Raw genomic sequence first — 108573 nt, 5'->3', positions numbered from 1 at the left:
ATAGCAGACCCTTTTAGAGAGTCTTGTCTACATACGGCACCCCTTTATATTGACTTCTTTATAAAGACTCCTTTAGAGGGTAGTTTAAAAATATAAAACTTTAGTTTACAATGGTTCTTCCAAATCGAAGACGCCTATAGAGGCAGTTCTCTACGGCGAAACACATATAAAGGGGTTATTCTACACAGAAGACTCCATTAAGAATGTTTCTTTTTATGGAAGATACCTTTGGAGTTGCTTCTCTATAGAAGATACCCTTTAATAGGAGGGTTTCCCCATGCATGGTAGAATAAGAAAAGGTAGCAGCAATACACAGCTGACTGAACTGGGTTGTAACGTTAGTGTCAAATTTCATATGACATTTTATACATTTATTTCTATTTCGATGTACATTAGGGACATATATTTTTTGAGAAAAAAATACATATATCATTCGGAAAAAACGACTTCCCAGAAAGACTTCTTCATATCAATGATATGTAACCTCCTCCAAGTTCGAACGATAAGCCGCGCAGTAAATCACCGCTTGTAGAGGCAATACAACGTTTGTTAATATGTGAGGTATTTTGTTAAAATTTAAAAAAATAAAGCCCTAATAAACATGTGCTTCTTTGATTTCTAAAACAAAACATTGAAACAGCTTCTCCTTTTTCTATGAATTTCCAGCGACCCCAAACTTTTCTGCAAGAATTCTACTTTCTGCGAGAATTTATGCATTTAGTGGAATGATGTGGAAACATAAAAATTGAAAATGTAACGAATTTTCATTCATGTTTTCCAAAATATTTAACCAAATGTGAAAAATTATTAGTTTTTTAAATTCCAATAATTTATAGACATTTCCTTGTTTTGTTTACAAATACAACTGGCAGTAACGTTACAAACAAAAACAAATTCCTTTCTGGTTGTTGTTCGAGTTGTATTTGTTGTAGTATTAACTTTACCTTGTATTTGTTCTACCATGCCATTGCACAATTACCAAGGTAGTAAGGTAGTGGTATCACACCAGCTGTTCGAATATGAAAAGTCAAATCTCTTTATAAACAAAAATATTTTTGTTGTAATTTCCCCAACAACATAAAGAAATTTTTGAAATAACATATTTGTCGATGCCACTACCTGGTCGATATGCCTTGGAATAACCTCTAATGCTAATGTTATGAACTTTCACATATTTTTTTTAAATATACAAAGTATTACTTAAAACAACAATAACGACTATTATAACAAAAATATGTGCTTAATTCTAATATATACTTTAGATGTTGTATATTTTTATGTTTATTTTACAAAAATATGTATATGTGTATGATATATAAATACCAAATATATGAAATAAAAATAAAGTAAACATTTTGCCGGTTTGTTTTGTTTTTGTAACGATAAACATCGGCATGCAATGTGGCAACACCATGGTGGGAAAGCTGTTGTGTAGAGTTGTTAAATCTAGTGAACTAGCTCAGTACCATAGTTCGTTTGCGTATGCTTTATTTTATTAAAACAAAGAGATAATATAACTCATTCGCAGTTCGTTCATGGAAACAACCGGTGTCCACTGAACTATATTTTGAACTAGGTCGTTCAAACGAACTAGATTTTAACAACTCTACTGTTGTGGTGTGATTAGTGTATTGTGATTAGTTAATAACGTAACTTATACATCGTACAGGCGCCGCGTATGTTGAGCAGAGTACGTAAAAATAATTTAAATAACATTTCCAATCGTTTCGTTTCGTATTTTCCATAGGAACCATGATACAATGAATAGGTAGCAGCAACTGCCGTTTTTGGTAACATAAGATGTCAAAATTTGACATAAATTCAATGCAATTGACACATTATGTTACCATCAGCTGGGCTTCAGCTGGGCTGATAATGCTACCTATTCATTGTATCATGATAGGAACAATACAAAACGAAACATAACCCTCGTTGGCCGAGCTCGCTGTTTAGTTTTGTTTTGTTTATATTCGTGAGTGCGAACAAAACGAAAAGCGAAAAGTACTCAACTCCACAAGAGCAGATAGAAAACGGAATAGTACTAAACACATGTGAATAAATCAAAAAAGTTTGGTGGTTGATAAAATTCACTGTTGTATGCTGATTGGTGGTTGATAAAATTCACTGAGGTATGCTGATGGTATCTTATAGGGTTGTGTGTGTGTCTGAGTGTGTCATTGACAATACGCACGGCAAACGTTTCCCAAAAATACTTCTAGTTTCGGTGGTGAATGAAACAACTCGGCAAAGCATAACAGAAGTTACATTTCCGCAATCGTACGGTTTCCATCTTTATACCCTCAGCCTTTAGGCTATGAAGGGTATATACACTTTCATACGGGCAAAATGTGCCTCATCGAAATAATGGTTTTAGACCCCAAGTATGTTTGGACGAAATGTGTTTCAGACAATTTGGAGTCGATTGAGCAATGTCCGTCCGTCGGTCTGTCTGTCTGGCTGGCTGGAGCGCACGATAACTCTCGAAGGGATGAACCGATTCGGTTCAAATTTTGGCTTTCGTAATATTTTGTCCAAACTTAGTTTAAGTTCGAAGATGAGCTATATCGGTCCACTCCTTCCCGTACCTCCCCCACAAAATTTCGAAAATGTTCGGAAAATGTGTACGCACGATAACTCTTGAAGGGTGTTACCGATTTGGTCCATACTTTGCCCATCGTGGAGCGTGTACCAGACTTAGATCAGGTTTTAATATGGACTCAATCGGTCCACTCCGTCGGGTACCTCCCACACAAAATTTTGGAAAAGTTCAGTTTAGGAACATCTCTCGAATCGCTTTGATTTTTGCTTTAGCAACTTGTATTCACTGCCCTCCATACGACGGTATAAGTTTCATCAGGGACAAGTCCATACTTCCTGAGAAAATAGCCTGAAAGTTGCAAAAAACCCCTATGACACCGTGTGAGGAGGTTGGAGGGCAAAATAACTCTCGAACAGGTCTGCCGATTCGGTCCAAAGTTTGGCCTTAGTAATATTTTGTCCAAACATAGTTTAAGTTCGAAGATAAGCCATATCGGTCCACTCCTTCAGGTACCTCCCCCACAAAAGTTCAAAAATGTTCGGAAAAATTGTGCGTACGATAACTCTTGAAGAGAGTGGCCGAATTGGTCCATACTTTACACATCCTAATATATCTACCAGATATAGATCAGGTTAAAATATAGACTATATTTGTCCACTCCATCCGGTACCTCCCACTCAAAATTTCGGATACATGTTCCCTTTAAGACCTGCTTTCGAATCACTTTGATTTTTGTTGAAGCAACTTGCATTGCTGCCTCAATTGCGATGGTAAAAGTTGTTTCAGGGGCAAGTTCATACTTCTTGAGCAAACATCCCTGAAGTTCTAAAAAACCCCTATGGTACCATATGTAGTGGCTGGAGATCCATTCTTTTTAGTATCTCCTCCGCAAAACTTTTGATATTAAATCCTAATCAACATTTTTGTCAGTTCAAACGCCCAAAATTTTTAAAACTCTCTAAATACATGCGTTTTTTGGAAAAAAAATTGTTTCAATATACACAGGCTGAGGGTATATCTCTGTCGGCAAAGCCGACTGATACTTTTTTACTTGTTTTACATTGAAAAGTTTGTGTTTTTGTTTTGGTTGTGAGAATGAAACGATTCAGAGAAGCTGAAAAGTTTGTGGCTTTGTGTGATTGGTACGGGAATCGTTTTGTTTATTTCCGTTCATTGATGTTGAGAACCGTCCGTCATAGAAATTAAACCGCATTTACCTAGAACTAAAGGCCTGGGTACATAAGCTGCTTTGCCTGATTGCCTTGCTTTCCTGCTTCATTTTTGACATAATAAAAATAAAAGAATAAAGGAGGTCGAGCAAACTTTGAACTGGGTTGCCCTCTTCTTTTTTATTATTTTATCAGAAGCAAGCAAGGCAACCAGGCGATGCAGCTTATGTACGTAGGCCTTAATAGTTTATTGTACGGTTACATTTTACCGGATTTATGGGTACTTTACACGATATGTTTTTTACATATGAGTTGTCACTTTTCCTATACAAAATGTATATGCAAAGTGACAACTCATATGTAAAAAACATATCGTGTAAAGTACCCATTAGTAAACCTAATAAAGAAGGCATGGTACAATAATTCAGGTAGCATTATCATGCCAGCCGATGGTAACATAATGTGTCAATTGCATTGAATTGATGTCAAATTTTGACATCTTATGTTGCCAACAATTGCCGATGCGGCTACCTGTGTATTTGTACCATGAAAGAAGGTTACTAGGCGTTTACACCAGACAATTTGTCTTCAAATACAACTCTGATTTACTAACACATAAACACATTTGTCGTTTGTCTCGCAGCTGTCCATTATTTTTTCACAGACAGCCGAGTTAACAAATTTTTGACATTTTTTGCAAAAATAAGTGAGATAATAATTCAAATGTGCTGAAAACAAAAGAATATGTACAAAAACAGAATATGTGAACGAAAAACGAAAAGGAATCGATGATTTTCATTCATAATTTTACAACTGTTTTTGCAGTTGTCTGGACGCCTACGTCACACAGGCAAGTTTTGGGTTTTTGACAATCAATACATGAACTCAACTGTCCTGTCATTTGTAAACGCAGGGTTAACACAGCAAAAAGCTATAATATAAACAGGCTATTAAGACCTGGGGCTCAATTCTTGTTCTATGAAGATTTGAAATGAAAACTTTTATAACTTGGCGTTTATACAGGACAGACTGTCAGCAAATACAACTCTGATTTACTAATACATACAAACATTTGGCTAGTTGCCTGGCGCAGTCTGGTAATTTTCATAGACAGTAAACATGGACTTTTTAAATAAATGTAAACAAACCTATTTCAAATAACAAAAAGGACGACAGGATTTGATTAAACATTGAACAATTGAAGTGTGATATAAATTCAAATTTGTAAAAAGACCATTTTTATTCATAATATTAAAATTTGTTTTGCCATTGTCCAGACGCCTACGTCACATGAACAATTTCAAGGCATATTTATATAAGGTAAGTGCATGAATTACAACAACTAACAAATTTACAAAAACAACATTGTTATTATAGAAAATTTAATGTCAAAAAATATTGAATAATGGGGTCGTTCCAAAATTTTTTCTCAGGAAAAACATAAGTACATGTCATGTCACATAGTGGTGGGTGTGTGGGTTCGAGTCGTCGTCGGCTTTCCTTTTTCACTTGCATTATTCATTGATCATCAAGCTCGATTCTAACGAAAAATTAATTAAAAATTAATACTAAAAATGATCTTCGCCTAAAAAACGCAAAATTTTCAAATAAAAAATAAAATCAGCTGAGCCAGGCTGGGGTTTGAACCCACGTCCTTGAAAAGCACAAGAAAAAAAGTGTTGTCACGGCGTGTAAGCGTTCAGAACCAAACTCATTACTTTCTAAGGCAGCGCTAAGCGTGTGTCATGAAAGCACAACTAAATGGGAAAATCCCCATTGTTGTTGTAAAAAACAAAAACAAAATGCATTTGAAAGAAGAAAAGTTCGAGGACATCGAAGCCGCTCCACATCCGATATGTCTGAGGAGACTTTACCAAAGTCGAAACATATGTCACATAGTGGTGGGTGTGTGTATGGGTTCGAATCGTCATCGGCTTTCCTTTTTCACTTGCATTATTCATTGATCATCAAGCTCGATTCCAACGAGAAATTAATTAAAAAACATAAATACCTTTTAAAAATCCTATAAAATAGAACAAATTTTGAAATAAAATGTAAATATAAAGCTTTCAGAACTGTCGTAGGTCACTGTTATTATAGGTTTACGATAAAAAGAAGTATTTTATGTTAGCAAATTTCGAAGTTTCTGATTTCATGGGTACACCCTATTATATTTTGAAAAAAAGTAAAAATACATCTGATTGTCACTTCTACCTTATATTAGCTTTGTTCCCGTACTTTTTAATAGTAAACATCGTAAAAGAGAGAAATAGAGAAAAATTTTTCTCACACAAAAGTTTTTTCAAAAAGTTCAGGAACGCAAAAATGGAAAAAACATCAAAAAAAACTTGAACAAATGTCAAAGTCGGCGTATAAGCCAATCAGACGCTGGCATCCATGTTACTATTTTTTATACGCTCAAATTTGTCGAGTAAAAAGTTTTTAAAGAGAGTGTCATTCAGCGCCATTTTGTTTAAAGAGAAGTGAACATTTTACAACTTTTTTGTGTACGGAAACGGTTTTTCGGGTAAAATGTGTAAAAGTCGTAAAAATTGTAAAAACTTTTTAGTTCTGGAACAAAGCTATAAATATGCCTTAAACAATTTTTTATTTTTTTACAAGTAATACATGAACTCAACTGTCTTCTCGTGTGCTGTCGTGTGTAATATCAGGGTTATAAACCAAGAACAAACAACAATTTTTACATTTTAAACAAAAAGATAATAAAAACTCTTTCATTTTGTTTGTTTACGATAGGCAATTTAGATACGCGAAATTACTCGCAAATTTAAGATGGGTACACATTGTCAGTTCTGAATGACAGCTTTGTTGTTACTTGCTAGTGTGGCCGTTCATTTTTATCATTCATCATGCAACCACAAAATGTTTTGTGGTTGCTGGATGGTTGGACAATTATCGATACTTGAGAAGTATCGACATTCAAAACTGACAATGTGTACTAGAGCTGGCAAAAAATCGATGGCACTATCGATAATATCGATTATTATTTAAAAATTTAATATCGATAGATAGTTTTGCCTATCGATATTATCGAAATATAAACCCCTAACCTGTAGTGGAGGATACGTTGATTTTGACATTTCTGTTGGAGCTTTAGCAATTTCCGTCATTTTTCCGTTCCCGTATTTTTTTAGGAAATTTGTATGGGAAACATGGCGGAATAATAAGGTGTAGCGCCAAAAACAGCTGATCTTCATACCAGTTGTCAAGTTATGTAATTGTACCATGAGACCATGGTACAAAAACAGCTGATCTTCATACCAGTTGTCAAGTTATGTAATTGTACCATGAGACCATGGTACAATTAGAAAGGTAGATGCCTCAGCCCAGCTGATCGAATCTAAAACGTCAAAAAACTAGGAATTCGCCATGAAAAATCAAAACAAAAAACCATATGATTCGGTAAGAAAGAGATAGCATGTCTACACTTTATAAACAAACACAAGCGATAAAAAGAGACAGCAAGAGACCATTTGGCGAAAGTTTTGACAGTTTACATTACAAAAAAAGTTGCTTTGTTGTAGCAATTCGCCGATGCATCTACCTTTCTAATTGTACCATGGATTCGATCAGCTGGGCTGAGGCATCTACCTTTCTAATTGTACCATGGGTAGAAACATCGGCGAATTGCTACAACAAAGCAACTTTTTTTGTAATGTAAACTGTCAAAATTTTCGCCAAATAATTTCTTTTTCTCTTTTTATCGCTTGTGTTTATGCAGTGAGGTCAACACATGCTATCTCTTACTTACCGAATCATATGGTTTTTTGTTTTGATTTTTCATAGCGAATTCCTAGTTTTTTGACGTTTTAGATTCGATCATGGTACAATTACTTAGGAAGAAACATCGGCGAATTGCTACAACAAAGCAACTTTTTTTGTAATGTAAACTGTCTCTTTTTATCGTTTTTGATTTCATGGTACAATTAGAAAGGTAGATGCCTCAGCCCAGCTGATCGTATCTAAAACGTCAAAAAAGTAGGAATTCGCCATGAAAAATCAAAACAAAAAACCATATGATTCGGTAAGTAAGAGATAGCATGTCTACACTTTATAAACAAACACAAGCGATAAAAAGAGACAGCAAGAGACCATTTGGCGAAAGTTTTGACAGTTTACATTACAAAAAAAGTTGCTTTGTTGTAGCAATTCGCCGTTGTTTCTACCTTTTTAATTGTACCATGTTTGATTTGATTTTCCATAGGTCCCGGTCCACACTTGCGTGAATTTCATTAAAAAATTTCATGAAATTAGGTGTTCTTAAATCGAATTCCCCACTACAGCAATTTTATGATTTTACTTTACTATGGAGGTCGATCTAGAGACGCATAATTTCATGCAATTTTTTCAATGAAATCACTCTAGTGTGGACCGGGACTAGCGAAATCCTAGTTTTTTGACGTTTTAGATTCGATCAGCTGGGCTGAGGCATCTACCTAAGTAATTGTACCATGGATTCGATCAGCTGGGCTGAGGCATCTACCTAAGTAATTGTACCATGGTTCCGATCGTTCCAGTGTCTGAATATTCCAATGAACTAGTTAGTTCCGGCACTACACAACTCTACATTTAATGACGGTACGGAAAAAATAATTCATTTGTCGGTATTTCGTGTGTTCGGATCGGATGTGCTAGTGCTAGAATAGCTAAAAAAATTAAAAAAATTCGTTATCGTGAGAATTTCTTGCCGCAAACCCCAAGAAAAGAATTGCAAATGTTTAGAACAAGAAAAAGCCAACAACAATAATAAATAATTTTTACATAAAATAGAGTTGTGTGGTGAATGCTGCTAGCGAAAACGGAAAAAAGAAGTGGTGTGGAAACAAAGAGCACTAAAATACCAAATAAAATATAAAGCAAGTGAAAATAGAAAACAATAATACAAAGTGAATTGAGGAAATAAATAAAACAAATTGGAAAATGTTTTTTCATGGGAAAAGAATAAAGAGCTATAAAGTTCTAGGGCAGTATTAACAAACCAGTGAAGCTAACAATCTTGGATACACATTGCCAGAAGAATAGAAAACGACGAAAACAAAAAGAAATCATTCCAAACAAAAACTAAAGTGGTCGTTTTCCTATTTACTTGGATTTGGAAACAATTTTCCAGAAGAAAAAAGTATTTGTTTAGGCGGAAGACAAACAAAGCCAGTTTAATTTTGCTGTGTTTAAAGTGTTAGAAAAACACAATAGTCATCCTCAAGAGGAAACAAAATAACAAAACGTAAAAAAACCTAGTACCTATACCAAGATATAGTGTCCAAAAAGTGTGTTAAACAATAAATATTTCCATCATTTGCTAAAGGAATATTACAAAATGGTAAGTAATTTGTTGGTGATTTTTTGCAAATAATGTTATTTTTTCTTTACGTAAAAACCAAAGAAAAATGCTTCTTTTTTTCGTTTCTGATGGTAGAGGCTCTCTCTCGTATTACGAAAATTTTGACAGTTGTTTTTAGTCTCTTCTCATGGTTGGCACTGCGCCGTAATTCATTTGCATTAAAACGTGTTTAACTTGTTAAATGCTATTTGTTTATAAACTAAATACAGGAAGAAAATTGCATAAATTTATGAATATTTTTGTTATTCTTCATTTTGTTGTCAATAACTCTGTTATAAACCATTGACAACACACACTGCATTATGACATTTATGTCTATGCCATGAAGAGAGTGTAAATTTTATTTTACTTCAATTTAATCGTGGTTAATTGTTGCAATTCCTATTGCGTATTGGTTTAAGCGCCCTGCAATGGGAAATTTGCATAAAATTATTAATAATACTATGCGGTTTCACGGTTTCCCCCTTCTTATTGTTTAATAATTAAATTTTGTTATAACCCCCTCAACCAGCATGGTTGATTGGCTGCTGTCAAAAAGCCAATGTTCTCTCTCGTTCATGTAGTGTGTTGTCAAAATTGTTGCTTTGTTGTTGTTTTGATTGTGAGAGTCACATATAGCCATCTCTTTTTAACTAATGGTGTTTCCTATTTGATGGCTCCGTTGTGTTGATTTCTTCCTTTCCTCTAAAAATTCACATGGTTTCACGGGTTTCACATGTGCTAAAATATTTAACATGCTTTTCGTTTTACTTAACGAAATTTGAATTGTTTTTGCGCTTAATATTTACTAAATAAAAGTAAAAGTTATTACAACGGATGTCCAAATGCAAGATAATATTTATTTACACTACTTTTTACTAAAAAATTAAGAAAACAACAAAGAGAAACACTGGGGATGGCTGATTTAGTAGTATTGTGAAACTCTGGGGATGTGGACAATGTGTCCAAGCCTGACTGAATTGGTAAAGACTATTCCAGTGAAAGCCTGATATATAGTAGAACTGTGTAACAAACTTTTTTATCCTTAGAATGGTTGGAGCAATTGAAGTTGGCACAGTTTCCAAGCATGAATTTGAAGTAGGTGCTATTTTCAAAATGAAATTTTACTTCAGTTATAGGGTAAGTGCACCAGTAGTCGGCACTTTAAGGATTCTCGTATCTTCAGCCGTATGTCATTCCGAGTCTAAATATCCAATCAAATTAAATTTAAGTTGTTATGATTCGTTATTTTGTGTAGTTTTTGATTATATAAACAATTTTTTGATTATTTCTGTTCAGCATGCAAAAAATACAATTTTAGTGAAATACTGCTTTTTGACCAGTAGTCGGCACCATTCCCCAATAGTCGGCATGATATGATCCAGTAGTCGGCATGTTATATTTAAATAAAGAAAAAATGCATACTTTACATTTTTTCTTAAATATTTGAAAGAACTATAGCTTAAGCATTAGTTATTTATACATTTCTAGTTTATTACATACGTTTCTATTGACTATACTTCAAAAAAATAAGAAAATTTAAACATATTGTTTAAATAAATTAGTTCGTACCAGTAGTCGGCATCTATTACCCAGTTGTCGGCACCCCACAACGTACGTACTTCAAATCATGGCTAATATTGCTTAAAATCGCTAAAGTTCCTTTCAAATTGAAACTATTTTTTTATTAATTAGCCTTTAAAGTATTTCTTTAGTATTTTTTATAATTTTTAGCTAAAAGTAATCGATAAAAATCAATGTTTATAACCCCATGCCGACTTCAGGCAAATTTTATATTTGTTTGTCCCTAAAGTCGGCATCAGCAAAAATTGCACAATTATAAATATTTTTTAAAAATTTCTCTTTCTGAAGTGTTCTTTTAACTGTTCTCTACCTATATAACAAAAATGTTGCGGAAAATTTCTTCATTCTAAAATAATTACAGAGCTTATAAGGTTAACATCTCCACAATTTTTTTCTTAAGAAACATGCACTTTTGGTTGTGGTGAAAAACCCTCACTGACAAAAACTTAAATTTCGATATAATAATTGGTCCTAGCTCAATGAAATTTTGTATAAAGTTAGCTGACAATATTGTTGAAGAATTTTAAGGATTATTTTCCTAGTTTGTTTTTTTAATTTTTAGTTATTTAATTTCAAATTCAAAAGGTGCCGACTACTGGTACATGCCGACATTAGGTGCATTTGCCCTACAAGCGAAAATGGAGTATAAAGTGTAGCTGCCTTTTTAAAGTAGAAATTAGCCATTAATAATTCAGAAAGTGTCTGTAGAAGCAACCTTTCTTTCTTTCCAGAAAGTGTCTGTAGATGCACCCTTTCTTTTAGAAAGGGTCTGTAGAAGCACCCTTTCTTCCAGAAAGTGTCTGTAGAAGCACCATTTCTTCCAGAAAGGGTCTGTAGAAGCACCCTTTCTTCCAGAAAGTGTCTGTAGAAGCACCCTTTCTTTCAGAAAGGGTCTGTGGAAGCACCCTTTCTTTCAGAAAGGGTCTGTGGAAGCACGTTTCTTCCAGAAATGGTCTGTAGAAGCACACTTTCTTCCAAAAAGTGTCTGTAGAAGCACCCTTCATTCCAGAAAGTGTCTGTGGAAGCACCCTTTCTTTCAGAAAGTGTCTATAGAAGCACTATTCCCTTCAGAAAGAGTCTATAGAAGCACTCTTTCCTTCAGAAAGGGTCTATAGAAGCACCCTTTCTTCCAGAAAGTGTCTGTAGAAGCAACCTTTCTTCCAGAAAGTGTCTGTAGAAGCAACCTTTCTATCAGAAAGTGTCTGTAGAAGCACCATTTCTTCCAGAAAGTGTCTGTGGAAGCACCTTTTCTTTCAGAAAGTGTCTATAGAAGCACTATTCCCTTCAGAAAGAGTCTATAGAAGCACTCTTTCCTACAGAAAGGGTCTATAGAAGCACCCTTTCTTCCAGAAAGTGTCTGTAGAAGCAACCATTCTATCAGAAAGTGTCTGTAGAAGCACCCTTTCTTCCAGAAAGTGTCTGTGGAAGCACCCTTTCTTTCAGAAAGTGTCTATAGAAACACTATTTCCTTCAGAAAGGGTCTACAGAAGCACCCTTTCTTCCAGAAAGTGTCTACAGAAGCACCCTTTCTTCCAGAAAGTGTCTACAGAAGCACCCTTTCTTCCAGAAAGTGTCTGTAGAAGCACCCTTTCTCTCAGAAAGGTTCTTTAGAAGCCCTTTCTCTTAGAAAGGGTCTACAGAAGCACTCTTCCTTCCAGAAAGTGTCTATAGATGCACTCTTTCTCTGAAAAAGGGTCTATAGAAGCACCATTTCTTTCAGAAAGGGTCTATAGATGCACCCTTTCTCTCAGAAAGGTTCTATAGAAGCAACCTTTCTCAGAAATGCTCTATGGAAAGGGTCTAAAGAAGCACCCTTTCTTTCGGAAAGGGTCTAAAGAAGCACCCTTTCTTTCGGAAAGGGTCTAAAGAAGCACCCATTCTTTCGGAAAGGGTCTAAAGATGCACCCTTTCTTTCGGAAAGGGTCTAAAGAAGCACCCTTTCTTTCGGAAAGGGTCTAAAGAAGCACCCTTTCTTTCGGAAAGGGTCTAAAGAAGCACCCTTTCTTTCGGAAAGGGTCTAAAGAAGCACCCTTTCTTTCGGAAAGGGTCTAAAGAAGCACCCTTTCTTTCGGAAAGGGTCTAAAGAAGCACCCTTTCTTTCGGAAAGGGTCTAAAGAAGCACCCTTTCTTTCGGAAAGGGTCTAAAGAAGCACCCTTTCTTTCGGAAAGGGTCTAAAGAAGCACCCTTTCTTTCGGAAAGGGTCTAAAGAAGCACCCTTTCTTTCGGAAAGGGTCTAAAGAAGCACCCTTTCTTTCGGAAAGGGTCTAAAGAAGCACCCTTTCTTTCGGAAAGGGTCTAAAGAAGCACTCTTTCTTTCGGAAAGGGTCTAAAGAAGCACCCTTTCTTTAAGAAAGGGTCTATAGAAGCACCCTTTCTTTAAGAAAGGGTCTATAGAAGCACCCTTTCTTTAAGAAAGGGTCTATAGAAGCACCCTTTCTTTAAGAAAGGGTCTATAGAAGCACCCTTTCTTTAAGAAAGGGTCTATAGAAGCACCCTTTCTTTCGGAAAGGGTCTATAGAAACACCCTTTCTTTAAGAAAGCGTCTATAGAAGCACCCTTTCGCTCAGAAAGGGTCTATAGAAACACCCTTTCTTTAAGAAAGCGTCTATAGAAGCATCCTTTCTCAGAAAGGGTCTATAGAAGTACCTTTCATTCAGAAAGGGTCTATAGAAGTACCTTTCATTCAGAAAGGGTCTATCGAAGCACCCTTTCTCTCAAAAGGACTCTATAGAAGCACCCTTACTCCCAAAAGGACTCTATAGAAGCACCCTTTCTTTAAGAAAGCGTCTATAGAAGCATCCTTTCTCCCAAAAGGACTCTATAAAAGCCCCTTTCATTCAGAAAGGGTCTATAGAAGTACCTTTCATTCAGAAAGGGTCTATCGAAGCACCCTTTCTCTCAAAAGGACTCTATAGAAGCACCCTTTCTCCCAAAAGGACTCTATAGAAGCACCCTTTCTTTAAGAAAGGGTCCATAGAAGCACCCTTTCTTTAAGAAAGGGTCTATAGAAGTACCTTTCATTCAGAAAGGGTCTATATAAGTACCCTTTCTGAAAGAAAGTGTCTATAGAAGCTCCCTTTCATTCAGAAAGGGTCTATAGAAACATCCTTTCTTTAAGAAAGGGTCTATAGAAGCATCCTTTCTCCCAAAAGGACTCTATAGAAGCATCCTTTCTCCCAAAAGGACTCTATAGAAGCACCCTTTCTCTCAGAAAGGGTTTATAGAAGCACCCTTTCTCTCAGAAAGGGTCTATAGAAACATCCTTTCTTTAAGAAAGGGTCTATAGAAGCACCCTTTCTTTAAGAAAGGGTCTATAGAAGCACCCTTTCTTTAAGAAAGGGTCTATAGAAGCATCCTTTCTCCCAAAAGGACTCTATAGAAGCACCCTTTCTCTCAGAAAGGGTTTATAGAAGCACCCTTTCTCTCAGAAAGGGTCTATAGAAACATCCTTTCTTTAAGAAAGGGTCTATAGAAGCATCCTTTCTCCCAAAAGGACTCTATAGAAGCACCCTTTCTCTCAGAAAGGGTTTATAGAAGCACCCTTTCTCTCAGAAAGGGTCTATAGAAACATCCTTTCTTTAAGAAAGGGTCTATAGAAGCACCCTTTCTTTAAGAAAGGGTCTATAGAAGCACCCTTTCTTTAAGAAAGGGTCTATAGAAGCACCATTTCTTTAAGAAAGGGTCTATAGAAGCACCCTTTCTTTAAGAAAGGGTCTATAGAAGCACCCTTTCTTTAAGAAAGGGTCTATAGAAGCACCCTTTCTTTAAGAAAGGGTCTATAGAAGCACCCTTTCTTTAAGAAAGGGTCTATAGAAGCACCCAAGCTGAGGAGAAGGACTTGCCTTCCTAATACATCAGTCTGTCCAGTACAGACATATTTCGCTTTACCTTGACTCCAGTGGCCCATACATATAATTTATGGGGGTAGCAGTAAAGTGTGGTACTGCCGAGGTAGAGCTGCTTAATATGTGGATACCGTCGATGCAGAGCTGTGCCCTCGTTATATTCCCGATATTATTTCGCTTTTAGAGGGCAATAACCGTCTGGTGCTAGGCAACTTCAATGCCCATCATGAGCTTTGGCTTTCCGTTCTAGGTAATAACCAGAGTGGTACAACAAATTGATAGCTCCAAGTCTTGCACGTTGAATGAAGATGCTCCTACGAGGATAAGAGGAGATTGCCACAACTCACCAGATATCACCATTGTGACACCAGGTCTGATAAATGAGGTATCCTGGCAACCCATCATTTTCATTGTTTCGGACCACTTTCCGGAAGTAGACCACCCGACTTCATAACTTCTGAATGCCGTACTTTTCGGACCCATGGGAAATCTGATAGGCAAGAGCTGCCCACTCCCTCAGATCCTTGGGTAGCTGACATAAATTTCCGGAACATCATCACTGTAGCAGCTCACTACATACCACATGTTAGTCGAACACCCAAAATCAGATAAGAATTTTCCACCAACAAAGTCGAAAAAGCATTTGTTGGGTTTTCCAATGGTGTTCTGCGCTCAATGACGACCTCAGATTTGATGTTAAAGGATTTAACAGTTTTCTAAGCCATTTGGCTATACACAAAGATAGTTACCGGTTCAATGATCTCAATCTTACGGATCGCGAATATCTCAACTTGGAATACCCCACATCCAACTAGTATGAGTTTTCAAGATCTAGCCTTTTCACAGTAGACGCCAGCACCAGTGCCTTCTTTTATCTTGAAGCCGTGTGTATAGAAGGCCAAAGCATTCAGAGAGGGATTACATATCTTCCTCTCATCTCTACTTAGGATAATGACTTTATTTTACCCATTTGCGTAACATCAACACGGTTTACCCCAGCTGTCATTTCCATAAATTTCATTGTAGGTCTCAAACAAAAAAGGCCATGCAGCAGAATATTTATTTTTCCCTTTTGTTAAAAAGTTTAGAACAATTGTAATAAATATAATGTTTCGAAACTTTTAATAATTGTAATAGTTTAGGCGTTGATATTCCATGCTGAAAATGTTTTGGCCATCTTAAGAACATCTGTGGCAAATTTCTATGCTAACCATTCTTTACTACAATCTACATTGTTTTAAAACATACAGTCAAATCTCCAACAAAGTGAACCTTAACAGTTGGCCACACACATAGCAAATGATATCCAATTGAGACCAGGTTACAGTGTACACAAATCGGTAAGGTTTCACTGTTTTCCAACTTTAATTATAATTAATTAATATTTTATGAATTTTTATTGTTTTTGTTGCTCTTTAAACAGATAATGACCATTCCACCAAACATTTATTATTGCAAAGAGGAGGAAAACATTATTGTGAACGCGAAGATTTTTTTGCTGGGTGTGTTTTTGACCTGCTTGTGTGTGGCTTTGTGATCCAAAACATTGAAATTCAAACAAAAATTAAAGTAATGAGAACAATGGCCATGTAAAGCAAAATCAATAGAGGATGCCAGACTGTATGCGACTCGAGACTTGCCATTTTATTATAGAAGGCATATGGAAAGTCTTTTGTAGTGCAGAATATAATTTGGCGAAATCATTTCTATACCAAATTGAAATTGAACGGGAAGTACCGTTATATGGGGGCTATACCAAAACGTGGACCTATCTTGGCTATTCTTATTAAAGAAGCTTTTTGGTCATTGGGAACCTCAAATGTCAAATTTCAGCTAATTCGGAAAAAATGGGGAACAAGTGTCGTTTAGGGGCACCTCTCGGATCGGTCCGAAATTTTTACCATAGGTAGCCCTTGGGACCCTGAACACAACGATATATAATTTTCCAGGAGGGAAGTCCATACTTCCCGAGATATGGGTCTTCACATTTCGGAAATTTCGTACTTGTAACACCTTTATGTTGTTTATGGGCACCTCTGGGATCGGTTTAAAATTTTTACAGTAGAAAGCCCTTGGCACACTGAACACAACGATATATAGCTTTCCGTGGGGAAGTTCGTACTGTAATTTCAGCCCGATCCGAGAGTTGCGCCTAAACGACATTTAAGCCAAAAATGGAGCTTAAAGCCTGAAAATACCTTAAATCGGAAGGTAACGTTATATGGGACATATACCAAAACGTGGACCTATCTTCAACATTTTTGGTGCAGAAGTTTTTTTTTTGACATCTTGAAACTCCAAGTGCCAAATTGGATCCAATTTGGGAGCAAAATGTAACTAAAGTCCTCAAAATACCTTAAATCGGGAGGTACCGTTATATGGGGGGGCTATGCCAAAACGTGGACCTATCTTGACAATTTTTAGTGGAGGTGTTTCTAACCCATTAAGAACCTCAAATGTCTAATTTCAGGTAGTTTGGTCAAACAATGTAGATAAAATCCTCAAAAATTCTTAAATCGGGTGGTACCGTTATACCAAAACGTGGACCTAGGTTAGGTTAGGGGATGTGCAGCCACTAACTTCTGACTGCGCCACTCGGAGACCTTCCGGTCCATTGTGATCATCCAGTAGAAAAAAGAGGAAAATGCTGTAAATAAAAGAGGAGATGGAAAAGAGAGGATAGGGGGAAGAATTAAAAAGAGGAAGTTGTTAAAAAAGTAAAGAACGAATAAATTACAAGAAAGTTTTAGAGGGGAGGAATAGTTTTTGATGGTAGGCAGAATATTTGAAACATAATTTACGCGTTCAGGTTGCGCTATCCCAGCCACTTCAGATTTTTGATGATGTTGTAGATCACCGCAGGTTCCACAGTTGAGTAGAAAGTTAGACACTGTGGAAAGTGAACACCTACTAACCTATGCCGTCTACGAGCCAGGGCTAGACAACGACACAGGATGTGCTCGATCGTCTCTAACTCCTCCTCATCCTCACAGAGTCTACAGTAGTCAGTAACATCCTCTTCCCATTTGATGGTATGGGCCCTGATATAGCAGTGTCCAGTAATGACTCCCTTCGTTACTCTAACTTCAGCTTTACTCAGGTTCAACAGAGAGTTCGTTCTTTTGACTGACAGAGACGGTCATATGGATCTTGCCGCAATGCACCTAGGTTCATTATGCCACAATTCACAGGCTCTTTCGACAGAGAACGTTTCAATTTTTTGGAAGAAATGACAAATGACAACAATTTGTAGACTGCGATCCTCGTCTAGCTAATTCATCTGCTCTTTCATTATCCAGATAGTCGCGGTGTCCTGGTACCCAGCATAGCCGGAAGCCGTTAGTTAGCGTTCCCAAGGCTGATCTACACTTAAGGACGACATCGGATTTGATGTTGTAGGATTTGATGGCTTTAAGAGCCGCTTGACTATCCACAAAGATATTCATCGGTTCAAAGATTTCTGCATCCAAACTTTTTATCAATTCCGCTGCCTTCCAAATCGCGAAGATTTCAGCCTGGATGACACTACAGTTGCTGTCTAGCCTGTAGGTGTACTCAAGAGATAGCCTATCACAGTAGACGCCAGCCCCGGTACCTTCCGCCATCTTGGAACCGTCTGTATAAATAGCCAGACCGTCCAGAGGGGGGTTACTGCGGCGGTTCCAGTCATCTCTACTAGGTATAACGACGTCTATATCGTCAAATCTCAGGACTGGTGATATATAGTCGCTCAGTTTTCTGCGTTGGTTCACATTTATACCTGATTCGTTCAGGATACATCCATGCCCATAGGCACAACCGCGCCAAAGATACTGTTCATGCAGCCGTAAGCCACTGCGAGTTGCCTGACACTTAATGCTGAGACTCAGTGGTTTTAAGTTCAGCATTGCCTTCAGAGCAGCCTGTGGTGTGCTCCTGGTGGCTCCAGTTATGAGAATCGCGGCAGCTTTTTGTACCTTGTCAAGCCTACTGGATGTCGATTTTTGGCGCAGTGAGTGCCACCAAACAAGAGAACCATAGAATAAGATGGGTTTAACCACGGTGTTATACAACCAGTGTATAATCGATGGGTTTAGACCCCAACTTTTCCCAATAGAATTCTTACATGAATAAAGTGCAATCAATCCTCTCTTCGCCCTTTCCTCAGCATTCCTGTTCCATCGCAATTGACAGTCCAGGATTGTGCCAAGGTACTTTGCCTCGGGCGAGAGCTGAAGCTGCACTCCATCCAGTGCAAATACGCCGAGCTTACGCTATCTCGTGAACATTACCAGTTCTGTCTTGGTTGGGTTTACTCCAAGGCCATTGGTCTCAGCCCAGCGCGACAGCATAAGTTCCGAAATGGTTGAGGGAAACTTACTGGAAATCAGTAGTACAACGTCGTCCGCATAGGCATACCTTGATTGTCCAGATCAGTCAAAATATTTTTTATAACAAGTAGCCACAGTAACGGTAAGAGCACCCCTCCTTGGGGGGTGCCTCTAATTACTGTTTTCCTAATTTTTGTCTCCCCAATGCTGGAGTTTATAATTCTGCTTTCTAGCATAGTATTTATCCAGCAAGTTAGAGGTTCAGGTGTGTTAACTTAAGTGAGAGTTTTATGGACTCAAGTTCTACGTTGTTAAAGGGTCCTTCTATGTCCAGAAAGGCAGCCAAGGTAAAGTTTGAGTTTTCCATATTCCTCTCAATGAAGCCAATCACCTCATGCAAGGCAGACTTGACAGATTTGCCTTTGATATAGGCGTGTTGTGAGTTGCTTATAGAGACGGTGTCTACCTGACTCCTTATCTCCAGGTCGATCAGTCTTTCGAGAGGCTTAAGGAGAAAGGCAATTGATGAAACGTCGAAAGAAACTTCCAAAAATCTTTCATTCCCAATACCATTATTATACGCTCCACCATAACATGGTGGGTATAATTAAATTTGTCTTTCCGTTTGTAACACATCGCAATATTCATCGGAGACCCTATAAAGTATATATAACCTTGATCAGGGTAAAATTCTAAGACGATATATCCATGTCCGTCTGTCCGTACGTCCGTCCGTCTGTTGAAATCAAGATATTGCTCGCAATTTTTAAGATAGAGCTTTGTAATTCGTTATGGAAATTTCTGTTACTCCTGGGATGAGTGGTATTGCAAATGGGCTATATCCCCATATAACGGCACCACCCGATTTTCGGTATTTTTAAGGTTTTAGCTTCATTATCACACCAAAATGAAAAAAATTTGGTACTTATTCTTTGTTGGGGTTATAGAACTTTCCCCCAGAGTTTTGTCGCTATAGATAAACGCCTTCATATAGCCCCCATTGAACGGTACCTCCCGATTTTCGGTATTTTGAAGGTTGTGGCCTCAATATTCCTCCGAAATGGCTAAAATTTGGTATTTAGTCTTCGCTGGGGGTATTAAATGTTCCCTTAGAATTTTGTCGGTATAGGGCCACCCCTTCATATAGCCCCCATAGAACGGTACCTCCCGACTTTCGGTATTTTGAAGGTTGTGGCATGTATATACCTCCGAAATGGCTAAAATTTGGTATTTAGTCTTCGCTGGGAGAATAAAACATTCCCCCAGAATTTTGTCGGTATTGGCCCAAGCCTTTATATAGCCCCCCATAGAACGGTACTTCCAGATTTTCGGGATTTTGAAGGTTGTGGCCTCAATATTTCTCCGAAATGGCTAAAATTTGGTACTTAGTCTTCGCTGGGGGTATAAAACATTCCTCCGGATTTTTTAGGTATAGGTGCACGCCTTCATATAGCCCCCCATAGAACGATACCTCCCGATTTTCGGCATTTTGAAAATTGTTGCCTCCAAGTTGGCTAAAATTTGGTGTTTAGACTTCATTTGGGGTATAAAACTTTCCGTATGAAATTTGTCGGATAGGTCCATGCCTTTATATAGCCCCCATAGAACGGTAGCTACCGATTTTCGTAATTCTAAAAGTTGTGACGTCAATATACCACCGAAATGAGTGGATTTTGTTATTTAGTCTTTCAGGGGGTTATAAAGTATTCCTCAAAAGAATTATTAGTGTATGTTCACGTCTTCCTTTATCCCCCATAACTCTTAATTTTGGCATTTTTTAGGTTTTAGCCACATTATCTTATCGAAATATCGAAAATTTGTAAATAGTCTTCTTTGAGTCTAAAAACTTTCCGCATGTATTTGTCGGTATAGATCGATGAAATTTGCTGAAATTTGGTAATTAGTCTTCTTCATAAACGAAAGGAAACTAATTGTTTCATTTTACTTCAATATAACTCGTGATGGAGGGTATAACAAGTTCGGCCCGGCCGAACTTAACGCCGTTTTTACTTCTTATCGATTTTTCTTTATTTATATACTATTTCCAAAACACAAATCCAATCAACAATTGTTCATTATACCCTAGACAGACGGGGCAGCGTTAATTTGCGTTAACTGCTTTAATTCAAATTAATTCGTTCATTATCCACATTCTTAATGCACAAAATCGAAGTGAATTTAATATTTCAATATGGCAATACTGGAGAAGAGAGTCCATATTTATATAATGGAGAGAGCATATTCCTGCTCTGAGACACAATTTACATAGCAAACAACAAAAAAACAGTTGTTTACTAACAATCAGCTGTTTCGTAAATGCAGAAACTGTCATCTGTCACGGTAAAATTAAATGCAGTTCTTAATGCAAATTAACGCTGCCGTCTGTCTAGAGTATTAAATAAATTATTAACAAAGAAAAGCAAAAAATCCTATGCATCCATATGTTGTTAAATTAACAAAAATTAACAGTATCTTTAGAGATGGACAGTGGGTAAATACCCAATGGGTAAATACCCGGTAAATTGGGTAAATTGGGTAAATACCGGGTAAATACCCATTTGTGGGTATTTATTTGGGTATTTACTATATTGAATCGCTAATACAACATCTTAGACCCTATTTCTGGGTTTAGGCTATGAAATCGATTCAAAATGGATAGTTTTACAATACTTTAAACAAGTGGGTAAATACTTGGGTAAATACCCGAGTATTTACCCAAGTGTTGGGTAAAAACTCATTAACTGCCGATCCACTTGACGTAGGCTGACAAAATTTGGCTCAAATCTTACTTATGTCAAGAGAATATCTAGCATTGAAAATGGGGTCTCTGGGTCCATGTTTTGATATAGCCCCCATATAACCGTACCTCCCGATTTAAGGTATTTTTTGTCTATTTGCCTCATTGCACAATCATAGTGGCTGAAATTTGGCATAGTGAGTTCTCAATATGTAGCAAATACCCTTGCAAAAACTTGTCAACATAGGTCCACGTTTTCTAATAGCCCCATATAAGGGTACCCCGATTTCGAGTATTTACCCAAATTTTGGGTAAAAACTCTTTAGCTGCCGAACCACTTGACGTAGGCTGACAAAACTTGGCATAAATCTTTCTTATGTTAAAAGAACTTCTGGTACTGAACATGGGGTCTCTAGGTCCATGTCTTAATATAGCCCCCATATAGCCGTACCTCCCGATTTAAGGTATTTTTCATCTGTTAGCCACATTTTACAACCAAATTGGCTGTAATTTGGCACATTGAGTCCTCAAAGAGTATAATATATCCTTGCACATATTTGTCAACGTAGGTCCACGTTTTCCTGTAGCCCCCATATAAGTGTACCCCGATTTCGAGTATTTACCCAAATTTTGGGTAAAAACTCTTTAAATGGCGAACCACTTGACGTAGGCTGACAAAACTTGGCATAAATCTTTCTTATGTCAAAAGAACTTCTGGTACTGAACATGGGGTCTCTAGGTCCATGTCTTAATATAGCCCCCATATAGCCGTACCTCCCGATTTAAGGTATTTTTCATCTATTAGCCACATTTTACAACCAAATTGGCTGTAAATTAGCACAGTGAGTCCTCAAGGAGTAGAAAATATCCTTGCAAAAATTTGTCAATATAGGTCCACGTTTTCTAATAGCCCCCATATAAGGGTACCCCGATTTCGAGTATTTACCCAAATTTTGGGTAAAAATTCATTAACTGCCGAACCACTTGACGTAGGCTGATAAAATTTGAATCAAATCTTACGTATGTCAAAAGAACTTCTGGTACTGAACATGGGGTCTCTGGGTCCATGTTTTGATATAGCCCCCATATAGCTGTACCTCCCGATTTAAGGTATTTTTCATCTATTAGCCACATTTTACAACCAAATTGGCTGTAATGTGGCACAGTGAGTCCTCAATGAGCATTAAATATCCTTGCTAATATTTGTCAACGTAGGTCCACGCTTTCTTATAGCCCCCATATATGGGTACCCTGATTTCAAGTATTTACCCAAATATTGGGTAAAAACTCATTATCTGCCGAACCATTGGCGTAGGCTCATAAAATTTGGCTAGAAACTTTCTTATATCAATAGTATTAAAAGTATTGAAAATGGAGTCCCTGGGTCCACTTTTTGATATAGCCGTACCTCCCGATTTCAGAAACCCATATTGGGGCCACAAGAAAACGTGGACCTACGTCGACAATTTTTTGCAAGGATATTTTATACATATTGGGAACCCACTGTACCAAATTACAGTCAGTATGATTGTAAAATGTTGCTAATAGTTAAAAATACCTTAAATCGGGAGGTACGGCTATATGGGGGCTATATCAAAACATTGACCCAGGGACTCCATTTTCAATACCCTTATTACTATTGATATAAGAAAGTTTTGAGCCAAATTTTGTCAGCCAACGTCAACTGGTTCGACAGTTAATGAGTTTTTACCCAATTTTGGGTAAATACTCGAAATCGGGGTACCCTTATATGGGGGCTACAGGAAAACGTGGACCTACGTTGACAAATATGTGCAAGGATATATTATACTCTTTGAGGACTCAATGTGCCAAATTACAGCCAATTTGGTTGTAAAATGTGGCTAACAGATGAAAAATACCTTAAATCGGGAGGTACGGCTATATGGGGGCTATATTAAGACATGGACCTAGAGACCCCATGTTCAGTACCAGAAGTTCTTTTAACATAAGCAAGATTTATGCCAAGTTTTGTCAGCCTACGTCAAGTGGTTCGGCAGCTAAAGAGTTTTTACCCAAAATTTGGGTAAATACTCGAAATCGGGGTACCCTTATATGGGGCTATTAGAAAACGTGGACCTATGTTGACAAGTTTTTGCAAGGGTATTTTCTACATATTGAGAACTCGCTATGCCAAATTTCAGCCACTATGATTGTACAATGAGGCAAATAGACAAAAATACCTTAAATCGGGAGGTACGGTTATATGGGGGCTATATCAAAACATGGATCCAGAGACCCCATTTTCAATGCTAGATATTCTCTTGACATAAGTAAGATTTAAGCTAAATTTCGTCAGCCTACGTCAAGTGGTTCGGCAGTTAAGGAGTTTTTACCCAAAATTTGGGTAAATACTCGAAATCGGGGTACCCTTATATGGGGGCTATTAGAAAATCGTGGACCTATATTGCCAAGTTTTTGCAAGGATATTTGCTGCTCCTTTGGGGCTCACTGTGTCAAATTACAGCCAATTTGGTTGTTAAATGTGGCTAATAGATGAAAAATACCTTAAATCGGGAGGTACGGCTATATGGGGGCTATATCAAAACATGGACCCAGAGACCCCATGTTCAGTACGAGAAGTTCTGTTGACACAAAAAAGACGTAAGCCAAATTTTGTCAGCCTACGTCAAGTGGTTCGGCAGTTCATGAGTTTTTACCCAACACTTGGGTAAATACTCGGGTATTTACCCAAGTATTTACCCACTAGTCTAAAGTATTGTAAAACTATCCATTTGAAACGAATTTACAACCTAAACCCAGGAATAGGGTGTAAAATGTTGTATTTGCCATTCAATATAGTAAATACCCAAATAAATACCCACAAATGGGTATTTACCCGGTATTTACCCACCGTGTGGGTATTTACCGGGTAAATACCCGGTAAAAACCATCTCTAAGTATCTTGTAGCGACACCAGTTTATGCTCGCTCGTGTACACATCTGATCTAAATGTATCAATATTTCGCTCTCTGTATAATATACTTTTTTCGTTTGCTTTAAAATTGATGGTAATCGCTACAGCCGCTACCTTACACAACCAAAATCTCAATTGTAGCGATTTAATATTAAAATTTGTACGCCACATTCACCGCAAGTAGCGGTAAAAACACCAACTTGGCATCCCTGTTTGTGAGAATAAGTTTCTTCTGTTATATTCCTTATTTCTTTAACCTGGCAACATTGTTCATAAATTTTTCCTTTGTCATGTAAACTTATGTCCATTTATATTTTTTGTATTTTCGTTGTATTGGTTGTATTCTTTAATATGGCAACACTATTTTCTCATTTTCCCTTTTTGTTGTCAATCACAACTGTTATAATTTGCTGCCACTTATTTTCTCTTGATAACAACACAATTGTACCATTTGCCGCTCTTGCCATTAGTCTCCTTTAATCTGTCCATTTATCAAAACAAAACCACCCACAAAAACAATAACAACATACATATTTCGGCATATAACCTGTCCCATATTTCCTGTTCCTCCGTAACATCCTCGTTTATTTCTTTAATGTGGCAACACTATTATTAAATTTCCCCTTTTTACCCAACAGTTATAATTTGCCGCCTATATTGCTTTCCCAATTGTGATGATAATGCTTGGTTTACATTTATGAAATCCACTCGATTTCAACTGTCAAAGGAAAACTCATCTGAAATCCATTGGATTTCATTTGACGTTTAAGTAATGGAATTGACAGTTGAAAACGAGTGGATTTAGTAAGTGTAAACCAAGTATAACACTAAATTTATAACTGTTTAGCACTCTTGACATTCTCTCTCTCTCTCTCTTTATCTCTGGCCTAACCATGTCAGACAATCCACCCACTTTTAACAAAACAAAAACAACAACATTTGAAGTATATAAACATTGCGCAATTCCAAATGATGGGGGTAACCCCATTCTTTACCGTTTCACATTCCTCTTGTTTCCTACTTCCCCTTTCGTTTGCATTGCAAAAGTTATGGGCCAAATGTTGCTGCTGCTGCCGTAGTCTTTGCGCGCCGGCTGCTGCATTTTGTTAAATGAGTATGACAAGGATAATACATAGAGAGAAGGTTGCAAGTTTTTTTATTGATGTTGCATGCATTTTCAATGAAATGCCTGAGAAAAAACTTCGACATTTCTCTCTCTTACACTTGTTGGGCGAAAAAGATGTTGGATGAAATGAATTGGCAATTTTGTGGGTTTATTGATGAGGAGATAAAAAGAGGGGACAAAGGTAATCATAATTTATATGAAGTTTCCGTATTCCTACTGAGATGGAAGCGTTGAAGTAGTCGTTTGACTTACTGCAGGGACGGGAATTGTGAATTTATATTATTATATAATGGAAAACGTTATGCAGCCAGGCTGAATTGCCTTTCCTATAGGAAAACTTTAATTCAGCCAGGCTGAATTGCCTTTCCTATAGGAAAACTTTAATTCAGCCAGGCTGAATTGGGTTTTCTATAGGAAAACTTTAATTCAGCCTGGCTGAATTGGGTTTTCTACAGGAAAACTTTAATTCAGCCTGGCTGAATTGGGTTTTCTACAGGAAAACTTTAATTCAGCCTGGCTGAATTGGGTTTTCTACAAGAAAACTTTAATTCAGCCTGGCTGAATTGCGTTTTCTATAAAAAACTTCAATTCAGCCTGGCTGAATTGCGTTTTCTATAGGAAAACTTCAATTCAGGAAAACTTCAATTCAGCCTGGCTGAATTGCTTCTTAAATTCAGCGTTCCTGAATTGCGTTTTCTATAGGAAAACTTCAACTCAGCCTGGCTGAATTGCGTTTTCTATAGGAAAACTTCAATTCAGTCTGGCTGAACTACGTTTTCTATAGGAAACCTTCATTACAGCCTGGCTGAATTGCGTGTTTTACAGGAAAACTTTAATTCAGCCTGGCTGAATTGCGTTTTCCATAGGAAAACTTTAATTCAGCGTGGCTGAATTGCGTTTTCCATAGGAAAACTTTAATTCAGCGTGGCTGAATTGCGTTTTCTATAGGAAAACTTCAACTCAGCCTGGCTGAATTGCGTTTTCTATAGGAAAACTTCAATTCAGCCTGGCTGAATTGCGTTTTCTATAGGAAAACTTCAATTCAGCCTGGCTGAATTGCGTTTTCTATAGGAAAACTTCAATTCAGCCTGGCTGAATTGCGTTTTCTATAGGAAAACTTCAATTCAGCCTGGCTGAATTGCGTTTTCTATAGGAAAACTTCAATTCAGCCTGGCTGAATTGCGTTTTCTATAGGAAAACTTCAATTCAGCCTGGCTGAATTGCGTTTTCTATAGGAAAACTTCAATTCAGGAAAACTTCAATTCAGCCTGGCTGAATTGCTTCTTAAATTCAGCGTTCCTGAATTGCGTTTTCTATAGGAAAACTTCAACTCAGCCTGGCTGAATTGCGTTTTCTATAGGAAAACTTCAATTCAGCCTGGCTGAATTGCGTTTTCTATAGGAAAACTTCAATTCAGTCTGGCTGAACTACGTTTTCTATAGGAAACCTTCATTACAGCCTGGCTGAATTGCGTGTTTTACAGGAAAACTTTAATTCAGCCTGGCTGAATTGCGTTTTCCATAGGAAAACTTTAATTCAGCGTGGCTGAATTGCGTTTTCCATAGGAAAACTTTAATTCAGCGTGGCTGAATTGTGTTTTCTATAGGAAAACTTCAATTCAGCCTGGCTGAATTGCGTTTTCTGTAGGAAAACTTCAATTCAGCCTGGCTGAATTGGCGTTTTCTATAGGAAAACTTCTATACAGCCTGGTGAATTGCGTTTTCTATAGGAAAACTTCTATACAGCCTGGCTGTATTACATTTTCTATGGGAAAACTTCTATACAGCCTGGCTAAATTGCGTTTTCTGTAGGAAAACTTCAATTCAGCCTGGCTGAATTGCGTTTTCTATAGGAAAACTTCAATTCAGCCTGGCTGAATAAAGTTTTCTATAGGAAAACTTCAATTCAGCCTGGCTGAATTGCTTTTTCTATAGGAAACCGTCAATTCAGCCTGGCTGAATTGCTTTTTCTATAGGAAACCGTCAATTCAGCCTGGCTGAATTGCTTTTTCTATAGGAAACCGTCAATTCAGCCTGGCTGAATTGCTTTTTCTATAGGAAACCGTCAATTCAGCCTGGCTGAATTGCTTTTTCTATAGGAAACCGTCAATTCAGCCTGGCTGAATTGCTTTTTCTATAGGAAACCGTCAATTCAGCCTGGCTGAATTGCTTTTTCTATAGGAAAACTTTTATTCAGCCTGGCTGAATTGCGTTTTCCATAGGAAAACTTTCGTTTTCTATAGGAAAACTTCAATTCAGCCTGGCTGAATTGGGTTTTCTATAGGAAAACTTCAATTCAGTCTGGCTGAATTGGGTTTTCTATAGGAAAACTTCAATTCAGCTTGGCTGAATTGGGTTTTCTATAGGAAACCGTCAATTCAGCCTGGCTGAATTGCGTTTTCTGTAGGAAACCGTCAATTCAGCCTGGCTGAATTGCTTTTTCTATAGGAAACCGTCAATTCAGCCTGGCTGAATTGCTTTTTCTATAGGAAACCGTCAATTCAGCCTGGCTGAATTGCATTTTCTATAGGAAACCGTCAATTCAGCCTGGCTGAATTGCTTTTTCTATAGGAAACCGTCAATTCAGCCTGGCTGAATTGCTTTTTCTATAGGAAACCGTCAATTCAGCCTGGCTGAATTGCTTTTTCTATAGGAAACCGTCAATTCAGCCTGGCTGAATTGCTTTTTCTATAGGAAACCGTCAATTCAGCCTGGCTGAATTGCTTTTTCTATAGGAAACCGTCAATTCAGCCTGGCTGAATTGCTTTTTCTATAGGAAACGTCAATTCAGCCTGGCTGAATTGCTTTTTCTATAGGAAAACTTTTATTCAGCCTGGCTGAATTGCGTTTTCCATAGGAAAACTTTCGTTTTCTATAGGAAAACTTCAATTCAGCCTGGCTGAATTGCGTTTTCCATAGGAAAACTTTCGTTTTCTATAGGAAAACTTCAATTCAGCCTGGCTGAATTGCGTTTTCCATAGGAAAACTTTCGTTTTCTATAGGAAAACTTCAATTCAGCCTGGCTGAATTGCGTTTTGCGTAGGAAAACTTCAATTCAGCCTGGCTGAATTACATTTTCTATAGGAAAACTTCAATTCAGCCTGGCTGAATTTCGTTTTCTATGGGAAAACTTCAATTCAGCCTGGCTGAATTTCGTTTTCTATGGGAAAACTTCAATTCAAGCCGCCGTCTAAGGACTTTATGTTATTTATTTTAACATTCTTGTTTGATTTTGCTGTTTAGCATGATTTTCTCCTCCTTTTATTTATATTAGGTCCATGACTTTTCAGCCCTTACTCTCTTTTTTGCAGAGCGAGAAAGATGTTTGGGGTAAATGTTGTTGCTGATTTTTTTTTGTTGCATTTTCTTGTTTATTTTCATTGATTTAGTTGGAAATTTGTTGTGTTTTATTTAGGTAATTTCACAAATTTTGGGGCTGTTGCGAGTTTAGATACAGACATTTCACTCCCACACACACCCTCTTCTCCTCCCAGCACCCCCATTTTTTGTGGTTGGGATTTAGGAACTACATGTTTAGTTGTGCACACATATCTAACTGTTTATTCGGGCTGAATTTGGTTTACCAGGACATTATATTATAAAAGGATAACATATATGAATGGGTGTATGTGTATGTGTGGGTTTATTAACATATGAGAGAATATTTTCCTAACATGCACACTGGCTGTCCGTCCATCCGTCTGCCACTATATGTATTTTGCATATTAATTTTATGTATAGAAGATGCGTACGTATGTGTGCTCCTTCGTCTGTTGCCTGCCTGCCGTCTGCCGCCGCCTTAATTTTGTTTTGATATAGTTTTTTTTCTTTGTATTGATGCTTCCTCTTCTTCCACAAGGACTAATATATTTTTTTTCCATCTCTCGCCCGTAGATATTTAGTATTACAAGGTCATTTGTATTGCCTTTTTCAAGCATTCATGTCAATGGCACCAAGGAAGACGTTGACTTTACAGCTGTTGATGTTTTTTTTTTTTTTTTTGTTTTCATTCATTTTCTCTTTCCTTGACAATGTGTTTTTCATTGAGAAACCTTAAAGTGGTTTTCTTTTTTTTTTTTCTGGGATAATTTAAAGTGAGAGGGAGAAAAAAAAAACAGGTGTTCAGCTGTTTTTGTCATCATCTAAATGGAGAGAGTGGGAGAAGAGCCCGTTTGTTTACATTCTTAAAGGGTTTTTTAAGATGAAAAACATTTTAAAGGAGTTGATTAAAAATTAAAAAAAGTTAAGTTTAAATGATCGGCACTGGGAATATGTCTAGTAAAGATACTTCTCCCGACTAAAACAATTCATTTATGGATATTTATGTAAGGTTATCTCTTGATGTTTTTCCCTTTTCACTGAATGGCAATGCACTTTTCATCGATAGCCCTTAAAGCGTTTTTTAGACATTTTTTAAGAAGAGGAAGATAGGAATTTTAAGATGATTTTTATACAAAACACTTTAAGGACATGGATTTTTATTTAAATTAATAAATAAATTCAGTATACCTACAAGCATGCAAACCTTAATTTGTTCAACAGAAGTAATATTTCCATCCTTCTTGAAATATTTTCCAAAATCTGGGTGTGTCCTACACTCTATATTCAACTTTGTCCCCACCCATTGTCCGTCCTTATCCCCCAAAATCCCTATTTGAAAACTGCTTTTTAGGAATTTTTAATTCCCCAAAGTGTTGTTTAGTTAGTAGTTGTAGCTGTTGTCATTACTTTTGTGTTTGGTAACAAAATTTTTGCCTTTACAAAATATTTAATACTTTGATATGTCCTTAATGGTATTCTGGCCTCTGCCTCCAGCATCTTTCTCCCATTCCCCGAGAGTTGTTGTTAGCTATTCTGGTATACAATGAATTGGTTTTAAAGTTTTGCACTATGTCATGGTATTTGCTAGTGCATTTGTGTGTGTGTGGTTGATGCTTTTACTAAAAAATGAAACAGGAGCGTAGCAAAAGGGAAGGAATATTTCAAACAGCCGTTTTCCATAAGACGTTTTCCATAGGAAACTTGATTCAGCCAGGCTGAGTTGCAATTTTCCTATGGAAAATCTTATTCAGCCAGGCTGAGTTGCAATTTTTCTATGGAAAATCTTATTCAGCCAGGCTGAATTGCAATTTTCCTATGGAAAATCTTATTCAGCCAGGCTGAATTGCAATTTCCCTATGGAAAACCTAATTCAGCCAGGCTGAATTGCAATTTTCCTATGGAAAACCTAATTCAGCCAGGCTGAATTGCAATTTTCCTATGGAATACCTAATTCAGCCAGGCTGAATTGCAATTTTCCTATGGAAAACCTAATTCAGCCAGGCTGAATTGCAATTTTCCTATGGAAAACCTAATTCAGCCAGGCTGAATTGCAATTTTCCTATGGAAAACCTAATTCAGCCAGGCTGAATTGCAATTTTCCTATGGAAAACCTAATTCAGCCAGGCTGAATTGCAATTTTCCTATGGAAAACCTTATTCAGCCAGGCTGAATTGCAATTTTCCTATGGAAAATCTTATTCAGCCAGGCTGAATTGCAATTTTCCTAGGGAAAACCTTATTCAGCCAGGCTGAATTGCAATTTTCCTAGGGAAAACCTTATTTAGCCAGGCTGAATTGCAATTTTCCTAGGGAAAACCTTATTCAGCCAGGCTGAATTGCAATTTTCCTAGGGAAAACCTAATTCAGCCAGGCTGAATTGCAATTTTCCTATGGAAAACCTTATTCAGCCAGGCTGAATTGCAATTTTCCTATGGAAAATCTTATTCAGCCAGGCTGAATTGCAATTTTCCTAGGGAAAACCTTATTCAGCCAGGCTGAATTGCAATTTTCCTAGGGAAAACCTTATTTAGCCAGGCTGAATTGCAATTTTCCTAGGGAAAACCTTATTCAGCCAGGCTGAATTGCAATTTTCCTATGGAAAATCTTATTCAGCCAGGCTGAATTGCAATTTTCCTATGGAAAATCTTATTCAGCCAGGCTGAATTGCAATTTTCCTATGGAAAATCTTATTCAGCCAGGCTGAATTGCAATTTTCCTATGGAAAATCTTATTCAGCCAGGCTGAATTGCAATTTTCCTGTGGAAAATCTTATTCAGCCAGGCTGAATTGCAATTTTCCTATGGAAAATCTTATTCAGCCAGGCTGAATTGCAAATGTTCTAGGGAAAACCTTATTCAGCCAGGCTGAATTGCAATTTTCCTATGGAAAATCTTATTCAGCCAGGCTGAATTGCAATTTTCCTATGGAAAATCTTATTCAGCCAGGCTGAATTGCAATTTTCCTATGGAAAATCTTATTCAGCCAGGCTGAATTGCAATTTTCCTATGGAAAATCTTATTCAGCCAGGCTGAATTGCAATTTTCCTATGGAAAATCTTATTCAGCCAGGCTGAATTGCAATTTTCCCATGGAAAATCTTATTCAGCTAGGCTGAATTGCAATTTTCCTGTGGAAAATCTTATTCAGCCAGGCTGAATTGCAATTTTCCTGTGGAAAATCTTATTCAGCCAGGCTGAATTGCAATTTTCCTATGGAAAACCTTATTCAGCCAGGCTGATTTGAAGTTTTCCAATTGGAAACCATATTCAACCAATCTGAATTGAAGTTTTCCTATTGGTACCTTATTCAGCCTGGCTGAATTGTATTTCCATCGGAATAATTCCCCACCAAACCACGTTCCTGACCATTGGTTTTTAAGTTTTGTGCTAAAAATCCTTTAACTTCTCTCTCCACTAGCTTCATCTCTTTCACCCAAGCCCTTCACTTCCCACACAACCCCCAACTACTTTTTAGCAAACTAACACTAACCTTTCATTTTGTGGTCCATTGGCTTAGCATTATGCCATGAGAAGATGAACGAAGGGGTGGAGTGAGGACAAGGTGATTTAAGAATACTCAACAGAAACCAGACACATTCATTAGATTCTGAATTACTTTGAAACATTTCAAAAAGTAAAAAATGACCTGTTAAATATTCTCTAACATTAAGATTTATATTAATTTTTGGGTGGGATAGAGGTGGGGAAAGAAAAATGAAAGAGCTTTAGTTGGGTTCTTATAATGGTCTGTCCACAAAAGGCCAGCAAGGAATAACTCAATCTAAGAATGGAATGTTTCAAAACTTACATTTTGTGGTTCTAGAGTAAAAAACTTAGGAAAACTTCAATTCAGCTTAGCTGAATTCGGTTTTCTATGGGAAAACTTTAATTCAGCCTAGCTGAATTGGGTTTTCTATAGGAAAACTTCAATTCAGCCTAGCTGAATTGGGTTTTCTATAGGAAAACTTCGATTCAGCCTAGCTGAATTGGGTTTTCTATAGGAAAACTTCGATTCAGCCTAGCTGAATTGGGTTTTCTATAGGAAAACTTCGATTCAGCCTAGCTGAATTGGGTTTTCTATAGGAAAACTTCGATTCAGCCTAGCTGAATTGGGTTTTCTATAGGAAAACTTCGATTCAGCCTAGCTGAATTGGGTTTTCTATAGGAAAACTTCGATTCAGCCTAGCTGAATTGGGTTTCCTATAGGAAAACTTCAACTCAGCCTAGCTAGCCCAGGGTTTTCTATAGGAAAACTTCAATTCAGCCCAGCTGAATTGGGTTTTCTATAGGAAAACTTTAATTCAGCCTAGCTGAATTGGGTTTTCTATAGGAAAACTTCAATTCAGCCTAGCTGAATTGGGTTTTCTATAGGAAAACTTCGATTCAGCCTAGCTGAATTGGGTTTTCTATAGGAAAACTTCGATTCAGCCTAGCTGAATTGGGTTTTCTATAGGAAAACTTCGATTCAGCCTAGCTGAATTGGGTTTTCTATAGGAAAACTTCGATTCAGCCTAGCTGAATTGGGTTTTCTATAGGAAAACTTCGATTCAGCCTAGCTGAATTGGGTTTCCTATAGGAAAACTTCAACTCAGCCTAGCTAGCCCAGGGTTTTCTATAGGAAAACTTCAATTCAGCCCAGCTGAATTGGGTTTTCTATAGGAAAACTTCAATTCAGCCTAGCTGAATTGGGTTTTCTATAGGAAAACTTCAATTCAGCCTGGCTGAAGTGGGTTTTCTAAAGGAAAACTTCAATTCAGCCTAGCTGAGTTGGGTTTTTTATAGGAAAACTTAAATTCAGCCCAGCTGAATTGGGTTTTCTATAGGAAAACTTCGATTCAGCCTGGCTGAATTGGGTTTTATATAGGAAAACTTCAATTCAGCCTAGCTGAATTGAATTTTCTATAGGACAACTGCAATACAGAGCTGCTAAATTCTTATTTTCATCGAGTTTTTAATGGTAAAAAAAATTTAATATGTTTAATTGATTTATGTTTGATATTTTATGAAATTTCTTTAAATTTTATGCGTCAAACCAAAGACAGTAACATTTGAATTTTTCTGTTTGCTCTCTCTTTAAAGTCATTTGTGCTGCTAATATTTTCTAATGAAATTTTCTATTTTGTTTTTGTCTATGAAAGTAAAGTGAAAGGGTTGTTTATGTGCTTTCTGCTGACGCCTGGTTGTGTTTCACAGTCTAACAGCAGGACTATACGTAGAGATTTTTCATGTTGTATACCATCTACCAAAACTTAATTATTCTTTTCCTATATACAATTTTCCCTTCGTCTTGCAATTTGAATAAACAGCCACACAAACCATGCATGGCCACCCCCAGCCCCCTCACAAGGATATGTATACTGTTCGGTTATATGATTTGGTTATTTAGCCACTGCCACATAGAGTAGCTATCATCCCGAATCCCCCAACACAACAACCACATCTCTTCAATGATTGTTTAAAATTTGAAAACAGCGCGCAGTGCCATCTCTGTTTTTGGGATCTCTTTGATGCTTGCCTGCTCCCCTTCCTTCCATTGTTGTTGCTTTTGTATATTTGTAGTTCAAATTGCTGCTGCTGCTGCTACCTCAACATCATTTTGTTGCCACTCAGTTCAGTATCAGAATTCATTGGGCCAGAAGAAGTAGTTGCCAAAAACTCGTCATTGCTCTGTGCCGAGGAACAGTTTAAAAGTGCTTTAGGTGTTGTGAAGACCTATAATCAAAGCTCGGTAAAGAATTTTGAAAGAGAACAAAAAGAATAATAAAAGTTTTTAATAAATAATGTAAGAAAGTGATTAAAATTTCTATAAATTTTTATGTGAAAAAAAATTCGGAAAGTTTTTTTTGGCGAAGAAAATACATTTTTATCTCAGCTGAATTGAGTTTCAAATATGAAAACTCCAATGTAGCCCAGGCGAATTGATTTTTGGCAAGAAACATTGCAATTTATGCGTGCTGAATTGTGTTATTGCATTGAAATTTACAATACAACACAGCTGAATTCAATTTAAGAAAGGTAAATTAAAATCTAGATCACCTGAATTGCAATTTGAATATGGAAAACCTTATTCAGCCGGGCTGAATTGCAATTTGAATATGGAAAACTTTATTCAGCAATTTTATTATGGAAAATGCCATTCAGCCAGGCTGAATTGCAAATTTCCTATGGAAAATGCCATTCAGCTAGGCTGAATTACAATTTTCCTATGGAAAATGCCATTCAGCCAGGCTGAATTACAATTTTCCTATGGAAAATGCCAATCAGCCAGGCTGAATTACAATTTTCCTATGGAAAATGCCAATCAGCCAGGCTGAATTACAATTTTCCTATGGAAAATGCCATTCAGCAAGGCTGAATTACAATTTTCCTATGGAAAATGCCATTCAGCCAGGCTGAATTACAATTTTCCTATGGAAAATGCCATTCAGCCAGGCTGAATTACAATTTTCCTATGGAAAATGCCATTCAGCCAGGCTGAATTACAATTTTCCTATGGAAAATGCCATTCAGCCAGGCTGAATTACAATTTTCCTATGGAAAATGCCATTCAGCCAGGCTGAATTACAATTTTCCTATGGAAAATGCCATTCAGCCAGGCTGAATTACAATTTTCCTATGGAAAATGCCATTCAGCCAGGCTGAATTACAATTTTCCTATGGAAAATGCCATTCAGCCAGGCTGAATTACAATTTTCCTATGGAAAATGCCATTCAGCCAGGCTGAATTACAATTTTCCTATGGAAAATGCCATTCAGCCAGGCTGAATAATTGCAATTTTCCTATGGAAAATCTTATTCAGCCAGGCTGAATTGCAATTTTTCTATGGAAAATCTTCTTCAGCCAGGCTGAATTGCAATTTTCCTATGGAAAATCTTCTTCAGCCAGGCTGAATTGCAATTTTCCTATGGAAAATCTTATTCAGCCAGGCTGAATTGCAATTTTCCTATGGAAAATCTTATTCAGCCAGGCTGAATTGCAATTTTCCTATGGAAAATCTTATTCAGCCAGGCTGAATTGCAATTTTCCTATGGAAAATCTTATTCAGCCAGGCTGAATTGCAATTTTCCTATGGAAAATCTTATTCAGCCAGGCTGAATTGCAATTTTCCTATGGAAAATCTTATTCAGCCAGGCTGAATTGCAATTTTCCTATGGAAAATCTTATTCAGCCAGGCTGAATTGCAATTTTCCTATGGAAAATCTTATTCAGCCAGGCTGAATTGCAATTTTCCTATGGAAAATCTTATTCAGCCAGGCTGAATTGCAATTTTCCTATGGAAAATCTTATTCAGCCAGGCTGAATTGCAATTTTCCTATGGAAAATCTTATTCAGCCAGGCTGAATTGCAATTTTCCTATGGAAAATCTTATTCAGCCAGGCTGAATTGCAATTTTCCTATGGAAAATCTTATTCAGCCAGGCTGAATTGCAATTTTCCTATGGAAAATCTTATTCAGCCAGGCTGAATTGCAATTTTCCTATGGAAAATCTTATTCAGCCAGGCTGAATTGCAATTTTCCTATGGAAAATCTTATTCAGCCAGGCTGAATTGCAATTTTCCTATGGAAAATCTTATTCAGCCAGGCTGAATTGCAATTTTCCTATGGAAAATCTTATTCAGCCAGGCTGAATTGCAATTTTCCTATGGAAAATCTTATTCAGCCAGGCTGAATTGCAATTTTCCTATGGAAAATCTTATTCAGCCAGGCTGAATTGCAATTTTCCTATGGAAAATCTTATTCAGCCAGGCTGAATTGCAATTTTCCTATGGAAAATCTTATTCAGCCAGGCTGAATTGCAATTTTCCTATGGAAAATCTTATTCAGCCAGGCTGAATTGCAATTTTCCTATGGAAAATCTTATTCAGCCAGGCTGAATTGCAATTTTCCTATGGAAAATCTTATTCAGCCAATTTTCCGTATGGAAAATCTTATTCAGCCAGGCTGAATTGCAATTTTCCGTACGGAAAATCTTATTCAGCCAGGCTGAATTGCAATTTTCCTATGGAAAATCTTATTCATCCAGGCTGAATTGCAATTTTCCTATCGAAAATCTTGTTCAGCCAGGCTGAATTGCAATTTTCCTATCGAAAATCTTATTCAGCCAGGCTGAATTGCAATTTTCCTATCGAAAATCTTATTCAGCCAGGCTGAATTGCAATTTTCCTATCGAAAATCTTATTCAGCCAGGCTGAATTGCAATTTTCCTATCGAAAATCTTATTCAGCCAGGCTGAATTGCAATTTTCCTATCGAAAATCTTATTCAGCCAGGCTGAATTGCAATTTTCCTATCGAAAATGTTATTCAGCCAGGCTGAATTGCAATTTTCCTATCGAAAATCTTATTCAGCCAGGCTGAATTGCAATTTTCCTATCGAAAATCTTATTCAGCCAGGCTGAATTGCAATTTTCCTATCGAAAATCTTATTCAGCCAGGCTGAATTGCAATTTTCCTATCGAAAATCTTATTCAGCCAGGCTGAATTGCAATTTTCCTATCGAAAATCTTATTCAGCCAGGCTGAATTGCAATTTTTAATTTTTTTTATTAAAAAATTTAATTTTAAATTTTTTAATTGTAATATTTAATTAATTAATTTTTCTTAAAATTTGTTTAAAAATGGTTAATAATATTAAAATTTGTTTGTCTCTCTCTTTTTTTGCAGACTTCAACAGAGCGATCATTAGATTTTGATGTCGATGATGCTATCGACGAAGATTCCGGTTCAGATTTTGATGAGGATGAAGATCCAGATAAAATAGAAGTGCCAGGTAAGTTGATATGCATTGGAAAGCTTGCGAATTCAAGAGAGAATACAAATATCAATAAACACCAAAGAAGACAAAGATAATACCAAATTACAATATTCCGTTTCGATAGTTTTATGTGATAATATTTTCTGTGATACTAGATTTAATGCTATGCCTTATACTATGCCCAGGTTTGGGGGTAAATACGACTCCCTCCTCAACGCAAATTTTAAGCACTAGATTTAAGTTTTCGGCTAGTTTGGACTAAATGTAGTCCATCTCCATTAGGAATAAGGCCAGAAATTCCTCGTCTGGTTTCGTTGCTTTAAAAGTTTTGAAACTCTTGATGACATCCTTTACCATCTTTGCATGCATTTTTAGGCGCTGTAACGTTTTCCCTAACTACAGATATCCGTACCGCAGCGATCGACGGGAAATGCGTACTCATCAAAAGCTCTAAGTTGTACCGATTATTTTCATCTTATTACCATAGTATCTCGTTTTCTTTAAGAGTTCATTTAGGGGAAATTTTGTCCTGATCTCGCCGAGGTCTTTGTTTCCTCGTCAAACCAATATGGGGTTATGTAGATAGGTATTTATCCAATATTTATTCGGAAATCAGTACTTCCCATTTTAATGTAGTCATTGGGATACTTTTGCTTTGGCTTCTATTGAGTTAGGAGGCTCCACCCAGATCTCAGGGAGGTTTTTGTTTCCTTATCAAAACAATATAAATTTATCAAGATAGGATTTTCTGTTTGGATCGCTTCAATATTTCGAATATTTAATCTGAAATTTATACTTACTTCCAACCTTGAGAAGAACGTTCAGAGGACAGAGCACAGTGAAGTCTTTTTATCGCCTTCATGCCAATATAGAGTTATGTAAATAGGTCTTAATGCTCTGAAATCTACACTTCCAACCTTAAAGAGTTCGTTGCGAAACATTTGCTTTGGCTTATATAGAGTTTAAAGGCTCCCCCTGATCATTGGAAAGTGTTTATACCCTCATCACACCAAAATATAGTCAAGTAGAGAGGTCTTTCTGTTCTCATCACTTCGATACCGAATATTTAGTCGCAAATCTATACTTCAAATCTTGAAGAGACCATGGGGGAAACATTCGCTTTGGCTTGCATTAAGCTTAGAGGCTCCCACCTGATCACACGGAGGCCTTTGTGTCCTCATTAATCCAATATAGATTTATGTATCGGGTGTTTTTTTTAGTGGTATAGAACTTCGAATTGAAATAAAACACAAGAAAATCGTTTTAATGCCCATCATTTTGGCTTTATTGGAAGGATAATTTTATGCCATTAATGTTTAAATATGATTTCGGGCATGTGGCCGCCGCGGCTGGCTCGAATAAAGCCAATTCTAGAGGTCCAATTTTCAAACACTTTTTCGAGCATATGGGGCCTCGTATGTCGGCAATAACGCCACGAATGTTGGCTTCCAATTCCCCTAACGTTTCTGGTTTATTGGCGTAGACGAGCGACTTCACATATCCCCAAAGAAAATAATCCAATGGTGTCAAATCACACGATCTTGGTGGCCAATTGACAGGTCCATTCCGCGAAATTATGCGCTCATCCAATGTTTCCTTCAATAAATCGATTGTGACGTGCGCTGTGTGGCATGTAGCGCCGTCTTGTTGGAACCACAACTCAACCACATTCATGCCATCCAATTCGGGAACAAAATAGTCGGTTATCATGGCTCTATACCGGTCTCCATTAACAATAACTGCCTCTCCAGCATTATTTCGGAAGAAGTATGGCCCAATAACTCCACCAGCCCATAGAGCACACCAAACAGTCAGTTTTTGTGGTTGTAATGGTGTCTCAAGGATCTTAGGTGGATTCTCTTCACTCCAAATGCGGCAATTTTGCTTGTTGGCGTAGCCATTCAACCAAAAATGAGCCTCATCACTGAACAAAATTTTGCAATGAAAATCAGCATCGAGATCAATCTCATTTTCGGCCCATACACCAAAATCACGACGCATTGCATGGTCTCGCGGCTTTAATTCTTGCACAAGCTGGATCTTGTAAGGTCGCAAGCCAAGATCTTTGCGCAAAATCTTCCATAAAGTTGATGGACAAAGCTCCAATTGGTGTGCACGGTGGCGAATCGATTTATTCGGGTCCTCTTCAACACTTTGCTCTACAGCGGCAATTGTTTCTTCGGTGCGCATTGTTCGACGTCTCTGCGGATGCGTATTATCATATAGAGTAAACGTAGTGCGAAAACGATCCTTGGTTAACCGAATTAATTGCTCCGATGGACGATTATGTCGACCATAAAATGGACGGAGCTTGCGGTAAACTTCGCGAACTGAACCATTATTTTCGAAATAAATTTGCACGATTTGCAAGCGTTGTTCTTTTGTCAACCTGTTCATGATGAAATGGCAAACCAAACTGAACATAAATGACATTAGAGTTGCCAGATTTGACCACAAAATGCCAGTTTTATCTCTATTCGAAAAACAAACCTGTAAAAAAACACCCGTTAGATAAGTCTTTACGTTCAGATCACTTTAATATCCAATATTTAGACGGAAATCTATACATCCAACCTAGAGGTCGTTGCGAAACTTTTATTTTTGCCTATATAGAGTTTAAAGGCTCCTCCTCATCACTGGAAGATCTTTGTATCCTCATCACAGTAATGTGGAATTATGTAGATAGATCTTACTTCTCTGTTCACTTTGTTATTCAATATTTACTCGGAAATCTATACTTTCCAATCTGAAGAGTTTTTGGCGAAACATTTGTTTTGGTTTATATTGAGTTTAGAGGCTCCACCCTACTCATACTAAAATTGTTAAGCACGGGAAAGTCTATGCGTCCTTATCACGTCTTTATGTAGATAATTCTTACTGTTCTGATCAATTCATTATCCAATATCTAGTCGGAAATTTTCTTTATATTTATTCAGGGGCTCCATCCTGCTCACAAGTTGCTCTTCGTTCCCTCATCATACCTAAATGAAATAGTATAGATAGGTTTCTCTGCTCTGTTCACTTTGTTATCCAATATTTATTTCTGAAATCCCTACTTTCAATTTGAAGAGGTTTTGGGGATACATAGCTTTGGTTTGTATTGAGTTTAGAGGATCTACACTTATCGTTCTATAATTTTCGCACAGGTAGTATAGTTGTAAAGTTGTGAAAATTTTATCACAATGGCGTTTGACTCTCATGATCACATCGTTGTAAATATACCTACCTAGGAGGAAACCTATGCATCCCACTATGGGATGGTCAGCTTATGTTGAATTCAGAGACTCCATATAGCTGCGAATTTTTTCCATATAGATATTGGTGGATTTATTACATCAATATGGAAATTGGTAGGAGGAAATTAATTTATTTTCCTTGGGCCATATTCAGTTTTGAAGCTCCTAACGATTCATTAAGAACGTTTTAGCCTCCTAATCACTACCATATGCATCTATATATTGGGAACATCCTTACTTTCCATTTGAGAAGGCCACAACTTTCAAATTTTGATTACAAATAAGTCATGGAAGCGTCGTTACACAAATGTAGGGATATGTTTTTTTTTCCTTTATTATTCCACTTGGGAACATATGGCTTCTACAAGATTGTTTCAACTTATTCTATCGTTACATAATATTTTGATATCATCTAAAGTTGTGTTTGCTTTCTTCATCTCATTTAATATGGTTCTGCGCCATGTAATTTTTGGGCGGCCAGGGCGTCTGCTTCCTTGTGGGTTCTATTCCAAAGCCATCCTGGAAATGCTATTGTGTGGTTTTCGCAACGTATGCCCTATCCATTTCCATTTTCTCCTTGCAATCTGCCGGGCGATTGGTTCTTCATTTGCCATCTGGTATAGTACAGGGTTTGAGATTTTGTTGGGCCAAAATATTTTGCTTATTATCCGGAGGCATTTGTTGACGAATGCCTGGAGTTTTTGTGTTATGGCGTTTGTTACGGGCCAAGTTTCGCTTCCGTAAAGCAATGTGGATTTCACACATGCATTAAACAAACGCAGTTTTGTTTTATACGATATTTGGTATCCCGAGGTAGCAAAAATTGACTACACATTTTAAGGTTTTGTTTTTGATATTAAATGCGTTGTCGCTGGTGGTGTTTATTCGCATTGCCTCTGTTTTTTTGTAGGGATATGTAGGGGGAAATTTCATTTTTGAATTTTTTGTTTTGGCCCATATTAATTTTAGAAACTCCTTATGTCTCGTTACGAAAGGTTTTAGAGCCTCCTAATCATTTCCATAGGCATCTTTATAGGGGAACATTCACATATTCCATTTAGAGAAGGTCCCAAGAAATATTTGATTCGGCCTATGTCCAGTTCAAAGACACCAACTCCAAGTTGTTCTGACATTTTGGTCACAACTAAGTCTTGGAGGCCTCGTCACACAAATATGCATGTATGTATGTAGTAGGAAGTCCATTCTTCCCTATCAGGCTTATTCTGGACCAACATTTTCCATGAGTTTTGTCTTTTTTTTCACCTTTTCGACATAAGGGAGGGAGTGAGAAAACTCACGGGGTATTTACGTTCAGAATAACCCTCTATATGAATACCATATCCTTACAGGCCATTTTGCGGCCAACTTAGGGTTGCCTTTAGACATTTTATGCCTCGTTACATCTTCTTCTTTTCAATATCTCTTCGAAGACTGCTGTCCTAACTCCTTTTTAAACTTTCAGGGTATTTAAGTTCAGAATAACCCTCTATATGAATACCATATCCTTACAGACCATTTTGCGGCCAACTTAGGGTTGCCTTTAGATATTTTATGCCTCGTTACATCTTCTTCTTTTCAATATCTCTTCGAAGACTGCTGTCCTAACTTCTGTTTTAAACTTTTATTGTCCTCCGATGGTAATTCCACATTCAATGTTGCACCAGGCTTTCAAATTTGTTGACAACAAAATTCAACAAATTTGTTGTTGTTTATCTCATCCCGTTTATGGCATCAACTCAATTATAAAAGGTTCCTTTTTGGTTAAAAAAAACTTAACCCAACCCACACAATTTAGGTTAGTTTGTCACAAACCGTAAAGGGTTAGAAACTCATGGAATACAGCTTAGCAGACAGTTTCTACAAGACTTTCAACACCCAATTGTCTACCGAAGCCAATGCTCTCAATTTTATTACAAAATTTTAAACAAAATTTGTTTTCAAAATTTTGAAATATTTGTCCGTTTTGTGGTAGTGTGGTGGCATCCTTTTCCATACAAACAGAAGTTATGTTTGTCCTTTTTGCAGGGATATTGACAATTTGTTAAGTTCGAAATTTGTGGCTGAGGTAGTGGGCTTTGTGTCTAGTTTTTAAAGTTTGAAATTTTTGGATGAGGTAGTGGGTTTTGTGTCCAAGTTGAAATCATCGAAATTTGTGGATGAGCCAGAGGATTTTGTGTCTAGGTTATGTTTATGTTCTCCATGCATACTAGCTTTGTCAAGCTGTTTGCCTACCCAGCAAAATGTTCGATGCCAAAGATGACATTCAATCATGGGTGCAAGTGATCTAGCATGTCATCTTTTTAGCATCTTCATCGATGAATTTTATATGAGCGTGGACCCCAAAAGATGACGTTCTTTTCTGGATCCTAAGCATGTCATTTTAACCAATGCTTTGGCATGTCATTTTCACCAACCCCTTGGCATGAAATTTTCATGTCTTGTTTGGAAAATGGAAATGCTGTATTGAAATATGGTTTTCATGATAAACAAAACTCTTTATTAATTCAAACGAATTCATGAAATAGCTACAATTAATTTATCAGTTTAGTTTTTCAAAAGTTTACATCCAAAATTGCAATGTAATCACCACCGCTGCAACGCAAAAGATTACTTCCTCCGTTCTCCGCAACTGATATTCTTTCATCTTACAAAAGGTTTTTTCAATTATCTTCCCATCACCAGTTCCGATTTCAACATGGACTCCAAATGCACTCCTTTAAGTATTTTAATTTCGTAAATTGCTTTTATTTTATAATTTTGTTATTTTATAACAACATTTTGGTAATTTATACTTTTTGTTTAGTGACGGAAATATGTAGGGATCTACAACCCGGCTTGCTTTAGGGATCTCTAAGAACAAAATGTAACGAACGGGGAGGAGAGACTTTTTATGGAAAATACCATTCATGCTTAATTAATTTATTTTTAATTGTTTCTTTCCAAAAGTAGTTTCTTCTTTATTTTCAGATTCTTGTTACTCTTCGTTTCGGACTTTTTTTTTAAATTCCAAGAAGCGAGATTTGATTGATTTCATTCTACATATGTCAGATTTAGAACAGACAAGGGAACTTTTAAAATAGCAATGTGTGCAGTCCGATTCTATTTTTAGCTCGATGGTTGGGACTTCATATAATACCAATTGTTTAGAAGTTTTAGTTGTTTGATATGCAGGAAATGTAAGACAACATCACGACGACAGTTCTAACAACTTTGGTCTGTTCCAGAAACTGCAAGAATCTACTTATTTTTACTACGATAACAATTTTTCCTTTATGTTATCGGAAAAAATAGTAAAAATTAGTAGATTTTTGCAGTACTGGAACATACCAAAATGAAAATAAACAGGTGTGTAAATAAAAACACAAACATCATCTCTATTGGATCGATGGAATGGGTACAAATGCTGATGAAAAGACCGGATCTTTCACGACTTCCTTTGCATTGGTTCAAATCCTAATGAAAAGATCGGATCTTTCACGACTTCCTTTGAACCAATGCAAAAGATGACATGAAATCACGTCATCGCAAAGAACCCCTTCCGTCAAATTTTGCTGGGTAGTTATTGAAACATTGTGTAGTTCTAGAGTTGGAGAGGTGGTAGGTGGATATCAAAACTCTAGGTTATATCCTTCACGCATAATATGTTCTATCGTTATTCCCTTCCATTTTCCTTTGATATTAGAACTTTGAAAAGTTTTATTATGTTGCACGATGAGGTAGTGGACATTGCTACTCGAAAGAAATTAGCACTTCTACAGTCATATCCTGTCCTATTCTGGTTTGTTCTTCTCACACATCAGTGCATGTTACTGTTAAATGGACACAATGGAATGGAGACAAAATTTTCCAACAACATTTTCCGAGATAACAATTCCTTTCTGTTCAAAATCTCATTGATGTTGTTATTTATTGAAAAGTTTTATGTCTTATTTCTCTGGCGTTCTCTTTTATATGGAGCCCTTTACATATCCATTTTTGTGAAGTTTGTCCGTTCTTGTAAAGGAAACATTTTAGCAGCGCAGATATTTTAGATTAGAAATTGCGATGGAAATTCACCTGATCTAAAAAAAGGACCTCCCTGTGCGTCTTCTTTAGAGTAAAAGATCTCTTCAGGCGAATTCTGCAGAATTGAAGACCTCCATAGAAGTCCTCAGTAGGCGGCTTCTACAGAATAAAAGATAGCCGTAGGGGACTTCTATAGAATATAAGACCTCCGAATGCGACTTCTATAGAATAAAAGACCTCCGTATGCGACTTCTATAGAATAAAAGACCTCCGTATGCGACTTCTATAGAATAAAAGACCTCCGTATGCGACTTCTATAGAATAAAAGACCTCCATATGCGACTTCTATAGAATAAAAGACCTCCGTATGCGACTTCTATAGAATAAAAGACCTCCGTATGCGACTTCTATAGAATATAAGACCTCCGTATGCGACTTCTATAGAATATAAGACCTCCGTATGCGACTTCTATAGAATAAAAGACCTCCGTATGCGACTTCTATAGAATAAAAGACCTCGGTAGGCGACTTCTATAGAATATAAGACCTCCGTATGCGACTTCTATAGAATATAAGACCTCCGTAGACGACTTCTATAGAATAAAAGACCTCCGTATGCGACTTCTTTAGAATAAAGGACCTCCGTATGCGACTTCTATAGAATAAAACACCTCCGTAGACGACTTCTATAGAATATAAGACCTCCGTAGACGACTTCTATAGAATAAAAGACCTCCGTGGACGACTTCTATAGAATAAAAGACCTCCGTATGCGACTTCTATAGAATATAAGACCTCCGTAGACGACTTCTATAGAATAAAAGACCTCCGTATGCGACTTCTTTAGAATAAAGGACCTCCGTATGCGACTTCTATAGAATAAAACACCTCCGTAGACGACTTCTATAGAATATAAGACCTCCGTATGCGACTTCTATATAATAAAAGACCTCCGTATGCGACTTCTATAGAATAAAAGACCTCCGTATTCGACTTCTATAGAATAAAAGACCTCCGTATGCGACTTCTATAGAATATAGGACCTCCGTATGCGACTTCTATAGAATATAAGACCTCCGTATGCGACTTCTATAGTATATAAGACCTCCGTATGCGACTTCTATAGAATAAAAGACCTCCGTATGCGACTTCTATAGAATAAAAGACCTCCGTATGCGACTTCTATAGAATAAAAGACCTCCGTATGCGACTTCTATAGAACAAAAGACCTCCGTATTCGACTTCTATACAATAAAAGACCTCCGTATGCGACTTCTATAGAATATAAGACCTCCGTATGCGACTTCTATAGAATAAAAGACCTCCGTATGCGACTTCTATAGAATAAAAGACCTCCGTATGCGACTTCTATAGAATAAAAGACCTCCGTATGCGACTTCTATAGAATATAAGACCTCCGTATGCGACTTCTATAGAATATAAGACCTCCGTATGCGACTTCTATAGAATAAAAGACCTCCGTAGATGACTTCTATAGAATAAAAGACCTCCATGGGGGTCTTCTATAAAGTAGAAGACCTCTAAAGGTGTCTTCTATAGAATACAAAATTTCCGTAGGCCACTTTTATAAAATAAAAAACTTCCCTAGGCGACTTCTACAGAACAGAAAACCTCCGTAGTGGACTGCTATACAATAGAAGACTACCGTAAGGGTCTTCTATAGAATGTGCGACCTTCGTATGGGTCTTCTAGATAATAGACGACCCTATGACCCCAAATTCTATAGAATAGAAGACCATCGTAGGGGTATTCTGTAGGATAGGGGTCTTCTATAGAATAGTAGATCAACGTAGGGGTTTTCCACAGAATTGAAGACCTCCATAGTGATTTCTCTAGAATAGAAGACATCAGAAGACAGCTTTTCTCATATAAAGACCTCCGTATACGACTTCAATAGAATATAAGACCTCCGTATGCGACTTCTATAGAATAAAAGACCTCCGTATGCGACTTCTATAGAATAAAAGACCTCCGTATTCGACTTCTATAGAATATAAGACCTCCGTATGCGACTTCTATATAATAAAAGACCTCCGTAGACGACTTCTATAGAATATAAGACCACCGTATAGAATAAAAGACCTCCGTATGCGACTTCTATAGAATAAAACACCTCCGTAGACGACTTCTATAGAATACAAGACCTCCGTATGCGACTTCTATAGAATATAAGACCTCCGTAGACGACTTCTATAGAATACAAGACCTCCGTATGCGACTTCTATAGAATATAAGACTTCCGTAGACGACTTCTATAGAATGAAAGACCTCCGTAGACGACTTCTATAGAATAAAAGACCTCCGTAGACGACTTCTATAGAATAAAAGACCTCCAAAGGGGTCTTCTATAAAGTAGGAGACCTCTTAAGGTGTCTTCTATAGAATACAAAATTTCCGTAGGCCACTTTTACAAAATAAAAAACTTCCTTAGGCGACTTCTACAGAACAGAAGACCCCCGTAGTGGACTTCTATACAGTAGAAGACTACCATAGGGGTCTTCTATAGAACGTTCGACCTTTGTATGGGTCTTCTAGATAATAGACGACCCTATGACCCCAACTTCTATAGAATAGGAGACCACCGTATGGGCATTCTGTAGGATAGGGGTCTTCTATAAAATAGTAGCCCAACGTAGGGGTTTTCCACAGAATAGAAGGCCTCCATAGTGACTTCTCTAGAATAGTAGACTTCAGAAGACAGCTTAATCCTTAATATAATCCTTCTTCATTTTCATAGAATTAGAGACCCACCGCAATGTGTCCAACAACTAGCATTTTCTGAATTTTCCTATAAACTGATAATTATGCAAATGCAATTAAATGATACATACAGCAGAATATATACATCTATACACACATAATGCTAATAAAAATATGTGTTTGTATATAAGACACCGAGGCACATGATCTGTTATCAAACATATGTATGTACTATGTGTACATAAGAAGAAGGACATGAAATTGATACATGCCGGGTTGAGCGTGTGTTGGTTTGTTTTAACCAAATTGTCCTTTTAACAAATATTGCCAATGTTTAGGTTCGCGTTGTCTTCATTGTCATATGCTATCTTAACATAATTAATGAGTATTAGAAGAAGCAGGGAAGGAGTAGGAGACAAGTGAAGACACTTCTTATAGGCGGTTGGAATGTGTCGCTGCCTTAATGCTGGGGTTGGCATTTAAGGATATAGTTGTTAGGAGGAAGTTGGCATGTAAGGGTTTGATTACAGTCTTCGCATAGTCTTATAAAATCCGAGATTGCAGATCGGACTTCTTTTCCATAGTAGTAAACTATTATAGTCTTATTTAGTATAAAATCCTATTATAATAGCCTGGAAATTGTGAGGTTGCCACCTAATATTATAGAAGTAGAAGCTTGTCTGATGGAAGTTCATGATAGCCCTTTTAAAAAATATGATAGTCATCTGGTAGTCCTGTCAAAACCTACGATTTTAGCCCCCAGATATTCTTTTTAAAACTGAAAATTTTCAGGTTGCCTTTATAGCAACCAAGTAGAACATAGTCTGAAGTTGTTTTAAAGTTCAGGATAGCCTTCTAAAAGCCAACGATATAGTCTCCGGATGGGGACTTCCTTCCTTTGGAAGATTCCTCTAGAGGCCTTCTATTCTACAAAAGCCTTTAATTCTATTGAAGCCTCTTCGGGAATCCTTCTATCCTATAGAATGTAATTCTGGGGCTTTCTACTCTATAGAAGCCTCCTTAGGAATCATTCTATCCTACAGCAGCCTCTTCTGGAGGCCATCTATGTTATAGAGGACTCTTCTGGCGGCCTTCCATTCGATAAAATCCTCCTCTGCAGGCCGTCTATCCTATAGAAGCCTCTTCTGATAGCCCTTCACTCAATCCCTTCGTTTTAAAAAATATGATAGTCATCTGGTAGTCCTGTCAAAACCTACGATTTTAGCCACCAGATATCCTTTTTAAAACTGACAATTTCCAGGTTGCCTTTTTAGATATAGCAACCATGTAGAAGATAGTCTGAAGTTGTTTTAAAGTTCAGGATAGCCTTCTAAAAGCCAACGATTATAGTCTCCGGATAGGGACTTCCTTCCTTCCTTTGGAAGATTCCTCTAGAGGCCTTCTATTCTATTCTAAAAATGCCTTTAATTCTATTGAAGCCTCTTCGGGAGTCCTTCTATCCTATAGAATGGAATTCTGGGTCTTTCTACTCTATAGAAGCCTCCTTAGGAATCATTCTATCCACCAGCAGCCTCTTCTGGAGGCCATCTATGTTATAGAGGACTCTTCTGGCGGCCTTCCATTCGATAAAATCCTCCTCTACAGGCCATCTGTCTTATATAAGAAGCCTCTTCTGAAAGCTTTCTACTCTATAGAAGCCTCCTTGGGAGTTCTTCTACTCTATAGAACCCTCATTGGGAGGCATTCTACTCTATAAGAGCCTCCTTGGGAGTCCTTCTATCCTACAGGAGCCTCTTTCGGAGGCCTTCTACTCCGTACAGACCTCCTATGAAGGCCTTCTATTCTGTAGAAGCCTTTTATTCTATAGAAGATTTCTCCTTCTATTCTATTAAAGTCTCCTTTGGAAGTATTCAATTCTACAGAATCCTCCTCCTTATATTGAGATCTCCTCGGGAGGCCTTCTATTCTCTTGGAGACTTCTGGATGTATTCTGTTCCATACAAATCTCTTCAAGAGGCCTTCTATACATGCCTCTTCTGAAAGCTTTCTACTCTATAGAAGCCTTCTCTACAGAACCCTCATTGGGAGGCCTTCTACTCTATAAGAGCCTCCTTGGGAGTCCTTCTATCCTACAAGAGCCTCTTCCGGAGGCCTTCTACTCCGTACATACCTCCTATGGAGGCCTTCTATTCTATAGAAGCCTTCTCTAGAGGCCTTCTATTCTATAGAAGATTTCTCTGGAGACCTTCTATTCTATAGAAAATTTCTCTGGAGGCCTTCTATTCTATAGAATCCTGCTCCTTCTGATGAAATTTCCTCGTGAGGCCTTCTATTCTCTTGGAGACTTCTGGATGTATTCTGTTCCATACAAATCTCTTCAAGAGGCCTTCTATACAAGCCTCCTCTGGAGGCCTTCTATTCCAAAGTATCCTCCTCTGGATGCATTTTATTCTAAATTGGCCTTCTAAAGAGGCCTTTATTTGTAAGAGGGCCTTACTCCGTGGGGATTCTATTATATAGGAGCCTCCTTTTGAGGTCTTCTATTATATAGGGGCCTCCTTTGGAGGCCTTCTATTATATAAAAGCCTCGTTTGGAGGTCTTCAATTCTACAGAAGATGCTTTTATATGATAGAAGGACTCCCGAGGACACTTCTTAGGATAGGACTCCCCTTCCTAGGGGACTTCTATAGGATGAAATGCCTCCCGAGGAGGCTTCTGTAAAATAAAAGTATGTATTCTGTTCCATACATATCTCTTCAAGAGGGCTTCAATTCTATACAAGCCTCCTTTGGAGGGCTTTTATTCCAAAGAATCCTCCTCTGGATGCATTTCACTCTAAATTGGCCCACCCCGTAGGGATTCTATTCTAGAGGAGCCTCCTTTGGAGGCCTTCTATTATATAGGAGCCTCCTTTGGACGTCTTCTATTCTTCAGAGGAGGCTTCTTTAGGATAGAAGGTCTCCCGAGGATACTTCTATATCTCCTGTAAAATAAAAGGCCTCCCGTGGATTCTTCTAGGGAATAAAAGGATTCCCAAGGAGGCTTGTATAGAATAGAAGACCTCCTGAGGAGATTTCTATGGAACAGAATACGTCCAGAGGAGATTTTAATAGAATAGAAGGCCTCCCAATGGTCCTTCTATAGAAAAGGAGGCGTCTAGAGGATACTTCTATAGAATAGAAGGCCTCCAAATGAAGTAGAAGGCTTCACGAGGAGCCTTCTATAGAATAGAAGGATTCCCAAGGAGGCTTGTATAGAATAGAAGGCCTCCATAGGAGATTTCTATGGAACCGAATACATCCAGAGGCTTCCATAGAATAGAAGGCATCCGAGGAGGCTTCCATAGAATGCCTCCCGAGGAAGCCTCTATAGAATACAAGGATTATAGAGGAGGCTTATATAGAATAGAAGGCCTCCCGATGAGATTTCAATAGAATAGAATGTCTCCCATTGGTGCTCCAAATAGAAGGCATCCCTTCTATATACATATATAAGGACTACAAAGGATGCCGGTAAAAAATAGAAGGCCTCCAAAAGAGGCTTCTGTAGAATAGAAAATCTCCAAAGAATACTTCTGTAGAATAGCATACCTCCGGAGAAGGCTTCTATAAAATATAAGGCCTCCAGAGGAGGCTCCCATGAGTAGAAGGTCTCCTATGGAGGCTTCTATAGAATCTAAGGACTTCAAAGGAAACTTCTGTAGAATAGAAGGCCTCCAGAGGGTGCTTTTATAGAATAGGATGCTACCACAGAATGCTTCTATAGAATAGAAGTCCTCGAGAGGAGATTTTTGTAGAATATAATGCCTTCAAAAGAAAAACCCTCCATAAAATCAGATAGATGGCCTCTCGTGGAGGTTTCCATAGAATAGAAGACCTTCTGAGGAGGTTTCTGCAGAAAAGAAGACCTCCAGAAGAGGCTGCTTCGGAATAGAAGGCCTCCTCTACAGAATAGAAGGTCTCCAGAGAATAATTCTACAAAATAGAAGGTCTCCAGAGGATCCTTCTATAGAATAGAAGGCCTCCAAAGGACCTCAAAAGTAGATTTCTATAGAATAGAAGTCCTCAAAAGCTGGCAAAAGAGAAGGACTCCAGGAGGAGAAAAAGGAGACTTCTATAGTATATAATTACTAAAAAGGTGGCTTCTATGGAATATAAGATCTACATAGGAGATTTCTATAGCTTCGATAGACCTTCAAATGTCATTTTAATAATTAATAATTGTTCCACAAACGTCCCATACGGGACAATGGAGACTTCTCTCATATCAATGAGTGCACCCCGATTCATATTAGCTCAATGATATGGGACCTACTGTTTATCGCCGAGTCCGAACGGCGTGTCTTAAGACACCACTTGTGGAGAAGTTTTTCAAGGCTGAAATACTCAGGAAATGTCGTCAACATTACTGAGGGATATTTTGCCACCGTTGAAAAATGTTTGATGTTGACTGAAAGTTATCTGAAAATGAGCATCCCACTGTCAAGAGGGATGTCAAAGATTTGGATCTTTTATGTAATGAGTGTGATTTGACAGGGCTCTCCCTATGCCTTCCCGACATAAATGTCACCCAAATAAACATTGAATATGTCCTTATTAGTTATTTTCTTCCAATTTCAAATGTCCTGTCAAAGTAGCCAACATTCAAATACCACGACAGGTCATTTAGCTTCCAAGGCATTGCAGCATCCTTATGGCCATGCAAAGCTATTTCTTCGTGGACTATCTGTCAAAATGCTAAAGTGAAATTTATTAATAAAATATAGCAGGGAAATCTTGAAATCCTAACAACAAACAAAAGAGAGGATATTGCAAAGGTAAATAGTTAGTTGTTGTCTTATCTTGCAGGCAGGTATCCGATTCCGATAGTTCGTGATATACATACATATGTACCTACCTACGTTCATATATAAACAGCAATATGTTCATTATCTATGGAGTGAACCCCAAGAGGTATATAAACATTAGCAATTTGTATGTATGTTTGGGCATTATGTACCACCTTGCTGCTGTGCTTGTGTGTGTATATTCTTTAACATAACTACTTACATAATTATGATAATTTCGCGTTTTATATGCTTACCCCAACACCCAAATAGCCTCCTTCAAGCAAATATAATGTCCCCCTCTTCTTATTCTCCTTCAAGAATCCACAATCTTATTCATGTTGATAGCTAAGTAGAAGGGGTGTAAGGACCACCAAAAACAGCTTGTAAATCAGCATTGAGTTTTATCTTTTACCATAGGAATTCTAATGGGCGTTATTTTAAAGTTTCTACTTTTAAGTTTTGCTACTCTTAGTGTAGCTTATATTGGAGCAGAGTCGACGTCACGTTTAGTGCTTAAGTCGGTGTCGTACGCGCAAGCATCTGTCTTGTCTCTCTATTCCCCATAGATATCCGTATAATTAGTTTGAATGCCAAACTTATAGAAGTTGGCATTTTTAAGATTGCTTCCATTTGCCAGAATGGGTGGATGGTTGGGTGACAGGTCATTCATACAGGAGCAGCAGCAGTTAAACAACACAAAAGCTAGTTAAATAAATAATTAAAGTTCTTTATTAAGTTTTAGAGACACACATACAAACATAAATTATACATACTTACACTGAGAGCCTGACAAAACTAATCAGGGGAAGCTTTGCCAGTTGTCGTTAAGTTTGCTCCAGCGTATAATGTTTAGTTCTTCACCATACACCCCCAGATCTCGTGCCTTCGTCCATCTTCGACCCACCAGTGAAAATGGATAGGCTGTCGGAAAGTGGTCTGCCCTGCTCGCACTAACTACTACCAGGGATTATTACTTCCGCTATCTTAAAGCCTATCAACAAAGACCCTCTCGCCAGGAGTGTAGGATATATTTGTAGTATAAGAATTAGTATTCTTGCAACCCGTGCTATTTTGGATCCTTTGAGATCACCTTGCGAATTCTTGCCGCTACATTAACTCACTCTATTACCTCACTAAAGTTTATCCAAGAATTCCTCTTAGCTTAACTCACGCTTATACTTATTGAAACCATTTTTGTATAGGCCCCAATCTGCACTATGTTTGGTTCTCCTGGTCTTGTTGTAGTTGCCCCGATCTTTATTTCACCAAACTGAGCTGAGCTCTTCTACCTGGATATGATGAATTGCAAAACTTCTCCGTTTTGCAATCTCGGAGAACATTTGTGACACCTTTAAGTTGACAGTCAACTTCCCCCTTTGTGTGAGTTTCTGGAATTTCACTCAGTCTTGAATAAGCTAGGGAGTTGAATTCCTTCCAGTTGGTCCTAATGCGGTTCCTATGTGTCGGAATAAGTTAGGTAGTTGAATTCCTTCCAGTTGGTCCTAATGAGGTTCCTATGTGTCGGTTGTCTTTTACATATATTGGGGACTTGAAAGTGTATTGCCCTGTGGTCCGAAAATGAGCACTTTTCCGATACCCTCCCAGTCCCATATAGACATATCCTCCATATTTGTAATATTCAGATCTATTACCTGCTCTCTTATCCTATTCTTTTCCACCAATTGGCTAAATGGGTCTTGTACTTCATACGGTTTGTAGACAGAGGCTAGTACCAAGGCCTTTCTCGAACCTACTTTCAGCCTCACTACTGTCGTATCGCCGTCACTGTAGAGTTGAATAAGATTTAGACTTTTCCTAGCTAAAAGTTCTTACCTTCTCCCCATTGGAAGAATAGAATATAGAGTATCGCCCATAACTTCGTCCAGGAAGCTTAATTTTTTTACAAATGGGAGGTCTTGAACCAAAGCGATGTCTACTTCAGTTTTGGTAAGGGCAAGCAGAAGTACGACAGTAGCCGATTTGTAGTGATGCTGGTTTATTTGCAACACGCAAACACCATGCAGCTTACTTTCTTTATTGTACTTCAGGGATGCGGATCCAAAGTTGCCCAAAGTTTAGCTCTCATTTACAGTCCGTTATGTTTTTCGCGCTCTCGGTGACCATTGTGAACTTTAAGACGGTACTGAACCACCGTAGGAGTCTTCTATAGAATAGAGGACAACCGTAGGGGTCTTCTGTAGAATATCGGATAGAATATAGGACTACCGTAGGTTTTTTTTGGAATATAAGACCACCGTAGCTGTCTTCTATAGAATATCAAACTACCACAGGGGTCTTCCATAGGAGCTTTTTGATGTATAAGACCATCGTAGGGGTCTTCTGTAGATTAGAAGAGCTCCATAGGGTTCTTCTGTAGAATAGAAGAGCACCATCGGGGTCTTCTATAGAATATAGAAACACCGCAGGGGTCTTCTGTAGAATATAATACAACCTTAGGAGACTTCCTTAGGATAGAAGACACCCTACGGTGGTACTATTGAATAGACGAATACCGTAGAAGTCTTCTTTTGAATAGAAGACTAACGTAGGCGCTTTATTTAATAGAGGACCACCATAGAGATCTTCTATAGCATATAAAACTCCCTTATGGGTCTTCTATGGAATGGAAGAACACCGTAGGGTTCTTTTATAGATGATGAGACCGCCGAAGGGTCTTCTGTAGGATAAATGAGATCCATAGTGGTCTTATATAGAATAGAAGACCACCGTAGGCGTCTTATCAAATAGGGGACCGCCGTAGGGGTCTTCTATAGAATATAGAACTCCCTTAGGGGTCTTCTATAGAATTGAAGACCAGCTTAGGGTCTTCCATAGAATATAATACCACAGTAGGGGTCTTCTATAGAATAGAATACCACCTTAGGTGACTTCTTTACAATAGAAGACCACCGTAGGGGTCTGCTATTGAATAGAAGACTACCGTAGGAGTCTTCTTTTGAATAAAAGACTACCGTATGCGTCTTATAAAATAGGGGACCACCGTAGGGGTCTTCTATAGAATGGAAGACCACCGTAGGGGTCTTCTATAGAATGGAAGACCACCGTAGAGGTCTTCTATAGAATGGAAGACCACCGTAGGGGTCTTCTATAGAATGGAAGACCACCGTAGGGGTCTTCTATAGAATGGAAGACCACCGTAGGGGTCTTCTATAGAATGGAAGACCACCGTAGAGGTCTTCTATAGAATGGAAGACCACAGAAGGGGACTTCTATAGAACCGAAGAACAAAGTAGGGGTCTTCTATAAAATAGAATATCTCCGCAGGGGTCTTCTATAGAATAGAATATCACCGCAGGGGTCTTCTATATAATATAAGACCTTCGTATGGATCTTTTGTAGAATATAAGACTTTCGTAGTATAGAGGATCACCGTAGGGGTCTTCTATAGAATGGAAGATCACAGTAGGGGACTTCTATAGAACCGAAGACCAAAGTAGGGGTCTTCTATAAAATAGAAAACCACCGTAGGGTCTTCTATAGAATAGTATATCACCGCAGGGGTCTTCTATAGAATATAGGACCTTCGTAGGGGTCTTCTGTAGAATATAAGACCTTTGTATGGATCTTTTGTAGAATATAAGACTTTCGTAGGGTCATCTGTAGTCTAGAGGATCACCGTAGGGGTCTTTTATAGAATGGAAGATCACAGTAGGGGACTTCTATAGAACCGAAGACCAAAGTAGGGTTCTTCTATAAAATAGAAAACCACCGTAGGGGTCTTCTATAGAAAAGAATATCACCGCAGGAGTCTTCTATAGAATATAGGACCTTCGTAGGGGTCTTTTGTAGAATATAAGACTTTCGTAGGGCCTTCTGTAGTATAGAGGATCACCGTAGGGGTCTTCTATAGAATGGAAGATCACAGTAGGGGACTTCTATAGAACCGAAGACCAAAGTAGGGGTCTTCTATCAAATAGAAAACCACCGTAGGGGTCTCCTATAGAATAGAATATCACCGCAGGCGTCTTCTGTAGAATATAGGACCTTCGTAGGAGTCTTCTATAGATTATAAGACCTTCTTATGGATCTTTTGTAGAATATAAGACTTTCGTAGGGTCTTCTGTAGTATAGAGGATCACCGTAGGGGTCTTCTATAGAATGAAAGATCACAGTAGGGGTCTTCTATAGAACCGAAGACCAAAGTAGGGGTCTTCTATAAAATAGAAAACCACCGTATGGGTCTTCTGTAGAATAGAATATCACCGCAGGGGTCTTCTATAGAATACAGGACCTTCGTAGGGGTCTTTTATAGAATATAAGACCTTCGTATGGATCTTTTGTAGAATATAAGACTTTCGTAGGGTCTTCTGTAGTATAGAGGATCACCGTAGGGGTCTTCTATAGAATGGAAGATCACAGTAGGGGACTTCTATAGAACCGAAGACCAAAGTAGGGGTCTTCTATAAAAAAGAAAACCACCGTAGGGGTCTTCTATAGAATAGAATATCACCCCAGGGGTCTTCTATAGAATGTAGGACCACCGTAGGGGTCTTCTGTAGAATATAGAATCACTTTTTGTTTGTTTTGCGCAGGGAACAAATCATCGAAAGACTCTGGCTACCTGCTTTCGCAAGGGTTGCGAGACTTTTACACGCTAAAGTAATCGCTTTACTCTTATGCATCGTCTTCTATAGAATATACGGCCACCATTGGGGTCTTCTATACAATGTAGCACCTCCGTAGGATCTTATAGGATAAGGGTTTATAGAATAGAGAACCACCGCAGGGATGTTCTATTGCACAAAAAAGCAACGTAAGGGTCTTCTATTGAATATAGGACCACCCTAGGGGCTTTCCAGAGAATAGAAACACCGTGTTCTGTAGTGGATCACCGTTTTTAAGTCACTTTTTATACAAAATGCCCACATTTACAATTATAGAAACGACAAATAGTGCCGTTTCTTTCCTTTTGCATGCCGGTTGGAAAATAAATTAATTAAATTAATATTCAAAGTCCAAACAAAAATCTATTTTCTAGACAAAACATTTTCTTAAGTGACTCAACAAATCTTGTGTATGGGATAAAGGTAGCATGGTCTGAAATGTTTTTTTTTTCTTTCTTTTTTTAAATCCACTTTTGTTGTTCTATTGGTTTTTTTATAAGATTCCATCGTCTGCTTCTTCTTCGCAATAAAAAACAATATCCCAACCTCTTCTTGGCCCTTAAAATTCTAATTAAAATTTCACTAATTAAACGAAAGAAAGGCTAAGAAAATCTTTATCGCAACATTCCAATCACTGGGATTTTAGTTTTATTAAATGTCCTTTTTCTTTGCCCATCGCCTTAAGATGCTACTTGGGAGGAGGCATAAAGAAAAGGGTTGTCTGAGGCAGTTGCATAAAAAAGGGATTATTGTACAAAGTTCTTCTTAGATTTCTTAAGATAAAATAAGGTGTTTACAGCTTGTAATGTGGTCATATTGGGATTGGATGGAAGCGAGAGTAAAGATTTTCTTTCAGTATAACTAAGAAATGGGGGATAATTGTAAATAATGTGTGGAAAAATGGGAGTTAATGTGTAACTTTGTTAAACTTTGGGTAAAACTCTAGGTTGTGTTACAGTTTATATTGAAGAAAAACAATAAGGAGGATTGAAAAACAAAATTGAAGAAAAAACTTAATCTTTAATAAATAATCCATGGTTATCCGTGTTTTCAGTCCATATAAGTACTGTCTATGGTTCAATTCCTCGCATTCATCATCATTCCTATATGGAATGCAAAATTCCAATTTTTCTAATGGGCGTTAACTCAATTTTTAGTGTAAAAATCCCAAGTTTTCGGTTGAATACTTCAGGTTCTCCTGTCAATTAATGAAATAATTTATAATTTTTCGCCTAACTTCATTATTTCTGTAGGCATCTCTTTAAGAATTTTACTGAATTTTCTTTATAATATCGGTGCCATAAAATTAACAAATTGTTTTTCGTATTCAAACGTGCTTCCCTCGTGGAACATGCTAGACACCAGCACGCCGTTTTGCTGCTGGCTGCTTGTTAACGATAACGTCAAACACGTTTTTTTTTTCAATCCATTCACTTTCAATTGCTCGTTCTCTCATATCATCAATTGATAAAACAAAAAACGTAAATTTATGATGATTTACAAACATGACATGGAGATGTTTGATTGATATCGATGGGTAACCTGCCTCCGCTGTTTACACACATGTAAACGTCAACAATGATAAATAACTTTTGATTACCTAGATTTTAATGCCGGTTACCACGTGTTACATACCACAAAAACCACGCTAAGTAATAAATTGATGATAATGAGGTTCATTCAATGATTAACACAGAAAAACATTCTCCACCTTCTTTTTTCTTCCATTAGGTGGCTAGCAGCATGGTAAACTATGCTTTATGTAAATATCCCTATCTCCATGCTGAAAAAAAATCCAAAAAAATATAGAACAATTTATTATACTAATCGTTTTCGTCTATTTTGTTCTTAAGTATATAAAGTAAAAAGCATCATATTTACCATAGTATAAACAACAACAAATCCGCCACGATTTGCTGATAATGAACTGCGGCTGCTAAACGTCATTGAAGAAAAAAAAATCCCACAGAATACAACCATTGACTACCGCAACACAAACTCCTTCATATGGTTATTCTGAGAAATATACAAAGTAGAAGAGCGAGAGTGAGATGTTCCCCCTCAAAAATTCACATCCAAATATTTTAAGCAGCACACAGCACAAAAAAATCAAAACAAAACTTGTTGGATGACCACGTGTTTCTGCCTTGCTTTTTTCCCAACAACAACCATTTTACACAATTTAAATATCTAAAAAAGTGTAGAAACAACGAATGAAACAAGCATAAATAATCCCCAAATTATGCTCCCGCCTTCTTTGGCCCCCAATGGCTCTTTTTTTTTTTCTTGCTCTAACTCTCCTTTATAAACAAAAACCAGAGAAGAAAAAACACTGTTCTCATTATTATAATGGAGAAAATGTCATGATTGGTATTGGTTGTCTCTCGGTCTCTCTCAATGTTTTTTCATTCATTGAATTTTAAATCTTTTTTTTTTGGGGGGGGAGGGGGGGATTTGCTCCACAAATCATTCAAATTCATTGTTGTTGTTGTTGTGTATTTACTCTGTGTTTTGCCACTTTTATCATTTATTTTCTCTGCCTTTGCTTTTTGTAACGAAAAATAATTGTTTTTCCTTGGCGGTGTGTGTCACGTTATGGTTGGTGTGTTTTGTCTTCCTTGACTTTGGCGCCAATGTTAGTTTTTCCGTTGTTGTTGTTGCTATTTTACAATGTCAAGGTAGTCTTTTTTCAAGTTGAATGACTTCTTTTTTTGGTCTTTTTGATTTCCGAATTTTAATTTACAGTTAGTCAACTACACAGTCTTACATAAGTATACGTACGCCCCATAAATCTCGGGTTTTAGGAAAAGTAAGGATATTTATGAAATTCCAAATACAGAGGTTTATTTCGTCTCACTAATAAACAATATTTAGTACAACAAAAGTATATTCCATAATATAAATAACGGTAAATTTTACAAAAACCAAAAAATGATACTTACAAAAGTATACATACGCCCCAAGGAAATATGAGTTTTATCGTACAATTTATGGAATTAGCAGCAAAATTTATACATTTTATTGTTTTGGCGAATGTGTCTGGGTGTCCGAGATATATTTTAGAGAAAAAAAAAATAATTTTTGGGTGTTAAATGCCGTTATTTAATGCCAAACTTCTTGTATAGCTCGTTAAAGCGGACCCTTGCCGATTTCTTTCCATTTTAGGTATTTGAGTATACAAAAGCCACAATATTAGTGTCAGATTATAGATTTTGATATCCTAGAAAGCTTTTTAGTTGACCTTGTGCATAACACACCTTCCTGGGTGTCGATAAATTCACATTTTTCCTGGGATATCTCAGGAAGTAATAGATTCCTCGGAATTCTTGGCTCAAATTACATACAGACGACCTTGAATTGTGTTTTAATATGGTGTTATATAATCCTTGGACACCAATTGAATCAGAAATGTGAACTATTCTGTTAAAAACCTGCTCCCAGAGCATCAAAATATAATCACTACCAAAAAGCATGAAATTTACACTGTGAACAACGTAGTTTTCGTATTATGACCATTACCGTCAATATAAGGTCGGAAAGTATCGGATAATTGTACATTTCTGATTCAATTGGTGTCCAAGGATTATATAACACCATATTAAAACACAATTCAAGGTCGTCTGTATGTAATTTGAGCCAAGAATTCCGGGGAATCTATTAACTTCCTGAGATATCCCAGGAAAAATGTGAATTTATCGACACCCAGGAAGGTGTGTTATGCACAAGGTCAACTAAAAAGCTTTCTAGGATATCAAAATCTATAATCTGACACTAATATTGTGGCTTTTGTATACTCAATTACCTAAAACGGAAAGAAATCGGCAAGGGTCCGCTTTAACGAGCTATACAAGAAGTTTGGCATTAAATAACGGCATTTAACACCCAAAAATTATTTTTTTTTCTTTAAAATATATCTCGGACAAAATGTATAAAGTTTGCTACTAATTCCATAAATTGTACGATAATACTCATATTTCCTTGGGGCGTATGTATACTTTTGTAAGTATCATTTTTTGGTTTCTGTAAAATTTACCGTTATTTATATTATGGAATATACTTTTGTTGTATTAAATATTGTTTATTAGTGAGACGAAATAAACCTGTGTACTTGGAATTTCATAAATATCATTACTTTTTCTAAAACCCGGGATTTATGGGGCGTACGTATACTTATGTAAGACTGTGTATATTATTGCAAACGATGAATTGTTAAACATTTTGATTTTTAATTAGAAATTACTACAACAAATTCTTTCAATAATGTTGGGTTTTTTGTACATATCTGTTGATTTACCTGTTAATGACAACATCCAGCCAAAAAATGCAGACATCGGTCGTAAATTACAAAAACAACGGGCAAAAAGTATAGGTACCTGGTTTTTGTGGTGTCAACTAAATAATTGCAAACTGAATGAATGTGCAATAAAATCGTGGGATTTTCCCAGCAATTTTTTTTCGATTAAGTATTTTTATGATTTTATGGTATGTGGACATGGGTTTAATTTTTGATCATAAATTAATTGTTCTGTGTGTAACATAGGCGGTATATTCAGAAAAAGTGAAAGTAAGGTAAACGGATTTCGAAAAATATGCTTCATTTGGTCTATTCCAATTATAATAATGGTAAATCCGCAAGAGAAATAGCTAAAATCACCTCTCATAAGCTGATAACTATATGCAACATTATATACCGCACCGAGAGAGAAGGCAGGCTCAAACTAAAGACGTCACATTGTAGGCCAAAAGTAGTAAATCCACGAAGTGGCAGGAGACTGATTAAAGAAATTGACGAAAGACCCCAAAGCAGCACCAGATAATTGCTTTTTCTAATCAAAATAGAATTCGGAGTAAGTGTTTCACGTGGAAAAGTCAGAAAAGTGCTACATAATAACAAGCCTTCATCATGAGTGACTAGGTAAAAACTATTGCCCTCCCAGCACAACATATAGAAACTATTCAGACTTGTTACAGACAACTTTTCATGCCATCTTAATATTGGGATGACGTTATATTTTCTGATAAGACTAAATTTATGTTGTACTATCACGATGGGCCTCAAAAAGTACTGCGAAACCCCTTTATAGCCATGGAAACACAGAATTTAATACATACCGCAAAGTTCGGAAAACTGTCAATTATGGTATTGGGTTGTATACCAAGCAGTGACGTTGGTGACATCCAGATTTTGAAGGAAACAATGACAGAGTACGTTTATTTTCGTGTTTTAAAAATTATTTAACCAAAAACGTCAAGAAATTTGGACCTGTTGACCCTGAAAATGCAAAAAATTGCAATATGAATACTACCAAGACAACGACCCTTCCTCATAAATCGTATTTATGTAGGACTTGGTTGTTATACAACTGCACCAAAGTCATTAACACCCGAGTCCAAAGCCTAAATATTAACCCAACATCGACAATTCATGGGTACACCTAAAGAAAAAAGTCGGGAATAGGTCGCCCACTAACCTGGGGTACTAAATAAAATGCAATAAAGAAGAATGGCTAAAAAATACCATTGGAATATGACATTCCGTAACTTATTTATTAAATTCAGATACGTTTACAAGCTGTTTTTGATGCCAAATGTGGGCATAGGAAATATTAAAACCAATTTTTCGAAAAATACCGTGAAAAACTGAAATTTTGTGAATTTTGCAATTCTTTAGTTGACATTGCAAATAATGAGTTGTACTCATTTTTGTTAATTTTAAGAAAATGTTTAGTGAAATTTAGCTACTTTTTATTTTATTATATTAATAAACATGTGTAAGAATTGTATTGTTAACAAAAATATTAATAATTATATTTATTTATACCAATAAAATGATGTTCTTTTTAAAATTTTCTAATAATTTTGTTTTTGCAATTATTTAGTTGACTAACTGTATGTAAATTTTATACATTTTATCGTTGGTAATTGGTTTTGCTATACTTTGCTGTCATCTAAAATGACTGCTTAAGCATCACGTAACTCTATTGTGAATGATATGTTATGGCAACATCTGTTTTCATATTTATTTATAGAGATTTTTTGTTATACAAAGAAGTCGGTTTTTGAGATGGAAAGGGGGATTTATTTTCCTTAAAATGCGGGAAAATGGTCCTTAAAATGCGGGAAAATGGATCGTGCTTGGAAACATTCTTACATCTGCAATATGGAGACCTGTTTTCTTTATGCTGTTCTTCTTTTCTAAAGAAGACTCCTACGTTGGTCTACTATTCTGTAAAAGATCCTTACGGTGGTATACTATTCCACGGTGGTATTCCACTCTATAGAAACTCATACGGTGGTCTAATCTATACGGTGGTCTTCGAATCTATAAAAGGCCCCTACGACCCCTCTATTTTTTAGGAGACACCAACTGTGGTCTTCTATTCTATAGAAGACACCTACTGTGGTCTTCTATTCTATAGAAGATACCTACTGTGGTTTTCTATTCTATGGAAGACACCTGTGGTCTTCTATTCTATATTCTGTAGACGACCTCTACAGTGGTCTTCTATTCCGTAAAAGACCTCTACCGTGGTCTTTTATCTATAGAAGTCCCATACGATGGTATTCTATTCTATAGAAGACCCCTACGGTGGTCTACTATTCTTCAGGAGACCCTTATGGTGGTTTTCTATTCTTCAGAAAAGCCTTAGTATTCTATAGAAGACCACAATGGCGGTCTTTTATTCTATAGAAGACCCTCCGTATGTTTGTTGTTGTAACAGTGTTTTTGTTATGTTTATTTGTTCGTTCCTCTGTTCAATCTGGCTCTGGGTCTATCTCCAGTTCCAGAAAAGTGGCTGCTTCGATGGGATGTAGCCACAGATCCACTGGAGTTAGATGGGTAGGTTTGGCGAGGAAGTTAAAAAGGTGTTGTGTGTCGTGCGGGCCCATGCCGCATACTGGGCATATGTCTTGCACGGCGCGATCTATTTCCGCCCAATACGAATTTAGGCGACTGCAATATCCCGAGCGTAGTTGAGCCAAAACTACTCTGGTTTGTCGTGGCAGCTGACGCTCCTCAGCTGCGATAGATGGAGGATGTACTCCGAGTACTTTATTCACACTATAATTGCTTAAGGCTTTTGCAACTGCGTCCGTGTGAATGCTATTCAATCCTGCTTGATATGCTTGTTGATCTAGGGGTTCTCTCCTGTATCGTTGGACCTCTCCCTCTAGAGCATGGATATCCTTCCTGATCTCCCTGAATGGGCCGGGCCTACCCATAAGATGGTGATTGGGATGGCTCACACGATAACATCCAAGCAGGTTTTGCAACGAAAGCATCTCATTGTGTTGATTTACAGGAAGAATTTTTGCCTCCTCATGTACAGTTGCGTTCAAAATAATAGGAGCGCCCATACAAAAAAAGAAATATGTCAAAAAATATGGTTAAACGTACCCATTTTGGTTTATTTTGAATTTATTTAACATTGTTGACATCCCAACAGTTAATTCATCAGCAGAAATGTGACAATCTGCTTTAAATTATTTACTGTTTACACCAACATTATAAATCGTGTTTAAAGTTTTTGTTCAAAAAAATAGGAGTGTGGAAGAAAAAGGACGATAAAAATAGTTTTAGTTGAGTTTAGGATCAAAATCGTCAATATTTTAGTTAACAGTAGTAAATCCAATAGATTTTATGAGATTTGATTGTTGTTTGAAAACAAAAGTCCTTTGGAGGTAGCCAAAAAGCAGGCGATTGTCCTTGCAGAAATGTTTTCCATAAATTGAGCACTTATTGGGCAACTCAATGGATTTTGTAGACAAAAGCTTTAACGATTAGATTTGTTTGATGCTATGGATGTTACCTCTAACAATATATAATGATTGGTATCCCATAAATTTGTGTATTTTGATCCTTGATCCAAGTTTAAGACAGTTTACATTAGCCCTTAAGGTAAGGATCGGCCAAAAAAAGCGTATCTATAAGGAATTTATTCCCCAACCAAAAAATATTTTTAAGTCCTTAGGGTGCTAACCTTGTGTATGCAATCAATTTCGCTTCTATTCAAAAAATGTTTAAAATGTGAACGGTTGAAATGTACTTTGAACCATTTAGTGATAGGCAGGCTGGGATTGCACTATGGTTGGTATACGCCGTTATATATATTTCAATATAAACTTACGTTTTTCACTTAAAAATACTTCATTTAGGTTAGTTTCATTACAAAACTGTTTATTATACGATGCGAAACCTAATAAAAATATTCTTAGGCCAACTTCAAAAGTTTGTCTTTAAAGTTTCCTTCTCAAGAAAGCGTTTTGAAAAATGTCTCATATGTGCCAATCATCCAATTATTCAAAAATGAACCATATAATCAATTCTGCGTGCAGTTAAGATGCTAAAGACCTCAAAACATCACTTGGTCGAGAAATAAATGTCTTATAGATACGCTTTTTTAACCGATCCTTACGTAAAGAGTTAATGGAAACCGGCTTTAACTTGGCTCAAGGATCAAAATACACGAATTTCCGGGATACCGATCATTATATATTGTTCGAGATAACAGCCAGAGCATCAAAAACTCTAATCACTAAAGTTCTGTCCACAAAATCGATTGAGTTACCCAATAAGTTCTCAATTTATGGAAAAAAATCGCTGCAAGGACAATCACCTGTTTTTAGGCTACCTCCAAAAGAACTTTTGTTTTCAAACAGCCATCAAATCTCACAAAATCTATTGGATTCACTACTGTCAACTAAAGTATAGACAATTTTGATCTTAAACTCAACTACAATATTTTTATTGTCCTTTTTCTTCCGCACTCCTATTTTTTTGAACAACAAATTTGAAGGCGATTTATAATGTTGGTGTAAACAGTAAATAATTTAGAACAGATTACCACATTTCTGCTGATGAATAAACTGTTGGGATGTCAACAATGTTAAATAAATTAAAAATAAACCAAAATGGGTAAGTTTAACCATGTTTATTCGACCATTCCCTTGGTGTGAATGAGCACTCCTATTATTTTGAACACAGCTGTAGATGGTCCACTGAAGATTTGAGGGGGCACCCTGTCGCTGTTCTCAGGGCGGCATTCTGGCATGTTTGAATCTTTTTCCAGTTCGAATCAAACAATCTCGGGGACCAGACTGGAGCCGCATAGCTTACCACAGACCGACCTATCGCGTTATACGTGGCCAACAAGGTTTCTTTATCTGTACCCCAAGTGCTGCCGGCCAGGGACTTGAGGACCTTGTTCCTACTTTTCAACTTGTCGCAGATAGCTGTGGCGTGGGCGCACGACGTGAATGTAGTGTCGAATGTGACCCCTAAAATTTTAGGGCAGTTTGTGGTCGGAATTCTGCTACCGTCGACCACGACATTCAACTCACGTCCAAACTGCGCTGTCCATGTGGTGAACAGAGTGGCTGTAGACTTTGTGGGGGAAATCTGCATATTCCTCGAATGGAAAAAGGTGGTAAGATCGGTTAAATAGTTGTTCAGTCTCTCACAGATGTCATCAGGATAGGTACCTGACGCTAGGATCGTGCAATCATCGGCATACGTCAAGATCTCAATGCCGTCTGGAGGGGGTGGAATACAGGAGAGGTAGAGGTTAAACAGTTGCGGAGATATCACCCCACCCTGGGGAACTCCCTGTTTCACTCTACGGGGTTTGGACTTTTTATTCCTGAATTCCACGTATGACTGGCGTCCACACATATGGTTGACTATACAACGTTTGGCCGGAGGGTTGTCTGCTCAATGTCCTCAAACAGCGTGGAGTGCCTGACTGTATCAAAGGCTTTTGATAAGTCAAGCGCCACCATCACTGTTCTATCGCATCGGCCGTCTCTGGTTGAGTCCTTTACAGATATATGTGGTAATGGCGTGCAGCGCTGTTGTCGTGCTGTCCTGCTTACGGAATCCATGTTGATGATCGGCAAGTTGATAGCTATTTCTGATACTGGGGAGGATCAAGGCCTCAAGTGTCTTTGCTACGGGCGACAGAAGCGACATCGATCTGTACGATTCACTTTTGCTGGCATCCTTGCCTGGCTTCCGTAGTGGGACCACCTGCCCATTTTCCAGACTTCGGGAACAACGATGGTGGCTAGCGACAAGTTGAAGACTTTGGTGAGATACTCGACTGCCGGCTCATCCAGCTGGAGATTCCATCAGGGCCCAACGCTTTGGATGATTTAGCGTTCCTGATGGCATTGGCAACATCATCCATTGTAAATTGTGGTGGTTCATCCTCGGCAGGAAGAGATCTGATGCGACGTAATACTCTTCTCTTCGTCACTCTCGGGATGCTCGACAAACTGTCGATTGAAATTACTTGCACACCTCTTCGGGTCAGTCAACGTAACGTCGCAAAACGTGACTGAGGTCCTATCTCCCCTTCTTCCAGGGTTCGAGAGTGACTTAACCGTTGCCCACAATTCACCTATACCGGCTCCAATGTTGCAGCTCTTCAGATGATTTAACCATTTGTTCCGCTTATGCTCGCCGACCAGCCTGTTAACTACCAGTGTCAGCTCCCTGACTCTGGGGTCATTGGGGTTGATACGACGAAGCTCATCACGCTCATTTGCTAGTCCCGTCGCCTCTGCTGGGAAATTTGGTCGTACTTCGGGTATTCGACCAGCAGGGATATGGCGAGCGGCTGCAGCAGTGATGATGTCCCGGAACGTCCTTTCCGCTACCCGAACATCAGAAGGATTGTGTACCCCTACGGTGGTCTTCTATTCTATAGAAGACCCCTACGGTGGTCTTCTATTCTATAGAAGACCCCTACGGTGGTCTTCTATTCTATAGAAGACCCCTACGGTGGTCTTCTATTCTATAGAAGACCCCTACGGTGGTCTTCTATTCTATAGAAGACCCCTACGGTGGTCTTCTATTCTATAGAAGACCCCTACGGTGGTCTTCTATTCTATAGAAGACCCCTACGGTGGTCTTCTATTCTATAGAAGACCCCTACGGTGGTCTTCTATTCTATAGAAGACCCCTACGGTGGTCTTCTATTCTATAGAAGACCCCGACGGTGTTCTTCTATTCTATAGAAGACCCCTACGGTGGTCTTCTATTCTATTCTATAGAAGACCCCTACGGTGGTCTTCTATTCTATAGAAGACCCCTACGGCGGTCTTCTATTCTATAGAAGACCCCTACGGTGGTCTTCTATTCTATAGAAGACCCCTACGGTGGTCTTCTATTCTATAGAAGACCCCTACGGTGGTCTTCTATTCTATAGAAGATCCCTACGGTGGTCTTCTATTCTATAGAAGATCCCTACGGTGGTCTTCTATTCTATAGAAGACCCCTACGGTGGTCTTCTATTCTATAGAAGACCCCTACGGTGGTCTTCTATTCTATAGAAGACCCCTACTATTCTATAGAAGACCCCCACTCCGAAGACCCCTACGGTGGTCTACTATTCTATAGCAGACCCCTACGGTGGTCTTCTATTCTATAGAAGACCCCTACGGTGGTCTTCTATTCTATAGAAGACGACCCCTACGGTGGTCTTCTATTCTATTCTTCTTGCTATAGAAGACCCCTACGGTGGTCTACTATTCTATAGAAGACCCCAACGGTGGTCTTCTATTCTATAGAAGACCCCTACGGTGGTCTACTATTCTATAGAAGACCCCTACGGTGGTCTTCTATTCTATAGAAGACCCCTACGGTGGTCTTCTATTCTATAGAAGACCCCTACGGTGGTCTTCTATTCTATAGCAGACCCCTACGGTGGTCTTCTATTCTATAGAAGACACCTACGGTGGTCTTCTATTGTATAGAAGACCCCTACTATTCTATAGAAGACCCCCACTCCGAAGACCCCTACGGTGGTCTACTATTCTATAGCAGACCCCTACGGTGGTCTTCTATTCTATAGAAGACCCCTACGGTGGTCTTCTATTCTATAGAAGACGACCCCTACGGTGGTCTTCTATTCTATAGAAGACCCCTACGGTGGTCTTCTATTCTATTCTTCTTGCTATAGAAGACCCCTACGGTGGTCTACTATTCTATAGAAGACCCCAACGGTGGTCTTCTATTCTATAGAAGACCCCTACGGTGGTCTACTATTCTATAGAAGACCCCTACGGTGGTCTTCTATTCTATAGAAGACCCCTAAGGTGGTCTTCTATTCTATAGAAGACCCCTACGGTGGTCTTCTATTCTATAGAAGACCCCTACGGTGGTCTTCTATTCTATAGAAGACCCCTACGGTGGTCTTCTATTCTATAGAAGACCCCTACGGTGGTCTTCTATTCTATAGAAGACCCCTACGGTGGTCTTCTATTCTATAGAAGACCCCTACGGTGGTCTTCTATTCTATAGAAGACCCCTACGGTGGTCTTCTATTCTATAGAAGACCCCTACGGTGGTCTTCTATTCTATAGAAGTCCCCTGCGGCGGTCTTTTATTCTATAGAAGACCCCTGCGGCGGTCTTTTATTCTATAGAAGACCCTAGGGACCCATTGTATTCTATAAATAACCCCTACGTTGGTTTCTATTCTATAGAAGGCCCCGACGGTGTTCTACTATTCTATAGAAGGCCCGACGGTGCTCTTCTATTCTATAGAAGACCCCTACGGTGATCTTCTATTCTATTTAAGACCCCTACGGTGATCTTCTATTCTATAGAATACCCCTACGGAGCTGGATGACTATCATTATTTTTATTATACCAATTATTATTATTACTTCGTTTTTTTTTTTTAATTGACTAATCCTTTATTAATTTCTTGACCTTCTTTTCCAGGTGGCGGTAAAGATCTAATCACAGCTGTTACCTATGCCAAAAAGAGTACCATTAAAAAACAAGGACAAGTAAATAATAATTCATTGTTAATATCAAATCAAACAGCTGGAGGAGGAGCATCAACAGCATTTAATCGCAGCACAATGCCCAAAAAGACACAAAGTCCAGCGCGTAAGTTTTTTAATTGCAATCCTTAACTAAAAACTAGCCAGCCCTACTAACAACTGCCTTACTTACAAACCTTCTATTTACCACCTCTACATGCTTGCACTTTAAATGGATGTTAAATAGTTGGTATGCCAGCCCCAAGTGGCTCAAATACCACCGGCCAAACAAGCGATTCAGTAACTGGTATGCCTGCTTTTAATTCCTCCCAGCTAATGGGTATGGCTGCCTTGGCAGCAGCCATGTTTAATGCCACAAGTGAAACAAAACCGGGTTCGAATATGAATAATAATGGTCCTGGTGTTAGTGGTGGTGGTGGTGGTGGCCTAGGTGTTTTAGCTGGCCTCCATCAGGCCACAACATCATCGGCCTCAAGGCAATTACCGCCAGCAACAAGCAACACAAATTCTGTTAGTTATCAAGCCAATACAGCGGGTCTTAATAAAGCCGCCTCTCTATTGGCGCAGAGTAAGTGTAGTAATGTTGGTAACAAACCGATTTCTTCCTCGTTTACGATGTCAACATTTCGAATTTTTGTTTAGATTTTTGCGTTGAAAGAATTTTAATTTTTGTTTTTACTTACACGCTCCCGCCGCACACACACACACCACACACTTGGTTTTTACCTTGAATATAATTGTATTTCAAAAACATTCTATTTTGAAACGTTTTGTTAAATTGTGTTTTAAAAGCATTTTCTTTCCATGCCTCACCCTCTTCATTTATTTGTTTAGTTTTTTTGTATTATTAGTCTTTTTGTTGTTTTTCTTAAGTTTTCCACAAAAATCTTTTGCTGTGATATAATTCTTCAAGTTTTTGGCATAAGTTCATTTATTTACTTTTACCGCCTTCCTCCTTTCATGTCCAAAAATGATCATTTGTCAAAAAGATATTCAAGCGATTTATGATAAGAGATGGGCTAAACAACGGTTTTATTGGCTTATGTCAAAAATGTCGCAAACGTCGTAAATGACATATAGGCACATGTATAAAATGTATTAAAACTTGTGGAATGGAATTACTTTGTCGTTTAATTTTTTTCATTAAATTGCCATAAGTTTGCTAAGTTTTGTCACAAAACGTCTATTGTGAATGATTCAACAATTGCAACAGCTGTTGTCATCAACGTGCTCAACGTCAACGTGCTACATTACATGCAAAATTTAAACAATTTCTTACTCGAAAGGAAGAAACTTGAGACCGTAGGGGTCTTCTATAGTATAGAGGCCTACCATAGGGGTCTTCTATAGCATAGAAGCCTACCATAGGGGTCTTCTATAGAATAGAAGAGCATCGTATGGGGCCCTTATAGAATAGAAAAGTACCGTAAGAGTCTTCTATAGAATGGAAGAGCACGGTAGGGCTCTACCTTAAAATAGAAGACCGCCGTAGGGGTCTTCTGTAGAATAGAAGTCAACCGTGGGGGTCTTTATAGAATTGAAGGGCACCGTGTCTTCTATAGAAAGGAGAGCACCGCAATTGTCTTCTATAGAATAGAAGACCACCGTAGGGGGCTTCTATAGAATAGAAGACCACCGTAGGGGGCTTCTATAGAATAGAAGACCACCGTAGGGGGCTTCTATAGAATAGAAGACCACCGTAGGGGGCTTCTATAGAATAGAAGACCACCGTAGGGGGCTTCTATAGAATAGAAGACCACCGTAGGGGGCTTCTATAGAAAAGAAGACCACCGTAGGGGGCTTCTATAGAATAGAAGACCACCGTAGGGGGCTTCTATAGAATAGGAGACCACCGTAGGGGGCTTCTATAGAATAGAAGACCACCGTAGGGGGCTTCTATAGAATAGAAGACCACCGTAGGGGGCTTCTATAGAATAGAAGACCACCGTAGGGGGCTTCTATAGAATAGAAGACCACCGTAGGGGGCTTCTATAGAAAAGAAGACCACCGTAGGGGGCTTCTATAGAATAGAAGACCACCGTAGGGGGCTTCTATAGAATAGGAGACCACCGTAGGGGGCTTCTATAAAATAGAAGACCACCGTAGGGGGCTTCTATAGAATAGAAGACCACCGTAGGGGGCTTCTATAGAATAGAAGACCACCGTAGGGGGCTTCTATAGAATAGAAGACCACCGTAGGGGGCTTCTATAGAATAGAAGACCACCGTAGGGGGCTTCTATAGAATAGAAGACCACCGTAGGGGGCTTCTATAGAATAGAAGACCACCGTAGGGGGCTTCTATAGAATAGAAGACCACCGTAGGGGGCTTCTATAGAATAGAAGACCACCGTAGGGGGCTTCTATAGAATAGAAGACCACCGTAGGGGGCTTCTATAGAATAGAAGACCACCGTAGGGGGCTTCTATAGTATAGGAGACCGCCATAGGCTTCTTCTAAGTAGTAGAAGACAGCCGTAGGCATCTTCTATAGAATTAAAGTCCACCTAAGAAGTCTTCTATAGAATAGAAGTCCACCGCAGAGGTCTTCTATAGACTAGCAGACCAAAACAGAGACCCTCTATAGAATGGAAGAGCACCGTAGGGGTCTTTTATAGAATATAATTGCATTGTAGAGGTCTCTATAGATTTTTTGTGGGACTTTTGTGGGTTGTTTAATTTTAATCTATCGATATAGACATCAAATCCCAGCCGAAGTTCTGCTGCAGAAAACCATCGTTCATAATGGAGCTCATAAACTAGACCTGTATATTTCACCACACACATCGCCGGGCCTTGGCCTAGACGAGGTTTTTTTTAGTTGTAACATTCTTTATTTTGCGGCCTTCCTTTTTTATTTCTTTATTATTATTGTAATTGCTATTTATTGTTTTACTATTTTCTTCTTCTCCTCCCCCTCCAAATAGTGACCATGGGATTGGGAAATTTACAACCTGCCCCAGCACCGGCTGCCAGTACCGGCCTATCCAATCAATCCAAAATGAATAATATGGTATTGCAAAAGATTCAGGCCTTGGTGGCAGCAAATCCACAATTTTTAACCAGTGGTATACCAAATCAATTGCTGCAGCAGCTGCTGATGCAGCCCATGAAGGTAAGGACGAGATATCTTGAAAAAAATTAAGAACCCAACTAAAAATGTTTAACATTTCTTTCACTTTTAGCAAGTTACACCTGCCCCGGTTATGGTACAACCTGAAGAAGATGAGGCAGACTATGAAGAAATGGGTGTAGCCGAAACCTATGCCGAATATTGGCCTGCAAAATGTAAGTTAGGCAAGTAATTGTTTACATCTTTCGCTAATCTCCATATATCGTTTTTTTTTTTAGTAAAACTTGGCAAAAAACATCCCGATCCTGTGGTTGAAACCGCCTCCCTCTCATCTGTGGAACCCTGTGATGTCTATTATAAACTTTCCATACCCATGGATACAATACAAAGTGGCCAGTTGAGTGCTTTGCAATTGGAATCCATAACATATGCCTCCCAAGCCCATGATCATCTCCTGCCCGATGGTAGTCGTGCTGGTTTTTTGATTGGTGATGGTGCTGGTGTGGGTAAAGGTCGCACCATTGCTGGTATAATATACGAGAATTATATGAAGGGCCGCAAGAAGGCTCTTTGGATTTCGGTATCAAATGATTTGAAATATGATGCTGAGCGGGATTTGAGTGATATTGGTGCAACAAAAATTGAAGTTTATGCTTTGAATAAGGTAAGTGGTAATCTTCCAAATCGTCAATTTTGGGATTAGGTTTAATTGAGGAGCACCACTCGGATTGCTATGAAATGTTCACCTGGGAGCTAGATCTTGCTGTCCTGATTACAGTGGTATACATCTTTTGTGGGGGAAGTGAATACTTCAATAAAAATTAATTTTTAAAATTTCAAATTTATCAAAGGTTCATTTTTCACTTGCCCCTAACTCGGAAAAGTATGAACTTCCCCCATAAAATATGCATATCATAGTAATCACCACAACAAGACCTACCGTTGGTGAAAATTTCGTAACAATCCTGGTGGTGGCTCTACTTAACTTCTTCCTCACATTCAGTCCAACCTCACTTTTTACTAACAAAATTGTTTATCTTATTTCACAGTTCAAATATGCCAAAATCAATTCCGAAATCAACAACAATGTTAAAAAAGGTGTCATCTTTAGCACCTATTCAGCATTGATAGGTGAATCCAATAATAAGACTGGTAAATACAAATCAAGACTTAAGCAATTGCTGCAGTGGTGTGGAGAAGATTTTGATGGCCTGATTATATTTGATGAATGTCATAAGGCCAAGAATTTGTGTCCCGTGGGTTCGGGTAAACCCACAAAGACCGGCCAGACGGTATTGGAGTTGCAAAACAAGTTACCGAAAGCTCGTGTGGTATATGCTTCTGCTACTGGTGCTTCGGAGCCCAAAAATATGGCATATATGGTGCGTTTGGGTCTCTGGGGCCAGGGTACAGCATTTCCCACATTTAATGATTTCATTGCAGCTGTGGAAAAGAGGTAAGTGAGGGATTTTGTTGAGGGCTTTCCTTGGAAATTATTGACATTTGTGTCCTTTTTCTTCACAGAGGCGTGGGTGCCATGGAAATTGTGGCCATGGACATGAAATTAAGAGGCATGTACATTGCCCGCCAACTGAGTTTTCATGGTGTTACCTTTAAAATTGAAGAGGTGCCCCTTTCCAAAGAGTTTAGAAGGGTCTATGATGAGTCTGTGAGATTGGTAGGATATCATTTTCATTTTGAAAGGAATCTGGAATGAGAATTAATTTGTGCTTCTTTTTGCTAGTGGGTGGAAGCCATGCAAAAATTCATTGAGGCCGCCGAATTAATCGATGCCGAAAGTCGCATGAAGAAGACCATGTGGGGTCAATTTTGGTCGGCCCATCAAAGATTCTTTAAATACCTGTGTATTGCTGCCAAAGTAAATCATGTTGTACACATAGCCCGTGAGGCCATTAAATATGGCAAATGTGTGGTAATTGGTCTGCAATCGACGGGAGAAGCCCGTACCCTGGAACAATTGGAGAGGGAAGATGGAGAGCTAACAGATTTTGTATCAACAGCCAAGTAAGTATGACTTGATTTGAACCTTTTAATAACTTTTACCATGAGAAATTTTCAATTCAGCCCAGCTGAGTTACAATTTCCATAGAAAATTTTCAATTCAGACCGGGTGAATTACAATTTCCATATGAAATTTTCAATTCAACCCGGCTGAATTACAATTTCAATAGGAAATTTTCAATTCAGCCGGGCTGAATTACAATTTCCATAGGAAATTTTCAATTCAGCCGGGCTGAATTACAATTTCCATAGGAAATTTTCAATTCAGCCGGGCTGAATTACAATTTCCATAGGAAATTTTCAATTCAGCTCGGCTGAATTACAATTTCCGTAGGAAATTTTCAATTCAGCTCGGCTGAATTACAATTTCCGTAGGAAATTTTCAATTCAGCTCGGCTGAATTACAATTTCCATAGGAAATTTTCAATTCAGCTCGGCTGAATTACAATTTCCATAGGAAATTTTCAATTCAGCTCGGCTGAATTACAATTTCCATAGGAAATTTTCAATTCAGCTCGGCTGAATTACAATTTCCATAGGAAATTTTCAATTCAGCTCGGCTGAATTACAATTTCCATAGGAAATTTTCAATTCAGCTCGGCTGAATTACAATTTCCATAGGAAATTTTCAATTCAGCCCGGCTGAATTACAATTTCCATAGGAAATTTTCAATTCAGCCCGGCTGAATTACAATTTCCATAGGAAATTTTCAATTCAGCCCGGCTGAATTACAATTTCCATAGGAAATTTTCAATTCAGCCCGGCTGAATTACAATTTCCATAGGAAATTTTCAATTCAGCCCGGCTGATTTACAATTTCCATAGGAAATTTTCAATTCAGCCCGGCTGAATTACAATTTCCATAGGAAATTTTCAATTCAGCCCGGCTGAATTACAATTTCCATAGGAAATTTTCAATTCAGCTTGGCTGAATTACAATTTCCATAGGAAATTTTCAATTCAGCCCGGCTGAATTACAATTTCCATAGGAAATTTTCAATTCAGCCCGGCTGAATTACAATTTCCATAGGAAATTTTCAATTCAGCCCGGCTGAATTACAATTTCCATAGGAAATTTTCAATTCAGCCCGGCTGAATTACAATTTCCATAGGAAATTTTCAATTCAGCCCGGCTGAATTACAGTTTCCATAGGAAATTTTCAATTCAGCCCGGCTGAATTACAGTTTCCATAGGAAATTTTCAATTCAGCCCGGCTGAATTACAGTTTCCATAGGAAATTTTCAATTCAGCCCGGCTGAATTACAGTTTCCATAGGAAATTTTCAATTCAGCCCGGTTGAATTACAATTTCCATAGGAAATTTTCAATTCTGTCCGGCTGAATTACAGTTTCCATAGGAAATTTTCAATTCAGTCCGGCTGAATTACAGTTTCCATAGGAAATTTTCAATGAATTACAATTTCCTGAATTACAATTTCCATAGGAAATTTTCAATTCAACCCGGCTGAATTACAATTTCCATAGGAAATTTTCAATTCAGCCCGGCTGAATGGCAATTTCCATAGGAAATTTTCAATTCAGCCCGTCTGAATTACAATTTCCATAGGAAATTTTCAATTCAGCCCGTCTGAATTACAATTTCCATAGGAAATTTTCAATTCAGCCCGGCTGAATTACAATTTCCATAGGAAATTTTCAATTTAGCCCGGCTGAATTACAATTTCCATAGGAAATTTTCAATTCAGCCTGGCTGAATTACAATTTCCATAGGAAATTTTCAATTCAGCCTGGCTGAATTACAATTTCCATAGGAAATTTTCAATTCAGCCCGGCTGAATTACAATTTCCATAGGAAATTTTCAATTCAGCCCGGCTGAATTACAATTTCCATAGGAAATTTTCAATTCAGCCCGGCTGAATTACAATTTCCATAGGAAATTTTCAATTCAGCCCGGCTGAATTACAATTTCCATAGGAAATTTTCAATTCAGCCCGGCTGAATTACAATTTCCATAGGAAATTTTCAATTCAGCCCGGCTGAATTACAATTTCCATAGGAAATTTTCAATTCAGCCCGGCTGAATTACAATTTCCATAGGAAATTTTCAATTCAGCCCGGCTGAATTACAATTTCCATAGGAAATTTTCAATTCAGCCCGGCTGAATTACAATTTCCATAGGAAATTTTCAATTCAGCCCGGCTGAATTACAATTTCCATAGGAAATTTTCAATTCAGCCCGGCTGAATTACAATTTCCATAGGAAATTTTCAATTCAGCCCGGCTGAATTACAATTTCCATAGGAAATTTTCAATTCAGCCCGGCTGAATTACAATTTCCATAGGAAATTTTCAATTCAGCCCGGCTGAATTACAATTTCCATAGGAAATTTTCAATTCAGCCCGGCTGAATTACAATTTCCATAGGAAATTTTCAATTCAGCCCGGCTGAATTACAATTTCCATAGGAAATTTTCAATTCAGCCCGGCTGAATTACAATTTCCATAGGAAATTTTCAATTCAGCCCGGCTGAATTACAATTTCCATAGGAAATTTTCAATTCAGCCCGGCTGAATTACAATTTCCATAGGAAATTTTCAATTCAGCCCTGCTGTATGAAGATATCAGTTGAGATCCCATATTGCCAACGATTTTGTGTATTTTCTGCTCTATTTTATCTCTTTTCTCATCATGTGGTTTATGAAAATGTCGTCTTAACCATTGCAACTTGTCTTCATTTAATTTTTCTCTTTTTTCCAGGGGTGTTTTCCAATCTCTAGTCGAAAAGCATTTTCCCGCACCCGATCGCAATCGTATCAATCGCATTTTAGGCCTTTCCGAACCAGAAGGCAATCGTAAATCTATACAATCCATTATAGCCGAGGTAAAGGCCAAGGCCAATAAACGTAAATCTGCCCGGTCTGATGTGGGAAATAATAAAAAATCTCGCAATGATTCCTGGGATAATGATTCCGATGATGATGACGACGACGATAAAGATGAGGATGAAGATAAAGATTCCGATAAAGAATCCAACAATGATTCAGATGTTAAAAATTCTGATTCCGAAGATTCAGATACTGGCAATCACACCGATAGTTATGATTCGGAATCCGATTTTAATCCCTTCGGAGCAAGTGGCTCAGATTCAGATACAGATCCTTGGTTGGCACGAGCCAAAAAGAAGAAGAAAAAGAAGGTAAAGGCGACGAAAGAAAAAGAAGCTACAAAAGCAACCACCTTCTCATCATCCACCTCTTCGGCATCCTTGGGAGCCAATCACAATAACAATAGCTTTTTAAACAGTAGCTTTAATATATCACCACCCAAAAAGAAGGTGCCCGTTTCAACACAAGATAAAATACAAGATCTACTGCAAAAGAAACAGGAGCTAAAGGGTACGGTCACGCCCATTGGGGTGCATGGTGTCAAGTTGAATTATGGTCCACCACCCAAAGATGCGATTGAAAAAGCCTGCAGCATGAAGGAAGAATTGTTGCGTAAAATAGAGCTGCTGGGAGAACGGTTACCACCCAATACCCTGGATCAGTTAATTGATGAGCTGGGTGGACCGGATAATGTGGCTGAAATGACAGGCCGTAAGGGCCGGGTGGTACAATCCGATGATGGTTCCATACAATATGAATCACGTTCAGAATCTGATGTCCCCTTGGAAACTCTGAACATTACCGAAAAGCAGCGCTTTATGGATGGTACCAAAGATGTGGCCATTATCTCCGAGGCGGCCTCAAGTGGTATTTCATTGCAAAGTGATCGTAGGGTGAGGAATCAACGGAGACGTGTCCATATCACACTGGAATTGCCCTGGTCTGCTGATCGTGCCATCCAACAGTTTGGACGTACCCATCGTTCGAATCAAGTAAATGCTCCTGAATATATTTTCCTTATTTCCGATTTGGCTGGTGAACGACGTTTTGCTTCAACAGTGGCCAAACGTTTGGAGTCATTGGGAGCCCTTACCCATGGTGATCGTCGTGCCACAGAGACACGTGATCTCTCGCAATTTAATATTGATAATAAATACGGTCGTACGGCCTTGGAAACTGTGATGAAAGCCATTATGGGCTATGAGCAACCTTTGGTACCGCCACCCACCGATTATCAAGGTGAATTCTTTAAGGATATTGCCAAAGCCCTGGTGGGTGTGGGTATTATTGTGCAAAGTGAAACCACACCGGGTTTGCTGAGTTTGGATAAAGACTATAATAATATTTCCAAGTTTTTGAATCGGATATTGGGTATGCCAGTGGATTTGCAAAATCGTCTATTCAAATATTTCACCGATACCCTGACGGCCATTATTAATCAGGCCAGAAAGAATGGGCGATTTGATTTGGGTATTTTGGGTAAGTGCAGCAAGAAAATCCTCTAAAAGAAATTGGGAACTAATATTTGTTTTTTATATTTCCAGATTTGGGTGCCGCCGGTGAAAATGTTACCCGTGTCAAATTGGTGCGTTTTATACGCAAACATGCCACAGGCAAGGCTCCTGCAGAGTTGCATACCGTACGCGTAGAAAGAGGCATGATTTGGCAAGAGGCTATTGAGAAGTGCGTAGTAGTAACGTATAAAAAGAATTCTTTGAATGGAATTCCCAGGGTTCAGTTTTCTTTGCAGTAATATTAATTGACATTTTATTTTCATTCTTTATAGATATGCCGATTTAATTGGTGAACATGAAGGTTTCTATCTTTCCCACCAGGTGCGCAACAATAAACGCACTGCCATCTTGGCTGTGGAATTGGAAAATCCACCCCAGAATCAACTGCAAAGCAGTAAGAAGAAGGATATTGGCAAGCCAAGTAAAAAAGATATTATGTTCCAAATATATCGTCCCAATACGGGTCTCCAGGTGCGCCATGAATCATTGGCGGAAATTGAAAAGAAATACAAAAAGGTCACAATGTCGGAGGCCGAAAAACATTGGACCGAACAGTATGATGCATCGGTAAATACCTGCTCACATGCCTATTGGAATGGTAATTGCCGCAATGTCAGCATGGGTTCGGAATGTGAGGTGAGTTTAAGGATATTTTTATAATGTTATTTATAATTTTCCTATGGAAATTGTAATTCAGCCAGGCTGAATTGAAAATTTCCTATGGAAATTGTAATTCAGCCAGGTTGAATTGAAAATTTCCTATGGAAATTGTAATTCAGCCCGGCTGAATTGAAAATTTCCTATGGAAATTGTAATTCAGCCAGGCTGAATTGAAAATTTCCTACGGAAATTGTAATTCAGCCAGGCTGAATTGAAAATTTCCTATGGAAATTGTAATTCAGCCAGGCTGAATTGAAAATTCCCTATGGAAATTGTAATTCAGCCAGGCTGAATTGAAAATTTCTTATGGAAATTGTAATTCAGCCAGGCTGAATTGAAAATTTCCTATGGAAATTGTAATTCAGCCGGGCTGAATTGAAAATTTCCTATGGAAATTGTAATTCAGCCGGGCTGAATTGAAAATTACCTATGGAAATTGTAATTCAGCCGGGCTGAATTGAAAATTTCCTATGGAAATTGTAATTTAGCCCGGCTGAATTGAAAATTTCCTATGGAAATTGTAATTCAGCCGGGCTGAATTGAAAATTTCCATAGGAAATTGTAATTCAGCCGGGCTGAATTGAAAATTTCCTATGGAAATTGTAAGTCAGCCAGGCTGAATTGATAATTTCCTATGGAAATTGTAATTTAGCCCGGCTGAATTGAAAATTTCCTATGGAAATTCTAATTCAGCCGGGCTGAATTGAAAATTTCCTATGGAAATTCTAATTCAGCCGGGCTGAATTGAAAATTTCCTATGGAAATTCTAATTCAGCCGGGCTGAATTGAAAATTTCCTATGGAAATTCTAATTCAGCCGGGCTGAATTGAAAATTTCCTATGGAAATTCTAATTCAGCCGGGCTGAATTGAAAATTTCCTATGGAAATTCTAATTCAGCCGGGCTGAATTGAAAATTTCCTATGGAAATTCTAATTCAGCCGGGCTGAATTGAAAATTTCCTATGGAAATTCTAATTCAGCCGGGCTGAATTGAAAATTTCCTATGGAAATTCTAATTCAGCCGGGCTGAATTGAAAATTTCCTATGGAAATTGTAATTCAGCCGGGCTGAATTGAAAATTTCCTATGGAAATTGTAATTCAGCCGGGCTGAATTGAAAATTTCCTATGGAAATTGTAATTCAGCCGGGCTGAATTGAAAATTTCCTATGGAAATTGTAATTCAGCCGGGCTGAATTGAAAATTTCCTATGGAAATTGTAATTCAGCCGGGCTGAATTGAAAATTTCCTATGGAAATTGTAATTCAGCCGGGCTGAATTGAAAATTTCCTATGGAAATTGTAATTCAGCCAGGCTGAATTGAAAATTTTCTATGGAAATTGTAATTCAGCCAGGCTGAATTGAAAATTTCCTATGGAAATTGTAATTCAGCCAGGCTGAATTGAAAATTTCCTATGGAAATTGTAATTCAGCCAGGCTGAATTGAAAATTTCCTATGGAAATTGTAATTCAGCCAGGCTGAATTGAAAATTTCCTATGGAAATTGTAATTCAGCCAGGCTGAATTGAAAATTTCCTATGGAAATTGTAATTCAGCCAGGCTGAATTGAAAATTTCCTATGGAAATTGTAATTCAGCCAGGCTGAATTGAAAATTTCCTATGGAAATTGTAATTCAGCCAGGCTGAATTGAAAATTTCCTATGGAAATTGTAATTCAGCCAGGCTGAATTGAAAATTTCCTATGGAAATTGTAATTCAGCCAGGCTGAATTGAAAATTTCCTATGGAAATTGTAATTCAGCCAGGCTGAATTGAAAATTTCCTATGGAAATTGTAATTCAGCCAGGCTGAATTGAAAATTTCCTATGGAAATTGTAATTCAGCCAGGCTGAATTGAAAATTTCCTATGGAAATTGTAATTCAGCCAGGCTGAATTGAAAATTTCCTATGGAAATTGTAATTCAGCCAGGCTGAATTGAAAATTTCCTATGGAAATTGTAATTCAGCCGGCCTGAATTGAAAATTTCCTATGGAAATTGTAATTCAGCCGGCCTGAATTGAAAATTTCCTATGGAAATTGTAATTCAGCCGGGCTGAATTGAAAATTTCCTATGGAAATTCTAATTCAGCCGGGCTGAATTGAAAATTTCCTATGGAAATTGTAATTCAGCCGGGCTGAATTGAAAATTTCCTGGGATGAATTAAAAATTTCCTATATGAAAAAATATTGTGTATTAATTGTGTATTAATTCCCAATTCATTTTCCAGGTGGGTTTGCGCCAACGTTTGTACAACGTTCTAGCCGGTTCGGTATTATCGGTATGGGCCCGCGTAGAACAAATTCTGGCCATGCGTAATGCCAACAACAAAATGCAAGTTATACGCATGAAAACCACAGAAGGCGAAAAAATTGTTGGCACTCTCATACCCAAATCATGTCATGAGCTTTTGATACAAGATCTTAAGTCTGATGCGGATAGAGTTGAAGAAGTAAACTTCTAAAAATACAACCAAAACACAAACACACAAAGAATGCCAGAAAAAAACACAACAACAAAGATAATTTATTCTTCTTTTTCTCGTAAAAGAAAGTACACTGTGAAAATGGGTTACACAGAGATATTGAAAAAGATATTGATTGTAGTGGAAATACAATAAAAAACCCAAACAACAACAAAAACAAACCAAAACGACGCTTAATTTATGGACTTTAATTTTTCGTTTAAGTTTTTCTTTTTCTTTAAATCTTCATAAAACAAAACAAAAACTTGATTGCTATTATTTTTATATAAAAAAAGCCCCTCCCCAAAAACAAAAAAAAAGATATACAACAACAAAAAGAAAACTTAAATATATGACTTTTATAATTATACCTATACATATAATTAATTATAATTAATATTTAATTATAAACAAGATAACAAAAAAAAAACACTCATTACACATTAAAAAAAATCTTGAAAAAATTTACAGAATTGAAAGAAAAAAAAACAGAAATAAAATTTTTAAAAGAATTCGAAACAAAAACATACAAAATTTGTTAATAAAAACAATACAACCTGTATTGCAATACGATTTGGTAAAATTAAAATTGAATCTTGGAACATCTTAGAGGAGGTTAAACATAACAAAATCTCGAGAATTTTAATAAATTTTTGAACGAAAAAGGCAAATCACAATTTACTATTTTTCTTTAGAAAAATCACCATTTCTGATCTTATTCTTTGGAAAAGTCATCACAATTGGTGATATTTTTCTTTGGAAAAATCACCGTTGGTGATATTTTTGTTTAGAGATATCACCATTGGTGATAGTTTTCTTTGGAAAAATCGCCATTGATGATAGTTTTCTTTAGAAAAATCTTGATTGGTGATCTTTTTCTATAGAAAAATCACCATTGGCGATTCAATTTTTTTAAAATAAACACTGGTATCCTTTTTCTATAGAAAAATCAAAAGAACGTTAATTTTTTTATATTTATTTTGTATTGTTTACACCTCCGCCAAGTCACCAAGAAATTCTAATACAAAAATTAATTCCAGTAATCATTACAACAACAACAATATGAAAACCTCCTAATAATGATAATGAATGAATTTATTGTTTAATTTTTTATATACCTATTTAAAATTATTTCGTTATCGTTTCCAAGTTTTATAAAAACACACACACATCCTTCTAAAATAAGAATAGTTTACTTGTTTTTCCTCCCTAATTTTTTCAACTTATTTTATTATTTTTATTATTAATGTATGCCGAATTAAAAAAACATTTCAATTTTGTTATTGTTCCTCCCCCTCCCTAAAAACCCAAAAACAAACAAAAAAATGAAACAGAAATCATAGTTTATTTATTTTTAATATTATTTCTTAAAATTATATATTTTTAAGTACACTATTTTGTAGTACGTAGTTTTGTAGAAAAAAAAAATTTCGCAAAGAAATTAAAAAAAAAATCAGAAGAAAAAATATTTTATGTTTAATGTAAGATGTACATTAATTTAACAATATACCATGCAAAATAAAACAAATGAATATTGAAATAAAAATACGATTTTTTTATTTATTTATTCTTTTCGTGTTTAACATAACCTCAACTTGCAGTTATGGGTCAAGTAGAGTTTAAGGCCTGTTATTGGATTGAATTGAAATTTGTAGCTGTGATTCTAAATAATATTATATATTTTGTTTTCTTTGGCAAGTCCACATTTTTGTTGATTCTTTTCATTTTGTACATAACCTCAATTTCCAATTATGGGGGTTATCATGAACGGCAATTCCCCGTGAATTTTTTCATTTTCTCCCTTAAACAAAACTCACGGGGAAATTTCATTCATGATAATTGATTTACCACAGTTTTCTCTATTTGAACCAAAATTGTTTTTTTTAACACATTTCATCTTCCTGTTAACCCTAATTTCTGCTATGGTTTAAATAGAGTTAAAGGCCTGGTCACAGATCGCTTCGAAATTTTTACCACATGTAGCTCTTGTGGTTCCGATTATAAACATTAGAGTTTTTCTTGGCGAAATCAATAAATATTAAATGTTATGTTATACATAACCTCAATTCTGTCAAATAAGTTTAGTTTATGGTCTGGGCTTAGATCACTATGAAATGTTCACAATAAATATTAAATTTGTCCCTAAATCGTAATTGTTCCCATTAAGGGTTATTCTGAATGGAAACTCTCCATGAGTTTTCTCACTCTCTCTGCGTTAAGCGGCAGAGAGACGGAACTCTCGATAAAAAATAGAAAATATTTCTGTTTTTTGTTAACTATTTAAAAGTTCAAAAACCCACCCATACATATTTAACCCAACTTTATCTTTATATATTGTATATATACATATATTTTTCCCAATCAAAAAAATCTTACAAAACTACCGTTACAACTTAAAACCCGAATGAATGCTAACAATGCCAAATGTTAAATTCTCATAACGCACCATATTGAAACCGGCATCAACAATCATTTGTTTGAAATCTTCTTGTTTGGGAAACTTTCGTATACTTTCTACCAAATATTGATAGGGTTGCCATTGACCAGCCAATATTTGACCCATTGGAGGGATAACATTAAAGGAATACTGATCATACAACCATTGCAAAGTATTGCTATTCAAGTGGCTAAATTCCAAACACATAAAACGGCCCCCAGGTTTCAAAACACGATAGGCTTCGCTAAGAACCTAGGAAAGCAAACAAACATTTTAATAATCTAAAAAAACACCAAACATCCTTTTCCCTTTCACCTCTTACCTTATCAATGTGTGTACAATTTCTAATACCAAATGCAATTGTATATGAATTATATGTATTATCAGCAAATGGCAAATTCTCAGCATCAGCACATTTCCATTCAATGCTCATATTCGACAACTTTTCTTCGGTTAAACCCAATTTTTTGGCTCTTTCCTCACCCACATTTAACATGTGCTGATTAATGTCGGAAACGGTAACATGACTTTTCAAACTTTTGGGATTTGGTTGATTTTGAAGATATTTTATAAAGCGAAATGATATATCACCAGTACCACCAGCCATATCTAAATGACAGGTACCATGTTGCGGTCCCAAACGTTCAATGAACATGTCTTTCCACACCCGATGTATACCCATAGACATGGCATCATTCATAATATCATACGATTTGGCAACATCTTCAAAGACCTTGTGGACTGGAATGGAAGATATACATAAATTAATAGTATTCATTACAGCATGTTTGGGTCAATACCTTTTTCTACCTTTTCACTTTCTTTTACGGTTTGAAAACCAAAATGTGTGGTTCCCTCTTCACTGCTGTTTCCCGTTGCGTTTGCATTAGTTGAGGCCTGTGTTGTTTGCCAACGTAAAGATGATGCTAGGAACCATTGTTGGTAATGTTTTATTTGATTTAAACAAAACTTTCGCGTGATATTCATTGTGAACGTATAAAAATGATGAAAACGCTTATAAGTTGTGTTAAAGTTATGAAATGTTTGCGTTGAACAGCTGTTGTCCACTTCTCATGGTACAAATACACAGGTAGCCGCATCGGCAATTGTTGGCAACATAAGATGTCAAAATTTGACATCAATTCAATGCAATTGACACATCATCATGGTACAAATACACAGGTAGCCGCATCGGCAATTGTTGGCAACATAAGATGTCAAAATTTGACATCAATTCAATGCAATTGACACATCATCATGGTACAAATACACAGGTAGCCGCATCGGCAATTGTTGGCAACATAAGACGTCAAAATTTGACATCAATTCAATGCAATTGACACATCATGTTACCATCAGCTGGCATGATAATGCTACCTGTATTATTGTACCATGCCACTTCTTAACCAAATGATATTGGGATTTAAAGTTTAATTCACAATAGTCAGAATTGTCAATCAGCTGTGTAATTTTTTCAAGGCACTTCCCAATTTAGGGGTCGATTATGCATTACCACTAAGTCCCAATTTACATTAGGCGAGTTTACTTGCGGCAATTGTCAGTTTGTAGGCAAGAGAGGGTACTGAGAGGCAAAGGGTTACCATATGCCTCACCTCTCTCTCCTACAAAATGACAATTGCCGCAAGTAAACTCGCCTAAAGTCCAATTTACATATGCACATTGAATTATTTCGTTTTACGAAATCCTAGAATCAAATGATGTGTATTTACATCTGTTTTTTGCGTCATTTGCTTACGCACACAATCGCACATACACACTTATACAATAACACAAACACACGCACACAATATATTTATTCAGAGAAATAGGAATTTAACAGCACAAATGTGTATCAAATAACTTAAATTACAGTTGAACCTCGATTATCCGTGAATCGATTATCCGGGAACCTCCATTATCCGTGATAGAAAAGAAATGTTGGGCTTTTTTCTATTTCTTCTATTTTTCGTTATAATCTTCATTACCCGGGAGCAAAAAACATTTTCCAATTGTTAAGATTTAGCAAACAAAAGGTAAACAAACGAAAACTAGAAATTCTCCCGTATTACACAATTTGTGTATTTACGGTATCACAAAAACCATGGGACAAAGTCATTTCAGATGAATATGATGATGATTATATTTATTTATCCTTTTAAAATTTGGATTAGCGTAACAAATTTAATAAAAATTGTAGATTTTCATATTATTGTACAATATTATGCCATTTTTAAGTAAAAATATGTTCAAAAACTGCATAAAAGCATTACCTCCATTATCCGGGAAAATCGATTATCCGTAATGCCTCCGGTCCCGACCATCACGGATAATCGAGGTCCGACTGTAATTCTAAAAAGAAAAAAACATAATTTTTGCAAGTTTTTTAAACATTTATTTTCACTTTTGTCATCGTTTGAGTATTTTTGTTTTTCTACAACACACACAAACAAACAAAGACATAATAAAACAGTTGCATTTTTTGGTAGATTATGGCGAAAAAGCTGGGTTGCATATAATAGTATGGTGTTTTCGTGCGTTGTTTAGAATAAATGACGCAGCTATCGTCATTTAATTTTGTATGGTAAATGACGCAAAATGTTGCCTGTTTTAGCAAATAAATGACGAAACAGCTCTAAATGACGAAAAAGTTGCTAATGTAAATTGGACATAATGTAAATTGGGACTAAACTTGAGTTGCGTTGTCAATTGTCAGCACAACTGAGATGGAATGTTGTATTCATGGTGGAATAAGAAGGTGTTACATCAAATCATGTTAAACGTCAAATTTGTTCACAATAATGCATTACTGCGAATTTGTTACGTGTGCCTTAAGGGACTGCATCCAATGGCCACGGGCTAGCTCGTTCGCCTCTCCCGGGTGTGGTCCCATCCATTATGTCCCGATTCCAAACACGCAACGATAAAAACAATGCACTATTATACACATACTATAATGCCAAAACACATCACTACCAATTCCACCCACAACCTGCTGGCCCATAAACTGCCCACCCAACCAAAGGTCACTCATTCCCTTTCTTGACACCTAGTGACCCCACACACCGCCCACATCACATCACTTACCTCGTCACACAGTCATCCAAATAATATCTAACACATCGTCATTTCTTTACAGGTTTATAATCAAGTCATACTTTTTTTTATTCTTAGGTTTCTAAAACAAATTAATCCTATTACAAACGTTTTCCTTAATAATTATATAAAAATGGTTAAGTTACACCTAATAAACAATAAATACAATAAAAATGACAAATTACATAAAATATGTCGTAATGAATGTTTTTGAAATCCTATTAGGAATTTTAAATTGTAACGGCTATTTGCCAAAAAAAAAAAACTAAACACAAACGTTAAACGAACGGTCTTCAGACCAAACACAATTTTAATGACACCTATTTGTTTCCTTCTTTTTTGTCGAATTAGACCGCCAAAATATTCGGCTTCACTTTCCCCAATGTCGACAGCAAATTAGCGCTGTACTAACATAAAACAATTATTAAAACATCAACCCACCCTAAAATCCACTAAAAAGAGCTCTTTTGTCTGGAAAATTTCTTAGGGGGATTATTCTAATTAAACTGCAAACTATGTCACTTGGAGAAAGCTAACAAAAAAAAACCTTGCAGAAGGTAACAGATAGCTACAAAATACAGATAACAATAAAATTAATACTAATAATAATAATAAATATAATAATGGGATTTTGAATAAATATAGATAGTTACTAAAATCAAATTTAAAATATACGTTTATAATTGTCGCTTTAAAAAAAATCAAAATTTTCAAAAATTGGAGTTTAGTTATTCAGCATTATGTCACACTTTACGTGACAGACTGTGTTTGCCTCTAATAGACTTTTCCGGCATCAAAATCTATTCATTTGCTGATTTGAAATCTCTATTGGTTTTTAGGGCCACAATTTTCATTCGCCCAACAAGTACACTGGTGTTTTACGTTACGGTCAATTCGCCGGATGACCGTAGATTGTTGTCTTGGGAAAATATAAAGGCAAATTTTGGTTGGTGCTGAACCTTGGAACGGTGGAGAGAATGATACCGTTGGTACTGTCCAATAGATGGCGACGGGACAGAGCTTTATTCAAATTATAGTTCCTACCTTGACGTAACGTGGCGTTATCATCCAATGTAGTTAGTCTTGCTGTATTCCAACAGGTATCGCTGTTTACATTCAGTTCGTGCATCCAAATTCGGTTGTCCTAGCCACAGAATGTGAATATTTTATTATTTAAAAATTCACAGGATATTTTCACATTATAACATTTACCTTATTGACGTGCACCGAGTATTATATTTTCTTAGATGCTAATTGTGTAACGACACTATCAAATGGCTCTCCACACTTCACCTATTTAAACAATTCTAGTATTATTTCACCTTTTTAACTAATGTTTTGTCCAATTTATTAACTACCTTTGTTTTAATTGTCAATTTATTTACGCTTTGAGTTGTTTTATAGGAAATTTAATTTAAAAAAATAAATTTTTATTGCAAAATACTTTAATTTCACACACTCAGAGGATTTCTGGTTCAGCACCAAAAGACAAACTAGATCTTTCTCTTATCCATTACTCTCTTTTATAACCTCTGTAGGGCGCAGAAGCAAACTTCCATTGGTAGACATTTTGTCGGGTACCATCTGTCTATCCTTCTTTAATATTAATTAATTTGTCCCTTTCTTAAAAACCTCTTCGCGAACCTTCGGGATTTCTCCCACCTTAACAGAGGACTCTGTTCCCACATTAACATTTAAGAGAAACAGGCCACTGTGCCGATAATACTGTTCCCCACTAAACTACTGGGTTGGCAACACATTACTCTTGGGCTATTATCCACAAGTGAATGCAACCACTTGACACTTCATCAGCTGACATTTACTGGAGAGATTGGTTTGTATTGTATCGTTCCACATTAATTTTACATTTTTAATGAATATTTTTACTTTTTTCTCGTTTCAGGCATTTCTCTGGTACTGGTCTGCACAAGCCCACCCAAACTCTCAGTGGACCAATATACTATTCATTAGAAAAGCATATTCGTGCCCTGAGGGAGTAATGAACTTGTGCATTCCAATACACGAGGAACTGTTGACAAAGTCCTGGCTTAGCATACCCAGGCAAGAAGCAACAACACAATTTATATCAGTGGCAAAGCAAAACATATATTTGCATGTCTCCACACCAATGAGGCATGTAGATTAGCATATTTGCCACCTTATGAATGTGGCCACAAATAAAAAAACAAACAACATAATCTGCCACCCCTTCAACAACTTGGCCACCACCAACCGACGAGCATGGCTAACTACCCGCGCAGATGTGTAGTTACCCGAAAGGAGTGCTCCCGAGTGGTTCAAGTTTTATCCCCCGACGCTCCAACATCAACAAATTGGGAGTTATATGTTTTTAGTGTGGTTTAGAGACTCCCACAAATGGCAAAAATGGTCTCCCCTTAAGGTACCCCCACGCAAAATTTTTTTTTTTTGCAGTGGCGGACTTTGGTATGCCTAGGCCCCGCAACAAATTGCTAGTTTACATTTTGTATATGATTTTATTCACAATAACGCATTTTGACAACTGGTATGAAGATCAGCTACAGCTTTTTGCCGGGTTAACCCACTTCATGAGGATTTATTTGCTTAATCTGCTCAAATCTGACCAGATTTGCCATACAAAAATTAAATCCTCTCATGGCTGGGTTTATTTTAAATCCGGCACAAATCCACCAAAAATACAGTGTTGTATTCGGTATTTGTGCAAAAAAAATCCATCTCTACTCAAAAAGTACCAAAAGTACTGTTTTTGCAACAGAGTTTGTCGTGTTTTACACGTTTACGATTGGTCGCATGAGATTTTATGGAGTTAATAAATCTAAAGTTATTTGGAAATCATAAAATTATTATTTTTTTCATTAGACACATTTTTAACAAAAAGCACGATTGATACCATGATACAAAAATGTGTGTCAAATATACCAATATGAGCAAAGAGGGGACGATATCTCATACGAGAAATTGTAAAAGTGTAACACACGACTTTATTAGTAATTTTGTATGTTACGTAAACAAACATCAGCTGACTGTTTATATCCTCGAAAAGCTAAGTGCCACCAGCAAAGATTAACCCACTGGATCTATTAAACCCAGTGGGTTAACCTTCAATAGTGTAACCGGGGTATTAGCTGTGTTCCTTTACTTACCTGAGGTTATTATTTTAACCATTTGTTACCATTTTTAACCTGCAAAGCATTCCTTAACCCCGAAAAGTGGCAAAACTGGAAGCAATTTTTAAGAGAGTGAGAGGGGAGAGAGAGCGACTTTCTCTTCTACCACAGAACTGATTTTTCGACTTTTGTTTGACGATTATTTCACAAAATGGACGAAAAACCGAAGAAAAAGTCGAACACTGACAACACTAAATTAAAAACTGTGAAATAAAAGACGAAAATTAATTTTTTATGTTTTTTCTGACATTGCTGCCGGATCTACCATTTTTCCGTTCCTTTACTTTTCTGGTAAAAATGTTCATGAGAGAGCAATTTTGAACAATTTTGACACTTTTCTCTTTTACCACTCTTACCATTAAAAAGTAAAGGAACAAAGCTCTTATTATTCTTCTATGGTTGTATTCATGGTACAATAATTCATAGGTAGGCCAGGTATGAGAATCGCCAAATGTTGAAATGAAAACAAAACAGAGTTGAATTTTTTGATCAATAATAAATATCAACTCTGCATGTCAACACGGTTTTGACAGATTAAGCCATAACAAAAAAAATTGTAATCAGCTGTTAGCTGTGGCCTACCTAAGAATTATTGTACCATGGTTGTATTATTAGCTGTGTCTGGTTACCCTAAAATTTGTAACAATTTGTACCAATTGTTGCTGGAAGTCGTCTGTTAACACAAAAAACCAGCAAAAGAGAGCGATTCGAGAGAGACATTTTGACAGTTCTTTCACTGAGATCTTGCAAATTCTTGCTGGACAAATTTTTTCTAGCAAGCACTTGCAAGCTTTTCTTCTTCCTGAAAACAATCAATCAGCCGTTTTTAGTTTTTTGTTGATTTATATTTGTGAACATTAAAAACAATTTTATTGTGGAAATAACATAGTCTAATTGTATTGTTTTATGGAGAACAAATTTGTAAAGTGGAAAAATACTTTTCTGTTTCATTTTCTTTTTTATTTTTAAAAAAATACAACGTGTTTGCTTCCTTTGTTGGCGGACAAATTGTTCTGTTTTGGCAAGTCAGTTGATTGCTTGCTGGTTTTTCTGGGAAGGTGTCTGTTTACTTTTTACAATTTTCTAGCAAAAGAGAATAAAAACCCCTTACTCTCTGAGAACGTTCTTGCTGGGAAAGTAACCAGACAGACTTATTGATGTCAACCCAACTGGGTTGTCGATAAACGTGTTATCGATCAGTGTTTTTTCGAACAAAAACTATTTTAAAATGATAAGTTCAGTGGAATTATTTTTTGATCATGACGAAAATGTACAGGACATGACATCTATTAGAAGAAATTTGAGGGACAATAGAATTGGAATTGCCATCTGCACTGTATGTTGAAGCTCATGTTAGAAAGAACTGTATAATCAGTAAATTATTTTAGGTTTAAGGCGTATTTTTGATTGAAAAGGATGCCGTAGTTTACATTGTGGAAACGTTAAAGGATGACTTCAAAGTAAGTTATAGATCAACAACAGTACCCCCACTTTTAAAAGTGTGCGCTGCGTTGAGATTATTTGCGGAGGGAAGTCAAAGTTGGATCGTTTCGAAATTGCCGGAGGATGAAAAAAGACAAAACAAAAATATTTTTTTTTTAATACACCATATTTTAATACACAAAATTAATTAATCATGCAAATAATCAACAAAATGAGTTATTGTGAATAAAATCACATACCAAATGTAAACAAGCAATTCACAGTAATGCATTATTTGGTCTGTTCCTTTACTTTTGGAAATAGTAAAACCGACAAAAGTGTTTGACATGATTTGATGTAACACCTTCTTATTCCACCATGGGTATAATGCTAAGTTAACATTTGCGAAATCCACTCGATTTCAACTGTCAATTCCATAGCTCAAACGTCAAATGAAATCTCATTTGGATTTCATTTGACGTTTAACCTATGGAATTGACAGTTAAAATCGAGTGGATTTCGTAAATGTAAACCAAGCATAATACTATTTTTACATTTACGAAACTAGTGTGATAATCAGCTGTTTTTCCCGTTGTACCTGTATTATTGTGCCATGGTGTTACCATAGACATTCATCACAACAGCTGTTGTCAATAACAATAACGCTATTGTGAATTAGTTGTTCGGCCAATAAATATCAACAAATCAGATTTCTCTGAATAAATTAATATAATTAATATACAATGTTTTTGTTAATTAAATAATCAAATGCCATAAACAAAATCTCTTAAGCAAAATGTCTGCTCCAGTCCAATACAAATGCCGTACATGTCTCAGTGAAGAGGAAAATAAACTATTCCACCAACTTTACGAGTCTATCGGTGAGAAGGAATCTAAAATTGTGGATATTTTGGATGAATGTTTACCACAACTAAAGGTTAAGGCAGAAACACGTCTGACCCAGCATATCTGTGAGGAATGTGTAAACAAATTGCTATCTTGCCATCGTTTCCATCAGTTGTGCATAGAATCTAATAACCAATTATTAGCATGTTTTAAGAATGCAAATCAGGACGAGGAGGAGGTGGACGTGTCATCATCGATAGAAGATGTTGGATTCAAAGTGGAACACGACATAGAAGCTGTTGATGATAACAACGCATACGAAATATTACCAGTGGAAACGGAAATGAAATTAGATATCGTATGCAAAGAGGAAGAAGTGGACGCGGCGTTTAGCGACAAACAGCAGAACTACAATAACACAACCCCAGAACCCAATCTATTGGAACAAATACCAATTAGAAGCCCAAAACAAAAATCTGAACATCGCTGTCCCGATTGCAATCGAACATTTAGTACTTCTCATAATTTACGCCGACATAGCAAACGTCACGACCCCACACGTCCATTTTCCTGCAGCAAATGTAAATATACCTTTGATGCAGAAGCTACATTTCGCCGTCACATGTTTGATCACAATAACAAAACTGTTGAACGAAAATTCCAATGTCCCAATTGTCCAAAATTCTTTTGGGAAAAATCATCACTTGCTCTACACGCTAGATCACATGAACGCAGTAATTATATTGCCTACCCCAGTATACCAGAAGATAGTACGAAATTGTCATTTCTTGATATAGAAGTGGTTAATAAAAAGTTGGACAATGAAATCGAGGAAATAAAAACAATGAATGCCAAAGAGGATAAAGGTGATGAAGAACGAAAAACCGTTGATCTTGTAAGACAAAAAAATGCACTCGTCAAGAAGCAGAATTTGAAAATAAAGTAAGTTTAAAATATAGTATATAATCTTGGATTAAGTTGAGAAACAGCACCCACATTATTGCGGAAAATTATTACATCCCAGCCAGCATTTTTTGAAAATTCCTCTCAAATTCGAGTCTGGTTTGATACGTGCAGTCGTATCAAAAAGCTGGAATATGAGCTCATTTTCTTTGTCGGGAGGAAAACGTACCTCAGGCGACTCTTCTAAACAAATCACAAATGAGTCTTCCTCTATAGAAGTCTCCTTTGAATGCTATCATTTTAAAGAAGCCTCTTCTAGAGACCTTCTGTTTTATAAAAGCCTCCTCCGGTAGGCTTCTATTCTATAGAAGTATCTTCCAGAGACCTTGTATTCTATAAAATCCTCCACTGGAGGTCTTCTATTCTATAAAAGCCTTCTCTGGAGACCTTCTATTTTAAAGAAGCCATCTGTGGATCCTCTGGACGCCTTCTATATTATAGAAGCCTACTAGAGGAGGTGCTCTATTCTATAGTAGCCTCCTTTGTAGGTCTTCTATGTTATCCTACTCTGGAGGCCTTCTATTCGCTGTAGACTTTCTTTTTTATAGAAGCGTCCCCTGGATGCCTTGTGTTCTATAGAAGCCTCTTCTGGGGACCTTTTATTCTATAAAAGCCTCTACAGGAGCTATTCTACATTCTTGTAGTCCACTTTTTGGCCTTTAACAAAAAAGCTCTTTGTGATGTTCTGCAAGAACACTCTGTGATCTATGAAAAGATCTCTCTGTGGTCTTCTAAGCATTGTTCCACAGCTAATAATACAACCATTGCATGTTAATTCTTTTTAGGCCACCTCTCAGGAAAAAGCGACGAAAAAACTTGGGAAAAGCTTCCTTACTGTGCATTGAATGCGGCAAAAAATTTAGTAGTTGCTTCAGTTTGAGAAGGCATAGCACGCTGTTTCATGATAATGCTCATCCGTATGCATGTCACATTTGTAGCTATAGATTTGATACCGAGCGACGATATCGTCTCCACATGTGGTTCCAACATAAAATAGACGTTCCCGTAGAAGATGATCTTGAGCTATGGGAGGAGACTAATCTAACCGAAGCTGAGGAGTCGGGGGAAAATGACGATAATGATGGAGATCGTGAAGATAAACATGATGAAGACTTCACCGATCGGAATGAGTATGTTCGAAAGCTATGTACAGTAGGGATATAACTTTTTGCACTTTTTTGCAAATATCAAAAATACCACCACATAGCCGTGTAGAGCATGAAAAACTATTATGAAATTCGGTGTCAGTTTTTCTCTACCGCGAAAAAAGTTTCCGCACCAAATGCACTGAAGTTCTGTAATGCATTTTTTAATTTTATCTGTCATAACAACATATTTGCTTTTCATTAAAATTTTTATTTTTTTGTAATCTAATTTAAAATCATTATCAAAGCGTTCTGGACCAATTTGTTCTAAAATCGCGCCATTTCGGACCATATTAGGATTTTTTGACACTATTGCAATTTTTGGTTTTTCTTTATAAACTCGTGAATTTTATGTTTATATTTTTTTGACCTATCGGATAAGAGAATATGGAGTCATTTGCTACTAATTCGCGAAAGTTACAGGCTGTTTTTGTTGACTTTGCCTGTGAGAATTGTATTTTTTCTATAAATATTTATTCAGACAAAGGAAATTTAAAATTATAAGTAGAAAACGCATCAAAAGGGTTTTAGTAATTAAAGTTGGTGCGGAGACTTTTTTCACCGAATCGATCTTAGAAACGCGTTTTCATTATTAGGACAAAATTCCCCACATGGTACTGGTGTTGTATTTTTGTAGAAAACAAATACGATTCTCACAAGCAAAGTCAACGAAAACAGCCTGTAACTTTCGCGAATTCGTTTCAAATGACCCCATATTCCCTGGTCCGATAGGTTAAAAAATATAAACATAAAATTCACGAGTTTATAAAGAAAAACCAAAAAGTGCAATAGTGTCAAAAAATCCTAATGTGGTCCGAAATGGCGCGATTTGAGAAGAAATTGGTCCAGAACGCTTTGATAATGATTTTAAATTAGATTACAAAAAAATAAAAATTTTAATGAAAAGCAAATATGTTGTTATGACAGATAAAATTAAAAAATGCATTACAGAACTTCAATGCATTTGGTGCGGAAACTTTTTTCGCGATAGAGAAAAATTGACACCGTGTTTCATTATAGTTTTCCATGCTCTACACGGCTATGTGGTGGTATTTTTTTGGTTATAGCCCTAATGTACAGGGATCCTAATAATATTTCTATCTACCTCTATTCGCAGTGTTGATGATAAAGATCCTATGAAAGAGAAAGATGATCCCCAAAGTGAAACATATATTGATTTTGTTGATACTGGCATAGGAGAAGTTGAAAAGTAAGTTTAAGAACATTTCTCACATTTTGATACCTATAAAACTCAAACTTCTTTTAGGCCACGTAACAACTACATTAGAGGTAGTTTTCCCTGTAATGTTTGTGGTCGTATACTGGGTGGTCCACATCGTTTAAAACGCCATATGGTACTACATTCCATGGATAGGCCTTATGCTTGCCAATTATGTCCATGCCGTTTTCTTGAAGATAATCAACTTAGAAGACACATGCAACAACATGAAAATAAACCACCGCCAGAAGGTTTCCCATGTCCCAACTGTACGAGACGTTTCCAGACTCGATCATCATTAGCTGTACATCGTAGTCAGGTGCACAGGCGCAAAAATGCAGAATCATCCGCCAACAAACGCAAAAACGGCGATATTTATTATCCCTGTAAACATTGTGATAATTATTTTATGTCTGTCATATACCTAACAAAACACATTGAGGAAGAACATCCTAACATTGAGAAATTCGAATGCAATCAGTGCTATAAGACATTTGTTTTAAATGCTCTACTCCAGGAACATTTGTGCCGGCATAAAGGTCTTCCGCACACTTTTTGTGTCATTTGTGAAAAATCATTTCGCAGTAAAGAAATTCTACAGTCTCATATGCGTGTACATATCGACACCAATCGTTTCCTTTGTACCCAATGTGGTAAACAATTGAGTAGTCTACACAATTTAAAACAGCACATGGAACGTCATGATACTGAAAAGAAATGGGCTTGTACCGAATGTCCAGGGCGTTTTAAATGCCGCTTGGATTTACATAAACACAGTTTAACACATAGAAATCTCAAGCCATACGTTTGTGAAATTTGTGGTTCAAGTTATACCAGGTTCGCTTCCCTAAGAAAGCACAAAGCAAAACATACCGGAGAGAAACCCTATGCATGTGACCAATGTGATAAGAGGCAAGTTAAAAGAAAAAAAAAACTCCAAGAAAATATAAGAAAATTGTTTAATTACAGATTTGTCATCATTGCTAAGTTGCGTCTACATTATCGTACCCATACGGGAGAGAAACCATACAAATGTAAATATTGTGATCGTGCCTATGCCCAGAGTGGTGATCTGAATAAACATTTGAGAACACATGTGGGAGAGAAAACCTATATGTGTACACAATGTCCAGAGGCATTTAAATATCATGCTGAATTACAAAAGCATATATGGGAGGAACATTATAAGAAATCCCGCCAACAACAGCAAGAAGATGAAGAGGTAGATAATGGTAATGAACAGCAACAGCAGCAGCCAACATTAGATGATACTATGACAAAAGACTATCATATTGAAGTACATTTCCAAGAACAAGAACATCATGGATCTCAAATGCAGAATGTTATAAGCCATATTCTGAATGTAGATTCCCCGTGAGTTTTCTCGCTCTCGCCTATAAGTTGGAACGGCAGTTTTACATTCAGAATAAGGAATTATAAATAAACAAATCAACAACGAAAACCTCTGTGAAACTATGTGATTGCATTTACAATAACGCATTTTGACAACTGGTAAAAAGGTCAGCTGTTTTTGGCGTTACACCTTATTATTCCACCATGGTGTAGCGCCAAAAACAGCTGATCTTCATACCAGTTGTTAAAATGCGTTATTGTGAATAAAATCACATACAAAATGTAAACAAGCAATTCACAGTAATGCATTATTGTGAGCAAATTTGAGGTAACACCTTATTCCACCATGCATCTTCTTATTCCACCATGATGTTACACCTTCTTATTCCACCATGCATTCACAAAGACATAGAACTGTAAAGATTGGACATAGTGCATAATGCAGTTTAATTTTACCATTAAACCATAGAGGGTGTTTGTGTATAACAGACAACTAACAGAACACGACGGCAACAAAAACAAGTATAACATAATTTTATGTCACCATATTGGAACATAACATTAGCTTCGTTCCCGTACTTTTTAATGGTAAAACTCGTAAGAGAGAACTGCAAAAAATTTTTTCTCACGCACAAGTTTTTTGAAATAGTTCGGGAACGGAAAAATGGAAAATACGTCAAAAAAAACTGGAACAAATGTCAAAGTCGGCGTATCAGCCAATCAGACGCCGGCAACCATGTTACTATTGGCTTAAGATGAGTTTAAGCATTAAGCTCGGATCGATACCAAATTTTTTCCACAGGTAGGTCTCGTTACCCTGATCACAAATATATATAACATTTTTTTGCGGAAGTCCATACTTCTCGAGATATGGGCCTCCGAAGTTCCGAAAATTCCCTTATAAAATGTCGGCTACTTAGAGAAAAATTTTAATTTAAAAGAAAATGTTGCTCCCTTTCCCTAGATTGGCTCCTGTCCATAGCAGAAAGTCTTAAATCCCCGGCCGAAGGCCGGCTATATAAAAAAATTATAATTTTTTCCGAGCTTAATGCTTAAACTCAACTTGCTCCTTACTATTTTTTTACTCGCCCAAATTTGTCGTGTAAAAAGTTTTTAAAGAGAGCGTCATTCAGCGCCATTTTTGTTTAAAGAGAAGTGAACATTATACAACTTTTTTGTGTACGGGAATGCTTTTTCGAGTTAAATGTGTAAAAGTCGTAAAAATTATAAAAACTTTTTAGTTCTGGAACACAGCTATTATGTTAGACCTCCAGCGCCATCTGCCGATGTATAGTAGCAATGGAAATGTCCATCTTGTTATATTTTAGCTGCGTTCCAGAACTAAAAAGTTTTTACAATTTTTACGACTTTTACACATTTTACTCGAAAAAGCGTTCCCGTACACAAAAAAAGTTGTATAATGTTCACTTCTCTTTAAACAAAAATGGCGCTGAATGGCGCTCTCTTTAAAAACTTTTTACACGACAAATTTGGGTGAGTAAAAAAATGGTAACATGGTTGCCGGCGTCTGATTGGCTGATACGCCGACTTTGACATTTGTTCCAGTTTTTTTGACGTATTTTCCATTTTTCCGTTCCCGAACTTTTTGAAAAAACTTTTTTGTGACAACAATTTTTCTCTCTTTTACGAGTTTTACTATTAAAAAGTACGGGAACGGAGCTTTTATGTCTTTGTTCATCACAACAGCTGTTGTCAATAACAAAAACGCTATTGTGAATTAGTTGTTCGGCCAATAAATATCAAAGACATAAATACAACAAGATAAGACATTTTGTTTGCTATCATTCTTCAGTGAATGGCTTTTGAATTTAACATAATGTTATATCACGATATGGTGATATAACATTTTTTTCTTTTATACATTTTTACGTATTTAACCGAATTTACCGATCCAATTATGTCTTTGTAAATATCAACAAATCAGATATTTCTGAATGAATTAATAAAAAATCGTAAAAAAGCTACAATGTTTTTAGTTAATTAAATAATCAAATGCCATAAACAAAATCTCTCAAGGAAAATGTCTGCTCCAGTCCCATACAAATGCCGTACATGTCTCAGTGAAGAGGAAAATAAACTATTCCACCAACTTTACGAGTCTATCGGCGAGAAGGAATCTAAAATTGTGGATATTTTGGACGAATGTTTACCACAACTAAAGGTTAAGGCAGAAACACGTCTGACCCAGCATATTTGTCAGGAATGTGTAAACAAATTGCTATCTTGCCATCGTTTCCATCAGTTGTGCATAGAATCTAATCAACAGTTGTTAGCGTGTTTCAAGAATGCAAATCAGGACGAGGAGGAGGTGGACGTGTCATCATCGATAGAAGATGTTGGATTCAAAGTGGAACACGACATAGATGCTGTTGATGATAACAACGCATACGAAATATTACCCGTGGAAACGGAAATGAAATTAGATATCGTATGCAAAGAGGAAGAAGAGGAGGCGTTTAGCGACAAACAGCAGAACTACAATAACACAACCCCAGAACCCAATCTATTCGAGCAAATAGCAATTAGAACCCCGAAACAAAAATCTGAACATCGCTGTCCCGATTGCAATCGAACATTTAGTACTTCACATAATTTACGCCGACATAGCAAACGTCACGACCCCACACGTCCATTTTCCTGCAGCAAATGTAAATATACCTTTGATGCAGAAGCTACATTTCGCCGTCACATGTTTGATCACAATAACAAAACTGTTGAACGAAAATTCCAATGTCCCAATTGTCCAAAATTCTTTTGGGAAAAATCATCACTTGCTCTACACGCTAGATCACATGAACGCAGTAATTATATTGCCTACCCCAGTATACCAGAAGATAGTAAAAAATTTTCATTTCTTGATATAGAAGTGGATAATAAAAAGTTGGACAATGAAATCGAGGAAATAAAAACAATGATTGCCAAAGAGGATAAAGGTGATGAAGAACGAAAAACCGTTGATCTTGTAAGACAAAAAAATGCAATCGTCAAGAAGCAGAATTTGAAAATAATGTAAGTTTTAAATATTGTATATAATCTTGGATTAAGTTGAGGAACAGCACCCACATTATTGCCGAAAATATTACATCCCAGCCGGCATTTTTTGAAAATTCCTCTCAAATTCGAGTCGGGTTTGATACGACTGCACGATTAAAAAGCTGGAATATGAGCTCATTTTCGGATCATAAATGACTCCTTTGTCGGGAGGAAAACGTAACCTCAGGCGACTCTTCTAAACAAATCACAAATGAGTCTTCCTCTATAGAAGTCTCCTTTGAATGCTATCATTTTAAAGAAGCCTCTTCTAGAGACCTTCTGTTTTATAAAAGCCTCCTCTGGGTAGGCTTCTATTCTATAGAAGTATCTTCCAGAGACCTTGTATTCTATAAAATCCTCCACTGGAGGTCTTCTATTCTATAAAAGCCTCCTCTGGAGACCTTCTATTTTAAAGAAGCCTTCTCTGGATCCTCTGGACGCCTTCTATATTATAGAAGCCTACTCTGGAGGTGCTCTATTCTATAGTAGCCTCCTTTGTAGGTCTTCTATATTATCCTACTCTGGAGGCCTTCTTTTCTCTGTACTTTCTTTTTTATAGATGCCTCCTCTGGATGCCTTGTGTCCTGTAGAAGCCTCTTCTGGGGACCTTTTATTCTATAAAAGCCTCCACAGGAGCTATTCCACATTCTTGTAGTCCACTTTTTGGCCTTTAACAAAAAATCTCTTTATGATGTTCCGCAAGAGCACTCTGTGATCTATGAAAAGATCACTCTGTGGTCTTCTAAGCATTGTTCCACAGTTAATAATGCAACCATTGCATGTTAATTCTTTTTAGGCCACCTCTCAGGAAAAAGCGACGAAAAAACTTGGGAAAGGCTTCCTTACTGTGCATTGAATGCGGCAAAAAATTTAGTAGTTGCTTCAGTTTGAGAAGGCATAGCACGCTGTTTCATGATAATGCTCATCCGTATGCATGTCACATTTGTAGCTATAGATTTGATACCGAGCGACGATATCGTCTCCACATGTGGTTCCAACATAAAATAGACGTTCCCGTAGAAGAAGATCTTGATCTATGGGAGGAGACTAATCTAACCGAAGCTGAGGAGTCGGGGGAAAATGACGATAATGATGGAGATCGTGAAGATAAACATGATGAAGACTTCACCGATCGGAATGAGTATGTTCGAAAGCTATGTACAGGGATCCTAATAATATTTCTATCTACCTCTATTCGCAGTGCTGATGATAAAAATTCTATGAAAGAGAAAGATGACCCCCAAAGTGAAACATATATTGATTTTGTTGATACTGGCATAGGAGCAGTTGAAAAGTAAGTTTAAAAACATTTCTCACATTTTGATACCTATAAAACTCAAACTTCTTTTAGGCCACGTAACAACTACATTAGAGGTAATTTTCCCTGTAATGTTTGTGGTCGTATACTGGGTGGTCCACATCGTTTAAAACGCCATATGGTATTACATTCCATGGATAGGCCTTATGCTTGCCAATTATGTCCATGCCGTTTTCTTGAAGCTAATCAACTTAGAAGACACATGCAACAACATGAAAACAAACCACCGCCAGATGGTTTCCCATGTCCCAACTGTACGAGACGCTTCCAGACTCGATCATCATTAGCTGTACATCGTAGTCAGGTGCACAGGCGCAAAATTGCAGAATCATCCGCCAACAAACGCAAAAACGGCGATATTTATTATCCCTGCAAACATTGTGATAATAATTTTATGTCTGTCATATACCTAACAAAACACATTGAGGAAGAACATCCTAACATTGAGAAATTCGAATGCAATCAGTGCGATAAGGCATTTGTTTTAAATGCTCTACTCCAGGAACATTTGTGCCGGCATAAAAGTCTTCCGCACACTTTTTGTGTCATTTGTGAAAAATCATTTCGCAGTAAAGAAATTCTACAGTCTCATATGCGTGTACATATCGGCACCAATCGTTTCCTTTGTACCCAATGTGGTAAACAATTGAGTAGTCTACACAATTTAAAACAGCACATGGAACGTCATGATACTGAAAAGAAATGGGCTTGTACCGAATGTCCAGGGCGTTTTAAATGCCGCTTGGATTTACATAAACACAGTTTAACACATAGAAATCTCAAGCCATACGTTTGTGAAATTTGTGGTTCAAGTTATACCAGGTTCGCTTCCCTAAGAAAGCACAAGGCAAAACATACCGGAGAAAAACCATATGCGTGTGACCAATGCGATATGAGGTATGTCTTTGAAGAAAGTAACGAGATATGTAAAATATAAAAAAAAAAACAACTTTGTTTACTTTCAGGTTTGTCGACGTTAATCATTTGCGACGACATTACCGTACCCATACAGGAGAGAAACCATACAAATGTAAATATTGTGATCGTGCCTATGCCCAGAGTGGTGATCTGAATAAACATTTGAGAACACATGTGGGTGAGAAAACCTATATGTGTACACAATGTCCAGAGGCCTTTAAATATCATGCTGAATTACAAAAGCACATATGGGAGGAGCACTACAAAAAATCTCATCAACCACAGCAAGAAGAAGAAGAAGAAGGTGTGGATAAGGACAATGAACCGCAACAACAGCAGGAAACCTCTGATAATGGGATAGAAGACGATCATATTGAAGTAGAATCCCAAGAATATCAACAAGAATCTCAAATGCAGAATGTTATCAGCCATATTTTGTATGTAAATTCCCCGTGAGTTTTCTCACTCTCGCCTTGAAGGTGAAATGTCCGAGATACAAAACTCACGGGGAGTTTACGATCAGAATTGCCCCCTATATATGTATTTATCATAAATATTATTATAAATATTTATTATAAATAATCAAAACATCACCAAAATAAACCTAAAATTATACAAATCATACAACCAAATAGATAAATAAAAATAAATCACACAGGCTACATTTTCGGAAGCGACTAGGTCTATATCTCGGAAAACATTGCTCTCCGGAAACGTTGTGGATACATCCATAAACTATAGCATATCAAAACCTATGATGTTTTAATATCTCCTGATGCTTCTTTTAAGCATAGCCAATAATTGTAAAAACAGGCTAAGGGCCATTATTACATGTGTTCTTTTACTATCTGATGGATTTGAAAATGCAAAATAAATTAACTTGGAGGTATTAAACATATAATTTTTACATTGAAAGTTAATGACAAGAAGCTCCTCCCTAAAATTCCATCATCACTTTTAAATTTAAGTTAACCGGAGCGCTATAAATCTGTTCGGTAATTCCAAACTATAACAAAAGAAGACTTATAATAATGGGGGTAAGAGTTTTATAGCTGGCAGTTTAAAATGCAATGTCGAAATTTAAAGTACCTTAACAAAATTGCTCAAGACATTCAAACATGAAAAATATTCGACTTATGCTAGGTTTACATTTGCGAAATCCACTCGATTTCAACTGTCAAATCCATTGCTCAAACGTCAAACGAAATCTCATCTGAAATCTAATGGATTTCATTTGACGTTTAACCAATGGAATTGACAGTTGAAATCGAGTGGATTTCGTAAATGTAAACCAAGCATTACCCTTCACGTATATACCTATAATATTTAACTCTTCTTAGTCCCGGTCCACACTAGAGTGATTTCATTGAAAAAAAGTGCGTCTCTAGATCGACTTCCATAGTAGAGTAATATCATAAAATTGCTGTAGTGGGGAATTCGAATTAAGAACGCCTAATTTCATGAAATTTTTTAATGAAATTCACGCTAGTGTGGACCGGGACTTGATTAATATTCATTGTCATGGCATTAATTAAAAAAGCCATATGACATTCTCCACATTTAATGCCCTGTTTGAAAATAACTTGCATTGGCTAAAGCGGCCCATATGACAAATTCGTCCCAAGAGAATTTCCGACATGGCTTTGGGGGGCTATTTTCCAGTCTTGTAGTTCCAATTTTGCAATTTATTTCCTCGTAGTTCAATAAACCCAAGGTTTTTTTATAAACAATCAATTAGGCAATTCACAATGAAGATGCATGTCATGCACAATAGTCGCATAGGGGTAGTTTACACTATATGTAAATGTCATATGACACGAAATAAAAACATTCCATATCTAACCACGCAGTCAATGTGGATGGTGTGGACGCACAAAGTAAATGGCGTAAGCAATATCCCCAATATTGCTCATATTAGCGACTATATAATGATGGAAAATTGTATGTCATATGACATTTACATATAGTGTAAACTACCCCATACAGTTTCTCTTAAGCGGCCTATCGGGCCCGCATGGGTCCACGTCTTCATATAGACTCCATAGAACGGTACTTCCCAATTTCCGATATTTTGAAGGTTGTGGCCTTAACATCACACTTAAATGGCTGACATTTTGTATAAAGTCATCGTTGGGAGCATGGTAGAATAAAGTAGAGGTAGGCCAGGTATGAAAATCACTGAGAAATGCCACCCTGCAGCCATGGCTTAAAACGTCAAATAGCATGGTACAATAATAATGGTAGACGTACCTGCATAGCTATCCCGTATTACAAAAACATGTGGAACTTAGAGCTTCACTTTTTATATGTTAAAAGTGCCATATAGTGTAAAAACATTTCTTTAGCTAGGCTCCAGAACATTCTTGTTGGAAAAGTCTTCCAAAAATAGCAAAAGTTCTTCCCAAACTTATGACAGTTTAAAAATGTCATTCACTTATTTTCTACTTGACAAGTTTGGCTAATCTGACATCGTGATTGCTGGTATCCGATTTGCAGATAAATGTCAGCAGAATTTTTACAAAAATTGTAATTTTTACATTCCCGTACTTTTGGAACAAATTTAAATTAATGTCAATATTTGACAAATTGTTCATTCGTAAGTTTTGCTAAAAAAATCAACAATTTTATTTTGCCACGCGAGTACACATTTGTTTGTCATTGTTTTCAATTTTAAGATATAGTGTTACAGCAGAAGTTTTTTGTTGGAACAATTCAGCGATACATCTACCTTTATGATTGCATAATGTCAAAAACAGTACAATATGTCAACCCTGCTTTTGACAGATTAGGCCATAAAAAGAAAAAAATTGTAATCAGCTGTTAGCTTTGACCTACCTTTACTTTATTCTACCATGCACCTTATTATTCCACCATGGTGTTACATCAAATCATGTCAAACGTCAAATTTGCACACAATAATGCATTACTGTGAATTGCTTGTTTACATTTTGTATGTGATTTTATTTACACTAACGCATTTTGACAACTGGTATGCAGTAGTGCGATTCTCTAACACATTTTTTGAGTTACCGACAAAAATCGGTAAAATTAAAACGCAAAATTATGAATGAAAAGTTCAAATAAAAGTTGAAAACCCTCTTGTGTCCTGTCCTTAGGGACCTCTGCTTTTGGAGCAAGAAACTGTTCACCGCTGTTACTGGCAAGTTGTAATTCACCCGGACGTTAGCTCAGCCTTTGGGGCCGTAGTTCTTGCTAGTGAACAAGCTTCTCAACAGAGTGGACAAAAAAAAAAACATTTTTCTATTGCCAGGTTGGATGATAATACAAAAGATTTTGGCAACAATGTCGTGTGTAAAAGCAACCGGACTTGATTATTGATTATGATTAGTTTCATGGCGCTGGTTAGCTGTCGATAGCGCCGGAGAAGTCCCACCCCACCATGGTATTCCCATTCCCCGAATCATATTGGAATACCCCTACTTCACACCACCTGTTTTCGTCTAAGTTTTCTTACCTTTGAATTCTCTTAGTTAGCCATTATGAAAAATCACAAAATTTCAATAAACATTACAATAGGTTTTATTTAATTCCATTTTCATTTACAAGAAAACATATCATTCTCATTGGAATCCTTTCCTTTTACGTTATAGAAACTTAATATTTGCAAGGAAAAAAACTATTAATAACTCAATATTTAAAATGTACATTCAAGCAATTAGGTTCATGCTTCTTCTTCTTCTCTCTTTACAGGCGAGAACAGCAAGTGGAAATAATTTGGAGGCTTTCCAAATGATATGTTAAGCATGGAATCGGCTACTCCCCAGGGCAAGTATGCGTAAGTTAAGGTATTCGTTAGGTAAGTATCAGTCAGGTAAGTATTCGTAAGTAAGTAGTTAGCATTTAATTATATTCCAGGTGTAAATGTATGTAGAATTAATTGTCTTGTTTTATTTTGTTTCAGAAAGGACAACAACTGCAGATGAAACTCCCACTCTGAGCTTCGAGATTACCACTGACGTCCCTATAACCCTAGTCTGAGCTCAAACACGAGTACAAGGATTATCTACCCAATAAGCTGCTAAAGGTAGGAACATGCAAAAAAAATCTAAACAATTGTTACCCTTTTCTCACTAATATTTTCCTTCTTTTTTTATCTTTTTATGCTACCCGGAATGTAACTATGAGCTGGTCATACATCTGTCTGTCTGTCTGAGTGGAGCAGTATAAGTGTGAGTGCGGGAATTATACCAAAAGGCAAGCCGGGCTGGACATGCCATGCATTCTGCGCCTCCCACGACGGATTGGATGGGTGTTGGGTGTGGTACCAGGAGTTGCGGCTGCTTGTTTCAATATTGTTGATCTAGTTTTAGTCTGGGTAAACTTTGTTTAATGTTTAGTTGCGTTCGCTTTAATTTAGCTTAGTCTTTTTATTTGTGTATGTAAAATCTCAGTTTTGATATTGTATTACTTAATTTATTTTATCTCTTTTTTTTTAGGATTTAAGTGTTTTAATTTTCTTTTCAGGAACCTTTTTTATCTTTTTTCTCATTTCTTTTCAGGATTTACGTATTTTCTTTCTTTCTTTTCAGGAATTTTAATATTTTTTTTATTCTATTCTCTTTTCAGGTTTAAAGTTTCCTTTTTTTTTTGTTCCAATAATTTTAGTCTTAAGTATATTTATTTAGCTGTAGGTTTTTTATGTGTTTACTTTATATTCAATAAAAGTTTCAATCAAGCATATCACTGTTGTTTTATCTTTTTTTTTTCTTTGCCTGGTGACCACACATCCAATCTTCTTCAGGGCTCAAATCAAAAGGAAAGATTTTCTTATCTCTATCCAGGAAATTCCTCCTTTTAAACAAACTTTTTCTCTCCCTCTTTGTTTCCCCCTTTTGACATTTTTGCCAATTTATCTGGAAACAGCTGTTGCTGATGACCTGAATATTTGCTCTTCTTCTTATTATTATAACGCTTAACCCTTAAATGTGCGCACACCACAAACCCCACTATCCTGCCGATGTCCTTATCAAAGGATAGGAGGGAAAAAAGTGCGACAACAAAAGGCGAAAAGTGGAGTGATATTGTAAATTGGATTGGACATTTTTAACAAAAAAAATCAAGGTTTTGCATCCCTATTAGTTCGTGGTTTGACATCCCTAAAATCGAATTAAAACATCATGATTTACTTATCTCGGTGTAAACCTATCATAACCTAGATGAAACACCCTTAATATGTGCGATTTAAAAAAATCAACCCGTGTGAACTACACTTA

General features: G+C 37.1%; 3 protein-coding genes across 4 annotated transcripts; 2 read left to right on the top strand and 1 right to left on the bottom strand.

Moving 5' to 3' along the window:
* Positions 1-8253: 8253 nt before the first annotated feature.
* On the top strand, positions 8254-82432 carry sno (Protein strawberry notch). 2 transcript variants are annotated; one of them, XM_073978710.1, is made up of 14 exons: positions 8295-9049; positions 37567-37672; positions 69764-69934; positions 70055-70396; positions 72753-72940; positions 73011-73113; positions 73177-73562; positions 73948-74354; positions 74423-74576; positions 74643-74923; positions 77643-79249; positions 79315-79453; positions 79557-79920; positions 82171-82432. In XM_073978710.1, the coding sequence occupies exons 1-14, from the start codon at positions 9047-9049 to the stop codon at positions 82402-82404; spliced, it is 4485 nt and encodes a 1494-aa protein (XP_073834811.1). In that variant the 5' UTR covers positions 8295-9046; the 3' UTR covers positions 82405-82432. The 2 variants fall into 2 exon arrangements, with proteins under 2 accessions (XP_073834812.1, XP_073834811.1); XM_073978711.1 differs by lacking the exon at positions 70055-70396 and having other exon boundaries at positions 8254-9049.
* Positions 82433-83730: 1298 nt separating this feature from the next.
* Positions 83731-85960, bottom strand: Coq5 (ubiquinone biosynthesis protein COQ3, mitochondrial). The gene is made up of 3 exons (XM_073978740.1): positions 85642-85960; positions 85164-85582; positions 83731-85093 (listed from the first exon to the last, which is right to left on the bottom strand). The coding sequence occupies exons 1-3, from the start codon at positions 85826-85828 to the stop codon at positions 84791-84793; spliced, it is 909 nt and encodes a 302-aa protein (XP_073834841.1). The 5' UTR covers positions 85829-85960; the 3' UTR covers positions 83731-84790.
* Positions 85961-93147: 7187 nt separating this feature from the next.
* LOC141398106 (uncharacterized) lies at positions 93148-103958 on the top strand. Its single transcript, XM_073975335.1, has 10 exons — positions 93148-94311; positions 95118-95462; positions 96595-96687; positions 96745-97608; positions 97666-98070; positions 100057-101079; positions 101900-102244; positions 102305-102397; positions 102455-103318; positions 103387-103958. Exons 1-10 carry the CDS (start codon positions 93320-93322, stop codon positions 103793-103795), a joined length of 5433 nt encoding a protein of 1810 aa, XP_073831436.1. The 5' UTR covers positions 93148-93319; the 3' UTR covers positions 103796-103958.
* Positions 103959-108573: the final 4615 nt, after the last annotated feature.

Source organism: Musca autumnalis, unplaced genomic scaffold (genome assembly GCF_047663935.1).
Source record: "Musca autumnalis isolate F117 unplaced genomic scaffold, ASM4766393v1 scaffold_3, whole genome shotgun sequence".
Classification (NCBI taxonomy): domain Eukaryota; kingdom Metazoa; phylum Arthropoda; class Insecta; order Diptera; family Muscidae; genus Musca; species Musca autumnalis.
Note: the sequence above shows the minus strand (reverse complement) of the source record. Positions and strands in the feature narration are given on the sequence as shown.

Coding starts and splice junctions, on each gene's coding strand:
- sno (XM_073978710.1), top strand. Junction 37,673..69,763: donor AGATAAAATAGAAGTGCCAG/GTAAGTTGATAT, acceptor CTTCTTTTCCAG/GTGGCGGTAAAGATCTAATC. Junction 73,114..73,176: donor CGAATATTGGCCTGCAAAAT/GTAAGTTAGGCA, acceptor TTTTTTTTTTAG/TAAAACTTGGCAAAAAACAT.
- LOC141398106 (XM_073975335.1), top strand. CDS start 93,320: ATGTCTGCTCCAGTCCAATACAAATGCCGTACATGTCTCAGTGAAGAG. Junction 95,463..96,594: donor GACTTCACCGATCGGAATGA/GTATGTTCGAAA, acceptor CTCTATTCGCAG/TGTTGATGATAAAGATCCTA. Junction 102,398..102,454: donor GGCATAGGAGCAGTTGAAAA/GTAAGTTTAAAA, acceptor AACTTCTTTTAG/GCCACGTAACAACTACATTA.
- Coq5 (XM_073978740.1), bottom strand. CDS start 85,828: ATGAATATCACGCGAAAGTTTTGTTTAAATCAAATAAAACATTACCAA. Junction 85,583..85,641: donor AAGTGAAAAGGTAGAAAAAG/GTATTGACCCAA, acceptor CTTCCATTCCAG/TCCACAAGGTCTTTGAAGAT. Junction 85,094..85,163: donor ATTGTACACACATTGATAAG/GTAAGAGGTGAA, acceptor TTGCTTTCCTAG/GTTCTTAGCGAAGCCTATCG.